Here is a 138,778-nt window from a genome sequence, read left to right as displayed (position 1 = left end):
TCTCTCTCTGGGACTCTGTCTCTCGGACTCTGTCTCTCGGACTCTGTCTCTCTGGGACTCTGTCTCTCGGACTCTGTCTCTCGGACTCTGTCTCTGGGGCTCTGTCTCTCTGACACGTTCTCCGGGACTCTGTCTCTCTGGGACTCTGTCTCTCTGGGACTCTGTCTCTCGGGCTCTGTCTCTCTGACTCGTTCTCTGGAACTCTGTCTCTCGGGCTCTGTCTCTCGGGCTCTGTCTCTCGGACTCTGTCTCTCGGGCTCTGTCTCTCTGACTCGTTCTCTGGGACTCTGTCTCTGGTTCTCTGTCTCTGGGGCTCTGTCTCTCGGGCTCTGTCTCTGGGACTCTGTCTCTGGGACTCTGTCTCTCGGGACCTGTCTCTCTGACTCGTTCTCTGGGACTCTGTCTCTGGGACTCTGTCTCTCGGGCTCTGTCTCTCTGACTCGTTCTCTGGGACTCTGTCTCTCGGGCTCTGTCTCTGGGACTCTGTCTCGGAATCATTCTCTGGGACTCTGTCTCTCGGGCTCTGTCTCTGGGACACTGTCTCTGGGACTCTGTCTCTCGGACTCTGTCTCTGGGGCTCTGTCTCTGGGGCGCTCTCTCTGGGACTCTGTCTCTGGGACTGTCTCTGGGACTCTGTCTCTGGGACTCTGTCTCTGGGGCTCTGTCTCTGGGGCTCTGTCTCTGGGACTCTGTCATAGAGTCATAGAGTAATACAGCACGGATAGAGGCCCTTCGGCCCATCGTGTCCGCGCCGGCCATCAAGCCCTGTCTAATCTAATCCCATATTCCAGCATTTGGCCCGTAGCCTTGTATGCTATGGCATTTCAAGTGCACATCCAAATGCTTCTTAAATGTTGTGAGGGTTTCTGCCTCCACAACCCTTTCAGGCAGTGAGTTCCAGACTCCAACCACCCTCTGGGTGAAAAAGTTCTTTCTCAAATCCCCTCTAAACCTCCCGCCCTTTACCTTGAATCTATGCCCCCTAGTTATCGACCCCTCTACTAAGGGAAAAAGCTCCTCAGCATCCATCCTATCTATGCCCCTCATAATTTTGTACACCTCAATCATGTCCCCCCTCAGCCTCCTCAGCTCCAAGGAAAACAAACCCAACCTGCCCAGTCTCTCTTCATAGCTGAAGCGCTCCAGCCCTGGTAACATCCTGGTGAACCTCCTCTGCACCCTCTCTAACGCGATCACATCCTTCCTGTAGTGTGGCGACCAGAACTGCACACAATATTCCAGCTGTGGCCTAACCAGTGTTTTATACAGCTCCATCATAACCTCCTTGCTCTTATATTCAATGCCTCGGCTAATGAAGGCAAGAATCCCATATGCCTTTTTTACCACCTTATCCACCTGTTCCGCCGCCTTCAGGGATCTGTGTACTTGCACACCCAGATACATAGATACATAGAGATAGGAACAGGAGTAGGCCATTCGGCCCTTCGAGCCTGCTCCGCCATTCAATGAGATCATGGCTGATCTTAGTCTGAGATCATAGCTGATCTTACCAGTTCAGTACCCCGTCCCCGCCTTTTCTCCGTAACCCTTAATCCCCTTAGCCTTCAGAAATATATCCAATTCTCTCTTGAAAATATTTATTGAATTAGCCTTCACAGCCCTCTGTGGCAGGGAATTCCACAGGCTCACCACTCTTTGAGTGAAGAAATTCTTCCTCATCTCTGTTTTAAATGATTTGCCCGCTATTTTTAGACTGTGGCCCCTGGTTCTGTCCTCCCCGGCCATTGGAAACATTCTCTCTGAATTCAGCCTGTCCAGGCCTGCCATAATTTTATATGTTTCGATGAGATCCCCTCTCAATCTTCTAAACTCCAGTGAGTACAAGCCCAAACTATTTAATCTCTCTTCGTAGGTCATTCCCGCCATTCCAGGTATCAGCCTGGTGAATCGCCGTTGCACTCTTTCCATGGCAAGAACATCCTTCCGCAGATGGGGCGACCAAAACTGTACACAATACTCCAGATGCGGTCTCACCAGCACCTTGTACAGCTGTAGTAAGGTATCCCTATTCCTATACTCGAACCCCCTTGATATGAAGGCCAACATACCATTTGCCTTCTTAATCGCCTGTTGCACCTGCATGCTCTCCTTCAGTGACTGGTGCACAAGAACACCCAGGTCCCTCTGCACTTCCCCATCTCCCAATCTATTGCCATTTAGATAATAATCTACCCTCCTGTTTTTACCCCCAAAGTGGATAACCTCGCATTTATCCACATTATAGTGCATCTGCCACGTATCCGCCCATTCCCCCAACCTGTCCAAATCGCACTGTAGCCTCCTGACATCCTCATCAGAGCCCACCCCTCCTCCTAGTTTAGTGTCGTCAGCGAATTTGGAAATATTGCATCCAATTCCCTGATCCAGATCATTTATATATATTGTGAACAGCTGGGGTCCCAGGACAGATCCTTGCGGCACCCCGCTGGTCACTGCCTGCCACTCCGAAAATGAGCCGTTTATTCCAACTCTCTGTTTTCTATCCGCCAGCCAGTTCTCTATCCACGTTAATACTTTGCCCCCAATCCCATGAGCCTTAATTTTGCATGATAATCTTTTGTGTGGAACCTTATCGAAGGCTTTCTGGAAGTCAAGGTACACCACATCCACTGGCTCTCCCCCATCTATTCTACCAGTTACCTCCTCAAAAAATTCCAGCAGATTAGTCAAACACGATTTACCCTTTGTAAATCCATGTTGACTCTGTCCGATCCTTTCCCCATTTGTCAAGTGCTCCGCTATTTTATCCTTAATAATGGACTCTAGCATTTTGCCCACAACCGATGTAAGGCTTACTGGTCTATAATTCCCTGCTTTCTCTCTACCCCCCTTTTTAAATATTGGGGTAACATTAGCTACCCTCCAATCCACGGGTACTGTTCCCGAGTCAATGGAGTTCCGGAAGATGATCCTTAGAGCATCTGCTATCTCCAGGGCCACCTCCTTAAGTACCCTAGGATGTAGTTTATCAGGCCCCGGGGATTTGTCGGCCTTCAGTCCCCTCAACTTACCCAACACCATATCCCTAGAGATACTAATTTCTGTCAGCTCCTCCCTCTCATTAGTCCCTATGTTTGCCGATATTCCTGGGAGGTTATTTGTGTCCTCCTTTGTGAATACAGAACCAAAGTATGAGTTTAATTGGTCTGCCATTTCCTTATTCTCCATTATATATTCTCCCGAATCGGACTGCAAGGGACCGACTTGGGATTTTACCAGTCTTTTCCTCCTGATATACCGATAAAAGCTTTTGCAGTCTGTCTTTATGTTTGCTGCAAGTTTACTTTCGTATTCTATTTTCCCCTTCCTGATTAATCCCTTTGTCCTCTTTTGCTGTATCCTGTACTGCCCCCAATCTTCCGGTCTGGTGCTTTTTTTTGCCAGTTGATATGCCCTTTTTTTTGATTTTATGCTGTCCCTAATTTCCCTCGTTATCCACGGTTGAGTCACCTTTTTAGGTTTATTTTTATGCCAAACCGGTATAAACATGTTCTGGAATTCTTCCATTCTATCTTTGAATGCTTGCCATTGTCTATCCACTGTCAATCCCCCCAGAAACACCACCCAATCAATCTTACCCAATTCCCGTCTCATACCCTCGTAATTCCCTTTATTTAAGTTCTGGACCTTAGTCTCTGATTCAATTTCCTCACTCTCCATCTCGACTGAGAGCTCGATCATATTATGATCGCTCTGACCCAAGGGGCCTCGTACAAGAAGATTGCTGATAAGTCCCTTCTCATTGCACAATACCCAGTCTAAAATGGCCTGATCTCGAGTCGGCTCCTCGACATATTGGTCCAGATAACCGTCCCGAAAACATTCCAGGAATTCCTCCTCCTCAGAATTTTTACTAATTTGGGTAGTCCAATCAATATGTAAATTAAAGTCACCCATGATGACAGCTGTGCTCTTATCGCACGCTTCTCTAATTTCCCTTTTTATGCCTTCCCTCACCTCCATATTACTATTTGGAGGCCTATATATCACACCCACTAACGTTTTCCTCCCCTTGCTATTTCTCATTTCTACCCATACAGATTCCGTTTCATCCGAGTTAATATCCTTCCTTTCCATTGCATTAATCCCCTCCTTTACCAGCAATGCTACCCCACCTCCCCTACCTTTTTGCCGATCCTTCCTAAATATTGTATATCCCTGGATGTTAAGTTCCCAGCCTTGCCCACCCTGCAGCCACGTTTCTGTAATCCCAATCAAATCATACTTGTTTACCTCTATTTCCACAACTAATTCATCCACCTTGTTCCTAATGCTTCTAGCATTAAGATACAAAGCCTTCAGGCTTGCTTTTTTCACACTCTCATTATGAATTAGTTTGGCCCTTTGTGTTTCTCTCCTTTGCTTATTGCTTCTCACCTTTCTACCATCTATTTCTGACTTCATATGACTTCCCTCTTTTCCACTACCTAGGTTCCCATCCCCCTGCCAAATTAGTTTAAATCCTCCCGAACCGCCCTAGAAAATATTACCCCGAGGACATCGGCTCCCTCACAGTTCAGGTGTAGACCGTCCCCTTGGTACAGGTCACTCCTCCCCAAGAACTGGTTCCAATGCCTCAGGAATTTAAATCCCTCTCCCTTGCACCACTGCTCAAGCCACGTATTTAGCTTATCTATCTTACTCTCTCTAAACTTATTAGCTCGTGGCACTGGTAGCAATCCAGAGATTACTACCTTTGAGGTCCTACTTTTCAATTTAGCACCTAACTCCCTAAATTCAGCTTGTAGGACCTCCTCCCTCTTTTTACCTACATCGTTGGTACCTACATGTACCACGACAACTGGCTGATCCCCCTCCCCCTTCAGAATGCTCTGCACCCGCTCCGAGACATCCTTGACCCTTGCACCAGGGAGGCAACATACCATCTTGGAGTCTCGGTCTCGGCCGCAGAAACTCCTATCTATCCCCCTTACAATTGAATCCCCTATCACTATAGCCCTATCCCTCTTTTTTCCACCCTTCTGTGCAGCAGAGCCAGTCATGGTGCCCTGAACCTGGCTGCTGGTGCCTTCCCCTGATAAGTCATCTCCCCCAACAGTACCCAAAACGGTAAACCTGTTTTGGAGGGAGATGACCGCAGGCGACTCCTGCACTACCTTGCTGCCTTTACCCTGCCTTTTGGTCACCCATTTACTGTCTGAGCTAGCCTTTACCTGCGGTGTGACCAACTCACTGAATGTGCTATCCACAAGATCCTCAGCATCGCGTATGCTCCAGAGTGAGTCCATTCGCAGCTCCAGCGCCGCCATGCGGTCCGCTAGGAGCTGCAGCTGGACACACTTCCTGCACACATAGTTGTCAGGGACAGTGTCCCTGATTTCCCACATGGCACAGGAGGAGCATGGCACGGGTCCGAGCTGCCCTTCCATGACTTAACCCTTACAATACCCTTTTATTTACTACGATTTAGCTTAATTATTGAATTCTACTTAGAATAAGTTTGTGAAAGTACTCACCAACCAGTCACCTACCTGTTTTCTGGTGTTGTATTTTCACTGCCGCCTCCTGTCCTGGAACCTTTTCCACCTAGGTTAGACTCCTGAAATAAAATAAGTTGAACCTACCTTTTCAACTTCCCCTAACCCCTAAAAGGTTAGAGGAGGTGGAAGGGTGGGAGACACTACACTGTAGTGTTTCGGGTTTAGCAACAGCTCCACCTATATAAGAGTTACTGGCCTCCTGCTCTCCTGATTGCACCAGCTGTGAAAGAAAAAGCCCGCGAAAGGTGAGCTTTTAAACTCTCCCGCCTCGGGCTGCTTCCGCGCAGGTCCGCTGCTCCTCCGGTCTCGGGGCTGTGGGCCTCGGTGCCTCTGACTGCCCCCTCTCAAGCCTTTAAGCTCTCCCGCCTCGGGCTGCTTCCGCGCAGGTCCGCTGCTCCTCCGGTCTCGGGGCTGTGGGCCTCGGTGCCTCTGACTGCCCCCTCTCAAGCCTTTAAGCTCTCCCGCCTCGGGCTGCTTCCGCGCAGGTCCGCTGCCTCTGACCCTCCGTCTTGCCTAGGGTCTTTCCATTCATTGTGTATTCCTTTGCCTTGTTAGTCCCCCCAAAGTGCATCACCTCGCACTTTTCCGGGTTAAATTCCATTTGCCACTGTTCTGCCCATCTGACCAACCCATCTATATCGTCCTGCAGACTGAGGCTACCCTCCTCGCTATTTACCACCCTACCAATTTTTGTATCATCCGCGAACTTACTGATCATACCCTTTACATTCATATCCAAGTCATTAATGTAGACCACAAACAGCAAGGGACCCAGCACCGATCCCTGTGGTACCCCACTGGCCACAGGCTTCCAGTCACAAAAACAACCTTCGACCATCACCCTCTGCCTTCTGCCACTAAGCCAGTTTTGTATCCAATGTGCCAAGGCACCCTGGATTCCATGGGCTCTTACCTTCTTGACCAGTCTCCTGTGCGGGACTTTATCGAAGGCCTTACTGAAATCCATGTATACCACATCCACTGCGTTACCCTCATCCACACACCTAGTCACCCCCTCAAAAAATTCAATCAAATTAGTCAGACATGATCTTCCCTTGACAAAGCCATGTTGACTATCCCTGATTAATCCTTGCCTCTCCAAGTGGAGACACATTTTGTCCCTCAGGATTTTTTCCAATAATTTTCCTACCACTGATGTTAGGCTCTCTGACTCGTTCTCTGGGACTCTGTCTCTCTGGGACTCTGTCTCTCGGGCTCTGTCTCTGACTCGTTCTCTGGGTCTCTGTCTCTGGGACTCTGTCTCTCGGACTCTGTCTCTGGGACTCTGTCTCTGGGACTCTGTCTCTCGGGCTCTGTCTCTCTGACTCGTTCTCTGGGACTCTGTCTCTCGGACCCTGTCTCTGGGACCCTGTCTCTGGGACTCTGTCTCTCGGACTCTGTCTCTCGGACTATGTCTCTGGGACTCTGTCTCTCGGGCTCTGTCTCTCGGGCTCTGTCTCTGGGGCTCTGTCTCTCTGACTCGTTCCCTGGGACTCTGTCTCTCGGACTCTGTCTCTCGGGCTCTGTCTCTGGGGCTCTGTCTCTCTGACTCGTTCTCTGGGACTCTGTCTCTCTGGGACTCTGTCTCTCGGGCTCTGTCTCTCTGACTCGTTCTCTGGGTCTCTGTCTCTGGGACTCTGTCTCTGGGACTCTGTCTCTCGGACTCTGTCTCTGGGACTCTGTCTCTGGGACTCTGTCTCTCGGGCTCTGTCTCTCTGACTCGTTCTCTGGGACTCTGTCTCTCGGGCTCTGTCTCTGGGACTCTGTCTCGGAATCATTCTCTGGGACTCTGTCTCTCGGACTCTGTCTCTGGGACCCTGTCTCTGGGACCCTGTCTCTGGGACTCTGTCTCTCGGACTCTGTCTCTCGGACTCTGTCTCTGGGACTCTGTCTCTGGGACCCTGTCTCTGGGACTCTGTCTCTGGGACTCTGTCTCTCGGACTCTGTCTCTGGGACTCTGTCTCGGACTCTGTCTCTGGGGCTCTGTCTCTGGGGCTCTGTCTCTGGGGCTCTGTCTCTGGGACTCTGTCTCTGGGACTCTGTCTCTCGGGCTCTGTCTCTGGGGCTCTGTCTCTCTGACTCGTTCTCTGGGGCTCTGTCTCTGGGACTCTGTCTCTGGGGCTCTGTCTCTGGGACTCTGTCTCTTGGGCTCTGTCTCTGGGACTCTGTCTCGGACTCTGTCTCTGGGGCTCTGTCTCTGGGGCTCTGTCTCTGGGACTCTGTCTCTGGGACTCTGTCTCTCGGGCTCTGTCTCTCGGACCCTGTCTCTCGGACCCTGTCTCTCGGGCTCTGTCTCTGGGACTCTGTCTCTGGGGCTCTGTCTCTGGGACTCTGTCTCTTGGGCTCTGTCTCTGGGACTCTGTCTTTCGGACTCTGTCTCTGGGACTCTGTCTCTGGGGCTCTGTCTCTGGGACTCTGTCTCTTGGGCTCTGTCTCTGGGACTCTGTCTTTCGGACTCTGTCTCTGGGGCTCTGTCTCTGGGGCTCTGTCTCTGGGACTCCGTCTCTGGGGCTCTGTCTCTGGGACTGTCTCTCGGACTCTGTCTCTGGGGCTCTGTCTCTGGGGCTCTGCCTCTGGGGCTCTGTCTCTCGGACTCTGTCTCTCGGACTCTGTCTCTCGGACTCTGTCTCGGAATCATTCTCTGGGGCTCTGTCTCTGGGACACTGTCTCTCTCTGTCTCTTGGGCTCTGTCTGTCGGACTCTGTCTCGGAATCTTTCTCTGGGGCTCTCTCTCTGGGACTCTGTCTCTCGGGCTCTGTCTCTCTGACTCGTTCTCTGGAACTCTGTCTCTTGGGCTCTGTCTCTTGGGCTCTGTCTCTCGGGCTCTGTCTCTCGGGCTCTGTCTCTCGGGCTCTGTCTCTCGGGCTCTGTCTCTGGGGCTCTGTCTCTGGGACTCTGTCTCTCGGGCTCTGTCTCCCTGACTCATTCTCTGGGACTCTGTCTCTGGGACTCTGTCTCTGGGACACTGTCTCTCTCTGTCTCTGGGACTCTGTCTCTGGGACTCTGTCTCAGAATCATTCTCTGGGACTCTGTCTCTGGGACACTGTCTCTCTCTGTCTCTGGGACTCTGTCGCTGGGACTCTGTCTCTCGGACTCTGTCTCTCGGGCTCTGTCTCGGAATCATTCTCTGGGGCTCTGTCTCTGGGACACTGTCTCTCTCTGTCTCTTGGGCTCTGTCTCTCGGACTCTGTCTCGGAATCTTTCTCTGGGGCTCTCTCTCTGGGACTCTGTCTCTCGGACCCTGTCTCTCGGACCCTGTCTCTCTGGGACTCTGTCTCAGAATCACTCTCTGGTGCTCTGTCTCAGGGACTTTGTCTCTCGGACTCTGTCGCTCTCGCTCTGTATCTCAGCCTCTGTCTCTGGGACTCTATCAATCTCAGACTCTGTGTGTTTCTGTCTCTCTGGGACTCTGTCTCTGGGACTCTGTCGGTCAAGCTCTGTATCTCAGCCTCTGCCTCTGGGACATTGTCTCAGGGATTCTGTCTCTGGGACTCTGTCTCTGGGACTCTGTTGGTCAAGCTCTGTATCTCAGCCTCTGCTTCTGGGACATTGTCTCTGGGACTCTGTCGCCCTGGCTCTGTATCTCAGCCTCCGTCTCTGGGACTCTGTCTCTGGGACTCTGTCTCTCGGGCTCTGTCTCTGGGGCTCTGTCTCTCGGACTCTGTCTCTGGGACTCTGTCTCTCGGGCTCTGTCTCTCTGACTCGTTCTCTGGGACTCTGTCTCTGGGACTCTGTCTCTGGGGCTCTGTCTCTGGGGCTCTGTCTCTGGGACTCTGTCTCTGGGACTCTGTCTCTCGGGCTCTGTCTCTCTGACTCGTTCTCTGGGACTCTGTCTCTGGGACTCTGTCTCTGGCACTCTGTCTCTGGGACTCTGTCTCTCGGGCTCTGTCTCTGGGACTCTGTCTCTGGGACTCTGTCTCTGGGACTCTGTCTCTGGGGCTCTGTCTCTGGGACTCTGTCTCTGGGGCTCTGTCTCTCGGACTCTGTCTCAGGGGCTCTGTCTCTGGGGCTCTGCCTCTGGGGCTCTGTCTCTCGGACTCTGTCTCTCGGACTCTGTTTCTGGGACTCTGTCTCGGGCTCTGTCTCTCGGACTCTGTCTCTGGGACTCTGTCTCTGGGACTCTGTCTCTGGGACTCTGTCTCTGGGACTCTGTCTCTCGGACTCTGTCTCTCGGACTCTGTCTCGGAATCATTCTCTGGGGCTCTGTCTCTGGGACACTGTCTCTCTCTGTCTCTTGGGCTCTGTCTCTCGGACTCTTTCTCGGAATCTTTCTCTGGGGCTCTCTCTCTGGGACTCTGTCTCTCGGACCCTGTCTCTCTGGGACTCTGTCTCAGAATCACTCTCTGGTGCTCTGTCTCAGGGACTTTGTCTCTCGGACTCTGTCGCTCTCGCTCTGTATCTCAGCCTCTGTCTCTGGGACTCTATCAATCTCGGACTCTGTGTTTTTCTGTCTCTCTGGGATTCTGTCTCTGGGACTCTGTCTCTGGGACTCTGTCTCTCGCACTGTCTCTCTCAGACTCTCTCTCTCAGACACGGTCCCAGGGACACTGTCTGTCCGACTCTGTCTCTGGTACTCTGTCTCTGGGTCTCTGTCTCTCGGGCTCTGTCTCTCGGACACTGTCTCTGGGACTGTCTATAGGACTCTGTCTCTCACACTCTCTCTCTGGGATTCTGTCTCTGGGACTCTCTCTCTGGGACTTTGTCTCTGGGACTCTGTCAATCTGGGACTCTGTCTCTCGGACTCTGTCTCTCGGACTCTGTCTCTCGGACTCTGTCTCTCTGGGACTCTGTCTCTGGGACTCTGTCTCTGGGACTCTGCCTCTGGGACTCTGCCTCTGGGACTCTGCCTCTCGGACTCTGTCTCTGGGACTCTGTCTCTGGGGCTCTCTCTCTGGGACTCTGTCTCTCGGACCCTGTCTCTGGGACTCTGTCTCTGGGAATCTGTCTCTGGGACTCTGTCTCTCGGGCTCTGTCTCTGGGGCTCTGTCTCTCTGACTCGTTCTCTGGAACTCTGTCTCTTGGGCTCTGTCTCTTGGGCTCTGTCTCTTGGGCTCTGTCTCTCGGGCTCTGTCTCTCGGGCTCTGTCTCTCGGGCACTGTCTCTGGGGCTCTGTCTCTGGGACTCTGTCTCTCGGGCTCTGTCTCCCTGACTCATTCTCTGGGACTCTGTCTCTGGGACTCTGTCTCTGGGACACTGTCTCTCTCTGTCTCTGGGACTCTGTCTCTGGGACTCTGTCTCAGAATCATTCTCTGGGACTCTGTCTCTGGGACACTGTCTCTCTCTGTCTCTGGGACTCTGTCGCTGGGACTCTGTCTCTCGGGCTCTGTCTCTGGGACACTGTCTCTGGGACTCTGTCTCTGGGACTCTGTCTCTGGGACTCTGTCTCTCGGGCTCTGTCTCTCGGACTCTGTCTCTCGGACTCTGTCTCTCTGGGACTCTGTCTCTCGGACTCTGTCTCTCGGACTCTGTCTCTCTGGGACTCTGTCTCTCTGGGACTCTGTCTCTCGGGCTCTGTCTCTCGGGCTCTGTCTCTGGGACTCTGTCTCTCGGACTATGTCTCTGGGACTCTGTCTCTGGGACACTGTCTCTCTCTGTCTCTGGGACTCTGTCTCTGGGACTCTGTCTCAGAATCATTCTCTGGGACTCTGTCTCTGGGACACTGTCTCTCTCTGTCTCTGGGACTCTGTCGCTGGGACTCTGTCTCTCGGACTCTGTCTCTCGGGCTCTGTCTCGGAATCATTCTCTGGGGCTCTGTCTCTGGGACACTGTCTCTCTCTGTCTCTTGGGCTCTGTCTCTCGGACTCTGTCTCGGAATCTTTCTCTGGGGCTCTCTCTCTGGGACTCTGTCTCTCGGACCCTGTCTCTCGGACCCTGTCTCTCTGGGACTCTGTCTCAGAATCACTCTCTGGTGCTCTGTCTCAGGGACTTTGTCTCTCGGACTCTGTCGCTCTCGCTCTGTATCTCAGCCTCTGTCTCTGGGACTCTATCAATCTCAGACTCTGTGTGTTTCTGTCTCTCTGGGACTCTGTCTCTGGGACTCTGTCGGTCAAGCTCTGTATCTCAGCCTCTGCCTCTGGGACATTGTCTCAGGGATTCTGTCTCTGGGACTCTGTCTCTGGGACTCTGTTGGTCAAGCTCTGTATCTCAGCCTCTGCTTCTGGGACATTGTCTCTGGGACTCTGTCGCCCTGGCTCTGTATCTCAGCCTCCGTCTCTGGGACTCTGTCTCTGGGACTCTGTCTCTCGGGCTCTGTCTCTGGGGCTCTGTCTCTCGGACTCTGTCTCTGGGACTCTGTCTCTCGGGCTCTGTCTCTCTGACTCGTTCTCTGGGACTCTGTCTCTGGGACTCTGTCTCTGGGGCTCTGTCTCTGGGGCTCTGTCTCTGGGACTCTGTCTCTGGGACTCTGTCTCTCGGGCTCTGTCTCTCTGACTCGTTCTCTGGGACTCTGTCTCTGGGACTCTGTCTCTGGCACTCTGTCTCTGGGACTCTGTCTCTCGGGCTCTGTCTCTGGGACTCTGTCTCTGGGACTCTGTCTCTGGGACTCTGTCTCTGGGGCTCTGTCTCTGGGACTCTGTCTCTGGGGCTCTGTCTCTCGGACTCTGTCTCAGGGGCTCTGTCTCTGGGGCTCTGCCTCTGGGGCTCTGTCTCTCGGACTCTGTCTCTCGGACTCTGTTTCTGGGACTCTGTCTCGGGCTCTGTCTCTCGGACTCTGTCTCTGGGACTCTGTCTCTGGGACTCTGTCTCTGGGACTCTGTCTCTGGGACTCTGTCTCTCGGACTCTGTCTCTCGGACTCTGTCTCGGAATCATTCTCTGGGGCTCTGTCTCTGGGACACTGTCTCTCTCTGTCTCTTGGGCTCTGTCTCTCGGACTCTTTCTCGGAATCTTTCTCTGGGGCTCTCTCTCTGGGACTCTGTCTCTCGGACCCTGTCTCTCTGGGACTCTGTCTCAGAATCACTCTCTGGTGCTCTGTCTCAGGGACTTTGTCTCTCGGACTCTGTCGCTCTCGCTCTGTATCTCAGCCTCTGTCTCTGGGACTCTATCAATCTCGGACTCTGTGTTTTTCTGTCTCTCTGGGATTCTGTCTCTGGGACTCTGTCTCTGGGACTCTGTCTCTCGCACTGTCTCTCTCAGACTCTCTCTCTCAGACACGGTCCCAGGGACACTGTCTGTCCGACTCTGTCTCTGGTACTCTGTCTCTGGGTCTCTGTCTCTCGGGCTCTGTCTCTCGGACACTGTCTCTGGGACTGTCTATAGGACTCTGTCTCTCACACTCTCTCTCTGGGATTCTGTCTCTGGGACTCTCTCTCTGGGACTTTGTCTCTGGGACTCTGTCAATCTGGGACTCTGTCTCTCGGACTCTGTCTCTCGGACTCTGTCTCTCGGACTCTGTCTCTCTGGGACTCTGTCTCTGGGACTCTGTCTCTGGGACTCTGCCTCTGGGACTCTGCCTCTGGGACTCTGCCTCTCGGACTCTGTCTCTGGGACTCTGTCTCTGGGGCTCTCTCTCTGGGACTCTGTCTCTCGGACCCTGTCTCTGGGACTCTGTCTCTGGGAATCTGTCTCTGGGACTCTGTCTCTCGGGCTCTGTCTCTGGGGCTCTGTCTCTCTGACTCGTTCTCTGGAACTCTGTCTCTTGGGCTCTGTCTCTTGGGCTCTGTCTCTTGGGCTCTGTCTCTCGGGCTCTGTCTCTCGGGCTCTGTCTCTCGGGCACTGTCTCTGGGGCTCTGTCTCTGGGACTCTGTCTCTCGGGCTCTGTCTCCCTGACTCATTCTCTGGGACTCTGTCTCTGGGACTCTGTCTCTGGGACACTGTCTCTCTCTGTCTCTGGGACTCTGTCTCTGGGACTCTGTCTCAGAATCATTCTCTGGGACTCTGTCTCTGGGACACTGTCTCTCTCTGTCTCTGGGACTCTGTCGCTGGGACTCTGTCTCTCGGGCTCTGTCTCTGGGACTCTGTCTCTGGGACTCTGTCTCTGGGACTCTGTCTCTCGGGCTCTGTCTCTCGGACTCTGTCTCTCGGACTCTGTCTCTCTGGGACTCTGTCTCTGGGACTCTGTCTCTGGGACTCTGTCTCTGGGACTCTGTCTCTGGGGCTCTGTCTCTGGGACTCTGTCTCTCGGACTCTGTCTCTCGGACTCTGTCTCTCTGGGACTCTGTCTCTCTGGGACTCTGTCTCTCGGGCTCTGTCTCTCGGGCTCTGTCTCTGGGACTCTGTCTCTCGGACTATGTCTCTGGGACTCTGTCTCTCTGGGACTCTGTCTCTGGGACTCTGTCTCTGGGACTCTGTCTCTGGGACTCTGCCTCTGGGACTCTGCCTCTCGGACTCTGTCTCTCGGACTCTGTCTCTCTGGGACTCTGTCTCTCGGACTCTGTCTCTGGGGCTCTGTCTCTGGGACTCTGTCTCTGGGACTCTGTCTCTCGGACTCTGTCTCTGGGACTCTGTCTCTCTGGGACTCTGTCTCTCGGACTCTGTCTCTGGGACTCTGTCTCTCGGACTCTGTCTCTGGGACTCTGTCTCTGGGACTCTGTCTCTCGGACTATGTCTCTGGGACTCTGTCTCTCTGGGACTCTGTCTCTGGGACTCTGTCTCTCTGACTCGTTCTCTGGGACACTGTCCCTGGGGCTCTGTCTCTGGGATTTTGTCTCTCTGGGACTCTGTCTCGGGAACTCTGTCTCTGGGGCTCAGGATCTGGGACTCAGGATCTGGGACTCAGGATCTGGGACTCTGATTCTGTCTCTCTGGGATTCTGGCTCTGGGACTCTGGCTCGCAGACTCTGGCTCGCAGACCCTGTCTCTCCGACTCTGTCTCTCGGGCTCTGTCTCTCGGATTCTGTCTCTGGGACTCTGTATCGCAGCCTCTGTCTCTGGGACTCCGTCTCTGGGACTCTGTCTCTCTGGGACTCTGTCTCTCTGGGATTCTGTCTCTCTGGGACTCTGTCTCTGGGACTCTGTCGGTCAAGCTCTGTATCTCAGCCTCTGCTTCTGGGACATTGTCTCTGGGACTCTGTCGCCCTGGCTCTGTATCTCAGCCTCCGTCTCTGGGACTCTGTCTCTGGGACTCTGTCTCTCTGACTCGTTCTCTGGGACTCTGTCTCTCTGGGACTCTGTCTCTCTGGGACTCTGTCTCTCGGGCTCTGTCTCTCTGACTCGTTCTCTGGAACTCTGTCTCTCGGGCTCTGTCTCTCGGGCTCTGTCTCTGGGGCTCTGTCTCTCGGACTCTGTCTCTGGGACTCTGTCTCTCGGGCTCTGTCTCTCTGACTCGTTCTCTGGGACTCTGTCTCTGGGACTCTGTCTCTGGGGCTCTGTCTCTGGGGCTCTGTCTCTCGGGCTCTGTCTCTGGGACTCTGTCTCTGGGACTCTGTCTCTCGGGCTCTGTCTCTCTGACTCGTTCTCTGGGACTCTGTGTCTGGGACTCGGTCTCTGGCACTCGGTCTCTGGCACTCTGTCTCTGGGACTCTGTCTCTCGGGCTCTGTCTCTCTAACTCGTTCTCTGGGACTCTGTCTCTCGGGCTCTGTCTCTGGGACTCTGTCTCGGAATCATTCTCTGGGACTCTGTCTCTCGGGCTCTGTCTCTGGGACACTGTCTCTGGGACTCTGTCTCTCGGACTCTGTCTCTGGGACTCTGTCTCTGGGGCTCTCTCTCTGGGACTCTGTCTCTGGGACTCTGTCTCTCGGACCCTGTCTCTGGGACTCTGTCTCTGGGGCTCTGTCTCTGGGACTCTGTCTCTCGGGCTCTGTCTCTCGGGCTCTGTCTCTCGGGCTCTGTCTCTCGGGCTCTGTCTCTCTGACTCGTTCTCTGGGACTCTGTCTCTCTTGGAATCTGTCTCTCTGGGACTCTGTCTCTCGGGCTCTGTCTCTCTGACTCGTTCTCTGGAACTCTGTCTCTTGGGCTCTGTCTCTCGGGCTCTGTCTCTGGGGCTCTGTCTCTGGGGCTCTGTCTCTGGGGCTCTGTCTCTGGGACTCTGTCTCTCGGGCTTTGTCTCCCTGACTCATTCTCTGGGACTCTGTCTCTGGGACTCTGTCTCTCTCTGTCTCTGGGACTCTGTCTCTGGGACTCTGTCTCAGAATCATTCTCTGGGACTCTGTCTCTGGGACACTGTCTCTCTCTGTCTCTGGGACTCTGTCGCTGGGACTCTGTCTCTCGGACTCTGTCTCTCGGGCTCTGTCTCTGGGACACTGTCTCTGGGACTCTGTCTCTCGGACTCTGTCTCGGGCTCTGTCTCTCGGACTCTGTCTCTCTGGGGCTCTGTCTCTGGGACTCTGTCTCTGGGACTCTGTCTCTGGGACTCTGTCTCTCGGACTCTGTCTCTGGGACTCTGTCTCTGGGACTCTGTCTCTCTGGGACTCTGTCTCTCGGACTCTGTCTCTGGGACTCTGTCTCTCTCTGTCTCTGGGACTCTGTCTCTCGGACTCTGTCTCTCGGGCTCTGTCTCTGGGACACTGTCTCTGGGACTCTGTCTCTCGGACTCTGTCTCGGGCTCTGTCTCTGGGCCTCTGTCTCTGGGACTCTGTCTCTGGGGCTCTGTCTCTGGGACTCTGTCTCTGGGACTCTGTCTCTGGGACTCTGTCTCTGGGACTCTGTCTCTCTGGGACTCTGTCTCTCGGACTCTGTCTCTGGGACTCTGTCTCTCGGACTCTGTCTCTGGGACTCTGTCTCTGGGACTCTGTCTCTGGGACTCTGTCTCTGGGACTATGTCTCTGGGACTCTGTCTCTCTGGGACTCTGTCTCTGGGACTCTGTCTCTGGGACTCTGTCTCTCTGACTCGTTCTCTGGGACACTGTCCCTGGGGCTCTGTCTCTGGGATTTTGTCTCTCTGGGACTCTGTCTCGGGAACTCTGTCTCTGGGGCTCAGGATCTGGTACTCAGGATCTGGGACTCTGATTCTGTCTCTCTGGGATTCTGGCTCTGGGACTCTGGCTCGCAGACTCTGGCTCGCAGACCCTGTCTCTCGGACTCTGTCTCTCCGACTCTGTCTCTCGGGCTCTGTCTCTTGGATTCTGTCTCTGGGACTCTGTATCGCAGCCTCTGTCTCTGGGACTCTGTCTCTCTGGGACTCTGTCTCTCTGGGATTCTGTCTCTCTGGGACTCTGTCTCTGGGACTCTGTCTCTGGGGCTCTGTCTCTGGGACTCTGTCTCTCGGGCTCTGTCTCTCGGGCTCTGTCTCTTGGGCTCTGTCTCTCTGACTCGTTCTCTGGGACTCTGTCTCTCTGGGAATCTGTCTCTCTGGGACTCTGTCTCTCGGGCTCGTTCTCTGGAACTCTGTCTCTCGGGCTCTGTCTCTGGGGCTCTGTCTCTGGGGCTCTGTCTCTGGGACTCTGTCTCTCGGGCTCTGTCTCCCTGACTCATTCTCTGGGACTCTGTCTCTGGGACTCTGTCTCTCTCTGTCTCTGGGACTCTGTCTCTGGGACTCTGTCTCAGAATCATTCTCTGGGACTCTGTCTCTGGGACACTGTCTCTCTCTGTCTCTGGGACTCTGTCGCTGGGACTCTGTCTCTCGGACTCTGTCTCTCGGGCTCTGTCTCTGGGACACTGTCTCTGGGACTCTGTCTCTCGGACTCTGTCTCGGGCTCTGTCTCTCGGACTCTGTCTCTCGGACTCTGTCTCTCTGGGGCTCTGTCTCTGGGACTCTGTCTCTGGGACTCTGTTGGTCAAGCTCTGTATCTCAGCCTCTGCTTCTGGGACATTGTCTCTGGGACTCTGTCGCCCTGGCTCTGTATCTCAGCCTCCGTCTCTGGGACTCTGTCTCTGGGACTCTCTCTCTCACACTCTCTCTCTGGGACTCTGTCTCTGGGACTCTGTCTTTCGGACTCTGTCTCTGGGACTCCGTCTCTGGGACTCTGTCTCTCGGACTCTGTCTCTGGGACTCTGTCTCTGGGACTCCGTCTCTGGGACTCTGTCTCTGGGACTCTGTCTCTGGGACTCTGCCTCTCAGACTCTGTCTCTGGGACTCTGTCTCTCGGACTCTGTCTCTGGGACTCTGTCTCTGGGACTCTGTCTCTCGGACTCTGTCTCTGGGACTCTGTCTCTCTGGGACTCTGTCTCTGGGACTCTGTCTCTCTGACTCGTTCTCTGGGACACTGTCCCTGGGGCTCTGTCTCTGGGATTTTGTCTCTCTGGGACTCTGTCTCGGGAACTCTGTCTCTGGGGCTCAGGATCTGGGACTCAGGATCTGGGACTCAGGATCTGGGACTCTGATTCTGTCTCTCTGGGATTCTGGCTCTGGGACTCTGGCTCGCAGACTCTGGCTCGCAGACCCTGTCTCTCCGACTCTGTCTCTCGGGCTCTGTCTCTCGGATTCTGTCTCTGGGACTCTGTATCGCAGCCTCTGTCTCTGGGACTCCGTCTCTGGGACTCTGTCTCTCTGGGACTCTGTCTCTCTGGGATTCTGTCTCTCTGGGACTCTGTCTCTGGGACTCTGTCGGTCAAGCTCTGTATCTCAGCCTCTGCCTCTGGGACATTGTCTCAGGGATTCTGTCTCTGGGACTCTGTCTCTGGGACTCTGTTGGTCAAGCTCTGTATCTCAGCCTCTGCTTCTGGGACATTGTCTCTGGGACTCTGTCGCCCTGGCTCTGTATCTCAGCCTCCGTCTCTGGGACTCTGTCTCTGGGACTCTGTCTCTCTGACTCGTTCTCTGGGACTCTGTCTCTCTGGGACTCTGTCTCTCTGGGACTCTGTCTCTCGGGCTCTGTCTCTCTGACTCGTTCTCTGGAACTCTGTCTCTCGGACTCTGTCTCTGGGACTCTGTCTCTGGGACTCTGTCTCTCGGACTATGTCTCTGGGACTCTGTCTCTCTGGGACTCTGTCTCTGGGACTCTGTCTCTGGGACTCTGTCTCTGGGACTCTGCCTCTGGGACTCTGCCTCTCGGACTCTGTCTCTCGGACTCTGTCTCTCTGGGACTCTGTCTCTCGGACTCTGTCTCTGGGGCTCTGTCTCTGGGACTCTGTCTCTGGGACTCTGTCTCTCGGACTCTGTCTCTGGGACTCTGTCTCTCTGGGACTCTGTCTCTCGGACTCTGTCTCTGGGACTCTGTCTCTCGGACTCTGTCTCTGGGACTCTGTCTCTGGGACTCTGTCTCTCGGACTATGTCTCTGGGACTCTGTCTCTCTGGGACTCTGTCTCTGGGACTCTGTCTCTCTGACTCGTTCTCTGGGACACTGTCCCTGGGGCTCTGTCTCTGGGATTTTGTCTCTCTGGGACTCTGTCTCGGGAACTCTGTCTCTGGGGCTCAGGATCTGGGACTCAGGATCTGGGACTCAGGATCTGGGACTCTGATTCTGTCTCTCTGGGATTCTGGCTCTGGGACTCTGGCTCGCAGACTCTGGCTCGCAGACCCTGTCTCTCCGACTCTGTCTCTCGGGCTCTGTCTCTCGGATTCTGTCTCTGGGACTCTGTATCGCAGCCTCTGTCTCTGGGACTCCGTCTCTGGGACTCTGTCTCTCTGGGACTCTGTCTCTCTGGGATTCTGTCTCTCTGGGACTCTGTCTCTGGGACTCTGTCGGTCAAGCTCTGTATCTCAGCCTCTGCCTCTGGGACATTGTCTCAGGGATTCTGTCTCTGGGACTCTGTCTCTGGGACTCTGTTGGTCAAGCTCTGTATCTCAGCCTCTACTTCTGGGACATTGTCTCTGGGACTCTGTCGCCCTGGCTCTGTATCTCAGCCTCCGTCTCTGGGACTCTGTCTCTGGGACTCTGTCTCTCTGACTCGTTCTCTGGGACTCTGTCTCTCTGGGACTCTGTCTCTCTGGGACTCTGTCTCTCGGGCTCTGTCTCTCTGACTCGTTCTCTGGAACTCTGTCTCTCGGGCTCTGTCTCTCGGGCTCTGTCTCTGGGGCTCTGTCTCTCGGACTCTGTCTCTGGGACTCTGTCTCTCGGGCTCTGTCTCTCTGACTCGTTCTCTGGGACTCTGTCTCTGGGACTCTGTCTCTGGGGCTCTGTCTCTGGGGCTCTGTCTCTCGGACTCTGTCTCTGGGACTCTGTCTCTCGGGCTCTGTCTCTCTGACTCGTTCTCTGGGACTCTGTGTCTGGGACTCGGTCTCTGGCACTCGGTCTCTGGCACTCTGTCTCTGGGACTCTGTCTCTCGGGCTCTGTCTCTCTGACTCGTTCTCTGGGACTCTGTCTCTCGGGCTCTGTCTCTGGGACTCTGTCTCGGAATCATTCTCTGGGACTCTGTCTCTCGGGCTCTGTCTCTGGGACACTGTCTCTGGGACTCTGTCTCTCGGACTCTGTCTCTGGGGCTCTCTCTCTGGGACTCTGTCTCTGGGACTCTGTCTCTCGGACCCTGTCTCTGGGACTCTGTCTCTGGGGCTCTGTCTCTGGGACTCTGTCTCTCGGGCTCTGTCTCTCGGGCTCTGTCTCTCGGGCTCTGTCTCTCGGGCTCTGTCTCTCTGACTCGTTCTCTGGGACTCTGTCTCTCTTGGAATCTGTCTCTCTGGGACTCTGTCTCTCGGGCTCTGTCTCTCTGACTCGTTCTCTGGAACTCTGTCTCTTGGGCTCTGTCTCTCGGGCTCTGTCTCTGGGGCTCTGTCTCTGGGGCTCTGTCTCTGGGACTCTGTCTCTCGGGCTTTGTCTCCCTGACTCATTCTCTGGGACTCTGTCTCTGGGACTCTGTCTCTCTCTGTCTCTGGGACTCTGTCTCAGAATCATTCTCTGGGACTCTGTCTCTGGGACACTGTCTCTCTCTGTCTCTGGGACTCTGTCGCTGGGACTCTGTCTCTCGGACTCTGTCTCTCGGGCTCTGTCTCTGGGACACTGTCTCTGGGACTCTGTCTCTCGGACTCTGTCTCGGGCTCTGTCTCTCGGACTCTGTCTCTCTGGGGCTCTGTCTCTGGGACTCTGTCTCTGGGACTCTGTCTCTCGGACTCTGTCTCTGGGACTCTGTCTCTGGGACTCTGTCTCTCTGGGACTCTGTCTCTCGGACTCTGTCTCTGGGACTCTGTCTCTCTCTGTCTCTGGGACTCTGTCTCTCGGACTCTGTCTCTCGGGCTCTGTCTCTGGGACACTGTCTCTGGGACTCTGTCTCTCGGACTCTGTCTCGGGCTCTGTCTCTGGGCCTCTGTCTCTGGGACTCTGTCTCTGGGGCTCTGTCTCTGGGACTCTGTCTCTGGGACTCTGTCTCTGGGACTCTGTCTCTGGGACTCTGTCTCTCTGGGACTCTGTCTCTCGGACTCTGTCTCTGGGACTCTGTCTCTCGGACTCTGTCTCTGGGACTCTGTCTCTGGGACTCTGTCTCTGGGACTCTGTCTCTGGGACTATGTCTCTGGGACTCTGTCTCTCTGGGACTCTGTCTCTGGGACTCTGTCTCTGGGACTCTGTCTCTCTGACTCGTTCTCTGGGACACTGTCCCTGGGGCTCTGTCTCTGGGATTTTGTCTCTCTGGGACTCTGTCTCGGGAACTCTGTCTCTGGGGCTCAGGATCTGGTACTCAGGATCTGGGACTCTGATTCTGTCTCTCTGGGATTCTGGCTCTGGGACTCTGGCTCGCAGACCCTGTCTCTCGGACTCTGTCTCTCCGACTCTGTCTCTCGGGCTCTGTCTCTTGGATTCTGTCTCTGGGACTCTGTATCGCAGCCTCTGTCTCTGGGACTCTGTCTCTCTGGGACTCTGTCTCTGGGGCTCTGTCTCTGGGACTCTGTCTCTCGGGCTCTGTCTCTCGGGCTCTGTCTCTTGGGCTCTGTCTCTCTGACTCGTTCTCTGGGACTCTGTCTCTCTGGGAATCTGTCTCTCTGGGACTCTGTCTCTCGGGCTCGTTCTCTGGAACTCTGTCTCTCGGGCTCTGTCTCTGGGACTCTGTCTCTCGGGCTCTGTCTCCCTGACTCATTCTCTGGGACTCTGTCTCTGGGACTCTGTCTCTCTCTGTCTCTGGGACTCTGTCTCTGGGACTCTGTCTCAGAATCATTCTCTGGGACTCTGTCTCTGGGACACTGTCTCTCTCTGTCTCTGGGACTCTGTCGCTGGGACTCTGTCTCTCGGACTCTGTCTCTCGGGCTCTGTCTCTGGGACACTGTCTCTGGGACTCTGTCTCTCGGACTCTGTCTCGGGCTCTGTCTCTCGGACTCTGTCTCTCGGACTCTGTCTCTCTGGGGCTCTGTCTCTGGGACTCTGTCTCTGGGACTCTGTTGGTCAAGCTCTGTATCTCAGCCTCTGCTTCTGGGACATTGTCTCTGGGACTCTGTCGCCCTGGCTCTGTATCTCAGCCTCCGTCTCTGGGACTCTGTCTCTGGGACTCTCTCTCTCACACTCTCTCTCTGGGACTCTGTCTCTGGGACTCTGTCTTTCGGACTCTGTCTCTGGGACTCCGTCTCTGGGACTCTGTCTCTCGGACTCTGTCTCTGGGACTCTGTCTCTGGGACTCCGTCTCTGGGACTCTGTCTCTGGGACTCTGTCTCTGGGACTCTGCCTCTCAGACTCTGTCTCTCGGACTCTGTCTCTGGGACTCTGTCTCTCGGACTATGTCTCTGGGACTCTGTCTCTCTGGGACTCTGTCTCTGGGACTCTGTCTCTCTGACTCGTTCTCTGGGACACTGTCCCTGGGGCTCTGTCTCTGGGATTTTGTCTCTCTGGGACTCTGTCTCGGGAACTCTGTCTCTGGGGCTCAGGATCTGGGACTCAGGATCTGGGACTCAGGATCTGGGACTCTGATTCTGTCTCTCTGGGATTCTGGCTCTGGGACTCTGGCTCGCAGACTCTGGCTCGCAGACCCTGTCTCTCCGACTCTGTCTCTCGGGCTCTGTCTCTCGGATTCTGTCTCTGGGACTCTGTATCGCAGCCTCTGTCTCTGGGACTCCGTCTCTGGGACTCTGTCTCTCTGGGACTCTGTCTCTCTGGGATTCTGTCTCTCTGGGACTCTGTCTCTGGGACTCTGTCGGTCAAGCTCTGTATCTCAGCCTCTGCCTCTGGGACATTGTCTCAGGGATTCTGTCTCTGGGACTCTGTCTCTGGGACTCTGTTGGTCAAGCTCTGTATCTCAGCCTCTGCTTCTGGGACATTGTCTCTGGGACTCTGTCGCCCTGGCTCTGTATCTCAGCCTCCGTCTCTGGGACTCTGTCTCTGGGACTCTGTCTCTCTGACTCGTTCTCTGGGACTCTGTCTCTCTGGGACTCTGTCTCTCTGGGACTCTGTCTCTCGGGCTCTGTCTCTCTGACTCGTTCTCTGGAACTCTGTCTCTCGGGCTCTGTCTCTGGGGCTCTGTCTCTCGGACTCTGTCTCTGGGACTCTGTCTCTCGGGCTCTGTCTCTCTGACTCGTTCTCTGGGACTCTGTCTCTGGGACTCTGTCTCTGGGGCTCTGTCTCTCGGGCTCTGTCTCTGGGACTCTGTCTCTGGGACTCTGTCTCTGGGACTCTGTCTCTCGGGCTCTGTCTCTGGGGCTCTGTCTCTGGGGCTCTGTCTCTTGGGCTCTGTCTCTGGGACTCTGTCTCTCGGGACCTGTCTCACTGACTCGTTCTCTGGGACTCAGTCTCCGGGACTCTGTCTCTGGGACTCTGTCTCTGGCACTCTGTCTCTGGGACTCTGTCTCTCGGGCTCTGTCTCTCTGACTCGTTCTCTGGGACTCTGTCTCTCGGGCTCTGTCTCTGGGACTCTGTCTCGGAATCATTCTCTGGGACTCTGTCTCTGGGACACTGTCTCTGGGACTCTGTCTCTCGGACTCTGTCTCTGGGGCTCTGTCTCTGGGGCTCTGTCTCTGGGGCGCCCTCTCTGGGACTCTGTCTCTGGGACTCTGTCTCTGGGGCTCTGTCTCTGGGGCTCTGTCTCTGGGGCTCTGTCTCTGGGGCTCTGTCTCTCGGACTCTGTCTCTCGGACTATGTCTCTGGGACTCTGTCTCTCGGACTCTGTCTCTGGGGCTCTGTCTCTCTGACTCGTTCCCTGGGACTCTGTCTCTCTCTGTCTCTGGGACTCTGTCTCTGGGACTCTGTCTCTGGGACTCTGTCTCTGGGACTCTGTCTCTCTGGGACTCCGTCTCTCTGGGGCTCTGTCTCTCGGGCTCTGTCTCTCTGACTCGTTCTCTGGAACTCTGTCTCTTGGGCTCTGTCTCTCGGACTCTGTCTCTCGGGCTCTGTCTCTCTGACTCGTTCTCTGGGACTCTGTCTCTGGGACTCTGTCTCTGGGACTCTGTCTCTGGGACTCTGTCTCTCGGTCTCTGTCTCTCTGACTCGTTCTCTGGGACTCTGTCTCTGGGACTCTGTCTCTCGGACTCTGTCTCTGGGACTCTGTCTCTCGGACTCTGTCTCTGGGACACTGTCTCTGGGACTCTGTCTCTGGGACTCTGTCTCTGGGACTCTGTCTCTCGGGCTCTGTCTCTCGGGCTCTGTCTCTGGGACACTGTCTCTGGGACTCTGTCTCTGGGACTCTGTCTCGGACTCTGTCTCTGGGACTCTGTCTCTGGGACTCTGTCTCTGGGACTCTGTCTCTCGGGCTCTGTCTCTCGGACTCTGTCTCTCGGACTCTGTCTCTCTGGGACTCTGTCTCTGGGACTCTGTCTCTGGGACTCTGTCTCTGGGGCTCTGTCTCTGGGGCTCTGTCTCTGGGACTCTGTCTCTCGGACTCTGTCTCTCTGGGACTCTGTCTCTCGGACTCTGTCTCTGGGACTCTGTCTCTGGGACTCTGTCTCTCGGACTATGTCTCTGGGACTCTGTCTCTCTGGGACTCTGTCTCTGGGACTCTGCCTCTGGGACTCTGCCTCTGGGACTCTGCCTCTCGGACTCTGCCTCTCGGACTCTGTCTCTCGGACTCTGTCTCTCGGACTCTGTCTCTGGGACTCTGTCTCTCGGACTCTGTCTCTCGGGCTCTGTCTCTGGGACACTGTCTCTGGGACTCTGTCTCTGGGGCTCTGTCTCTGGGGCTCTCTCTCTGGGACTCTGTCTCTCTGACTCGTTCTCTGGGACTCTGTCTCTCTGGGACTCTGTCTCTCTGGGACTCTGTCTCTGGGACTCTGTCTCTCGGGCTCTGTCTCTGGGGCTCTGTCTCTGGGACTCTGTCTCTGGGGCTCTGTCTCTCGGGCTCTGTCTCTGGGGCTCTGTCTCTCGGACTCTGTCTCTGGGACTCTGTCTCTCCGGGACTCTGTCTCTGGGACTCTGTCTCTCGGGCTCTGTCTCTGGGGCTCTGTCTCTGGGGCTCTGTCTCTGGGGCTCTGTCTCTTGGGCTCTGTCTCTGGGACTCTGTCTCTCGGGACCTGTCTCACTGACTCGTTCTCTGGGACTCAGTCTCCGGGACTCTGTCTCTGGGACTCTGTCTCTGGCACTCTGTCTCTGGGACTCTGTCTCTCGGGCTCTGTCTCTCTGACTCGTTCTCTGGGACTCTGTCTCTCGGGCTCTGTCTCTGGGACTCTGTCTCGGAATCATTCTCTGGGACTCTGTCTCTGGGACACTGTCTCTGGGACTCTGTCTCTCGGACTCTGTCTCTGGGGCTCTGTCTCTGGGGCTCTGTCTCTGGGGCGCCCTCTCTGGGACTCTGTCTCTGGGACTCTGTCTCTGGGGCTCTGTCTCTGGGGCTCTGTCTCTGGGGCTCTGTCTCTGGGGCTCTGTCTCTGGGGCTCTGTCTCTCGGACTCTGTCTCTCGGACTATGTCTCTGGGACTCTGTCTCTCGGACTCTGTCTCTGGGGCTCTGTCTCTCTGACTCGTTCCCTGGGACTCTGTCTCTCTCTGTCTCTGGGACTCTGTCTCTGGGACTCTGTCTCTCTGGGACTCCGTCTCTCTGGGGCTCTGTCTCTCGGGCTCTGTCTCTCTGACTCGTTCTCTGGAACTCTGTCTCTTGGGCTCTGTCTCTCGGACTCTGTCTCTCGGGCTCTGTCTCTCTGACTCGTTCTCTGGGACTCTGTCTCTGGGACTCTGTCTCTGGGGCTCTGTCTCTGGGACTCTGTCTCTGGGACTCTGTCTCTCGGTCTCTGTCTCTCTGACTCGTTCTCTGGGACTCTGTCTCTGGGACTCTGTCTCTGGGACTCTGTCTCTCGGACTCTGTCTCTGGGACTCTGTCTCTCGGACTCTGTCTCTGGGACTCTGTCTCTGGGACTCTGTCTCTGGGACTCTGTCTCTGGGACTCTGTCTCTCGGGCTCTGTCTCTCGGACTCTGTCTCTCGGACTCTGTCTCTCTGGGACTCTGTCTCTGGGACTCTGTCTCTGGGACTCTGTCTCTGGGGCTCTGTCTCTGGGACTCTGTCTCTCGGACTCTGTCTCTCGGACTCTGTCTCTCTGGGACTCTGTCTCTCTGGGACTCTGTCTCTCGGACTCTGTCTCTGGGACTCTGTGTCTGGGACTCTGTCTCTCGGACTATGTCTCTGGGACTCTGTCTCTCTGGGACTCTGTCTCTGGGCCTCTGTCTCTGGGACTCTGTCTCTGGGACTCTGCCTCTGGGACTCTGCCTCTCGGACTCTGTCTCTCGGACTCTGTCTCTCTGGGACTCTGTCTCTCGGACTCTGTCTCTGGGGCTCTGTCTCTGGGACTCTGTCTCTGGGACTCTGTCTCTGGGACTCTGTCTCTCTGGGACTCTGTCTCTCGGACTCTGTCTCTGGGACTCTGTCTCTCGGACTCTGTCTCTGGGACTCTGTCTCTGGGACTCTGTCTCTCGGACTATGTCTCTGGGACTCTGTCTCTCTGACTCGTTCTCTGGGACACTGTCCCTGGGGCTCTGTCTCTGGGATTTTGTCTCTCTGGGACTCTGTCTCGGGAACTCTGTCTCTGGGGCTCAGGATCTGGGACTCAGGATCTGGGACTCTGATTCTGTCTCTCTGGGATTCTGGCTCTGGGACTCTGGCTCGCAGACTCTGGCTCGCAGACCCTGTCTCTCCGACTCTGTCTCTCGGGCTCTGTCTCTCGGATTCTGTCTCTGGGACTCTGTATCGCAGCCTCTGTCTCTGGGACTCCGTCTCTGGGACTCTGTCTCTCTGGGATTCTGTCTCTCTGGGACTCTGTCTCTGGGACTCTGTCGGTCAAGCTCTGTATCTCAGCCTCTGCCTCTGGGACCTTGTCTCAGGGATTCTGTCTCTGGGACTCTGTCTCTGGGACTCTGTTGGTCAAGCTCTGTATCTCAGCCTCTGCTTCTGGGACATTGTCTCTGGGACTCTGTCGCCCTGGCTCTGTATCTCAGCCTCCGTCTCTGGGACTCTGTCTCTGGGACTCTGTCTCTCTGACTCGTTCTCTGGGACTCTGTCTCTCTGGGACTCTGTCTCTCTGGGACTCTGTCTCTCGGGCTCTGTCTCTCTGACTCGTTCTCTGGAACTCTGTCTCTCGGGCTCTGTCTCTGGGGCTCTGTCTCTCGGACTCTGTCTCTGGGACTCTGTCTCTCGGGCTCTGTCTCTCTGACTCGTTCTCTGGGACTCTGTCTCTGGGACTCTGTCTCTCGGGCTCTGTCTCTGGGACTCTGTCTCTGGGACTCTGTCTCTGGGACTCTGTCTCTCGGGCTCTGTCTCTGGGGCTCTGTCTCTGGGGCTCTGTCTCTTGGGCTCTGTCTCTGGGACTCTGTCTCTCGGGACCTGTCTCACTGACTCGTTCTCTGGGACTCAGTCTCCGGGACTCTGTCTCTGGGACTCTGTCTCTGGCACTCTGTCTCTGGGACTCTGTCTCTCGGGCTCTGTCTCTCTGACTCGTTCTCTGGGACTCTGTCTCTCGGGCTCTGTCTCTGGGACTCTGTCTCGGAATCATTCTCTGGGACTCTGTCTCTGGGACACTGTCTCTGGGACTCTGTCTCTCGGACTCTGTCTCTGGGGCTCTGTCTCTGGGGCTCTGTCTCTGGGGCGCCCTCTCTGGGACTCTGTCTCTGGGACTCTGTCTCTGGGGCTCTGTCTCTGGGGCTCTGTCTCTGGGGCTCTGTCTCTGGGGCTCTGTCTCTGGGGCTCTGTCTCTGGGGCTCTGTCTCTCGGACTCTGTCTCTCGGACTATGTCTCTGGGACTCTGTCTCTCGGACTCTGTCTCTGGGGCTCTGTCTCTCTGACTCGTTCCCTGGGACTCTGTCTCTCTCTGTCTCTGGGACTCTGTCTCTGGGACTCTGTCTCTGGGACTCTGTCTCTCTGGGACTCCGTCTCTCTGGGGCTCTGTCTCTCGGGCTCTGTCTCTCTGACTCGTTCTCTGGAACTCTGTCTCTTGGGCTCTGTCTCTCGGACTCTGTCTCTCGGGCTCTGTCTCTCTGACTCGTTCTCTGGGACTCTGTCTCTGGGACTCTGTCTCTGGGGCTCTGTCTCTGGGACTCTGTCTCTGGGACTCTGTCTCTCGGTCTCTGTCTCTCTGACTCGTTCTCTGGGACTCTGTCTCTGGGACTCTGTCTCTCGGACTCTGTCTCTGGGACTCTGTCTCTCGGACTCTGTCTCTGGGACACTGTCTCTGGGACTCTGTCTCTGGGACTCTGTCTCTGGGACTCTGTCTCTCGGGCTCTGTCTCTCGGACTCTGTCTCTCGGACTCTGTCTCTCTGGGACTCTGTCTCTGGGGCTCTGTCTCTGGGGCTCTGTCTCTGGGGCTCTGTCTCTGGGGCTCTGTCTCTGGGGCTCTGTCTCTCGGACTCTGTCTCTCGGACTATGTCTCTGGGACTCTGTCTCTCGGACTCTGTCTCTGGGGCTCTGTCTCTCTGACTCGTTCCCTGGGACTCTGTCTCTCTCTGTCTCTGGGACTCTGTCTCTGGGACTCTGTCTCTCTGGGACTCCGTCTCTCTGGGGCTCTGTCTCTCGGGCTCTGTCTCTCTGACTCGTTCTCTGGAACTCTGTCTCTTGGGCTCTGTCTCTCGGACTCTGTCTCTCGGGCTCTGTCTCTCTGACTCGTTCTCTGGGACTCTGTCTCTGGGACTCTGTCTCTGGGGCTCTGTCTCTGGGACTCTGTCTCTGGGACTCTGTCTCTCGGTCTCTGTCTCTCTGACTCGTTCTCTGGGACTCTGTCTCTGGGACTCTGTCTCTGGGACTCTGTCTCTCGGACTCTGTCTCTGGGACTCTGTCTCTCGGACTCTGTCTCTGGGACTCTGTCTCTGGGACTCTGTCTCTGGGACTCTGTCTCTGGGACTCTGTCTCTCGGGCTCTGTCTCTCGGACTCTGTCTCTCGGACTCTGTCTCTCTGGGACTCTGTCTCTGGGACTCTGTCTCTGGGACTCTGTCTCTGGGGCTCTGTCTCTGGGACTCTGTCTCTCGGACTCTGTCTCTCGGACTCTGTCTCTCTGGGACTCTGTCTCTCTGGGACTCTGTCTCTCGGACTCTGTCTCTGGGACTCTGTGTCTGGGACTCTGTCTCTCGGACTATGTCTCTGGGACTCTGTCTCTCTGGGACTCTGTCTCTGGGCCTCTGTCTCTGGGACTCTGTCTCTGGGACTCTGCCTCTGGGACTCTGCCTCTCGGACTCTGTCTCTCGGACTCTGTCTCTCTGGGACTCTGTCTCTCGGACTCTGTCTCTGGGGCTCTGTCTCTGGGACTCTGTCTCTGGGACTCTGTCTCTGGGACTCTGTCTCTGGGACTCTGTCTCTCTGGGACTCTGTCTCTCGGACTCTGTCTCTGGGACTCTGTCTCTCGGACTCTGTCTCTGGGACTCTGTCTCTGGGACTCTGTCTCTCGGACTATGTCTCTGGGACTCTGTCTCTCTGACTCGTTCTCTGGGACACTGTCCCTGGGGCTCTGTCTCTGGGATTTTGTCTCTCTGGGACTCTGTCTCGGGAACTCTGTCTCTGGGGCTCAGGATCTGGGACTCAGGATCTGGGACTCTGATTCTGTCTCTCTGGGATTCTGGCTCTGGGACTCTGGCTCGCAGACTCTGGCTCGCAGACCCTGTCTCTCCGACTCTGTCTCTCGGGCTCTGTCTCTCGGATTCTGTCTCTGGGACTCTGTATCGCAGCCTCTGTCTCTGGGACTCCGTCTCTGGGACTCTGTCTCTCTGGGATTCTGTCTCTCTGGGACTCTGTCTCTGGGACTCTGTCGGTCAAGCTCTGTATCTCAGCCTCTGCCTCTGGGACATTGTCTCAGGGATTCTGTCTCTGGGACTCTGTCTCTGGGACTCTGTTGGTCAAGCTCTGTATCTCAGCCTCTGCTTCTGGGACATTGTCTCTGGGACTCTGTCGCCCTGGCTCTGTATCTCAGCCTCCGTCTCTGGGACTCTGTCTCTGGGACTCTGTCTCTCTGACTCGTTCTCTGGGACTCTGTCTCTCTGGGACTCTGTCTCTCTGGGACTCTGTCTCTCGGGCTCTGTCTCTCTGACTCGTTCTCTGGAACTCTGTCTCTCGGGCTCTGTCTCTGGGGCTCTGTCTCTCGGACTCTGTCTCTGGGACTCTGTCTCTCGGGCTCTGTCTCTCTGACTCGTTCTCTGGGACTCTGTCTCTGGGACTCTGTCTCTGGGGCTCTGTCTCTCGGGCTCTGTCTCTGGGACTCTGTCTCTGGGACTCTGTCTCTGGGACTCTGTCTCTCGGGCTCTGTCTCTGGGGCTCTGTCTCTGGGGCTCTGTCTCTTGGGCTCTGTCTCTGGGACTCTGTCTCTCGGGACCTGTCTCACTGACTCGTTCTCTGGGACTCAGTCTCCGGGACTCTGTCTCTGGGACTCTGTCTCTGGCACTCTGTCTCTGGGACTCTGTCTCTCGGGCTCTGTCTCTCTGACTCGTTCTCTGGGACTCTGTCTCTCGGGCTCTGTCTCTGGGACTCTGTCTCGGAATCATTCTCTGGGACTCTGTCTCTGGGACACTGTCTCTGGGACTCTGTCTCTCGGACTCTGTCTCTGGGGCTCTGTCTCTGGGGCTCTGTCTCTGGGGCGCCCTCTCTGGGACTCTGTCTCTGGGACTCTGTCTCTGGGGCTCTGTCTCTGGGGCTCTGTCTCTGGGGCTCTGTCTCTGGGGCTCTGTCTCTGGGGCTCTGTCTCTGGGGCTCTGTCTCTCGGACTCTGTCTCTCGGACTATGTCTCTGGGACTCTGTCTCTCGGACTCTGTCTCTGGGGCTCTGTCTCTCTGACTCGTTCCCTGGGACTCTGTCTCTCTCTGTCTCTGGGACTCTGTCTCTGGGACTCTGTCTCTGGGACTCTGTCTCTCTGGGACTCCGTCTCTCTGGGGCTCTGTCTCTCGGGCTCTGTCTCTCTGACTCGTTCTCTGGAACTCTGTCTCTTGGGCTCTGTCTCTCGGACTCTGTCTCTCGGGCTCTGTCTCTCTGACTCGTTCTCTGGGACTCTGTCTCTGGGACTCTGTCTCTGGGGCTCTGTCTCTGGGACTCTGTCTCTGGGACTCTGTCTCTCGGTCTCTGTCTCTCTGACTCGTTCTCTGGGACTCTGTCTCTGGGACTCTGTCTCTCGGACTCTGTCTCTGGGACTCTGTCTCTCGGACTCTGTCTCTGGGACACTGTCTCTGGGACTCTGTCTCTGGGACTCTGTCTCTGGGACTCTGTCTCTCGGGCTCTGTCTCTCGGACTCTGTCTCTCGGACTCTGTCTCTCTGGGACTCTGTCTCTGGGACTCTGTCTCTGGGACTCTGTCTCTGGGACTCTGTCTCTGGGGCTCTGTCTCTGGGACTCTGTCTCTCGGACTCTGTCTCTCGGACTCTGTCTCTCTGGGACTCTGTCTCTCTGGGACTCTGTCTCTCGGACTCTGTCTCTGGGACTCTGTGTCTGGGACTCTGTCTCTCGGACTATGTCTCTGGGACTCTGTCTCTCTGGGACTCTGTCTCTGGGCCTCTGTCTCTGGGACTCTGTCTCTGGGACTCTGCCTCTGGGACTCTGCCTCTCGGACTCTGTCTCTCGGACTCTGTCTCTCTGGGACTCTGTCTCTCGGACTCTGTCTCTGGGGCTCTGTCTCTGGGACTCTGTCTCTGGGACTCTGTCTCTCGGACTCTGTCTCTGGGACTCTGTCTCTCTGGGACTCTGTCTCTCGGACTCTGTCTCTGGGACTCTGTCTCTCGGACTCTGTCTCTGGGACTCTGTCTCTGGGACTCTGTCTCTCGGACTATGTCTCTGGGACTCTGTCTCTCTGGGACTCTGTCTCTGGGACTCTGTCTCTCTGACTCGTTCTCTGGGACACTGTCCCTGGGGCTCTGTCTCTGGGATTTTGTCTCTCTGGGACTCTGTCTCGGGAACTCTGTCTCTGGGGCTCAGGATCTGGGACTCAGGATCTGGGACTCAGGATCTGGGACTCTGATTCTGTCTCTCTGGGATTCTGGCTCTGGGACTCTGGCTCGCAGACTCTGGCTCGCAGACCCTGTCTCTCCGACTCTGTCTCTCGGGCTCTGTCTCTCGGATTCTGTCTCTGGGACTCTGTATCGCAGCCTCTGTCTCTGGGACTCCGTCTCTGGGACTCTGTCTCTCTGGGACTCTGTCTCTCTGGGATTCTGTCTCTCTGGGACTCTGTCTCTGGGACTCTGTCGGTCAAGCTCTGTATCTCAGCCTCTGCCTCTGGGACATTGTCTCAGGGATTCTGTCTCTGGGACTCTGTCTCTGGGACTCTGTTGGTCAAGCTCTGTATCTCAGCCTCTGCTTCTGGGACATTGTCTCTGGGACTCTGTCGCCCTGGCTCGTTCTCTGGGACTCTGTCTCTCTGGGACTCTGTCTCTCTGGGACTCTGTCTCTCGGGCTCTGTCTCTCTGACTCGTTCTCTGGAACTCTGTCTCTCGGGCTCTGTCTCTCGGGCTCTGTCTCTGGGGCTCTGTCTCTCGGACTCTGTCTCTGGGACTCTGTCTTTCGGGCTCTGTCTCTCTGACTCGTTCTCTGGGACTCTGTCTCTGGGACTCTGTCTCTGGGGCTCTGTCTCTGGGGCTCTGTCTCTCGGGCTCTGTCTCTGGGACTCTGTCTCTGGGACTCTGTCTCTCGGGCTCTGTCTCTCTGACTCGTTCTCTGGGACTCTGTGTCTGGGACTCGGTCTCTGGCACTCTGTCTCTGGGACTCTGTCTCTCGGGCTCTGTCTCTCTGACTCGTTCTCTGGGACTCTGTCTCTCGGGCTCTGTCTCTGGGACTCTGTCTCGGAATCATTCTCTGGGACTCTGTCTCTCGGGCTCTGTCTCTGGGACACTGTCTCTGGGACTCTGTCTCTCGGACTCTGTCTCTGGGACTCTGTCTCTGGGGCTCTCTCTCTGGGACTCTGTCTCTGGGACTCTGTCTCTCGGACCCTGTCTCTGGGACTCTGTCTCTGGGGCTCTGTCTCTGGGACTCTGTCTCTCGGGCTCTGTCTCTCGGGCTCTGTCTCTCGGGCTCTGTCTCTCGGGCTCTGTCTCTCTGACTCGTTCTCTGGGACTCTGTCTCTCTTGGAATCTGTCTCTCTGGGACTCTGTCTCTCGGGCTCTGTCTCTCTGACTCGTTCTCTGGAACTCTGTCTCTTGGGCTCTGTCTCTCGGGCTCTGTCTCTGGGGCTCTGTCTCTGGGGCTCTGTCTCTGGGGCTCTGTCTCTGGGGCTCTGTCTCTGGGACTCTGTCTCTCGGGCTTTGTCTCCCTGACTCATTCTCTGGGACTCTGTCTCTGGGACTCTGTCTCTCTCTGTCTCTGGGACTCTGTCTCAGAATCATTCTCTGGGACTCTGTCTCTGGGACACTGTCTCTCTCTGTCTCTGGGACTCTGTCGCTGGGACTCTGTCTCTCGGACTCTGTCTCTCGGGCTCTGTCTCTGGGACACTGTCTCTGGGACTCTGTCTCTCGGACTCTGTCTCGGGCTCTGTCTCTCGGACTCTGTCTCTCTGGGGCTCTGTCTCTGGGACTCTGTCTCTGGGACTCTGTCTCTGGGACTCTGTCTCTCGGACTCTGTCTCTGGGACTCTGTCTCTGGGACTCTGTCTCTCTGGGACTCTGTCTCTCGGACTCTGTCTCTGGGACTCTGTCTCTCTCTGTCTCTGGGACTCTGTCGCTGGGACTCTGTCTCTCGGACTCTGTCTCTCGGGCTCTGTCTCTGGGACACTGTCTCTGGGACTCTGTCTCTCGGACTCTGTCTCGGGCTCTGTCTCTGGGCCTCTGTCTCTGGGACTCTGTCTCTGGGGCTCTGTCTCTGGGACTCTGTCTCTGGGACTCTGTCTCTGGGACTCTGTCTCTGGGACTCTGTCTCTCTGGGACTCTGTCTCTCGGACTCTGTCTCTGGGACTCTGTCTCTCGGACTCTGTCTCTCGGACTCTGTCTCTGGGACTCTGTCTCTGGGACTCTGTCTCTGGGACTATGTCTCTGGGACTCTGTCTCTCTGGGACTCTGTCTCTGGGACTCTGTCTCTGGGACTCTGTCTCTCTGACTCGTTCTCTGGGACACTGTCCCTGGGGCTCTGTCTCTGGGATTTTGTCTCTCTGGGACTCTGTCTCGGGAACTCTGTCTCTGGGGCTCAGGAGCTGGTACTCAGGATCTGGGACTCTGATTCTGTCTCTCTGGGATTCTGGCTCTGGGACTCTGGCTCGCAGACTCTGGCTCGCAGACCCTGTCTCTCGGACTCTGTCTCTCCGACTCTGTCTCTCGGGCTCTGTCTCTTGGATTCTGTCTCTGGGACTCTGTATCGCAGCCTCTGTCTCTGGGACTCTGTCTCTCTGGGACTCTGTCTCTCTGGGATTCTGTCTCTCTGGGACTCTGTCTCTGGGACTCTGTCTCTGGGGCTCTGTCTCTGGGACTCTGTCTCTCGGGCTCTGTCTCTCGGGCTCTGTCTCTTGGGCTCTGTCTCTCTGACTCGTTCTCTGGGACTCTGTCTCTCTGGGAATCTGTCTCTCTGGGACTCTGTCTCTCGGGCTCGTTCTCTGGAACTCTGTCTCTCGGGCTCTGTCTCTGGGGCTCTGTCTCTGGGGCTCTGTCTCTGGGACTCTGTCTCTCGGGCTCTGTCTCCCTGACTCATTCTCTGGGACTCTGTCTCTGGGACTCTGTCTCTCTCTGTCTCTGGGACTCTGTCTCTGGGACTCTGTCTCAGAATCATTCTCTGGGACTCTGTCTCTGGGACACTGTCTCTCTCTGTCTCTGGGACTCTGTCGCTGGGACTCTGTCTCTCGGACTCTGTCTCTCGGGCTCTGTCTCTGGGACACTGTCTCTGGGACTCTGTCTCTCGGACTCTGTCTCGGGCTCTGTCTCTCGGACTCTGTCTCTCGGACTCTGTCTCTCTGGGGCTCTGTCTCTGGGACTCTGTCTCTGGGACTCTGTTGGTCAAGCTCTGTATCTCAGCCTCTGCTTCTGGGACATTGTCTCTGGGACTCTGTCGCCCTGGCTCTGTATCTCAGCCTCCGTCTCTGGGACTCTGTCTCTGGGACTCTCTCTCTCACACTCTCTCTCTGGGACTCTGTCTCTGGGACTCTGTCTTTCGGACTCTGTCTCTGGGACTCCGTCTCTGGGACTCTGTCTCTGGGGCTCTGTCTCTGGGACTCTGCCTCTCAGACTCTGTCTCTGGGACTCTGTCTCTCGGACTCTGTCTCTCACACTCTCTCTCTGGGATTCTGTCTCTGGGACTCTCTCTCTGGGACTTTGTCTCTGGGACTCTGTCAATCTGGGACTCTGTCTCTCGGACTCTGTCTCTCGGACTCTGTCTCTCGGACTCCGTCTCTGGGACTCTGTCTCTGGGACTCTGTCTCTGGGACTCTGTCTCTTGGGCTCTGTCTCTGGGGCTCTGTCTCTGGGACTCTGTCTCTGGGGCTCTGTCTCTCGGACTCTGTCTCAGGGGCTCTGCCTCTGGGGCTCTGCCTCTGGGGCTCTGTCTCTCGGACTCTGTCTCTCGGACTCTGTCTCTGGGACTCTGTCTCGGGCTCTGTCTCTCGGACTCTGTCTCTGGGACTCCAATCCAATTCCAATTCCAATTAAAATGCTTTATTGGCATGAAAGTTTACAGAGAACCATATTGCCAAAGCTTACATAGCAAAAAGGTACAGTTTTCCAACATTCTGTAGGTGTCAATCGATTTGACATTTGTTGGGTACATACAATATTACTTTTAAACAATATTAATTTTAAACAGTCTTTGTACTTCATTTGGTACGTTCAATATTAATTTTAAACAGTCTTAATTTTAAACAGTCCTCAGATTGTGACATGTTGTTACATATTTGGCCCCAAGGTATGGTCTGTCTCCTTCTCCTAGGACTAATCTCAATTTTGACAGATCATCCAATTCCTTGAAATCTGGGGTTGTTTGGCTTAGCTTGTTGAATAATATGTTTCTTGATGTGTTGAATTTTTCGCATTTTAGGAGGAAATGCATTTCTGTTTCAACCTCGCCAGCCAGACATTGATCGCATATTCTATTCTCTCTAGGCTGCCAGGATTTCTTGTATCTGCCTTTTTCAATTTCCAGTTGGTGGTCGCTTAGTCTGTACCTGGTGAGAGTCTGTCTCTGTTTTGTGTCTCTGATGGTCGTGAGGTAGTCTGCCCTGTCTCTGGGACTCTGTCTCTGGGACTCCGCCTCTGGGACTCTGTCTCTGGGACTCTGTCTCTGGGACTCTGTCTCTGGGACTCTGTCTCTCGGACTCTGTCTCGGAATCATTCTCTGGGGCTCTGTCTCTGGGACACTGTCTCTCTCTGTCTCTTGGGCTCTGTCTCTCGGACTCTGTCTCGGAATCTTTCTCTGGGGCTCTCTCTCTGGGACTCTGTCTCTCGGACCCTGTCTCTCTGGGACTCTGTCTCAGAATCACTCTCTGGTGCTCTGTCTCAGGGACTTTGTCTCTCGGACTCTGTCGCTCTCGCTCTGTATCTCAGCCTCTGTCTCTGGGACTCTATCAATCTCGGACTCTGTGTGTTTCTGTCTCTCTGGGATTCTGTCTCTCGCACTGTCTCTCTCGGACTCTCTCTCTCAGACACGGTCCCAGGGACACTGTCTGTCCGACTCTGTCTCTGGTACTCTGTCTCTGGGTCTCTGTCTCTCGGGCTCTGTCTCTCGGACACTGTCTCTGGGACTGTCTATAGGACTCTGTCTCTCACACTCTCTCTCTGGGATTCTGTCTCTGGGACTCTCTCTCTGGGACTTTGTCTCTGGGACTCTGTCAATCTGGGACTCTGTCTCTCGGACTCTGTCTCTCGGACTCTGTCTCTCTGGGACTCTGTCTCCGGGACTCTGTCTCTGGGACTCTGTCTCTGGGACTCTGTCTCTGGGACTCTGCCTCTGGGACTCTGCCTCTCGGACTCTGTCTCTGGGACTCTGTCTCTGGGACTCTGTCTCTGGGGCTCTCTCTCTGGGACTCTGTCTCTCGGGCTCTGTCTCTGGGACTCTGTCTCTCGGACTCTGTCTCTCGGACTCTGTCTCTCTGGGACTCTGTCTCGCGGACTCTGTCTCTCAGACTCTGTCTCTGGGACTCTGTCTCTCGGACTCTGTCTCTGGGGCTCTGTCTCTGGGACTCTGTCTCTCTGGGACTCTGTCTCTCTGGGACTCTGTCTCTCTGGGACTCTGTCTCTCGGGCTCTGTCTCTCTGACTCGTTCTCTGGAACTCTGTCTCTCGGGCTCTGTCTCTGGGGCTCTGTCTCTCGGACTCTGTCTCTGGGACTCTGTCTCTCGGGCTCTGTCTCTCTGACTCGTTCTCTGGGACTCTGTCTCTGGGACTCTGTCTCTGGGGCTCTGTCTCTGGGGCTCTGTCTCTCGGGCTCTGTCTCTGGGACTCTGTCTCTGGGACTCTGTCTCTCGGGCTCTGTCTCTCTGACTCGTTCTCTGGGACTCTGTCTCTGGGACTCTGTCTCTGGGACTCTGTCTCTCGGGCTCTGTCTCTCTGACTCGTTCTCTGGGACTCTGTCTCTCGGGCTCTGTCTCTGGGACTCTGTCTCGGAATCATTCTCTGGGACTCTGTCTCTCGGGCTCTGTCTCTGGGACACTGTCTCTGGGACTCTGTCTCTCGGACTCTGTCTCTGGGGCTCTGTCTCTGGGACTCTGTCTCTGGGGCTCTCTCTCTGGGACTCTGTCTCTGGGACTCTGTCTCTCGGACCCTGTCTCTGGGGCTCTGTCTCTGGGGCTCTGTCTCTGGGGCTCTGTCTCTGGGACTCTGTCTCTCGGGCTCTGTCTCTGGGGCTCTGACTCTCTGACTCGTTCTCTGGAACTCTGTCTCTTGGGCTCTGTCTCTCGGGCTCTGTCTCTGGGGCTCTGTCTCTGGGGCTCTGTCTCTGGGACTCTGTCTCTCGGGCTCTGTCTCCCTGACTCATTCTCTGGGACTCTGTCTCTGGGACTCTGTCTCTGGGACACTGTCTCTCTCTGTCTCTGGGACTCTGTCTCTGGGACTCTGTCTCAGAATCATTCTCTGGGACTCTGTCTCTGGGACACTGTCTCTCTCTGTCTCTGGGACTCTGTCGCTGGGACTCTGTCTCTCGGACTCTGTCTCTCGGGCTCTGTCTCTGGGACACTGTCTCTGGGACTCTGTCTCTGGGACTCTGTCTCGGACTCTGTCTCTGGGACTCTGTCTCTGGGACTCTGTCTCTGGGACTCTGTCTCTCGGGCTCTGTCTCTCGGACTCTGTCTCTCGGACTCTGTCTCTCTGGGACTCTGTCTCTCGGACTCTGTCTCTGGGACTCTGTCTCTGGGACTCTGTCTCTGGGGCTCTGTCTCTGGGGCTCTGTCTCTGGGACTCTGTCTCTCGGACTCTGTCTCTCGGACTCTGTCTCTGGGACTCTGTCTCTGGGACTCTGTCTCTCTGGGACTCTGTCTCTCGGACTCTGTCTCTGGGACTCTGTCTCTGGGACTCTGTCTCTCGGACTATGTCTCTGGGACTCTGTCTCTCTGGGACTCTGCCTCTGGGACTCTGCCTCTGGGACTCTGCCTCTCGGACTCTGCCTCTCGGACTCTGTCTCTCGGACTCTGTCTCTCGGACTCTGTCTCTGGGACTCTGTCTCTCGGACTCTGTCTCTCGGGCTCTGTCTCTGGGACTCTGTCTCTGGGGCTCTGTCTCTGGGGCTCTCTCTCTGGGACTCTGTCTCTTGGACTCTGTCTCTCGGACTCTGTCTCTCTGGGACTCTGTCTCTCGGACTCTGTCTCTGGGGCTCTGTCTCTGTGGCTCTGTCTCTGGGACTCTGTCTCTCTGACTCGTTCTCTGGGACTCTGTCTCTCTGGGACTCTGTCTCTCTGGGACTCTGTCTCTGGTACTCTGTCTCTCGGGCTCTGTCTCTGGGGCTCTGTCTCTGGGACTCTGTCTCTGGGGCTCTGTCTCTCGGGCTCTGTCTCTGGGGCTCTGTCTCTCGGACTCTGTCTCTGGGACTCTGTCTCTCTGGGACTCTGTCTCTGGGACTCTGTCTCTCGGGCTCTGTCTCTGGGGCTCTGTCTCTGGGACTCTGTCTCTGGGGCTCTGTCTCTCGGGCTCTGTCTCTCGGGCTCTGTCTCTCTGACTCGTTCTCTAGGACGCTGTCTCTGGGACTCTGTCTCTTGGGCTCTGTCTCTGGGACTCTGTCTCTCGGGACCTGTCTCACTGACTCGTTCTCTGGGACTCAGTCTCCGGGACTCTGTCTCTGGGAATCTGTCTCTGGCACTCTGTCTCTGGGACTCTGTCTCTCGGGCTCTGTCTCTGGGACTCTGTCTCGGAATCATTCTCTGGGACTCTGTCTCTGGGACACTGTCTCTGGGACTCTGTCTCTCGGACTCTGTCTCTGGGGCTCTGTCTCTGGGGCTCTGTCTCTGGGGCGCCCTCTCTGGGACTCTGTCTCTGGGACTCTGTCTCTGGGGCTCTGTCTCTGGGGCTCTGTCTCTGGGGCTCTGTCTCTGGGGCTCTGTCTCTCGGACTCTGTCTCTCGGACTATGTCTCTGGGACTCTGTCTCTCGGACTCTGTCTCTGGGGCTCTGTCTCTCTGACTCGTTCCCTGGGACTCTGTCTCTCTCTGTCTCTGGGACTCTGTCTCTGGGACTCTGTCTCTGGGACTCTGTCTCTCTGGGACTCCGTCTCTCTGGGGCTCTGTCTCTCGGGCTCTGTCTCTCTGACTCGTTCTCTGGAACTCTGTCTCTTGGGCTCTGTCTCTCGGACTCTGTCTCTCGGGCTCTGTCTCTCTGACTCGTTCTCTGGGACTCTGTCTCTGGGACTCTGTCTCTGGGGCTCTGTCTCTGGGACTCTGTCTCTGGGACTCTGTCTCTCGGTCTCTGTCTCTCTGACTCGTTCTCTGGGACTCTGTCTCTGGGACTCTGTCTCTGGGACTCTGTCTCTCGGACTCTGTCTCTGGGACTCTGTCTCTCGGACTCTGTCTCTGGGACTCTGTCTCTCGGGCTCTGTCTCTCTGACTCGTTCTCTGGGACTCTGTCTCTCGGGCTCTGTCTCTGGGACTCTGTCTCGGAATCATTCTCTGGGACTCTGTCTCTCGGACTCTGTCTCTGGGACACTGTCTCTGGGACCCTGTCTCTGGGACTCTGTCTCTCGGACTCTGTCTCTCGGACTCTGTCTCTGGGACTCTGTCTCTGGGACCCTGTCTCTGGGACCCTGTCTCTGGGACTCTGTCTCTGGGACTCTGTCTCTCGGACTCTGTCTCTGGGACTCTCTCTGGGGCTCTGTCTCTGGGGCTCTGTCTCTGGGGCTCTGTCTCTGGGGCTCTGTCTCTGGGACTCTGTCTCTCGGACTCTGTCTCTCGGACTCTGTCTCTGGGGCTCTGTCTCTGGGACCCTGTCTCTGGGGCTCTGTCTCTGGGGCTCTGTCTCTGGGACTCTGTCTCTCGGGCTCTGTCTCTGGGACTCTCTCTCTCGGACTCTGTCTCTCTGGGACTCTGTCTCGCGGACTCTGTCTCTGGGACTCTGTCTCTCGGACTCTGTCTCTGGGGCTCTGTCTCTGTGGCTCTGTCTCTCTGACTCGTTCTCTGGAACTCTGTCTCTCTGGCACTCTGTCTCTCTGGCTCTGTCTCTCGGGCCCTGTCTCTCGGACTCTGTCTCTCTGGGACTCTGTCTCTCTGGGACTCTGTCTCTCGGGCTCTGTCTCTCTGACTCGTTCTCTGGAACTCTGTCTCTCTGGCTCTGTCTCTCGGGCTCTGTCTCTGGGGCTCTGTCTCTCGGACTCTGTCTCTGGGACTCTGTCTCTCGGGCTCTGTCTCTCTGACTCGTTCTCTGGGACTCTGTCTCTGGGACTCTGTCTCTGGGGCTCTGTCTCTGGGGCTCTGTCTCTCGGGCTCTGTCTCTGGGACTCTGTCTCTGGGACTCTGTCTCTCGGGCTCTGTCTCTCTGACTCGTTCTCTGGGACTCTGTCTCTCGGGCTCTGTCTCTGGGACTCTGTCTCGGAATCATTCTCTGGGACTCTGTCTCTGGGACTCTGTGTCTGGGACTCTGTCTCTGGGACTCTGCCTCTCGGACTCTGCCTCTCGGACTCTGTCTCTGGGACTCTGTCTCTGGGACTCTGTCTCTCGGGCTCTGTCTCTGGGACTCTGTCTCTCGGACTCTGTCTCTCGGGCTCTGTCTCTGGGACACTGTCTCTGGGACTCTGTCTCTGGGGCTCTCTCTCTGGGACTCTGTCTCTGGGACTCTGTCTCTCGGACTCTGTCTCTGGGGCTCTGTCTCTGGGGCTCTGTCTCTGGGGCTCTGTCTCTCTGACTCGTTCTCTGGGACTCTGTCTCTCTGGGACTCTGTCTCTCTGGGACTCTGTCTCTCGGGCTCTGTCTCTCTGACTCGTTCTCTGGAACTCTGTCTCTCGGGCTCTGTCTCTCGGGCTCTGTCTCTGGGGCTCTGTCTCTCGGGCTCTGTCTCTCTGACTCGTTCTCTGGGACTCTGTCTCTGGGACTCTGTCTCTCTGACTCGTTCTCTGGGACTCTGTCTCTCGGGCTCTGTCTCTGGGACTCTGTCTCGGAATCATTCTCTGGGACTCTGTCTCTCGGGCTCTGTCTCTGGGACACTGTCTCTGGGACTCTGTCTCTCGGACTCTGTCTCTGGGGCTCTGTCTCTGGGACTCTGTCTCTGGGGCTCTCTCTCTGGGACTCTGTCTCTGGGACTCTGTCTCTCGGACCCTGTCTCTGGGACTCTGTCTCTGGGGCTCTGTCTCTGGGGCTCTGTCTCTGGGACTCTGTCTCTGGGGCTCTGTCTCTCTGACTCGTTCTCTGGGACTCTGTCTCTCTGGGAATCTGTCTCTCTGGGAATCTGTCTCTCTGGGACTCTGTCTCTCTGGGACTCTGTCTCTCGGGCTCTGTCTCTCTGACTCGTTCTCTGGAACTCTGTCTCTTGGGCTCTGTCTCTCGGGCTCTGTCTCTGGGGCTCTGTCTCTGGGGCTCTGTCTCTGGGACTCTGTCTCTCGGGCTCTGTCTCCCTGACTCATTCTCTGGGACTCTGTCTCTGGGACTCTGTCTCTGGGACACTGTCTCTCTCTGTCTCTGGGACTCTGTCTCAGAATCATTCTCTGGGACTCTGTCTCTGGGACACTGTCTCTCTCTGTCGCTGGGACTCTGTCTCTCGGACTCTGTCTCGGACTCTGTCTCTGGGACTCTGTCTCTGGGACTCTGTCTCTCGGGCTCTGTCTCTCGGACTCTGTCTCTCGGACTCTGTCTCTCTGGGACTCTGTCTCTCGGACTCTGTCTCTGGGACTCTGTCTCTGGGACTCTGTCTCTGGGGCTCTGTCTCTGGGGCTCTGTCTCTGGGACTCTGTCTCTCGGACTCTGTCTCTCGGACTCTGTCTCTCGGACTCTGTCTCTGGGACTCTGTCTCTGGGACTCTGTCTCTCTGGGACTCTGTCTCTCGGACTCTGTCTCTGGGACTCTGTCTCTGGGACTCTGTCTCTCGGACTATGTCTCTGGGACTCTGTCTCTCTGGGACTCTGTCTCTGGGACTCTGTCTCTGGGACTCTGTCTCTGGGACTCTGCCTCTGGGACTCTGCTTCTGGGACTCTGTCTCTCGGACTCTGTCTCTCGGGCTCTGTCTCTGGGACACTGTCTCTGGGACTCTGTCTCTCGGGCTCTGTCTCTGGGGCTCTGTCTCTGGGACTCTGTCTCTGGGGCTCTCTCTCTGGGACTCTGTCTCTCGGACTCTGTCTCTCGGACTCTGTCTCTCTGGGACTCTGTCTCTCGGACTCTGTCTCTGGGGCTCTGTCTCTGTGGCTCTGTCTCTGGGACTCTGTCTCTGGGGCTCTGTCTCTCTGACTCGTTGTCTGGGACTCTGGCTCTCTGGGACTCTGTCTCTCGGGCTCTGTCTCTCTGACTCGTTCTCTGGAACTCTGTCTCTCGGGCTCTGTCTCTCGGGCTCTGTCTCTGGGGCTCTGTCTCTCGGACTCTGTCTCTCTGACTCGTTCTCTAGGACTCTGTCTCTGGGACTCTGTCTCTGGGGCTCTGTCTCTTGGGCTCTGTCTCTGGGACTCTGTCTCTGGGACTCTGTCTCTCGGGACCTGTCTCACTGACTCGTTCTCTGGGACTCTGTCTCCGGGACTCTGTCTCCGGGACTCTGTCTCCGGGACTCTGTCTCTGGCACTCTGTCTCTGGGACTCTGTCTCTCGGGCTCTGTGTCTCTGACTCGTTCTCTGGGACTCTGTCTCTCGGGCTCTGTCTCTGGGACTCTGTCTCGGAATCATTCTCTGGGACTCTGTCTCTCGGGCTCTGTCTCTGGGGCTCTGTCTCTGGGGCTCTGTCTCTGGGGCGCCCTCTCTGGGACTCTGTCTCTGGGACTCTGTCTCTGGGGCTCTGTCTCTGGGGCTCTGTCTCTGGGGCTCTGTCTCTCGGACTCTGTCTCTCGGACTATGTCTCTGGGACTCTGTCTCTCGGACTCTGTCTCTCGGGCTCTGTCTCTGGGGCTCTGTCTCTCTGACTCGTTCCCTGGGACTCTGTCTCTCTCTGTCTCTGGGACTCTGTCTCTGGGACTCTGTCTCTGGGACTCTGTCTCTCTGGGACTCTGTCTCTCTGGGACTCTGTCTCTCTGGGACTCTGTCTCTCGGGCTCTGTCTCTCTGACTCGTTCTCTGGAACTCTGTCTCTTGGGCTCTGTCTCTGGGACTCTGTCTCTCGGGCTCTGTCTCTCTGACTCGTTCTCTGGGACTCTGTCTCTGGGACTCTGTCTCTGGGACTCTGTCTCTGGGACTCTGTCTCTCGGGCTCTGTCTCTCTGACTCGTTCTCTGGGACTCTGTCTCTCGGGCTCTGTCTCTGGGACTCTGTCTCGGAATCATTCTCTGGGACTCTGTCTCTCGGACTCTGTCTCTGGGACCCTGTCTCTGGGACCCTGTCTCTGGGACCCTGTCTCTGGGACTCTGTCTCTCGGACTCTGTCTCTCGGACTCTGTCTCTGGGACTCTGTCTCTGGGACCCTGTCTCTGGGACTCTGTCTCTGGGACTCTGTCTCTGGGACTCTGTCTCTGGGACTCTCTCTGGGGCTCTGTCTCTGGGGCTCTGTCTCTGGGGCTCTGTCTCTGGGACTCTGTCTCTGGGACTCTGTCTCTGGGGCTCTGTCTCTGGGGCTCTGTCTCTGGGGCTCTGTCTCTGGGACTCTGTCTCTCGGACTCTGTCTCTGTCTCTGGGACACTGTCTCTGGGACTCTGTCTCTCGGACTCTGTCTCTGGGGCTCTGTCTCTGGGACTCTGTCTCTGGGGCTCTCTCTCTGGGACTCTGTCTCTGGGACTCTGTCTCTCGGACCCTGTCTCTGGGACTCTGTCTCTGGGGCTCTGTCTCTGGGGCTTTGTCTCTGGGACTCTGTCTCTGGGGCTCTGTCTCTCTGACTCGTTCTCTGGGACTCTGTCTCTCTGGGAATCTGTCTCTCTGGGACTCTGTCTCTCTGGGACTCTGTCTCTCGGGCTCTGTCTCTCTGACTCGTTCTCTGGAACTCTGTCTCTTGGGCTCTGTCTCTCGGGCTCTGTCTCTGGGGCTCTGTCTCTGGGGCTCTGTCTCTGGGACTCTGTCTCTCGGGCTCTGTCTCCCTGACTCATTCTCTGGGACTCTGTCTCTGGGACTCTGTCTCTGGGACACTGTCTCTCTCTGTCTCTGGGACTCTGTCTCTGGGACTCTGTCTCAGAATCATTCTCTGGGACTCTGTCTCTGGGACACTGTCTCTCTCTGTCGCTGGGACTCTGTCTCTCGGACTCTGTCTCTCGGGCTCTGTCTCTGGGACACTGTCTCTGGGACTCTGTCTCTCGGACTCTGTCTCGGACTCTGTCTCTGGGACTCTGTCTCTGGGACTCTGTCTCTGGGGCTCTGTCTCTGGGGCTCTGTCTCTGGGACTCTGTCTCTCGGACTCTGTCTCTCGGACTCTGTCTCTCTGGGACTCTGTCTCTCGGACTCTGTCTCTGGGACTCTGTCTCTGGGGCTCTGTCTCTGGGGCTCTGTCTCTGGGACTCTGTCTCTCGGACTCTGTCTCTCGGACTCTGTCTCTGGGACTCTGTCTCTGGGACTCTGTCTCTGGGACTCTGCCTCTGGGACTCTGCTTCTGGGACTCTGTCTCTCGGACTCTGTCTCTGGGACTCTGTCTCTCTGGGACTCTGTCTCTGGGACTCTGTCTCTGGGACTCTGTCTCTGGGACTCTGCCTCTGGGACTCTGCTTCTGGGACTCTGTCTCTCGGACTCTGTCTCTCGGACTCTGTCTCTCGGGCTCTGTCTCTGGGACACTGTCTCTGGGACTCTGTCTCTTGGGCTCTGTCTCTGGGGCTCTGTCTCTGGGACTCTGTCTCTGGGGCTCTCTCTCTGGGACTCTGTCTCTCGGACTCTGTCTCTCGGACTCTGTCTCTCTGGGACTCTGTCTCTCGGACTCTGTCTCTGGGGCTCTGTCTCTGTGGCTCTGTCTCTGGGACTCTGTCTCTGGGGCTCTGTCTCTCTGACTCGTTGTCTGGGACTCTGTCTCTCGGGCTCTGTCTCTCTGACTCGTTCTCTGGAACTCTGTCTCTCGGGCTCTGTCTCTCGGGCTCTGTCTCTGGGGCTCTGTCTCTCGGACTCTGTCTCTCGGGCTCTGTCTCTCTGACTCGTTCTCTAGGACTCTGTCTCTGGGACTCTGTCTCTGGGGCTCTGTCTCTTGGGCTCTGTCTCTGGGACTCTGTCTCTGGGACTCTGTCTCTCGGGACCTGTCTCACTGACTCGTTCTCTGGGACTCTGTCTCCGGGACTCTGTCTCTGGCACTCTGTCTCTGGGACTCTGTCTCTCGGGCTCTGTGTCTCTGACTCGTTCTCTGGGACTCTGTCTCTCGGGCTCTGTCTCTGGGACTCTGTCTCGGAATCATTCTCTGGGACTCTGTCTCTGGGACACTGTCTCTGGGACTCTGTCTCTCGGACTCTGTCTCTGGGGCTCTGTCTCTGGGGCTCTGACTCTGGGGCGCCCTCTCTGGGACTCTGTCTCTGGGACTCTGTCTCTGGGGCTCTGTCTCTGGGGCTCTGTCTCTGGGGCTCTGTCTCTGGGGCTCTGTCTCTCGGACTCTGTCTCTCGGACTATGTCTCTGGGACTCTGTCTCTCGGACTCTGTCTCTCGGGCTCTGTCTCTGGGGCTCTGTCTCTCTGACTCGTTCCCTGGGACTCTGTCTCTCTCTGTCTCTGGGACTCTGTCTCTGGGACTCTGTCTCTCTGGGACTCTGTCTCTCTGGGACTCTGTCTCTCGGGCTCTGTCTCTCTGACTCGGTCTCTGGAACTCTGTCTCTTGGGCTCTGTCTCTCGGGCTCTGTCTCTCTGACTCGTTCTCTGGGACTCTGTCTCTGGGACTCTGTCTCTGGGGCTCTGTCTCTGGGGCTCTGTCTCTGGGACTCTGTCTCTGGGACTCTGTCTCTGGGACTCTGTCTCTGGGACTCTGTCTCTCGGGCTCTGTCTCTCTGACTCGTTCTCTGGGACTCTGTCTCTCGGGCTCTGTCTCTGGGACTCTGTCTCGGAATCATTCTCTGGGACTCTGTCTCTCGGACTCTGTCTCTGGGACCCTGTCTCTGGGACCCTGTCTCTGGGACCCTGTCTCTGGGACTCTGTCTCTCGGACTCTGTCTCTCGGACTCTGTCTCTGGGACTCTGTCTCTGGGACCCTGTCTCTGGGACCCTGTCTCTGGGACTCTGTCTCTGGGACTCTCTCTGGGGCTCTGTCTCTGGGGCTCTGTCTCTGGGGCTCTGTCTCTGGGACTCTGTCTCTGGGGCTCTGTCTCTGGGGCTCTGTCTCTGGGGCTCTGTCTCTGGGACTCTGTCTCTCGGACTCTGTCTCTCGGGCTCTGTCTCTGGGACACTGTCTCTGGGACTCTGTCTCTCGGACTCTGTCTCTGGGGCTCTGTCTCTGGGACTCTGTCTCTGGGGCTCTCTCTCTGGGACTCTGTCTCTGGGACTCTGTCTCTCGGACCCTGCCTCTGGGACTCTGTCTCTGGGGCTCTGTCTCTGGGGCTCTGTCTCTGGGACTCTGTCTCTGGGGCTCTGTCTCTCTGACTCGTTCTCTGGGACTCTGTCTCTCTGGGAATCTGTCTCTCTGGGACTCTGTCTCTCTGGGACTCTGTCTCTCGGGCTCTGTCTCCCTGACTCCTTCTCTGGGACTCTGTCTCTGGGACACTGTCTCTCTCTGTCTCTGGGACTCTGTCTCTGGGACTCTGTCTCAGAATCATTCTCTGGGACTCTGTCTCTGGGACACTGTCTCTCTCTGTCGCTGGGACTCTGTCTCTCGGACTCTGTCTCTCGGGCTCTGTCTCTGGGACACTGTCTCTGGGACTCTGTCTCTCGGACTCTGTCTCGGACTCTGTCTCTGGGACTCTGTCTCTGGGACTCTGTCTCTGGGACTCTGTCTCTCGGGCTCTGTCTCTCGGACTCTGTCTCTCGGACTCTGTCTCTCTGGGACTCTGTCTCTGGGACTCTGTCTCTGGGACTCTGTCTCTGGGACTCTGTCTCTGGGGCTCTGTCTCTGGGGCTCTGTCTCTGGGACTCTGTCTCTCGGACTCTGTCTCTCGGACTCTGTCTCTGGGACTCTGCCTCTGGGACTCTGCTTCTGGGACTCTGTCTCTCGGACTCTGTCTCTCGGACTCTGTCTCTCGGGCTCTGTCTCTGGGACACTGTCTCTGGGACTCTGTCTCTCGGGCTCTGTCTCTGGGGCTCTGTCTCTGGGACTCTGTCTCTGGGGCTCTCTCTCTGGGACTCTGTCTCTCGGGCTCTGTCTCTGGGGCTCTGTCTCTGGGACTCTGTCTCTGGGGCTCTCTCTCTGGGACTCTGTCTCTCGGACTCTGTCTCTCGGACTCTGTCTCTCGGACTCTGTCTCTGGGGCTCTGTCTCTGTGGCTCTGTCTCTGGGACTCTGTCTCTGGGGCTCTGTCTCTCTGACTCGTTGTCTGGGACTCTGTCTCTCTGGGACTCTGTCTCTCTGGGACTCTGTCTCTCGGGCTCTGTCTCTCTGACTCGTTCTCTGGAACTCTGTCTCTCGGGCTCTGTCTCTCGGGCTCTGTCTCTGGGGCTCTGTCTCTCGGACTCTGTCTCTCGGGCTCTGTCTCTCTGACTCGTTCTCTAGGACTCTGTCTCTGGGACTCTGTCTCTGGGGCTCTGTCTCTTGGGCTCTGTCTCTGGGACTCTGTCTCTGGGGCGCCCTCTCTGGGACTCTGTCTCTGGGGCTCTGTCTCTGGGGCTCTGTCTCTGGGGCTCTGTCTCTCGGACTCTGTCTCTCGGACTATGTCTCTGGGGCTCTGTCTCTCTGACTCGTTCCCTGGGACTCTGTCTCTCTCTGTCTCTGGGACTCTGTCTCTGGGACTCTGTCTCTGGGACTCTGTCTCTCTGGGACTCTGTCTCTCTGGGACTCTGTCTCTCGGGCTCTGTCTCTCTGACTCGTTCTCTGGAACTCTGTCTCTTGGGCTCTGTCTCTGGGACTCTGTCTCTCGGGCTCTGTCTCTCTGACTCGTTCTCTGGGACTCTGTCTCTGGGACTCTGTCTCTGGGGCTCTGTCTCTGGGACTCTGTCTCTGGGACTCTGTCTCTCGGGCTCTGTCTCTCTGACTCGTTCTCTGGGACTCTGTCTCTCGGGCTCTGTCTCTGGGACTCTGTCTCGGAATCATTCTCTGGGACTCTGTCTCTCGGACTCTGTCTCTGGGACCCTGTCTCTGGGACCCTGTCTCTGGGACCCTGTCTCTGGGACTCTGTCTCTCGGACTCTGTCTCTCGGACTCTGTCTCTGGGACTCTGTCTCTGGGACCCTGTCTCTGGGACCCTGTCTCTGGGACTCTGTCTCTGGGACTCTGTCTCTGGGACTCTCTCTGGGGCTCTGTCTCTGGGGCTCTGTCTCTGGGGCTCTGTCTCTGGGACTCTGTCTCTGGGGCTCTGTCTCTGGGGCTCTGTCTCTGGGGCTCTGTCTCTGGGGCTCTGTCTCTGGGACTCTGTCTCTCGGACTCTGTCTCTGGGGCTCTGTCTCTGGGACCCTGTCTCTGGGGCTCTGTCTCTGGGGCTCTGTCTCTGGGACTCCGTCTCTCGGGCTCTGTCTCTGGGACTCTGTCTCTCGGACTCTCTCTCTCGGACTCTGTCTCTCTGGGACTCTGTCTCGCGGACTCTGTCTCTCAGACTCTGTCTCTGGGACTCTGTCTCTCGGACTCTGTCTCTGGGGCTCTGTCTCTCTGACTCGTTCTCTGGAACTCTGTCTCTCTGGCTCTGTCTCTCGGGCTCTGTCTCTGGGGCTCTGTCTCTCGGACTCTGTCTCTCTGGGACTCTGTCTCTCGGGCTCTGTCTCTCTGACTCGTTCTCTGGGACTCTGTCTCTGGGACTCTGTCTCTGGGGCTCTGTCTCTGGGGCTCTGTCTCTCGGGCTCTGTCTCTGGGACTCTGTCTCTGGGACTCTGTCTCTCGGGCTCTGTCTCTCTGACTCGTTCTCTGGGACTCTGTCTCTGGGACTCTGTCTCTGGGACTCTGTCTCTGGCACTCTGTCTCTCGGGCTCTGTCTCTCTGCCTCGTTCTCTGGGACTCTGTCTCTCGGGCTCTGTCTCTGGGACTCTGTCTCGGAATCATTATCTGGGACTCTGTCTCTCGGGCTCTGTCTCTGGGACACTGTCTCTGGGACTCTGTCTCTCGGACTCTGTCTCTGGGGCCCTGTCTCTGGGACTCTGTCTCTCGGGCTCTGTCTCTCGGACACTGTCTCTGGGACTGTCTATAGGACTCTGTCTCTCACACTCTCTCTCTGGGATTCTGTCTCTGGGACTCTCTCTCTGGGACTTTGTCTCTGGGACTCTGTCAATCTGGGACTCTGTCTCTCGGACTCTGTCTCTCGGACTCTGTCTCTCTGGGACTCTGTCTCTGGGACTCTGTCTCTGGGACTCTGTCTCTGGGACTCTGTCTCTGGGACTCTGCCTCTCGGACTCTGCCTCTCGGACTCTGTCTCTGGGACTCTGTCTCTGGGACTCTGTCTCTCGGGCTCTGTCTCTGGGACTCTGTCTCTCGGACTCTGTCTCTCGGGCTCTGTCTCTGGGACACTGTCTCTGGGGCTCTGTCTCTGGGGCTCTGTCTCTGGGGCTCTGTCTCTCTGACTCGTTCTCTGGGACTCTGTCTCTCTGGGACTCTGTCTCTCTGGGACTCTGTCTCTCGGGCTCTGTCTCTCTGACTCGTTCTCTGGAACTCTGTCTCTCGGGCTCTGTCTCTGGGGCTCTGTCTCTCGGACTCTGTCTCTGGGACTCTGTCTCTCGGGCTCTGGGACTCTGTCTCTGGGGCTCTGTCTCTGGGGCTCTGTCTCTCGGGCTCTTTCTCTCGGGCTCTGTCTCTGGGACTCTGTCTCTCGGGCTCTGTCTCTCTGACTCGTTCTCTGGGACTCTGTCTCTGGGAATCTGTCTCTCTGACTCGTTCTCTGGGACTCTGTCTCTCGAGCTCTGTCTCTGGGACTCTGTCTCGGAATCATTCTCTGGGACTCTGTCTCTCGGGCTCTGTCTCTGGGACACTGTCTCTGGGACTCTGTCTCTCGGACTCTGTCTCTGGGGCTCTGTCTCTGGGACTCTGTCTCTGGGGCTCTCTCTCTGGGACTCTGTCTCTGGGACCCTGTCTCTCGGACCCTGTCTCTGGGACTCTGTCTCTGGGGCTCTGTCTCTGGGGCTCTGTCTCTGGGACTCTGTCTCTCGGGCTCTGTCTCTGGGGCTCTGTCTCTCTGACTCGTTCTCTGGAACTCTGTCTCTTGGGCTCTGTCTCTGGGGCTCTGTCTCTGGGGCTCTGTCTCTGGGACTCTGTCTCTGGGGCTCTGTCTCTGGGGCTCTGTCTCTGGGACTCTGTCTCTCGGACTCTGTCTCTCGGACTCTGTCTCTGGGACTCTGTCTCTGGGACTCTGTCTCTCTGGGACTCTGTCTCTCTGGGACTCTGTCTCTGGGACTCTGTCTCTGGGCCTCTGCCTCTGGGACTCTGCTTCTGGGACTCTGTCTCTCGGACTCTGTCTCTCGGACTCTGTCTCTGGGACTCTGTCTCTCGGACTCTGTCTCTCGGGCTCTGTCTCTGGGACACTGTCTCTGGGACTCTGTCTCTCGGGCTCTGTCTCTGGGGCTCTGTCTCTGGGACTCTGTCTCTGGGGCTCTCTCTCTGGGACTCTGTCTCTCGGACTCTGTCTCTCGGACTCTGTCTCTCTGGGACTCTGTCTCTCGGACTCTGTCTCTGGGGCTCTGTCTCTGTGGCTCTGTCTCTGGGACTCTGTCTCTGGGGCTCTGTCTCTCTGACTCGTTCTCTGGGACTCTGTCTCTCTGGGACTCTGTCTCTCTGGGACTCTGTCTCTCTGGGACTCTGTCTCTCGGGCTCTGTCTCTCTGACTCGTTCTCTGGAACTCTGTCTCTCGGGCTCTGTCTCTCGGGCTCTGTCTCTGGGGCTCTGTCTCTCGGACTCTGTCTCTCGGGCTCTGTCTCTCGGGCTCTGTCTCTCTGACTCGTTCTCTAGGACTCTGTCTCTGGGACTCTGTCTCTGGGGCTCTGTCTCTTGGGCTCTGTCTCTGGGACTCTGTCTCTCGGGACCTGTCTCACTGACTCGTTCTCTGGGACTCTGTCTCCGGGACTCTGTCTCCGGGACTCTGTCTCTGGCACTCTGTCTCTGGGACTCTGTCTCTCGGGCTCTGTCTCTCTGACTCGTTCTCTGGGACTCTGTCTCTCGGGCTCTGTCTCTGGGGCTCTGTCTCTGGGGCTCTGTCTCTGGGGCGCCCTCTCTGGGACTCTGTCTCTGGGACTCTGTCTCTGGGGCTCTGTCTCTGGGGCTCTGTCTCTTGGGCTCTGTCTCTGGGACTCTGTCTCTCGGACACTGTCTCTGGGACTCTGTCTCTTGGGCTCTGTCTCTCGGGCTCTGTCTCTGGGGCTCTGTCTCTGGGGCTCTGTCTCTGGGACTCTGTCTCTCGGGCTCTGTCTCCCTGACTCATTCTCTGGGACTCTGTCTCTGGGACTCTGTCTCAGAATCATTCTCTGGGACTCTGTCTCTGGGACACTGTCTCTCTCTGTCTCTGGGACTCTGTCTCTGGGACTCTGTCTCAGAATCATTCTCTGGGACTCTGTCTCTGGGACACTGTCTCTCTCTGTCTCTGGGACTCTGTCGCTGGGACTCTGTCTCTCGGACTCTGTCTCTCGGGCTCTGTCTCTGGGACACTGTCTCTGGGACTCTGTCTCTGGGACTCTGTCTCGGACTCTGTCTCTGGGACCCTGTCTCTGGGACTCTGTCTCTGGGACTCTGTCTCTCGGGCTCTGTCTCTCGGACTCTGTCTCTCGGACTCTGTCTCTCTGGGACTCTGTCTCTCGGACTCTGTCTCTGGGACTCTGTCTCTGGGACTCTGTCTCTGGGGCTCTGTCTCTGGGGCTCTGTCTCTGGGGCTCTGTCTCTGGGACTCTGTCTCTCGGACTCTGTCTCTGGGACTCTGTCTCTGGGACTCTGTCTCTCTGGGACTCTGTCTCTCGGACTCTGTCTCTGGGACTCTGTCTCTGGGACTCTGTCTCTCGGACTATGTCTCTGGGACTCTGTCTCTCTGGGACTCTGTCTCTGGGACTCTGCCTCTGGGACACTGCCTCTCGGACTCTGCCTCTCGGACTCTGTCTCTCGGACTCTGTCTCTTGGGCTCTGTCTCTGGGACTCTGTCTCTCGGACACTGTCTCTGGGACTCTGTCTCTTGGGCTCTGTCTCTCGGGCTCTGTCTCTGGGGCTCTGTCTCTGGGGCTCTGTCTCTGGGACTCTGTCTCTCGGGCTCTGTCTCCCTGACTCATTCTCTGGGACTCTGTCTCTGGGACTCTGTCTCTGGGACACTGTCTCACTCTGTCTCTGGGACTCTGTCTCTGGGACTCTGTCTCAGAATCATTCTCTGGGACTCTGTCTCTGGGACACTGTCTCTCTCTGTCTCTGGGACTCTGTCGCTGGGACTCTGTCTCTCGGACTCTGTCTCTCGGGCTCTGTCTCTGGGACACTGTCTCTGGGACTCTGTCTCTGGGACTCTGTCTCGGACTCTGTCTCTGGGACCCTGTCTCTGGGACTCTGTCTCTGGGACTCTGTCTCTCGGGCTCTGTCTCTCGGACTCTGTCTCTCGGACTCTGTCTCTCTGGGACTCTGTCTCTCGGACTCTGTCTCTGGGACTCTGTCTCTGGGACTCTGTCTCTGGGGCTCTGTCTCTGGGGCTCTGTCTCTGGGACTCTGTCTCTCGGACTCTGTCTCTGGGACTCTGTCTCTCTGGGACTCTGTCTCTCTGGGACTCTGTCTCTGGGACTCTGTCTCTGGGACTCTGTCTCTGGGACTCTGTCTCTCGGACTATGTCTCTGGGACTCTGTCTCTCTGGGACTCTGTCTCTGGGACTCTGCCTCTGGGACTCTGCCTCTCGGACTCTGCCTCTCGGACTCTGTCTCTCGGACTCTGTCTCTCGGACTCTGTCTCTGGGACTCTGTCTCTCGGACTCTGTCTCTCGGGCTCTGTCTCTGGGACACTGTCTCTGGGACTCTGTCTCTGGGGCTCTCTCTCTGGGACTCTGTCTCTTGGACTCTGTCTCTCGGACTCTGTCTCTCTGGGACTCTGTCTCTCGGACTCTGTCTCTGGGGCTCTGTCTCTGTGGCTCTGTCTCTGGGACTCTGTCTCTGGGGCTCTGTCTCTCTGACTCGTTCTCTGGGACTCTGTCTCTCTGGGACTCTGTCTCTCTGGGACTCTGTCTCTCTGGGACTCTGTCTCTGGGACTCTGTCTCTCGGGCTCTGTCTCTCTGACTCGTTCTCTGGGACTCTGTCTCTCGGGCTCTGTCTCTGGGACTCTGTCTCGGAATCATTCTCTGGGACTCTGTCTCTCGGACTCTGTCTCTGGGACCCTGTCTCTGGGACCCTGTCTCTGGGACCCTGTCTCTGGGACTCTGTCTCTCGGACTCTGTCTCTCGGACTCTGTCTCTGGGACTCTGTCTCTGGGACCCTGTCTCTGGGACCCTGTCTCTGGGACTCTGTCTCTGGGACTCTGTCTCTGGGACTCTCTCTGGGGCTCTGTCTCTGGGGCTCTGTCTCTGGGGCTCTGTCTCTGGGACTCTGTCTCTGGGGCTCTGTCTCTGGGGCTCTGTCTCTGGGGCTCTGTCTCTGGGACTCTGTCTCTCGGACTCTGTCTCTGGGGCTCTGTCTCTGGGACCCTGTCTCTGGGGCTCTGTCTCTGGGGCTCTGTCTCTGGGACTCCGTCTCTCGGGCTCTGTCTCTGGGACTCTGTCTCTCGGACTCTGTCTCTCGGACTCTGTCTCTCTGGGACTCTGTCTCGCGGACTCTGTCTCTCAGACTCTGTCTCTGGGACTCTGTCTCTCGGACTCTGTCTCTGGGGCTCTGTCTCTCTGACTCGTTCTCTGGAACTCTGTCTCTCTGGCTCTGTCTCTCGGGCTCTGTCTCTGGGGCTCTGTCTCTCGGACTCTGTCTCTCTGGGACTCTGTCTCTCTGGGACTCTGTCTCTCGGGCTCTGTCTCTCTGACTCGTTCTCTGGGACTCTGTCTCTGGGACTCTGTCTCTGGGGCTCTGTCTCTGGGGCTCTGTCTCTCGGGCTCTGTCTCTCGGGCTCTGTCTCTGGGACTCTGTCTCTGGGACTCTGTCTCTCGGGCTCTGTCTCTCTGACTCGTTCTCTGGGACTCTGTCTCTGGGACTCTGTCTCTGGGACTCTGTCTCTGGCACTCTGTCTCTCGGGCTCTGTCTCTCTGCCTCGTTCTCTGGGACTCTGTCTCTCGGGCTCTGTCTCTGGGACTCTGTCTCGGAATCATTCTCTGGGACTCTGTCTCTCGGGCTCTGTCTCTGGGACACTGTCTCTGGGACTCTGTCTCTCGGACTCTGTCTCTGGGGCCCTGTCTCTGGGACTCTGTCTCTCGGGCTCTGTCTCTCGGACACTGTCTCTGGGACTGTCTATAGGACTCTGTCTCTCACACTCTCTCTCTGGGATTCTGTCTCTGGGACTCTCTCTCTGGGACTTTGTCTCTGGGACTCTGTCAATCTGGGACTCTGTCTCTCGGACTCTGTCTCTCGGACTCTGTCTCTCTGGGACTCTGTCTCTGGGACTCTGTCTCTGGGACTCTGTCTCTGGGACTCTGCCTCTCGGACTCTGCCTCTCGGACTCTGTCTCTGGGACTCTGTCTCTGGGACTCTGTCTCTCGGGCTCTGTCTCTGGGACTCTGTCTCTCGGACTCTGTCTCTCGGGCTCTGTCTCTGGGACACTGTCTCTGGGGCTCTGTCTCTGGGGCTCTGTCTCTGGGGCTCTGTCTCTCTGACTCGTTCTCTGGGACTCTGTCTCTCTGGGACTCTGTCTCTCGGGCTCTGTCTCTCTGACTCGTTCTCTGGAACTCTGTCTCTCGGGCTCTGTCTCTGGGGCTCTGTCTCTCGGACTCTGTCTCTGGGACTCTGTCTCTCGGGCTCTGTCTCTCTGACTCGTTCTCTGGGACTCTGTCTCTGGGGCTCTGTCTCTGGGGCTCTGTCTCTCGGGCTCTTTCTCTCGGGCTCTGTCTCTGGGACTCTGTCTCTGGGACTCTGTCTCTCGGGCTCTGTCTCTCTGACTCGTTCTCTGGGACTCTGTCTCTGGGAATCTGTCTCTCTGACTCGTTCTCTGGGACTCTGTCTCTCGGGCTCTGTCTCTGGGACTCTGTCTCGGAATCATTCTCTGGGACTCTGTCTCTCGGGCTCTGTCTCTGGGACACTGTCTCTGGGACTCTGTCTCTCGGACTCTGTCTCTGGGGCTCTGTCTCTGGGACTCTGTCTCTGGGGCTCTCTCTCTGGGACTCTGTCTCTGGGACCCTGTCTCTCGGACCCTGTCTCTGGGACTCTGTCTCTGGGGCTCTGTCTCTGGGGCTCTGTCTCTGGGACTCTGTCTCTCGGGCTCTGTCTCTGGGGCTCTGTCTCTCTGACTCGTTCTCTGGGACTCTGTCTCTCTGGGAATCTGTCTCTCTGGGACTCTGTCTCTCTGGGACTCTGTCTCTCGGGCTCTGTCTCTCTGACTCGTTCTCTGGAACTCTGTCTCTTGGGCTCTGTCTCTGGGGCTCTGTCTCTGGGGCTCTGTCTCTGGGGCTCTGTCTCTGGGACTCTGTCTCTGGGGCTCTGTCTCTGGGACTCTGTCTCTCGGACTCTGTCTCTCGGACTCTGTCTCTGGGACTCTGTCTCTGGGACTCTGTCTCTCTGGGACTCTGTCTCTCTGGGACTCTGTCTCTGGGACTCTGTCTCTGGGCCTCTGCCTCTGGGACTCTGCTTCTGGGACTCTGTCTCTCGGACTCTGTCTCTCGGACTCTGTCTCTCGGACTCTGTCTCTGGGACTCTGTCTCTCGGACTCTGTCTCTCGGGCTCTGTCTCTGGGACACTGTCTCTGGGACTCTGTCTCTCGGGCTCTGTCTCTGGGGCTCTGTCTCTGGGACTCTGTCTCTGGGGCTCTCTCTCTGGGACTCTGTCTCTCGGACTCTGTCTCTCGGACTCTGTCTCTCTGGGACTCTGTCTCTCGGACTCTGTCTCTGGGGCTCTGTCTCTGTGGCTCTGTCTCTGGGACTCTGTCTCTGGGGCTCTGTCTCTCTGACTCGTTCTCTGGGACTCTGTCTCTCTGGGACTCTGTCTCTCTGGGACTCTGTCTCTCGGGCTCTGTCTCTCTGACTCGTTCTCTGGAACTCTGTCTCTCGGGCTCTGTCTCTCGGGCTCTGTCTCTGGGGCTCTGTCTCTCGGACTCTGTCTCTCGGGCTCTGTCTCTCTGACTCGTTCTCTAGGACTCTGTCTCTGGGACTCTGTCTCTGGGGCTCTGTCTCTTGGGCTCTGTCTCTGGGACTCTGTCTCTGGGACTCTGTCTCTCGGGACCTGTCTCACTGACTCGTTCTCTGGGACTCTGTCTCCGGGACTCTGTCTCCGGGACTCTGTCTCTGGCACTCTGTCTCTGGGACTCTGTCTCTCGGGCTCTGTCTCTCTGACTCGTTCTCTGGGACTCTGTCTCTCGGGCTCTGTCTCTGGGGCTCTGTCTCTGGGGCTCTGTCTCTGGGGCGCCCTCTCTGGGACTCTGTCTCTGGGACTCTGTCTCTGGGGCTCTGTCTCTGGGGCTCTGTCTCTGGGGCTCTGTCTCTGGGGCTCTGTCTCTTGGGCTCTGTCTCTGGGACTCTGTCTCTCGGACACTGTCTCTGGGACTCTGTCTCTTGGGCTCTGTCTCTCGGGCTCTGTCTCTGGGGCTCTGTCTCTGGGACTCTGTCTCTCGGGCTCTGTCTCCCTGACTCATTCTCTGGGACTCTGTCTCTGGGACTCTGTCTCAGAATCATTCTCTGGGACTCTGTCTCTGGGACACTGTCTCTCTCTGTCTCTGGGACTCTGTCTCTGGGACTCTGTCTCAGAATCATTCTCTGGGACTCTGTCTCTGGGACACTGTCTCTCTCTGTCTCTGGGACTCTGTCGCTGGGACTCTGTCTCTCGGACTCTGTCTCTCGGGCTCTGTCTCTGGGACACTGTCTCTGGGACTCTGTCTCTGGGACTCTGTCTCGGACTCTGTCTCTGGGACCCTGTCTCTGGGACTCTGTCTCTGGGACTCTGTCTCTCGGGCTCTGTCTCTCGGACTCTGTCTCTCGGACTCTGTCTCTCTGGGACTCTGTCTCTCGGACTCTGTCTCTGGGACTCTGTCTCTGGGACTCTGTCTCTGGGGCTCTGTCTCTGGGGCTCTGTCTCTGGGGCTCTGTCTCTGGGACTCTGTCTCTCGGACTCTGTCTCTGGGACTCTGTCTCTGGGACTCTGTCTCTCTGGGACTCTGTCTCTCGGACTCTGTCTCTGGGACTCTGTCTCTGGGACTCTGTCTCTCGGACTATGTCTCTGGGACTCTGTCTCTCTGGGACTCTGTCTCTGGGACTCTGCCTCTGGGACACTGCCTCTCGGACTCTGCCTCTCGGACTCTGTCTCTCGGACTCTGTCTCTTGGGCTCTGTCTCTGGGACTCTGTCTCTCGGACACTGTCTCTGGGACTCTGTCTCTTGGGCTCTGTCTCTCGGGCTCTGTCTCTGGGGCTCTGTCTCTGGGGCTCTGTCTCTGGGACTCTGTCTCTCGGGCTCTGTCTCCCTGACTCATTCTCTGGGACTCTGTCTCTGGGACTCTGTCTCTGGGACACTGTCTCACTCTGTCTCTGGGACTCTGTCTCTGGGACTCTGTCTCAGAATCATTCTCTGGGACTCTGTCTCTGGGACACTGTCTCTCTCTGTCTCTGGGACTCTGTCGCTGGGACTCTGTCTCTCGGACTCTGTCTCTCGGGCTCTGTCTCTGGGACACTGTCTCTGGGACTCTGTCTCTGGGACTCTGTCTCGGACTCTGTCTCTGGGACCCTGTCTCTGGGACTCTGTCTCTGGGACTCTGTCTCTCGGGCTCTGTCTCTCGGACTCTGTCTCTCGGACTCTGTCTCTCTGGGACTCTGTCTCTCGGACTCTGTCTCTGGGACTCTGTCTCTGGGACTCTGTCTCTGGGGCTCTGTCTCTGGGGCTCTGTCTCTGGGACTCTGTCTCTCGGACTCTGTCTCTGGGACTCTGTCTCTGGGACTCTGTCTCTCTGGGACTCTGTCTCTCGGACTCTGTCTCTGGGACTCTGTCTCTGGGACTCTGTCTCTCGGACTATGTCTCTGGGACTCTGTCTCTCTGGGACTCTGTCTCTGGGACTCTGCCTCTGGGACTCTGCCTCTCGGACTCTGCCTCTCGGACTCTGTCTCTCGGACTCTGTCTCTCGGACTCTGTCTCTGGGACTCTGTCTCTCGGACTCTGTCTCTCGGGCTCTGTCTCTGGGACACTGTCTCTGGGACTCTGTCTCTGGGGCTCTCTCTCTGGGACTCTGTCTCTTGGACTCTGTCTCTCGGACTCTGTCTCTCTGGGACTCTGTCTCTCGGACTCTGTCTCTGGGGCTCTGTCTCTGTGGCTCTGTCTCTGGGACTCTGTCTCTGGGGCTCTGTCTCTCTGACTCGTTCTCTGGGACTCTGTCTCTCTGGGACTCTGTCTCTCTGGGACTCTGTCTCTGGGACTCTGTCTCTCGGGCTCTGTCTCTGGGGCTCTGTCTCTGGGACTCTGTCTCTGGGGCTCTGTCTCTCGGGCTCTGTCTCTCGGGCTCTGTCTCTCTGACTCGTTCTCTAGGACTCTGTCTCTGGGACTCTGTCTCTGGGGCTCTGTCTCTTGGGCTCTGTCTCTGGGACTCTGTCTCTCGGGACCTGTCTCACTGACTCGTTCTCTGGGACTCAGTCTCCGGGACTCTGTCTCTGGGACTCTGTCTCTGGCACTCTGTCTCTGGGACTCTGTCTCTCGGGCTCTGTCTGTCTGACTCGTTCTGTGGGACTCTGTCTCTCGGGCTCTGTCTCTGGGACTCTGTCTCGGAATCATTCTCTGGGACTCTGTCTCTGGGACACTGTCTCTGGGACTCTGTCTCTCGGACTCTGTCTCTGGGGCTCTGTCTCTGGGGCTCTGTCTCTGGGGCGCCCTCTCTGGGACTCTGTCTCTGGGACTCTGTCTCTGGGGCTCTGTCTCTGGGGCTCTGTCTCTGGGGCTCTGTCTCTCGGACTCTGTCTCTCGGACTATGTCTCTGGGACTCTGTCTCTCGGGCTCTGTCTCTGGGGCTCTGTCTCTCTGACTCGTTCCCTGGGACTCTGTCTCTCTCTGTCTCTGGGACTCTGTCTCTGGGACTCTGTCTCTGGGACTCTGTCTCTCTGGGACTCCGTCTCTCTGGGGCTCTGTCTCTCGGGCTCTGTCTCTCTGACTCGTTCTCTGGAACTCTGTCTCTTGGGCTCTGTCTCTGGGACTCTGTCTCTCGGGCTCTGTCTCTCTGACTCGTTCTCTGGGACTCTGTCTCTGGGACTCTGTCTCTGGGGCTCTGTCTCTGGGGCTCTGTCTCTGGGACTCTGTCTCTGGGACTCTGTCTCTCGGTCTCTGTCTCTCTGACTCGTTCTCTGGGACTCTGTCTCTCGGGCTCTGTCTCTGGGACTCTGTCTCGGAATCATTCTCTGGGACTCTGTCTCTCGGACTCTGTCTCTGGGACTCTGTCTCTGGGACCCTGTCTCTGGGACTCTGTCTCTCGGACTCTGTCTCTCGGACTCTGTCTCTGGGACTCTGTCTCTGGGACCCTGTCTCTGGGACCCTGTCTCTGGGACTCTGTCTCTGGGACTCTGTCTCTGGGACTCTGTCTCTCGGACTCTGTCTCTGGGACTCTCTCTGGGGCTCTGTCTCTGGGGCTCTGTCTCTGGGGCTCTGTCTCTGGGGCTCTGTCTCTGGGGCTCTGTCTCTGGGGCTCTGTCTCTGGGACTCTGTCTCTGGGACTCTGTCTCTCGGACTCTGTCTCTGGGACCCTGTCTCTGGGGCTCTGTCTCTGGGGCTCTGTCTCTGGGACTCTGTCTCTCGGGCTCTGTCTCTGGGACTCTGTCTCTCGGACTCTGTCTCTCTGGGACTCTGTCTCGCGGACTCTGTCTCTCAGACTCTGTCTCTGGGACTCTGTCTCTCGGACTCTGTCTCTGGGGCTCTGTCTCTGGGGCTCTGTCTCTCTGACTCGTTCTCTGGAACTCTGTCTCTCTGGCACTCTGTCTCTGTCTCTCGGGCTCTGCCTCTGGGGCTCTGTCTCTCGGACTCTGTCTCTCTGGGACTCTGTCTCTCTGGGACTCTGTCTCTCGGGCTCTGTCTCTCTGACTCTTTCTCTGGAACTCTGTCTCTCTGGCTCTGTCTCTCGGGCTCTGTCTCTGGGCCTCTGTCTCTCGGACTCTGTCTCTGGGACTCTGTCTCTCGGGCTCTGTCTCTCTAACTCGTTCTCTGGGACTCTGTCTCTGGGGCTCTGTCTCTGGGGCTCTGTCTCTCGGGCTCTGTCTCTCTGACTCGTTCTCTGGGACTCTGTCTCTCGGGCTCTGTCTCTGGGACTCTGTCTCGGAATCATTCTCTGGGACTCTGTCTCTCGGGCTCTGTCTCTGGGACTCTGTCTCTGGGACTCTGTCTCTGGGACTCTGCCTCTCGGACTCTGCCTCTCGGACTCTGTCTCTGGGACTCTGTCTCTGGGACTCTGTCTCTCGGGCTCTGTCTCTGGGACTCTGTCTCTCGGACTCTGCCTCTGGGGCTCTGTCTCTCGGACTCTGTCTCTCTGGGACTCTGTCTCTCTGGGACTCTGTCTCTGGGGCTCTCTCTCTGGGACTCTGTCTCTGGGACTCTGTCTCTGGGACTCTGTCTCTCGGACTCTGTCTCTGGGGCTCTGTCTCTGGGGCTCTGTCTCTGGGGCTCTGTCTCTCTGACTCGTTCTCTGGGACTCTGTCTCTCTGGGACTCTGTCTCTCTGGGACTCTGTCTCTCGGGCTCTGTCTCTCTGACTCGTTCTCTGGAACTCTGTCTCTCGGGCTCTGTCTCTGGGGCTCTGTCTCTCGGGCTCTGTCTCTCTGACTCGTTCTCTGGGACTCTGTCTCTGGGACTCTGTCTCTCTGACTCGTTCTCTGGGACTCTGTCTCTCGGGCTCTGTCTCTGGGACTCTGTCTCGGAATCATTCTCTGGGACTCTGTCTCTCGGGCTCTGTCTCTGGGACACTGTCTCTGGGACTCTGTCTCTCGGACTCTGTCTCTGGGGCTCTGTCTCTGGGACTCTGTCTCTGGGGCTCTCTCTCTGGGACTCTGTCTCTGGGACTCTGTCTCTCGGACCCTGTCTCTGGGGCTCTGTCTCTGGGGCTCTGTCTCTGGGACTCTGTCTCTGGGGCTCTGTCTCTCTGACTCGTTCTCTGGGACTCTGTCTCTCTGGGAATCTGTCTCTCTGGGACTCTGTCTCTCTGGGACTCTGTCTCTCGGGCTCTGTCTCTCTGACTCGTTCTCTGGAACTCTGTCTCTCGGGCTCTGTCTCTGGGGCTCTGTCTCTGGGACTCTGTCTCTCGGGCTCTGTCTCCCTGACTCATTCTCTGGGACTCTGTCTCTGGGACTCTGTCTCTGGGACACTGTCTCTCTCTGTCTCTGGGACTCTGTCTCAGAATCATTCTCTGGGACTCTGTCTCTGGGACACTGTCTCTCTCTGTCGCTGGGACTCTGTCTCTCGGACTCTGTCTCTCGGGCTCTGTCTCTGGGACACTGTCTCTGGGACTCTGTCTCTCGGACTCTGTCTCGGACTCTGTCTCTGGGACTCTGTCTCTGGGTCTCTGTCTCTCGGGCTCTCTCTCGGACTCTGTCTCTCGGACTCTGTCTCTCTGGGACTCTGTCTCTCGGACTCTGTCTCTGGGACTCTGTCTCTGGGGCTCTGTCTCTGGGGCTCTGTCTCTGGGACTCTGTCTCTGGGGCTCTGTCTCTGGGGCTCTGTCTCTGGGGCTCTGTCTCTGGGGCTCTGTCTCTTGGGCTCTGTCTCTGGGACTCTGTCTCTCGGACACTGTCTCTGGGACTCTGTCTCTTGGGCTCTGTCTCTCGGGCTCTGTCTCTGGGGCTCTGTCTCTGGGGCTCTGTCTCTGGGACTCTGTCTCTCGGGCTCTGTCTCCCTGACTCATTCTCTGGGACTCTGTCTCTGGGACTCTGTCTCAGAATCATTCTCTGGGACTCTGTCTCTGGGACACTGTCTCTCTCTGTCTCTGGGACTCTGTCTCTGGGACTCTGTCTCAGAATCATTCTCTGGGACTCTGTCTCTGGGACACTGTCTCTCTCTGTCTCTGGGACTCTGTCGCTGGGACTCTGTCTCTCGGACTCTGTCTCTCGGGCTCTGTCTCTGGGACACTGTCTCTGGGACTCTGTCTCTGGGACTCTGTCTCGGACTCTGTCTCTGGGACCCTGTCTCTGGGACTCTGTCTCTGGGACTCTGTCTCTCGGGCTCTGTCTCTCGGACTCTGTCTCTCGGACTCTGTCTCTCTGGGACTCTGTCTCTCGGACTCTGTCTCTGGGACTCTGTCTCTGGGACTCTGTCTCTGGGGCTCTGTCTCTGGGGCTCTGTCTCTGGGACTCTGTCTCTTGGACTCTGTCTCTGGGACTCTGTCTCTGGGACTCTGTCTCTCTGGGACTCTGTCTCTCGGACTCTGTCTCTGGGACTCTGTCTCTGGGACTCTGTCTCTCGGACTATGTCTCTGGGACTCTGTCTCTCTGGGACTCTGTCTCTGGGACTCTGCCTCTGGGACTCTGCCTCTCGGACTCTGCCTCTCGGACTCTGTCTCTCGGACTCTGTCTCTTGGGCTCTGTCTCTGGGACTCTGTCTCTCGGACACTGTCTCTGGGACTCTGTCTCTTGGGCTCTGTCTCTCGGGCTCTGTCTCTGGGGCTCTGTCTCTGGGGCTCTGTCTCTGGGACTCTGTCTCTCGGGCTCTGTCTCCCTGACTCATTCTCTGGGACTCTGTCTCTGGGACTCTGTCTCTGGGACACTGTCTCACTTGGTCTCTGGGACTCTGTCTCTGGGACTCTGTCTCAGAATCATTCTCTGGGACTCTGTCTCTGGGACACTGTCTCTCTCTGTCTCTGGGACTCTGTCGCTGGGACTCTGTCTCTCGGACTCTGTCTCTCGGGCTCTGTCTCTGGGACACTGTCTCTGGGACTCTGTCTCTGGGACTCTGTCTCGGACTCTGTCTCTGGGACTCTGTCTCTGGGACTCTGTCTCTCGGGCTCTGTCTCTCGGACTCTGTCTCTCGGACTCTGTCTCTCTGGGACTCTGTCTCTCGGACTCTGTCTCTGGGACTCTGTCTCTGGGGCTCTGTCTCTGGGGCTCTGTCTCTCGGACTCTGTCTCTCGGACTCTGTCTCTGGGACTCTGTCTCTCTGGGACTCTGTCTCTCGGACTCTGTCTCTGGGACTCTGTCTCTGGGACTCTGTCTCTCGGACTATGTCTCTGGGACTCTGTCTCTCTGGGACTCTGTCTCTGGGACTCTGCCTCTGGGACTCTGCCTCTCGGACTCTGCCTCTCGGACTCTGTCTCTCGGACTCTGTCTCTCGGACTCTGTCTCTGGGACTCTGTCTCTCGGACTCTGTCTCTCGGTCTCTGTCTCTGGGACACTGTCTCTGGGACTCTGTCTCTGGGGCTCTCTCTCTGGGACTCTGTCTCTCGGACTCTGTCTCTCTGGGACTCTGTCTCTCGGACTCTGTCTCTGGGGCTCTGTCTCTGTGGCTCTGTCTCTGGGACTCTGTCTCTGGGGCTCTGTCTCTCTGACTCGTTCTCTGGGACTCTGTCTCTCTGGGACTCTGTCTCTCTGGGACTCTGTCTCTGGGACTCTGTCTCTCGGGCTCTGTCTCTGGGGCTCTGTCTCTGGGACTCTGTCTCTGGGGCTCTGTCTCTCGGGCTCTGTCTCTCGGGCTCTGTCTTTCTGACTCGTTCTCTAGGACTCTGTCTCTGGGACTCTGTCTCTGGGGCTCTGTCTCTTGGGCTCTGTCTCTGGGACTCTGTCTCTCGGGACCTGTCTCACTGACTCGTTCTCTGGGACTCAGTCTCCGGGACTCTGTCTCTGGGACTCTGTCTCTGGCACTCTGTCTCTGGGACTCTGTCTCTCGGGCTCTGTCTCTCTGACTCGTTCTCTGGGACTCTGTCTCTCGGGCTCTGTCTCTGGGACTCTGTCTCGGAATCATTCTCTGGGACTCTGTCTCTGGGACACTGTCTCTGGGACTCTGTCTCTCGGACTCTGTCTCTGGGGCTCTGTCTCTGGGGCTCTGTCTCTGGGGCGCCCTCTCTGGGACTCTGTCTCTGGGACTCTGTCTCTGGGGCTCTGTCTCTGGGGCTCTGTCTCTGGGGCTCTGTCTCTGGGGCTCTGTCTCTGGGGCTCTGTCTCTCGGACTCTGTCTCTCGGACTATGTCTCTGGGACTCTGTCTCTCGGACTCTGTCTCTGGGGCTCTGTCTCTCTGACTCGTTCCCTGGGACTCTGTCTCTCTCTGTCTCTGGGACTCTGTCTCTGGGACTCTGTCTCTGGGACTCTGTCTCTCTGGGACTCCGTCTCTCTGGGGCTCTGTCTCTCGGGCTCTGTCTCTCTGACTCGTTCTCTGGAACTCTGTCTCTTGGGCTCTGTCTCTGGGACTCTGTCTCTCGGGCTCTGTCTCTCTGACTCGTTCTCTGGGACTCTGTCTCTGGGACTCTGTCTCTGGGGCTCTGTCTCTGGGGCTCTGTCTCTGGGACTCTGTCTCTGGGACTCTGTCTCTCGGTCTCTGTCTCTCTGACTCGTTCTCTGGGACTCTGTCTCTGGGACTCTGTCTCTCGGGCTCTGTCTCTGGGACTCTGTCTCGGAATCATTCTCTGGGACTCTGTCTCTCGGACTCTGTCTCTGGGACACTGTCTCTGGGACCCTGTCTCTGGGACTCTGTCTCTCGGACTCTGTCTCTCGGACTCTGTCTCTGGGACTCTGTCTCTGGGACCCTGTCTCTGGGACCCTGTCTCTGGGACTCTGTCTCTGGGACTCTGTCTCTCGGACTCTGTCTCTGGGACTCTCTCTGGGGCTCTGTCTCTGGGGCTCTGTCTCTGGGGCTCTGTCTCTGGGGCTCTGTCTCTGGGGCTCTGTCTCTGGGACTCTGTCTCTCGGACTCTGTCTCTGGGGCTCTGTCTCTGGGACCCTGTCTCTGGGGCTCTGTCTCTGGGGCTCTGTCTCTGGGACTCTGTCTCTCGGGCTCTGTCTCTGGGACTCTGTCTCTCGGACTCTGTCTCTCTGGGACTCTGTCTCGCGGACTCTGTCTCTCAGACTCTGTCTCTGGGACTCTGTCTCTCGGACTCTGTCTCTGGGGCTCTGTCTCTGGGGCTCTGTCTCTCTGACTCGTTCTCTGGAACTCTGTCTCTCTGGCACTCTGTCTCTGTCTCTCGGGCTCTGCCTCTGGGGCTCTGTCTCTCGGACTCTGTCTCTCTGGGACTCTGTCTCTCTGGGACTCTGTCTCTCGGGCTCTGTCTCTCTGACTCTTTCTCTGGAACTCTGTCTCTCTGGCTCTGTCTCTCGGGCTCTGTCTCTGGGGCTCTGTCTCTCGGACTCTGTCTCTGGGACTCTGTCTCTCGGGCTCTGTCTCTCTAACTCGTTCTCTGGGACTCTGTCTCTGGGACTCTGTCTCTGGGGCTCTGTCTCTGGGGCTCTGTCTCTCGGGCTCTGTCTCTGGGACTCTGTCTCTCGGGCTCTGTCTCTCTGACTCGTTCTCTGGGACTCTGTCTCTCGGGCTCTGTCTCTGGGACTCTGTCTCGGAATCATTCTCTGGGACTCTGTCTCTCGGGCTCTGTCTCTGGGACTCTGTCTCTGGGACTCTGTCTCTGGGACTCTGCCTCTCGGACTCTGCCTCTCGGACTCTGTCTCTGGGACTCTGTCTCTGGGACTCTGTCTCTCGGGCTCTGTCTCTGGGACTCTGTCTCTCGGACTCTGTCTCTCGGGCTCTGTCTCTGGGACACTGTCTCTGGGACTCTGTCTCTGGGGCTCTCTCTCTGGGACTCTGTCTCTGGGACTCTGTCTCTGGGACTCTGTCTCTCGGACTCTGTCTCTGGGGCTCTGTCTCTGGGGCTCTGTCTCTGGGGCTCTGTCTCTCGGGCTCTGTCTCTCTGACTCGTTCTCTGGAACTCTGTCTCTCGGGCTCTGTCTCTCGGGCTCTGTCTCTGGGGCTCTGTCTCTCGGGCTCTGTCTCTCTGACTCGTTCTCTGGGACTCTGTCTCTGGGACTCTGTCTCTCTGACTCGTTCTCTGGGACTCTGTCTCTCGGGCTCTGTCTCTGGGACTCTGTCTCGGAATCATTCTCTGGGACTCTGTCTCTCGGGCTCTGTCTCTGGGACACTGTCTCTGGGACTCTGTCTCTCGGACTCTGTCTCTGGGGCTCTGTCTCTGGGACTCTGTCTCTGGGGCTCTCTCTCTGGGACTCTGTCTCTGGGACTCTGTCTCTCGGACCCTGTCTCTGGGACTCTGTCTCTGGGGCTCTGTCTCTGGGGCTCTGTCTCTGGGACTCTGTCTCTGGGGCTCTGTCTCTCTGACTCGTTCTCTGGGACTCTGTCTCTCTGGGAATCTGTCTCTCTGGGACTCTGTCTCTCTGGGACTCTGTCTCTCGGGCTCTGTCTCTCTGACTCGTTCTCTGGAACTCTGTCTCTCGGGCTCTGTCTCTGGGGCTCTGTCTCTGGGACTCTGTCTCTCGGGCTCTGTCTCCCTGACTCATTCTCTGGGACTCTGTCTCTGGGACTCTGTCTCTGGGACACTGTCTCTCTCTGTCTCTGGGACTCTGTCTCAGAATCATTCTCTGGGACTCTGTCTCTGGGACACTGTCTCTCTCTGTCGCTGGGACTCTGTCTCTCGGACTCTGTCTCTCGGGCTCTGTCTCTGGGACACTGTCTCTGGGACTCTGTCTCTCGGACTCTGTCTCGGACTCTGTCTCTGGGACTCTGTCTCTGGGTCTCTGTCTCTCGGGCTCTGTCTCTCGGACTCTGTCTCTCGGACTCTGTCTCTCTGGGACTCTGTCTCTCGGACTCTGTCTCTGGGACTCTGTCTCTGGGGCTCTGTCTCTGGGGCTCTGTCTCTGGGACTCTGTCTCTCGGACTCTGTCTCTGGGACTCTGTCTCTGGGACTCTGTCTCTCTGGGACTCTGTCTCTCTGGGACTCTGCCTCTGGGACTCTGCTTCTGGGACTCTGTCTCTCGGACTCTGTCTCTCGGACTCTGTCTCTCGGGCTCTGTCTCTGGGACACTGTCTCTGGGACTCTGTCTCTCGGGCTCTGTCTCTGGGGCTCTGTCTCTGGGACTCTGTCTCTGGGGCTCTCTCTCTGGGACTCTGTCTCTCGGACTCTGTCTCTCGGACTCTGTCTCTCTGGGACTCTGTCTCTCGGACTCTGTCTCTGGGGCTCTGTCTCTGTGGCTCTGTCTCTGGGACTCTGTCTCTCGGGCTCTGTCTCTCTGACTCGTTCTCTGGAACTCTGTCTCTCGGGCTCTGTCTCTCGGGCTCTGTCTCTGGGGCTCTGTCTCTCGGACTCTGTCTCTCGGGCTCTGTCTCTCTGACTCGTTCTCTAGGACTCTGTCTCTGGGACTCTGTCTCTGGGGCTCTGTCTCTTGGGCTCTGTCTCTGGGACTCTGTCTCTGGGACTCTGTCTCTCGGGACCTGTCTCACTGACTCGTTCTCTGGGACTCTGTCTCCGGGACTCTGTCTCCGGGACTCTGTCTCCGGGACTCTGTCTCCGGGACTCTGTCTCTGGCACTCTGTCTCTGGGACTCTGTCTCTCGGGCTCTGTGTCTCTGACTCGTTCTCTGGGACTCTGTCTCTCGGGCTCTGTCTCTGGGACTCTGTCTCGGAATCATTCTCTGGGACTCTGTCTCTGGGACACTGTCTCTGGGACTCTGTCTCTCGGACTCTGTCTCTGGGGCTCTGTCTCTGGGGCTCTGTCTCTGGGGCGCCCTCTCTGGGACTCTGTCTCTGGGACTCTGTCTCTGGGGCTCTGTCTCTGGGGCTCTGTCTCTCGGACTCTGTCTCTCGGACTATGTCTCTGGGAGTCTGTCTCTCGGACTCTGTCTCTGGGGCTCTGTCTCTCTGAGTCGTTCCCTGGGACTCTGTCTCTCTCTGTCTCTGGGACTCTGTCTCTGGGACTCTGTCTCTGGGACTCTGTCTCTCTGGGACTCTGTCTCTCTGGGACTCTGTCTCTCGGGCTCTGTCTCTCTGACTCGTTCTCTGGAACTCTGTCTCTTGGGCTCTGTCTCTGGGACTCTGTCTCTCTGACTCGTTCTCTGGGACTCTGTCTCTGGGACTCTGTCTCTGGGGCTCTGTCTCTGGGGCTCTGTCTCTGGGACTCTGTCTCTGGGACTCTGTCTCTCGGGCTCTGTCTCTCTGACTCGTTCTCTGGGACTCTGTCTCTCGGGCTCTGTCTCTGGGACTCTGTCTCGGAATCATTCTCTGGGACTCTGTCTCTCGGACTCTGTCTCTGGGACCCTGTCTCTGGGACCCTGTCTCTGGGACCCTGTCTCTGGGACTCTGTCTCTCGGACTCTGTCTCTCGGACTCTGTCTCTGGGACTCTGTCTCTGGGACCCTGTCTCTGGGACCCTGTCTCTGGGACTCTGTCTCTGGGACTCTGTCTCTGGGACTCTCTCTGGGGCTCTGTCTCTGGGGCTCTGTCTCTGGGGCTCTGTCTCTGGGGCTCTGTCTCTGGGACTCTGTCTCTGGGGCTCTGTCTCTGGGGCTCTGTCTCTGGGGCTCTGTCTCTGGGGCTCTGTCTCTGGGACTCTGTCTCTCGGACTCTGTCTCTCGGGCTCTGTCTCTGGGACACTGTCTCTGGGACTCTGTCTCTCGGACTCTGTCTCTGGGACTCTGTCTCTGGGGCTCTCTCTCTGGGACTCTGTCTCTTGGACTCTGTCTCTGGGACTCTGTCTCTGGGGCTCTGTCTCTGGGGCTCTGTCTCTGGGACTCTGTCTCTCGGGCTCTGTCTCCCTGACTCATTCTCTGGGACTCTGTCTCTGGGACTCTGTCTCTGGGACACTGTCTCTCTCTGTCTCTGGGACTCTGTCTCTGGGACTCTGTCTCAGAATCATTCTCTGGGACTCTGTCTCTGGGACACTGTCTCTCTCTGTCGCTGGGACTCTGTCTCTCGGACTCTGTCTCTCGGGCTCTGTCTCTGGGACACTGTCTCTGGGACTCTGTCTCTCGGACTCTGTCTCGGACTCTGTCTCTGGGACTCTGTCTCTGGGACTCTGTCTCTGGGACTCTGTCTCTCGGGCTCTGTCTCTCGGACTCTGTCTCTCGGACTCTGTCTCTCTGGGACTCTGTCTCTCGGACTCTGTCTCTGGGACTCTGTCTCTGGGACTCTGTCTCTGGGGCTCTGTCTCTGGGGCTCTGTCTCTGGGACTCTGTCTCTCGGACTCTGTCTCTCGGACTCTGTCTCTGGGACTCTGTCTCTGGGACTCTGTCTCTCTGGGACTCTGTCTCTCGGACTCTGTCTCTGGGACTCTGTCTCTGGGACTCTGTCTCTCGGACTATGTCTCTGGGACTCTGTCTCTCTGGGACTCTGTCTCTGGGACTCTGTCTCTGGGACTCTGCCTCTGGGACTCTGCTTCTGGGACTCTGTCTCTCGGACTCTGTCTCTCGGACTCTGTCTCTCGGGCTCTGTCTCTGGGACACTGTCTCTGGGACTCTGTCTCTCGGGCTCTGTCTCTGGGGCTCTGTCTCTGGGACTCTGTCTCTGGGGCTCTGTCTCTGTGGCTCTGTCTCTGGGACTCTGTCTCTGGGGCTCTGTCTCTCTGACTCGTTGTCTGGGACTCTGTCTCTCTGGGACTCTGTCTCTCGGGCTCTGTCTCTCTGACTCGTTCTCTGGAACTCTGTCTCTCGGGCTCTGTCTCTCGGGCTCTGTCTCTGGGGCTCTGTCTCTCGGACTCTGTCTCTCTGACTCGTTCTCTAGGACTCTGTCTCTGGGACTCTGTCTCTGGGGCTCTGTCTCTTGGGCTCTGTCTCTGGGACTCTGTCTCTGGGACTCTGTCTCTCGGGACCTGTCTCACTGACTCGTTCTCTGGGACTCTGTCTCCGGGACTCTGTCTCCGGGACTCTGTCTCTGGCACTCTGTCTCTGGGACTCTGTCTCTCGGGCTCTGTGTCTCTGACTCGTTCTCTGGGACTCTGTCTCTCGGGCTCTGTCTCTGGGACTCTGTCTCGGAATCATTCTCTGGGACTCTGTCTCTGGGACACTGTCTCTGGGACTCTGTCTCTCGGACTCTGTCTCTGGGGCTCTGTCTCTGGGGCTCTGTCTCTGGGGCGCCCTCTCTGGGACTCTGTCTCTGGGGCTCTGTCTCTGGGGCTCTGTCTCTGGGGCTCTGTCTCTGGGGCTCTGTCTCTCGGACTCTGTCTCTCGGACTATGTCTCTGGGACTCTGTCTCTCGGACTCTGTCTCTCGGGCTCTGTCTCTGGGGCTCTGTCTCTCTGACTCGTTCCCTGGGACTCTGTCTCTCTCTGTCTCTGGGACTCTGTCTCTGGGACTCTGTCTCTCTGGGACTCTGTCTCTCTGGGACTCTGTCTCTCGGGCTCTGTCTCTCTGACTCGTTCTCTGGAACTCTGTCTCTGGGACTCTGTCTCTGGGACTCTGTCTCTGGGACTCTGTCTCTCGGGCTCTGTCTCTCTGACTCGTTCTCTGGGACTCTGTCTCTCGGGCTCTGTCTCTGGGACTCTGTCTCGGAATCATTCTCTGGGACTCTGTCTCTCGGACTCTGTCTCTGGGACCCTGTCTCTGGGACCCTGTCTCTGGGACCCTGTCTCTGGGACTCTGTCTCTCGGACTCTGTCTCTCGGACTCTGTCTCTGGGACCCTGTCTCTGGGACCCTGTCTCTGGGACTCTGTCTCTGGGACTCTCTCTGGGGCTCTGTCTCTGGGGCTCTGTCTCTGGGGCTCTGTCTCTGGGACTCTGTCTCTCGGACTCTGTCTCTCGGGCTCTGTCTCTGGGACACTGTCTCTGGGACTCTGTCTCTCGGACTCTGTCTCTGGGGCTCTGTCTCTGGGACTCTGTCTCTGGGGCTCTCTCTCTGGGACTCTGTCTCTGGGACTCTGTCTCTCGGACCCTGTCTCTGGGGCTCTGTCTCTGGGGCTCTGTCTCTGGGACTCTGTCTCTGGGGCTCTGTCTCTCTGACTCGTTCTCTGGGACTCTGTCTCTCTGGGAATCTGTCTCTCTGGGACTCTGTCTCTCTGGGACTCTGTCTCTCGGGCTCTGTCTCTCTGACTCGTTCTCTGGAACTCTGTCTCTTGGGCTCTGTCTCTCGGGCTCTGTCTCTGGGGCTCTGTCTCTGGGGCTCTGTCTCTGGGACTCTGTCTCTCGGGCTCTGTCTCCCTGACTCATTCTCTGGGACTCTGTCTCTGGGACACTGTCTCTCTCTGTCGCTGGGACTCTGTCTCTCGGACTCTGTCTCTCGGGCTCTGTCTCTGGGACACTGTCTCTGGGACTCTGTCTCTCGGACTCTGTCTCGGACTCTGTCTCTGGGACTCTGTCTCTGGGACTCTGTCTCTGGGACTCTGTCTCTGGGGCTCTCTCTCTGGGACTCTGTCTCTCGGACTCTGTCTCTCGGACCCTGTCTCTGGGACTCTGTCTCTGGGGCTCTGTCTCTGGGGCTCTGTCTCTGGGACTCTGTCTCTGGGGCTCTCTCTCTGGGACTCTGTCTCTCGGACTCTGTCTCTCGGACCCTGTCTCTGGGACTCTGTCTCTGGGGCTCTGTCTCTGGGGCTCTGTCTCTGGGACTCTGTCTCTGGGGCTCTGTCTCTCTGACTCGTTCTCTGGGACTCTGTCTCTCTGGGAATCTGTCTCTCTGGGACTCTGTCTCTCTGGGACTCTGTCTCTCGGGCTCTGTCTCTCTGACTCGTTCTCTGGAACTCTGTCTCTTGGGCTCTGTCTCTCGGGCTCTGTCTCTGGGGCTCTGTCTCTGGGGCTCTGTCTCTGGGACTCTGTCTCTCGGGCTCTGTCTCCCTGACTCATTCTCTGGGACTCTGTCTCTGGGACTCTGTCTCTGGGACACTGTCTCTCTCTGTCTCTGGGACTCTGTCTCTGGGACTCTGTCTCAGAATCATTCTCTGGGACTCTGTCTCTGGGACACTGTCTCTCTCTGTCGCTGGGACTCTGTCTCTCGGACTCTGTCTCTCGGGCTCTGTCTCTGGGACACTGTCTCTGGGACTCTGTCTCTCGGACTCTGTCTCTCGGACCCTGTCTCTGGGACTCTGTCTCTGGGGCTCTGTCTCTGGGGCTCTGTCTCTGGGACTCTGTCTCTGGGGCTCTCTCTCTGGGACTCTGTCTCTCGGACTCTGTCTCTCGGACCCTGTCTCTGGGACTCTGTCTCTGGGGCTCTGTCTCTGGGGCTCTGTCTCTGGGACTCTGTCTCTGGGGCTCTGTCTCTCTGACTCGTTCTCTGGGACTCTGTCTCTCTGGGAATCTGTCTCTCTGGGACTCTGTCTCTCTGGGACTCTGTCTCTCGGGCTCTGTCTCTCTGACTCGTTCTCTGGAACTCTGTCTCTTGGGCTCTGTCTCTCGGGCTCTGTCTCTGGGGCTCTGTCTCTGGGGCTCTGTCTCTGGGACTCTGTCTCTCGGGCTCTGTCTCCCTGACTCATTCTCTGGGACTCTGTCTCTGGGACTCTGTCTCTGGGACACTGTCTCTCTCTGTCTCTGGGACTCTGTCTCAGAATCATTCTCTGGGACTCTGTCTCTGGGACACTGTCTCTCTCTGTCGCTGGGACTCTGTCTCTCGGACTCTGTCTCTCGGGCTCTGTCTCTGGGACACTGTCTCTGGGACTCTGTCTCTCGGACTCTGTCTCGGACTCTGTCTCTGGGACTCTGTCTCTGGGACTCTGTCTCTGGGACTCTGTCTCTGGGACTCTGTCTCTGGGGCTCTGTCTCTGGGGCTCTGTCTCTGGGACTCTGTCTCTGGGACTCTGTCTCTCGGACTCTGTCTCTGGGACTCTGTCTCTGGGACTCTGTCTCTGGGACTCTGTCTCTGGGACTCTGTCTCTGGGACTCTGCCTCTGGGACTCTGCTTCTGGGACTCTGTCTCTCGGACTCTGTCTCTCGGACTCTGTCTCTCGGACTCTGTCTCTCGGGCTCTGTCTCTGGGACACTGTCTCTGGGACTCTGTCTCTCGGGCTCTGTCTCTGGGGCTCTGTCTCTGGGACTCTGTCTCTGGGGCTCTGTCTCTGTGGCTCTGTCTCTGGGACTCTGTCTCTGGGGCTCTGTCTCTCTGACTCGTTGTCTGGGACTCTGTCTCTCTGGGACTCTGTCTCTCTGGGACTCTGTCTCTCGGGCTCTGTCTCTCTGACTCGTTCTCTGGAACTCTGTCTCTCGGGCTCTGTCTCTCGGGCTCTGTCTCTGGGGCTCTGTCTCTCGGACTCTGTCTCTCGGGCTCTGTCTCTCTGACTCGTTCTCTAGGACTCTGTCTCTGGGGCTCTGTCTCTTGGGCTCTGTCTCTGGGACTCTGTCTCTGGGACTCTGTCTCTCGGGACCTGTCTCACTGACTCGTTCTCTGGGACTCTGTCTCCGGGACTCTGTCTCCGGGACTCTGTCTCTGGCACTCTGTCTCTGGGACTCTGTCTCTCGGGCTCTGTGTCTCTGACTCGTTCTCTGGGACTCTGTCTCTCGGGCTCTGTCTCTGGGACTCTGTCTCGGAATCATTCTCTGGGACTCTGTCTCTGGGACACTGTCTCTGGGACTCTGTCTCTCGGACTCTGTCTCTGGGGCTCTGTCTCTCGGGCTCTGTCTATCTGACTCGTTCTCTGGGACTCTGTCTCTGGGACTCTGTCTCTGGGGCTCTGTCTCTGGGACTCTGTCTCTGGGACTCTGTCTCTGGGACTCTGTCTCTGGGACTCTGTCTCTGGGACTCTGTCTCTCTGACTCGTTCTCTGGGACTCTGTCTCTCGGGCTCTGTCTCTGGGACTCTGTCTCGGAATCATTCTCTGGGACTCTGTCTCTCGGACTCTGTCTCTCGGACTCTGTCTCTGGGACTCTGTCTCTGGGACTCTGTCTCTGGGACTCTGTCTCTGGGACTCTGTCTCTCGGGCTCTGTGTCTCTGACTCGTTCTCTGGGACTCTGTCTCTCGGGCTCTGTCTCTGGGACTCTGTCTCGGAATCATTCTCTGGGACTCTGTCTCTCGGACTCTGTCTCTCGGACTCTGTCTCTGGGACTCTGTCTCTGGGACCCTGTCTCTGGGACCCTGTCTCTGGGACTCTGTCTCTGGCACTCTGTCTCTGGGGCTCTGTCTCTGGGGCTCTGTCTCTGGGACTCTGTCTCTGGGGCTCTGTCTCTGGGGCTCTGTCTCTGGGGCTCTGTCTCTGGGACTCTGTCTCTCGGACTCTGTCTCTCGGGCTCTGTCTCTGGGACACTGTCTCTGGGACTCTGTCTCTCGGACTCTGTCTCTGGGGCTCTGTCTCTGGGACTCTGTCTCTGGGGCTCTCTCTCTGGGACTCTGTCTCTGGGACTCTGTCTCTCAGACCCTGTCTCTGGGGCTCTGTCTCTGGGGCTCTGTCTCTGGGGCTCTGTCTCTGGGACTCTGTCTCTGGGGCTCTGTCTCTCTGACTCGTTCTCTGGGACTCTGTCTCTCTGGGAATCTGTCTCTCTGGGACTCTATCTCTCTGGGACTCTGTCTCTCGGGCTCTGTCTCTCTGACTCGTTCTCTGGAACTCTGTCTCTTGGGCTCTGTCTCTCGGGCTCTGTCTCTGGGGCTCTGTCTCTGGGACACTGTCTCTCTCTGTCTCTGGGACTCTGTCTCTGGGACTCTGTCTCTGGGACTCTGTCTCAGAATCATTCTCTGGGACTCTGTCTCTCGGACTCTGTCTCTCGGGCTCTGTCTCTGGGACACTGTCTCTGGGACTCTGTCTCTCGGACTCTGTCTCGGACTCTGTCTCTGGGACTCTGTCTCTGGGACTCTGTCTCTGGGACTCTGTCTCTCGGGCTCTGTCTCTCGGACTCTGTCTCTCGGACTCTGTCTCTCTGGGACTCTGTCTCTCGGACTCTGTCTCTGGGACTCTGTCTCTGGGACTCTGTCTCTGGGGCTCTGTCTCTGGGGCTCTGTCTCTGGGACTCTGTCTCTCGGACTCTGTCTCTCGGACTCTGTCTCTCGGACTCTGTCTCTGGGACTCTGTCTCTGGGACTCTGTCTCTCTGGGACTCTGTCTCTCTGGGACTCTGTCTCTGGGACTCTGTCTCTGGGACTCTGTCTCTGGGACTCTGCCTCTGGGACTCTGCTTCTGGGACTCTGCTTCTGGGACTCTGTCTCTCGGACTCTGTCTCTCGGGCTCTGTCTCTGGGACACTGTCTCTGGGACTCTGTCTCTCGGGCTCTGTCTCTGGGGCTCTGTCTCTGGGACTCTGTCTCTCGGACTCTGTCTCTCGGGGACTCTGTCCCTCTGGGACTCTGTCTCTCGGGCTCTGTCTCTGGGGCTCTGTCTCTGTGGCTCTGTCTCTGGGACTCTGTCTCTGGGGCTCTGTCTCTCTGACTCGTTGTCTGGGACTCTGTCTCTCTGGGACTCTGTCTCTCTGGGACTCTGTCTCTCGGGCTCTGTCTCTCTGACTCGTTCTCTGGAACTCTGTCTCTCGGGCTCTGTCTCTCGGGCTCTGTCTCTGGGGCTCTGTCTCTCGGACTCTGTCTCTCGGGCTCTGTCTCTCTGACTCGTTCTCTAGGACTCTGTCTCTGGGACTCTGTCTCTGGGGCTCTGTCTCTTGGGCTCTGTCTCTGGGACTCTGTCTCTGGGACTCTGTCTCTTGGGACCTGTCTCACTGACTCGTTCTCTGGGACTCTGTCTCCGGGACTCTGTCTCCGGGACTCTGTCTCTGGCACTCTGTCTCTGGGACTCTGTCTCTCGGGCTCTGTGTCTCTGACTCGTTCTCTGGGACTCTGTCTCTCGGACTCTGTCTCTGGGGCTCTGTCTCTGGGGCTCTGTCTCTGGGGCGCCCTCTCTGGGACTCTGTCTCTGGGACTCTGTCTCTGGGGCTCTGTCTCTGGGGCTCTGTCTCTGGGGCTCTGTCTCTCGGACTCTGTCTCTCGGACTATGTCTCTGGGACTCTGTCTCTCGGACTCTGTCTCTCGGGCTCTGTCTCTGGGGCTCTGTCTCTCTGACTCGTTCCCTGGGACTCTGTCTCTCTCTGTCTCTGGGACTCTGTCTCTGGGACTCTGTCTCTCTGGGACTCTGTCTCTCTGGGACTCTGTCTCTCGGGCTCTGTCTCTCTGACTCGTTCTCTGGAACTCTGTCTCTTGGGCTCTGTCTCTGGGACTCTGTCTCTCGGGCTCTGTCTCTCTGACTCGTTCTCTGGGACTCTGTCTCTCGGGCTCTGTCTCTGGGACCCTGTCTCTGGGACCCTGTCTCTGGGACCCTGTCTCTGGGACTCTGTCTCTCGGACTCTGTCTCTCGGACTCTGTCTCTGGGACTCTGTCTCTGGGACCCTGTCTCTGGGACCCTGTCTCTGGGACTCTGTCTCTGGGACTCTGTCTCTGGGACTCTCTCTGGGGCTCTGTCTCTGGGGCTCTGTCTCTGGGGCTCTGTCTCTGGGACTCTGTCTCTGGGGCTCTGTCTCTGGGGCTCTGTCTCTGGGGCTCTGTCTCTGGGACTCTGTCTCTCGGGCTCTGTCTCTGGGACTCTGTCTCTCGGACTCTGTCTCTCGGACTCTGTCTCTCTGGGACTCTGTCTCGCGGACTCTGTCTCTCAGACTCTGTCTCTGGGACTCTGTCTCTCGGACTCTGTCTCTGGGACTCTGTCTCTCGGACTCTGTCTCTGGGGCCCTGTCTCTGGGACTCTGTCTCTCGGGCTCTGTCTCTCGGACACTGTCTCTGGGACTGTCTATAGGACTCTGTCTCTCACACTCTCTCTCTGGGATTCTGTCTCTGGGACTCTCTCTCTGGGACTTTGTCTCTGGGACTCTGTCAATCTGGGACTCTGTCTCTCGGACTCTGTCTCTCTGGGACTCTGTCTCTGGGACTCTGTCTCTGGGACTCTGTCTCTGGGACTCTGTCTCTGGGACTCTGCCTCTCGGACTCTGCCTCTCGGACTCTGTCTCTGGGACTCTGTCTCTGGGACTCTGTCTCTCGGGCTCTGTCTCTGGGACTCTGTCTCTCGGACTCTGTCTCTCGGGCTCTGTCTCTGGGACACTGTCTCTGGGACTCTGTCTCTGGGGCTCTGTCTCTGGGGCTCTGTCTGTGGGGCTCTGTCTCTCTGACTCGTTCTCTGGGACTCTGTCTCTCTGGGACTCTGTCTCTCTGGGACTCTGTCTCTCGGGCTCTGTCTCTCTGACTCGTTCTCTGGAACTCTGTCTCTCGGGCTCTGTCTCTCGGGCTCTGTCTCTCGGGCTCTGTCTCTGGGGCTCTGTCTCTCGGACTCTGTCTCTGGGACTCTGTCTCTCGGGCTCTGTCTCTCTGACTCGTTCTCTGGGACTCTGTCTCTGGGGCTCTGTCTCTGGGGCTCTGTCTCTCGGGCTCTGTCTCTGGGACTCGTTCTCTGGGACTCTGTCTCTGGGAATCTGTCTCTCTGACTCGTTCTCTGGGACTCTGTCTCTCGGGCTCTGTCTCTGGGACTCTGTCTCGGAATCATTCTCTGGGACTCTGTCTCTCGGGCTCTGTCTCTCGGGCTCTGTCTCTGGGACACTGTCTCTGGGACTCTGTCTCTCGGGCTCTGTCTCTGGGGCTCTGTCTCTGGGACTGTCTCTGGGGCTCTCTCTCTGGGACTCTGTCTCTGGGACCCTGTCTCTCGGACCCTGTCTCTGGGACTCTGTCTCTGGGGCTCTGTCTCTGGGGCTCTGTCTCTGGGACTCTGTCTCTCGGGCTCTGTCTCTGGGGCTCTGTCTCTCTGACTCGTTCTCTGGGACTCTGTCTCTCTGGGAATCTGTCTCTCTGGGACTCTGTCTCTCTGGGACTCTGTCTCTCGGGCTCTGTCTCTCTGACTCGTTCTCTGGAACTCTGTCTCTTGGGCTCTGCCTCTCGGGCTCTGTCTCTGGGGCTCTGTCTCTGGGGCTCTGTCTCTGGGACTCTGTCTCTCGGGCTCTGTCTCCCTGACTCATTCTCTGGGACACTGTCTCTGGGACTCTGTCTCAGAATCATTCTCTGGGACTCTGTCTCTGGGACACTGTCTCTCTCTGTCTCTGGGACTCTGTCGCTGGGACTCTGTCTCTCGGATTCTGTCTCTCGGGCTCTGTCTCTGGGACACTGTCTCTGGGACTCTGTCTCTCGGACTCTGTCTCGGACTCTGTCTCTGGGACTCTGTCTCTGGGACTCTGTCTCTGGGACTCTGTCTCTCGGGCTCTGTCTCTCGGACTCTGTCTCTCGGACTCTGTCTCTCTGGGACTCTGTCTCTCGGACTCTGTCTCTGGGACTCTGTCTCTGGGACTCTGTCTCTGGGGCTCTGTCTCTGGGACTCTGTCTCTCGGACTCTGTCTCTGGGACTCTGTCTCTCGGACTCTGTCTCTCGGGCTCTGTCTCTGGGACACTGTCTCTGGGACTCTGTCTCTCGGGCTCTGTCTCTGGGGCTCTGTCTCTGGGACTCTGTCTCTGGGGCTCTCTCTCTGGGACTCTGTCTCTGGGACTCTGTCTCTCGGACTCTGTCTCTCTGGGACTCTGTCTCTCGGACTCTGTCTCTGGGGCTCTGTCCCTGTGGCTCTGTCTCTGGGACTCTGTCTCTGGGGCTCTGTCTCTCTGACTCGTTCTCTGGGACTCTGTCTCTCTGGGACTCTGTCTCTCTGGGACTCTGTCTCTCTGGGACTCTGTCTCTCGGGCTCTGTCTCTCTGACTCGTTCTCTGGAACTCTGTCTCTCGGGCTCTGTCTCTCGGGCTCTGTCTCTGGGGCTCTGTCTCTCGGACTCTGTCTCTCGGGCTCTGTCTCTCTGACTCGTTCTCTAGGACTCTGTCTCTGGGACTCTGTCTCTGGGGCTCTGTCTCTTGGGCTCTGTCTCTGGGACTCTGTCTCTGGGACTCTGTCTCTCGGGACCTGTCTCATTGACTCGTTCTCTGGGACTCTGTCTCCGGGACTCTGTCTCTGGCACTCTGTCTCTGGGACTCTGTCTCTCGGGCTCTGTCTCTCTGACTCGTTCTCTGGGACTCTGTCTCTCGGGCTCTGTCTCTGGGACTCTGTCTCGGAATCATTCTCTGGAACTCTGTCTCTGGGACACTGTCTCTGGGACTCTGTCTCTCGGACTCTGTCTCTGGGGCTCTGTCTCTGGGGCTCTGTCTCTGGGGCGCCCTCTCTGGGACTCTGGCTCTGGGACTCTGTCTCTGGGGCTCTGTCTCTGGGGCTCTGTCTCTGGGGCTCTGTCTCTCGAACTCTGTCTCTCGGACTATGTCTCTGGGACTCTGTCTCTCGGACTCTGTCTCTCGGGCTCTGTCTCTGGGGCTCTGTCTCTCTGACTCGTTCCCTGGGACTCTGTCTCTCTCTGTCTCTGGGACTCTGTCTCTGGGACTCTGTCTCTCTGGGACTCTGTCTCTCTGGGACTCTGTCTCTCGGGCTCTGTCTCTCTGACTCGTTCTCTGGAACTCTGTCTCTTGGGCTCTGTCTCTGGGACTCTGTCTCTCAGGCTCTGTCTCTCTGACTCGTTCTCTGGGACTCTGTCTCTGGGACTCTGTCTCTGGGGCTCTGTCTCTGGGACTCTGTCTCTCTGACTCGTTCTCTGGGACTCTGTCTCTCGGGCTCTGTCTCTGGGACTCTGTCTCGGAATCATTCTCTGGGACTCTGTCTCTCGGACTCTGTCTCTGGGACCCTGTCTCTGGGACCCTGTCTCTGGGACTCTGTCTCTCGGACTCTGTCTCTGGGACTCTGTCTCTGGGACTCTGTCTCTGGGACCCTGTCTCTGGGACCCTGTCTCTGGGACTCTGTCTCTGGGACTCTCTCTGGGGCTCTGTCTCTGGGGTTCTGTCTCTGGGGCTCTGTCTCTGGGACTCTGTCTCTGGGGCTCTGTCTCTGGGGCTCTGTCTCTGGGGCTCTGTCTCTGGGGCTCTGTCTCTGGGACTCTGTCTTTCGGACTCTGTCTCTGGGGCTCTGTCTCTGGGACCCTGTCTCTGGGGCTCTGTCTCTGGGGCTCTGTCTCTGGGACTCTGTCTCTCGGGCTCTGTCTCTGGGACTCTGTCTCTCGGACTCTGTCTCTCGGACTCTGTCTCTCTGGGACTCTGTCTCGCGGACTCTGTCTCTCAGACTCTGTCTCTGGGACTCTGTCTCTCTGACTCGTTCTCTGGAACTCTGTCTCTCTGGCTCTGTCTCTCGGGCTCTGTCTCTGGGGCTCTGTCTCTCGGACTCTGTCTCTCTGGGACTCTGTCTCTCTGGGACTCTGTCTCTCGGGCTCTGTCTCTCTGACTCGTTCTCTGGAACTCTGTCTCTCTGGCTCAGTCTCTCTGGCTCAGTCTCTCGGGCTCTGTCTCTGGGGCTCTGTCTCTCGGACTCTGTCTCTGGGACTCTGTCTCTCGGGCTCTGTCTCTCTGACTCGTTCTCTGGGACTCTGTCTCTGGGACTCTGTCTCTGGGGCTCTGTCTCTGGGGCTCTGTCTCTCGGGCTCTGTCTCTGGGACTCTGTCTCTCGGGCTCTGTCTCTCTGACTCGTTCTCTGGGACTCTGTCTCTGGGACTCTGTCTCTGGGACTCTGTCTCTGGCACTCTGTCTCTCGGGCTCTGTCTCTCTGCCTCGTTCTCTGGGACTCTGTCTCTCGGGCTCTGTCTCTGGGACTCTGTCTCTGGGACTCTGTCTCTCGGGCTCTGTCTCTCTGACTCGTTCTCTGGGACTCTGTCTCTCGGGCTCTGTCTCTCTGACTCGTTCTCTGGGACTCTGTCTCTGGGAATCTGTCTCTCTGACTCGTTCTCTGGGACTCTGTCTCTCGGGCTCTGTCTCTGGGACTCTGTCTCGGAATCATTCTCTGGGACTCTGTCTCTCGGGCTCTGTCTCTGGGACACTGTCTCTGGGACTCTGTCTCTCGGACTCTGTCTCTGGGGCTCTGTCTCTGGGACTCTGTCTCTGGGGCTCTCTCTCTGGGACTCTGTCTCTGGGACCCTGTCTCTCGGACCCTGTCTCTGGGACTCTGTCTCTGGGGCTCTGTCTCTGGGACTCTGTCTCTCGGGCTCTCTCTCTGGGGCTCTGTCTCTCTGACTCGTTCTCTGGGACTCTGTCTCTCTGGGAATCTGTCTCTCTGGGACTCTGTCTCTCTGGGACTCTGTCTCTCGGGCTCTGTCTCTCTGACTCGTTCTCTGGAACTCTGTCTCTTGGGCTCTGTCTCTCGGGCTCTGTCTCTGGGGCTCTGTCTCTGGGACTCTGTCTCTCGGGCTCTGTCTCCCTGACTCATTCTCTGGGACTCTGTCTCTGGGACTCTGTCTCAGAATCATTCTCTGGGACTCTGTCTCTGGGACACTGTCTCTCTCTGTCTCTGGGACTCTGTCGCTGGGACTCTGTCTCTCGGATTCTGTCTCTCGGGCTCTGTCTCTGGGACACTGTCTCTGGGACTCTGTCTCTCGGACTCTGTCTCGGACTCTGTCTCTGGGACTCTGTCTCTGGGACTCTGTCTCTGGGACTCTGTCTCTCGGGCTCTGTCTCTCGGACTCTGTCTCTCTGGGACTCTGTCTCTCGGACTCTGTCTCTGGGACTCTGTCTCTGGGACTCTGTTTCTGGGGCTCTGTCTCTGGGACTCTGTCTCTCGGACTCTGTCTCTCGGACTCTGTCTCTGGGACTCTGTCTCTGGGACTCTGTCTCTCTGGGACTCTGTCTCTCGGACTCTGTCTCTGGGACTCTGTCTCTGGGACTCTGTCTCTCGGACTATGTCTCTGGGACTCTGTCTCTCTGGGACTCTGTCTCTGGGACTCTGTCTCTGGGACTCTGTCTCTGGGACTCTGTCTCTGGGACTCTGCCTCTGGGACTCTGCTTCTGGGACTCTGTCTCTCGGACTCTGTCTCTCGGACTCTGTCTCTCGGACTCTGTCTCTGGGACTCTGTCTCTCGGACTCTGTCTCTCGGGCTCTGTCTCTGGGACACTGTCTCTGGGACTCTGTCTCTCGGGCTCTGTCTCTGGGGCTCTGTCTCTGGGACTCTGTCTCTGGGGCTCTCTCTCTGGGACTCTGTCTCTCGGACTCTGTCTCTCGGACTCTGTCTCTCTGGGACTCTGTCTCTCGGACTCTGTCTCTGGGGCTCTGTCTCTGTGGCTCTGTCTCTGGGACTCTGTCTCTGGGGCTCTGTCTCTCTGACTCGTTCTCTGGGACTCTGTCTCTCTGGGACTCTGTCTCTCTGGGACTCTGTCTCTCGGGCTCTGTCTCTCTGACTCGTTCTCTGGAACTCTGTCTCTCGGGCTCTGTCTCTCGGGCTCTGTCTCTCGGACTCTGTCTCTCGGGCTCTGTCTCTCTGACTCGTTCTCTAGGACTCTGTCTCTGGGACTCTGTCTCTGGGGCTCTGTCTCTTGGGCTCTGTCTCTGGGACTCTGTCTCTGGGACTCTGTCTCTCGGGACCTGTCTCACTGACTCGTTCTCTGGGACTCTGTCTCCGGGACTCTGTCTCCGGGACTCTGTCTCCGGGACTCTGTCTCTGGCACTCTGTCTCTGGGACTCTGTCTCTCGGGCTCTGTCTCTCTGACTCGTTCTCTGGGACTCTGTCTCTCGGGCTCTGTCTCTGGGACTCTGTCTCGGAATCATTCTCTGGGACTCTGTCTCTGGGACACTGTCTCTGGGACTCTGTCTCTCGGGCTCTGTCTCTGGGGCTCTGTCTCTGGGGCTCTGTCTCTGGGGCGCCCTCTCTGGGACTCTGTCTCTGGGACTCTGTCTCTGGGGCTCTGTCTCTGGGGCTCTGTCTCTGGGGCTCTGTCTCTGGGGCTCTGTCTCTCGGACTCTGTCTCTCGGACTCTGTCTCTCGGACTATGTCTCTGGGACTCTGTCTCTCGGACTCTGTCTCTGGGGCTCTGTCTCTGGGGCTCTGTCTCTCTGACTCGTTCCCTGGGACTCTGTCTCTCTCTGTCTCTGGGACTCTGTCTCTGGGACTCTGTCTCTGGGACTCTGTCTCTCTGGGACTCTGTCTCTCTGGGACTCTGTCTCTCGGGCTCTGTCTCTCTGACTCGTTCTCTGGAACTCTGTCTCTTGGGCTCTGTCTCTGGGACTCTGTCTCTCGGGCTCTGTCTCTCTGACTCGTTCTCTGGGACTCTGTCTCTGGGACTCTGTCTCTGGGACTCTGTCTCTGGGGCTCTGTCTCTGGGGCTCTGTCTCTGGGACTCTGTCTCTGGGACTCTGTCTCTGGGACTCTGTCTCTCGGGCTCTGTCTCTCTGACTCGTTCTCTGGGACTCTGTCTCTCGGGCTCTGTCTCTGGGACTCTGTCTCGGAATCATTCTCTGGGACTCTGTCTCTCGGACTCTGTCTCTGGGACCCTGTCTCTGGGACCCTGTCTCTGGGACCCTGTCTCTGGGACTCTGTCTCTCGGGCTCTGTCTCTCTGACTCGTTCTCTGGGACTCTGTCTCTCGGGCTCTGTCTCTGGGACTCTGTCTCGGAATCATTCTCTGGGACTCTGTCTCTCGGACTCTGTCTCTGGGACCCTGTCTCTGGGACCCTGTCTCTGGGACCCTGTCTCTTGGGCTCTGTCTCTCGGGCTCTGTCTCTGGGGCTCTGTCTCTGGGACTCTGTCTCTTGGGCTCTGTCTCCCTGACTCATTCTCTGGGACTCTGTCTCTGGGACTCTGTCTCAGAATCATTCTCTGGGACTCTGTCTCTGGGACACTGTCTCTGTCTGTCTCTGGGACTCTGTCGCTGGGACTCTGTCTCTCGGATTCTGTCTCTCGGGCTCTGTCTCTGGGACACTGTCTCTGGGACTCTGTCTCTCGGACTCTGTCTCGGACTCTGTCTCTGGGACTCTGTCTCTGGGACTCTGTCTCTGGGACTCTGTCTCTCGGGCTCTGTCTCTCGGACTCTGTCTCTCGGACTCTGTCTCTCTGGGACTCTGTCTCTCGGACTCTGTCTCTGGGACTCTGTCTCTGGGACTCTGTCTCTGGGGCTCTGTCTCTGGGGCTCTGTCTCTGGGGCTCTGTCTCTGGGACTCTGTCTCTCGGACTCTGTCTCTGGGACTCTGTCTCTGGGACTCTGTCTCTCTGGGACTCTGTCTCTCGGACTCTGTCTCTGGGACTCTGTCTCTGGGACTCTGTCTCTCGGACTATGTCTCTGGGACTCTGTCTCTCTGGGACTCTGTCTCTGGGACTCTGTCTCTGGGACTCTGTCTCTGGGACTCTGCCTCTGGGACTCTGCCTCTGGGACTCTGCTTCTGGGACTCTGTCTCTCGGACTCTGTCTCTCGGACTCTGTCTCTCGGACTCTGTCTCTGGGACTCTGTCTCTCGGACTCTGTCTCTCGGGCTCTGTCTCTGGGACACTGTCTCTGGGACTCTGTCTCTCGGGCTCTGTCTCTGGGACTCTGTCTCGGAATCATTCTCTGGGACTCTGTCTCTGGGACACTGTCTCTGGGACTCTGTCTCTCGGGCTCTGTCTCTGGGGCTCTGTCTCTGGGGCTCTGTCTCTGGGGCGCCCTCTCTGGGACTCTGTCTCTGGGACTCTGTCTCTGGGGCTCTGTCTCTGGGGCTCTGTCTCTGGGGCTCTGTCTCTGGGGCTCTGTCTCTCGGACTCTGTCTCTCGGACTATGTCTCTGGGACTCTGTCTCTCGGACTCTGTCTCTGGGGCTCTGTCTCTGGGGCTCTGTCTCTCTGACTCGTTCCCTGGGACTCTGTCTCTCTCTGTCTCTGGGACTCTGTCTCTGGGACTCTGTCTCTGGGACTCTGTCTCTCTGGGACTCTGTCTCTCGGGCTCTGTCTCTCTGACTCGTTCTCTGGAACTCTGTCTCTTGGGCTCTGTCTCTGGGACTCTGTCTCTCGGGCTCTGTCTCTCTGACTCGTTCTCTGGGACTCTGTCTCTGGGACTCTGTCTCTGGGACTCTGTCTCTGGGGCTCTGTCTCTGGGGCTCTGTCTCTGGGACTCTGTCTCTGGGACTCTGTCTCTGGGACTCTGTCTCTCGGGCTCTGTCTCTCTGACTCGTTCTCTGGGACTCTGTCTCTCGGGCTCTGTCTCTGGGACTCTGTCTCGGAATCATTCTCTGGGACTCTGTCTCTCGGACCCTGTCTCTGGGACCCTGTCTCTGGGACCCTGTCTCTGGGACTCTGTCTCTCGGACTCTGTCTCTCTGACTCGTTCTCTGGAACTCTGTCTCTTCGGCTCTGTCTCTCGGGCTCTGTCTCTGGGGCTCTGTCTCTGGGACTCTGTCTCTCGGGCTCTGTCTCCCTGACTCATTCTCTGGGACTCTGTCTCTGGGACTCTGTCTCAGAATCATTCTCTGGGACTCTGTCTCTGGGACACTGTCTCTGTCTGTCTCTGGGACTCTGTCGCTGGGACTCTGTCTCTCGGATTCTGTCTCTCGGGCTCTGTCTCTGGGACACTGTCTCTGGGACTCTGTCTCTCGGACTCTGTCTCGGACTCTGTCTCTGGGACTCTGTCTCTGGGACTCTGTCTCTGGGACTCTGTCTCTCGGGCTCTGTCTCTCGGACTCTGTCTCTCGGACTCTGTCTCTCGGACTCTGTCTCTCTGGGACTCTGTCTCTCGGACTCTGTCTCTGGGACTCTGTCTCTGGGACTCTGTCTCTGGGGCTCTGTCTCTGGGACTCTGTCTCTCGGACTCTGTCTCTCGGACTCTGTCTCTGGGACTCTGTCTCTGGGACTCTGTCTCTCTGGGACTCTGTCTCTCGGACTCTGTCTCTGGGACTCTGTCTCTGGGACTCTGTCTCTCGGACTATGTCTCTGGGACTCTGTCTCTCTGGGACTCTGTCTCTGGGACTCTGTCTCTGGGACTCTGTCTCTGGGACTCTGCCTCTGGGACTCTGCTTCTGGGACTCTGTCTCTCGGACTCTGTCTCTCGGACTCTGTCTCTCGGACTCTGTCTCTGGGACTCTGTCTCTCGGACTCTGTCTCTCGGGCTCTGTCTCTGGGACACTGTCTCTGGGACTCTGTCTCTGGGGCTCTGTCTCTGGGGCTCTGTCTCTGGGGCTCTGTCTCTCGAACTCTGTCTCTCGGACTATGTCTCTGGGACTCTGTCTCTCGGACTCTGTCTCTCGGGCTCTGTCTCTGGGGCTCTGTCTCTCTGACTCGTTCCCTGGGACTCTGTCTCTCTCTGTCTCTGGGACTCTGTCTCTGGGACTCTGTCTCTGGGACTCTGTCTCTCTGGGACTCTGTCTCTCGGACTCTGTCTCTGGGACTCTGTCTCTGGGACTCTGTCTCTCGGACTATGTCTCTGGGACTCTGTCTCTCTGGGACTCTGTCTCTGGGACTCTGTCTCTGGGACTCTGTCTCTGGGACTCTGCCTCTGGGACTCTGCCTCTGGGACTCTGCTTCTGGGACTCTGTCTCTCGGACTCTGTCTCTCGGACTCTGTCTCTCGGACTCTGTCTCTGGGACTCTGTCTCTGGGACTCTGTCTCTCTGGGACTCTGTCTCTCGGACTCTGTCTCTGGGACTCTGTCTCTGGGACTCTGTCTCTCGGACTATGTCTCTGGGACTCTGTCTCTCTGGGACTCTGTCTCTGGGACTCTGTCTCTGGGACTCTGTCTCTGGGACTCTGCCTCTGGGACTCTGCCTCTGGGACTCTGCTTCTGGGACTCTGTCTCTCGGACTCTGTCTCTCGGACTCTGTCTCTCGGACTCTGTCTCTGGGACTCTGTCTCTCGGACTCTGTCTCTCGGGCTCTGTCTCTGGGACACTGTCTCTGGGACTCTGTCTCTCGGGCTCTGTCTCTGGGACTCTGTCTCGGAATCATTCTCTGGGACTCTGTCTCTGGGACACTGTCTCTGGGACTCTGTCTCTCGGGCTCTGTCTCTGGGGCTCTGTCTCTGGGGCTCTGTCTCTGGGGCGCCCTCTCTGGGACTCTGTCTCTGGGACTCTGTCTCTGGGGCTCTGTCTCTGGGGCTCTGTCTCTGGGGCTCTGTCTCTGGGGCTCTGTCTCTCGGACTCTGTCTCTCGGACTATGTCTCTGGGACTCTGTCTCTCGGACTCTGTCTCTGGGGCTCTGTCTCTGGGGCTCTGTCTCTCTGACTCGTTCCCTGGGACTCTGTCTCTCTCTGTCTCTGGGACTCTGTCTCTGGGACTCTGTCTCTGGGACTCTGTCTCTCTGGGACTCTGTCTCTCGGGCTCTGTCTCTCTGACTCGTTCTCTGGAACTCTGTCTCTTGGGCTCTGTCTCTGGGACTCTGTCTCTCGGGCTCTGTCTCTCTGACTCGTTCTCTGGGACTCTGTCTCTGGGACTCTGTCTCTGGGACTCTGTCTCTGGGGCTCTGTCTCTGGGGCTCTGTCTCTGGGACTCTGTCTCTGGGACTCTGTCTCTGGGACTCTGTCTCTCGGGCTCTGTCTCTCTGACTCGTTCTCTGGGACTCTGTCTCTCGGGCTCTGTCTCTGGGACTCTGTCTCGGAATCATTCTCTGGGACTCTGTCTCTCGGACCCTGTCTCTGGGACCCTGTCTCTGGGACCCTGTCTCTGGGACTCTGTCTCTCGGACTCTGTCTCTCTGACTCGTTCTCTGGAACTCTGTCTCTTGGGCTCTGTCTCTCGGGCTCTGTCTCTGGGGCTCTGTCTCTGGGACTCTGTCTCTCGGGCTCTGTCTCCCTGACTCATTCTCTGGGACTCTGTCTCTGGGACTCTGTCTCAGAATCATTCTCTGGGACTCTGTCTCTGGGACACTGTCTCTGTCTGTCTCTGGGACTCTGTCGCTGGGACTCTGTCTCTCGGATTCTGTCTCTCGGGCTCTGTCTCTGGGACACTGTCTCTGGGACTCTGTCTCTCGGACTCTGTCTCGGACTCTGTCTCTGGGACTCTGTCTCTGGGACTCTGTCTCTGGGACTCTGTCTCTCGGGCTCTGTCTCTCGGACTCTGTCTCTCGGACTCTGTCTCTCGGACTCTGTCTCTCTGGGACTCTGTCTCTCGGACTCTGTCTCTGGGACTCTGTCTCTGGGACTCTGTCTCTGGGGCTCTGTCTCTGGGACTCTGTCTCTCGGACTCTGTCTCTCGGACTCTGTCTCTGGGACTCTGTCTCTGGGACTCTGTCTCTCTGGGACTCTGTCTCTCGGACTCTGTCTCTGGGACTCTGTCTCTGGGACTCTGTCTCTCGGACTATGTCTCTGGGACTCTGTCTCTCTGGGACTCTGTCTCTGGGACTCTGTCTCTGGGACTCTGTCTCTGGGACTCTGCCTCTGGGACTCTGCTTCTGGGACTCTGTCTCTCGGACTCTGTCTCTCGGACTCTGTCTCTGGGACTCTGTCTCTCGGACTCTGTCTCTCGGGCTCTGTCTCTGGGACACTGTCTCTGGGACTCTGTCTCTGGGGCTCTGTCTCTGGGGCTCTGTCTCTGGGGCTCTGTCTCTCGAACTCTGTCTCTCGGACTATGTCTCTGGGACTCTGTCTCTCGGACTCTGTCTCTCGGGCTCTGTCTCTGGGGCTCTGTCTCTCTGACTCGTTCCCTGGGACTCTGTCTCTCTCTGTCTCTGGGACTCTGTCTCTGGGACTCTGTCTCTGGGACTCTGTCTCTCTGGGACTCTGTCTCTCTGGGACTCTGTCTCTCGGGCTCTGTCTCTCTGACTCGTTCTCTGGAACTCTGTCTCTTGGGCTCTGTCTCTGGGACTCTGTCTCTCAGGCTCTGTCTCTCTGACTCGTTCTCTGGGACTCTGTCTCTGGGACTCTGTCTCTGGGGCTCTGTCTCTGGGACTCTGTCTCTCTGACTCGTTCTCTGGGACTCTGTCTCTCGGGCTCTGTCTCTGGGACTCTGTCTCGGAATCATTCTCTGGGACTCTGTCTCTCGGACTCTGTCTCTGGGACCCTGTCTCTGGGACCCTGTCTCTGGGACTCTGTCTCTCGGACTCTGTCTCTGGGACTCTGTCTCTGGGACTCTGTCTCTGGGACCCTGTCTCTGGGACCCTGTCTCTGGGACTCTGTCTCTGGGACTCTCTCTGGGGCTCTGTCTCTGGGGTTCTGTCTCTGGGGCTCTGTCTCTGGGACTCTGTCTCTGGGGCTCTGTCTCTGGGGCTCTGTCTCTGGGGCTCTGTCTCTGGGGCTCTGTCTCTGGGGCTCTGTCTCTGGGACTCTGTCTTTCGGACTCTGTCTCTGGGGCTCTGTCTCTGGGACCCTGTCTCTGGGGCTCTGTCTCTGGGACTCTGTCTCTCGGGCTCTGTCTCTGGGACTCTGTCTCTCGGACTCTGTCTCTCGGACTCTGTCTCTCTGGGACTCTGTCTCGCGGACTCTGTCTCTCAGACTCTGTCTCTGGGACTCTGTCTCTCTGACTCGTTCTCTGGAACTCTGTCTCTCTGGCTCTGTCTCTCGGGCTCTGTCTCTGGGGCTCTGTCTCTCGGACTCTGTCTCTCTGGGACTCTGTCTCTCTGGGACTCTGTCTCTCGGGCTCTGTCTCTCTGACTCGTTCTCTGGAACTCTGTCTCTCTGGCTCAGTCTCTCTGGCTCAGTCTCTCGGGCTCTGTCTCTGGGGCTCTGTCTCTCGGACTCTGTCTCTGGGACTCTGTCTCTCGGGCTCTGTCTCTCTGACTCGTTCTCTGGGACTCTGTCTCTGGGACTCTGTCTCTGGGGCTCTGTCTCTGGGGCTCTGTCTCTCGGGCTCTGTCTCTGGGACTCTGTCTCTCGGGCTCTGTCTCTCTGACTCGTTCTCTGGGACTCTGTCTCTGGGACTCTGTCTCTGGGACTCTGTCTCTGGCACTCTGTCTCTCGGGCTCTGTCTCTCTGCCTCGTTCTCTGGGACTCTGTCTCTCGGGCTCTGTCTCTGGGACTCTGTCTCTGGGACTCTGTCTCTCGGGCTCTGTCTCTCTGACTCGTTCTCTGGGACTCTGTCTCTCGGGCTCTGTCTCTCTGACTCGTTCTCTGGGACTCTGTCTCTGGGAATCTGTCTCTCTGACTCGTTCTCTGGGACTCTGTCTCTCGGGCTCTGTCTCTGGGACTCTGTCTCGGAATCATTCTCTGGGACTCTGTCTCTCGGGCTCTGTCTCTGGGACACTGTCTCTGGGACTCTGTCTCTCGGACTCTGTCTCTGGGGCTCTGTCTCTGGGACTCTGTCTCTGGGGCTCTCTCTCTGGGACTCTGTCTCTGGGACCCTGTCTCTCGGACCCTGTCTCTGGGACTCTGTCTCTGGGGCTCTGTCTCTGGGACTCTGTCTCTCGGGCTCTCTCTCTGGGGCTCTGTCTCTCTGACTCGTTCTCTGGGACTCTGTCTCTCTGGGAATCTGTCTCTCTGGGACTCTGTCTCTCTGGGACTCTGTCTCTCGGGCTCTGTCTCTCTGACTCGTTCTCTGGAACTCTGTCTCTTGGGCTCTGTCTCTCGGGCTCTGTCTCTGGGGCTCTGTCTCTGGGACTCTGTCTCTCGGGCTCTGTCTCCCTGACTCATTCTCTGGGACTCTGTCTCTGGGACTCTGTCTCAGAATCATTCTCTGGGACTCTGTCTCTGGGACACTGTCTCTCTCTGTCTCTGGGACTCTGTCGCTGGGACTCTGTCTCTCGGATTCTGTCTCTCGGGCTCTGTCTCTGGGACACTGTCTCTGGGACTCTGTCTCTCGGACTCTGTCTCGGACTCTGTCTCTGGGACTCTGTCTCTGGGACTCTGTCTCTGGGACTCTGTCTCTCGGGCTCTGTCTCTCGGACTCTGTCTCTCGGACTCTGTCTCTCTGGGACTCTGTCTCTCGGACTCTGTCTCTGGGACTCTGTCTCTGGGACTCTGTTTCTGGGGCTCTGTCTCTGGGACTCTGTCTCTCGGACTCTGTCTCTCGGACTCTGTCTCTGGGACTCTGTCTCTGGGACTCTGTCTCTCTGGGACTCTGTCTCTCGGACTCTGTCTCTGGGACTCTGTCTCTGGGACTCTGTCTCTCGGACTATGTCTCTGGGACTCTGTCTCTCTGGGACTCTGTCTCTGGGACTCTGTCTCTGGGACTCTGTCTCTGGGACTCTGTCTCTGGGACTCTGCCTCTGGGACTCTGCTTCTGGGACTCTGTCTCTCGGACTCTGTCTCTCGGACTCTGTCTCTGGGACTCTGTCTCTCGGACTCTGTCTCTGGGACTCTGTCTCTCGGACTCTGTCTCTCGGGCTCTGTCTCTGGGACACTGTCTCTGGGACTCTGTCTCTCGGGCTCTGTCTCTGGGGCTCTGTCTCTGGGACTCTGTCTCTGGGGCTCTCTCTCTGGGACTCTGTCTCTCGGACTCTGTCTCTCGGACTCTGTCTCTCTGGGACTCTGTCTCTCGGACTCTGTCTCTGGGGCTCTGTCTCTGTGGCTCTGTCTCTGGGACTCTGTCTCTGGGGCTCTGTCTCTCTGACTCGTTCTCTGGGACTCTGTCTCTCTGGGACTCTGTCTCTCTGGGACTCTGTCTCTCGGGCTCTGTCTCTCTGACTCGTTCTCTGGAACTCTGTCTCTCGGGCTCTGTCTCTCGGGCTCTGTCTCTCGGACTCTGTCTCTCGGGCTCTGTCTCTCTGACTCGTTCTCTAGGACTCTGTCTCTGGGACTCTGTCTCTGGGGCTCTGTCTCTTGGGCTCTGTCTCTGGGACTCTGTCTCTGGGACTCTGTCTCTCGGGACCTGTCTCACTGACTCGTTCTCTGGGACTCTGTCTCCGGGACTCTGTCTCCGGGACTCTGTCTCCGGGACTCTGTCTCTGGCACTCTGTCTCTGGGACTCTGTCTCTCGGGCTCTGTCTCTCTGACTCGTTCTCTGGGACTCTGTCTCTCGGGCTCTGTCTCTGGGACTCTGTCTCGGAATCATTCTCTGGGACTCTGTCTCTGGGACACTGTCTCTGGGACTCTGTCTCTCGGGCTCTGTCTCTGGGGCTCTGTCTCTGGGGCTCTGTCTCTGGGGCGCCCTCTCTGGGACTCTGTCTCTGGGACTCTGTCTCTGGGGCTCTGTCTCTGGGGCTCTGTCTCTGGGGCTCTGTCTCTGGGGCTCTGTCTCTCGGACTCTGTCTCTCGGACTCTGTCTCTCGGACTATGTCTCTGGGACTCTGTCTCTCGGACTCTGTCTCTGGGGCTCTGTCTCTGGGGCTCTGTCTCTCTGACTCGTTCCCTGGGACTCTGTCTCTCTCTGTCTCTGGGACTCTGTCTCTGGGACTCTGTCTCTGGGACTCTGTCTCTCTGGGACTCTGTCTCTCTGGGACTCTGTCTCTCGGGCTCTGTCTCTCTGACTCGTTCTCTGGAACTCTGTCTCTTGGGCTCTGTCTCTGGGACTCTGTCTCTCGGGCTCTGTCTCTCTGACTCGTTCTCTGGGACTCTGTCTCTGGGACTCTGTCTCTGGGACTCTGTCTCTGGGGCTCTGTCTCTGGGACTCTGTCTCTGGGACTCTGTCTCTGGGACTCTGTCTCTCGGGCTCTGTCTCTCTGACTCGTTCTCTGGGACTCTGTCTCTCGGGCTCTGTCTCTGGGACTCTGTCTCGGAATCATTCTCTGGGACTCTGTCTCTCGGACTCTGTCTCTGGGACCCTGTCTCTGGGACCCTGTCTCTGGGACCCTGTCTCTGGGACTCTGTCTCTCGGGCTCTGTCTCTCTGACTCGTTCTCTGGGACTCTGTCTCTCGGGCTCTGTCTCTGGGACTCTGTCTCGGAATCATTCTCTGGGACTCTGTCTCTCGGACTCTGTCTCTGGGACCCTGTCTCTGGGACCCTGTCTCTGGGACCCTGTCTCTTGGGCTCTGTCTCTCGGGCTCTGTCTCTGGGGCTCTGTCTCTGGGACTCTGTCTCTTGGGCTCTGTCTCCCTGACTCATTCTCTGGGACTCTGTCTCTGGGACTCTGTCTCAGAATCATTCTCTGGGACTCTGTCTCTGGGACACTGTCTCTGTCTGTCTCTGGGACTCTGTCGCTGGGACTCTGTCTCTCGGATTCTGTCTCTCGGGCTCTGTCTCTGGGACACTGTCTCTGGGACTCTGTCTCTCGGACTCTGTCTCGGACTCTGTCTCTGGGACTCTGTCTCTGGGACTCTGTCTCTGGGACTCTGTCTCTCGGGCTCTGTCTCTCGGACTCTGTCTCTCGGACTCTGTCTCTCTGGGACTCTGTCTCTCGGACTCTGTCTCTGGGACTCTGTCTCTGGGACTCTGTCTCTGGGGCTCTGTCTCTGGGGCTCTGTCTCTGGGGCTCTGTCTCTGGGACTCTGTCTCTCGGACTCTGTCTCTGGGACTCTGTCTCTGGGACTCTGTCTCTCTGGGACTCTGTCTCTCGGACTCTGTCTCTGGGACTCTGTCTCTGGGACTCTGTCTCTCGGACTATGTCTCTGGGACTCTGTCTCTCTGGGACTCTGTCTCTGGGACTCTGTCTCTGGGACTCTGTCTCTGGGACTCTGTCTCTGGGACTCTGCCTCTGGGACTCTGCCTCTGGGACTCTGCTTCTGGGACTCTGTCTCTCGGACTCTGTCTCTCGGACTCTGTCTCTCGGACTCTGTCTCTGGGACTCTGTCTCTCGGACTCTGTCTCTCGGGCTCTGTCTCTGGGACACTGTCTCTGGGACTCTGTCTCTCGGGCTCTGTCTCTGGGACTCTGTCTCGGAATCATTCTCTGGGACTCTGTCTCTGGGACACTGTCTCTGGGACTCTGTCTCTCGGGCTCTGTCTCTGGGGCTCTGTCTCTGGGGCTCTGTCTCTGGGGCGCCCTCTCTGGGACTCTGTCTCTGGGACTCTGTCTCTGGGGCTCTGTCTCTGGGGCTCTGTCTCTGGGGCTCTGTCTCTGGGGCTCTGTCTCTCGGACTCTGTCTCTCGGACTATGTCTCTGGGACTCTGTCTCTCGGACTCTGTCTCTGGGGCTCTGTCTCTGGGGCTCTGTCTCTCTGACTCGTTCCCTGGGACTCTGTCTCTCTCTGTCTCTGGGACTCTGTCTCTGGGACTCTGTCTCTGGGACTCTGTCTCTCTGGGACTCTGTCTCTCGGGCTCTGTCTCTCTGACTCGTTCTCTGGAACTCTGTCTCTTGGGCTCTGTCTCTGGGACTCTGTCTCTCGGGCTCTGTCTCTCTGACTCGTTCTCTGGGACTCTGTCTCTGGGACTCTGTCTCTGGGACTCTGTCTCTGGGGCTCTGTCTCTGGGGCTCTGTCTCTGGGACTCTGTCTCTGGGACTCTGTCTCTGGGACTCTGTCTCTCGGGCTCTGTCTCTCTGACTCGTTCTCTGGGACTCTGTCTCTCGGGCTCTGTCTCTGGGACTCTGTCTCGGAATCATTCTCTGGGACTCTGTCTCTCGGACCCTGTCTCTGGGACCCTGTCTCTGGGACCCTGTCTCTGGGACTCTGTCTCTCGGACTCTGTCTCTCTGACTCGTTCTCTGGAACTCTGTCTCTTGGGCTCTGTCTCTCGGGCTCTGTCTCTGGGGCTCTGTCTCTGGGACTCTGTCTCTCGGGCTCTGTCTCCCTGACTCATTCTCTGGGACTCTGTCTCTGGGACTCTGTCTCAGAATCATTCTCTGGGACTCTGTCTCTGGGACACTGTCTCTGTCTGTCTCTGGGACTCTGTCGCTGGGACTCTGTCTCTCGGATTCTGTCTCTCGGGCTCTGTCTCTGGGACTCTGTCTCTGGGACTCTGTCTCTGGGACTCTGTCTCTCGGGCTCTGTCTCTCGGACTCTGTCTCTCGGACTCTGTCTCTCGGACTCTGTCTCTCTGGGACTCTGTCTCTCGGACTCTGTCTCTGGGACTCTGTCTCTGGGACTCTGTCTCTGGGGCTCTGTCTCTGGGACTCTGTCTCTCGGACTCTGTCTCTCGGACTCTGTCTCTGGGACTCTGTCTCTGGGACTCTGTCTCTCTGGGACTCTGTCTCTCGGACTCTGTCTCTGGGACTCTGTCTCTGGGACTCTGTCTCTCGGACTATGTCTCTGGGACTCTGTCTCTCTGGGACTCTGTCTCTGGGACTCTGTCTCTGGGACTCTGTCTCTGGGACTCTGCCTCTGGGACTCTGCTTCTGGGACTCTGTCTCTCGGACTCTGTCTCTCGGACTCTGTCTCTCGGACTCTGTCTCTGGGACTCTGTCTCTCGGACTCTGTCTCTCGGGCTCTGTCTCTGGGACACTGTCTCTGGGACTCTGTCTCTCGGGCTCTGTCTCTGGGGCTCTGTCTCTGGGACTCTGTCTCTGGGGCTCTCTCTCTGGGACTCTGTCTCTCGGACTCTGTCTCTCGGACTCTGTCTCTCTGGGACTCTGTCTCTCGGACTCTGTCTCTGGGGCTCTGTCTCTGTGGCTCTGTCTCTGGGACTCTGTCTCTGGGGCTCTGTCTCTCTGACTCGTTCTCTGGGACTCTGTCTCTCTGGGACTCTGTCTCTCTGGGACTCTGTCTCTCGGGCTCTGTCTCTCTGACTCGTTCTCTGGAACTCTGTCTCTCGGGCTCTGTCTCTCGGGCTCTGTCTCTGGGGCTCTGTCTCTCGGACTCTGTCTCTCGGGCTCTGTCTCTCTGACTCGTTCTCTAGGACTCTGTCTCTGGGACTCTGTCTCTGGGACTCTGTCTCTGGGGCTCTGTCTCTTGGGCTCTGTCTCTGGGACTCTGTCTCTCGGGACCTGTCTCACTGACTCGTTCTCTGGGACTCTGTCTCCGGGACTCTGTCTCCGGGACTCTGTCTCCGGGACTCTGTCTCTGGCACTCTGTCTCTGGGACTCTGTCTCTCGGGCTCTGTCTCTCTGACTCGTTCTCTGGGACTCTGTCTCTCGGGCTCTGTCTCTGGGACTCTGTCTCGGAATCATTCTCTGGGACTCTGTCTCTGGGACACTGTCTCTGGGACTCTGTCTCTCGGGCTCTGTCTCTGGGGCTCTGTCTCTGGGGCTCTGTCTCTGGGGCGCCCTCTCTGGGACTCTGTCTCTGGGACTCTGTCTCTGGGGCTCTGTCTCTGGGGCTCTGTCTCTGGGGCTCTGTCTCTCGGACTCTGTCTCTCGGACTATGTCTCTGGGACTCTGTCTCTCGGACTCTGTCTCTCGGGCTCTGTCTCTGGGGCTCTGTCTCTCTGACTCGTTCCCTGGGACTCTGTTCAGTTCAGTTCAGTTCAGTTCAGTTCAGTTCAAATGCTTTATTGGCATGAAAGTTTACAGAGAACCATATTGCCAAAGCTTACATTGCAAAAAGGTACAGTTTTCCAACATTCTGTAGGTGTCAATCGATTTGACATTTGTTGGGTATATACAATATTACTTTTAAACAATATTAATTTTAAACAGTCTTTCTACTTCATTTGGTACGTTCAATATTAATTTTAAACAGTCTTACTTTTAAACAGTCCTCAGGTTGTGACATGTTGTTACATATTTAGCCCCAAGGTATGGTCTGTCTCCTTCTCCTAGGACTAATCTCAATTTTGACAGATCATCCAATTCCTTGAAATCTGGGGTTGTTTGGCTTAGCTTGTTGAATAATATGTTTCTTGATGTGTTGAATTTTTCGCATTTTAGGAGGAAATGCATTTCTGTTTCAACCTCGCCAGCCAGACATTGATCGCATATTCTATTCTCTCTAGGCTGCCAGGATTTCTTGTATCTGCCTTTTTCAATTTCCAGTTGGTGGTCGCTTAGTCTGTACCTGGTGAGGGTCTGTCTCTGTTTTGTGTCTCTGATGGTCGTGAGGTAGTCTGCCAGTTTATATTCTCTTTTTAGGGCCCGGTAACATTCTAATCTGCTTTGGCTTTCGGTTATTTTGTTCCAATGTTCCAGGTAGGTTTCTTTGCATTTTTTAATGATTTGGTTCACTCGGATTGGTGTTTGGACGGCTGTGTTGGTCTGGGGCTGGTCAGGGTCCGGCTGAGTACTTAATTTCAGTAGCAGCTGACTCAGGGGACTCTTTTCTGGGTTTAGCTCTTGGGTCTGAAAGGCTTTGAAATGAAGGGTGTCTGGGGAGCTAGATTTGAGGTGATTTAGGAAGTTTAGTGCTCGTTTTTGGATGTTTATTATCAGTGGGTATCTGCCTAGTTCGGCTCTGCATGCATTTGTTGGCGTTTTTCTTTGGGTGCGAAGGATGCTTCGGCAGAATTCTGCATGTAGGGCTTCTATTGTGTGTTTTTCCCATTTAGTGTAGCTTTGGTGATTTAGCGGGCCCCATACTTCACTACCGTACAGTGCAATGGGCAGGATTATGCTGTCAAAAATTTTGAGCCAGATTTTGATTGGGATTTGGATGTTGTAGAATTTTCTTTTTATTGCATATAGGGCTCTTCGGGCTTTTTCTTTTAGTGCATTCACTGCTATGCTGAAGCTCCCTGATGCTGTAATAGTTAGACCAAGGTAGGTGTAGCTCTGTCTCTCTCTGTCTCTGGGACTCTGTCTCTGGGACTCTGTCTCTGGGACTCTGTCTCTCTGGGACTCTGTCTCTCGGGCTCTGTCTCTCTGACTCGTTCTCTGGAACTCTGTCTCTTGGGCTCTGTCTCTGGGACTCTGTCTCTCGGGCTCTGTCTCTCTGACTCGTTCTCTGGGACTCTGTCTCTGGGACTCTGTCTCTGGGGCTCTGTCTCTGGGACTCTGTCTCTGGGACTCTGTCTCTGGGACTCTGTCTCTCGGGCTCTGTCTCTCTGACTCGTTCTCTGGGGCTCTGTCTCTGGGACCCTGTCTCTGGGGCTCTGTCTCTGGGGCTCTGTCTCTGGGACTCTGTCTCTCGGGCTCTGTTTCTGGGACTCTGTCTCTCGGACTCTGTCTCTCGGACTCTGTCTCTCTGGGACTCTGTCTCGCGGACTCTGTCTCTCAGACTCTGTCTCTGGGACTCTGTCTCTCTGACTCGTTCTCTGGAACTCTGTCTCTCTGGCTCTGTCTCTCGGGCTCTGTCTCTGGGGCTCTGTCTCTCTGGGACTCTGTCTCTCTGGGACTCTGTCTCTCGGGCTCTGTCTCTCTGACTCGTTCTCTGGAACTCTGTCTCTCTGGCTCTGTCTCTCGGGCTCTGTCTCTGGGGCTCTGTCTCTCGGACTCTGTCTCTGGGACTCTGTCTCTCGGGCTCTGTCTCTCTGACTCGTTCTCTGGGACTCTGTCTCTGGGACTCTGTCTCTGGGGCTCTGTCTCTGGGGCTCTGTCTCTCGGGCTCTGTCTCTGGGACTCTGTCTCTGGGACTCTGTCTCTCGGGCTCTGTCTCTCTGACTCGTTCTCTGGGACTCTGTCTCTGGGACTCTGTCTCTGGCACTCTGTCTCTCGGGCTCTGTCTCTCTGACTCGTTCTCTGGGACTCTGTCTCTGGCACTCTGTCTCTCGGGCTCTGTCTCTGGGACACTGTCTCTGGGACTCTGTCTCTCGGACTCTGTCTCTGGGACTCTGTCTCTCGGGCTCTGTCTCTCTGACTCGTTCTCTGGGACTCTGTCTCTGGGACTCTGTCTCTGGGGCTCTGTCTCTGGGGCTCTGTCTCTCGGGCTCTGTCTCTGGGACTCTGTCTCTGGGACTCTGTCTCTCGGGCTCTGTCTCTCTGACTCGTTCTCTGGGACTCTGTCTCTGGGACTCTGTCTCTGGCACTCTGTCTCTCGGGCTCTGTCTCTCTGACTCGTTCTCTGGGACTCTGTCTCTGGCACTCTGTCTCTCGGGCTCTGTCTCTGGGACACTGTCTCTGGGACTCTGTCTCTCGGACTCTGTCTCTGGGGCCCTGTCTCTGGGACTCTGTCTCTGGGGCTCTCTCTCTGGGACTCTGTCTCTGGGACTCTGTCTCTCGGACCCTGTCTCTGGGACTCTGTCTCTGTGGCTCTGTCTCTGGGGCTCTGTCTCTCGGACTCTGTCTCTCGGACTCTGTCTCTCGGGCTCTGTCTCTCGGGCTCTGTCTCTGGGGCTCTGTCTCTCTGACTCGTTCCCTGGGACTCTGTCTCTCTCTGTCTCTGGGACTCTGTCTCTGGGACTCTGTCTCTGGGACTCTGTCTCTGGGACCCTGTCTCTGGGACTCTGTCTCTCGGGCTCTGTCTCTCGGCCTCTGTCTCTGGGGCTCTGTCTCTCGGGCTCTGTCTCCCTGACTCATTCTCTGGGCCTCTGTCTCTGGGACTCTGTCTCTGGGACACTGTCTCTCTCTGTCGCTGGGACTCTGTCTCTCGGACTCTGTCTCTCGGGCTCTGTCTCTGGGACTCTGTCTCTCGGACTCTGTCTCGTACTCTGTCTCTGGGACTCTGTCTTTCGGGCTCTGTCTCTCGGACTCTGTCTCTCGGACTCTGTCTCTCTGGGACTCTGTCTCTCGGACTCTGTCTCTGGTACTCTGTCTCTCTGGGACTCTGTCTCTCTGGGACTCTGTCTCTCTGGGACTCTGTCTCTGGGACTCTGTCTCTGGGACTCTGTCTCTGGGACTCTGTCTCTGGGACTATGTCTCTGGGACTCTGTCTCTCTGGGACTCTGTCTCTCTGGGACTCTGTCTCTGGGACTCTGTCTCTGGGACTCTGCCTCTGGGACTCTGCCTCTCGGACTCTGTCTCTCGGACTCTGTCTCTCGGACTCAGTTCAGTTCAGTTCAAATGCTTTATTGGCATGAAAGTTTACAGAGAACCATATTGCCAAAGCTTACATAGCAAAAAGGTACAGTTTTCCAACATTCTGTAGGTGTCAATCGATTTGACATTTGTTGGGTATATACAATATTACTTTTAAACAATATTAATTTTAAACAGTCTTTCTACTTCATTTGGTACGTTCAATATTAATTTTAAACAGTCTTACTTTTAAACAGTCCTCAGGTTGTGACATGTTGTTACATATTTAGCCCCAAGGTATGGTCTGTCTCCTTCTCCTAGGACTAATCTCAATTTTGACAGATCATCCAATTCCTTGAAATCTGGGGTTGTTTGGCTTAGCTTGTTGAATAATATGTTTCTTGATGTGTTGAATTTTTCGCATTTTAGGAGGAAATGCATTTCTGTTTCAACCTCGCCAGCCAGACATTGATCGCATATTCTATTCTCTCTAGGCTGCCAGGATTTCTTGTATCTGCCTTTTTCAATTTCCAGTTGGTGGTCGCTTAGTCTGTACCTGGTGAGGGTCTGTCTCTGTTTTGTGTCTCTGATGGTCGTGAGGTAGTCTGCCAGTTTATATTCTCTTTTTAGGGCCCGGTAACATTCTAATCTGCTTTGGTTTTCGGTTATTTTGTTCCAATGTTCCAGGTAGGTTTCTTTGCATTGTTTAATGATTTGGTTCACTCGGATTGGTGTTTGGACGGCTGTGTTGGTCTGGGGCTGGTCAGGGTCCGGCTGAGTACTTAGTTTCAGTAGCAGCTGACTCAGGGGACTCTTTTCTGGGTTTAGCTCTTGGGTCTGAAAGGCTTTGAAATGAAGGGTGTCTGGGGAGCTAGATTTGAGGTGATTTAGGAAGTTTAGTGCTCGTTTTTGGATGTTTATTATCAGTGGGTATCTGCCTAGTTCGGCTCTGCATGCATTTGTTGGCGTTTTTCTTTGGGTGCGAAGGATGCTTCGGCAGAATTCTGCATGTAGGGCTTCTATTGTGTGTTTTTCCCATTTGTCTCTCGGACTCTGTCTCTGGGACTCTGTCTCTCGGGCTCTGTCTCTGGGACTCTGTCTCTGGGACTCTGTCTCTGGGACTCTGTCTCTCGGGCTCTGTCTCTCTGACTCGTTCTCTGGGACTCTGTCTCTCGGGCTCTGTCTCTGGGACTCTGTCTCGGAATCATTCTCTGGGACTCTGTCTCTCGGACTCTGTCTCTGGGACCCTGTCTCTGGGACCCTGTCTCTGGGACTCTGTCTCTCGGACTCTGTCTCTCGGACTCTGTCTCTGGGACACTGTCTCTGGGACCCTGTCTCTGGGACCCTGTCTCTGGGACCCTGTCTCTGGGACTCTGTCTCTGGGACTCTGTCTCTGGGACTCTCTCTGGGGCTCTGTCTCTGGGGCTCTGTCTCTGGGGCTCTGTCTCTGGGACTCTGTCTCTGGGGCTCTGTCTCTGGGGCTCTGTCTCTGGGGCTCTGTCTCTGGGGCTCTGTCTCTGGGACTCTGTCTCTCGGACTCTGTCTCTGGGGCTCTGTCTCTGGGACCCTGTCTCTGGGGCTCTGTCTCTGGGGCTCTGTCTCTGGGACTCTGTCTCTCGGGCTCTGTCTCTGGGACTCTGTCTCTCGGACTCTGTCTCTCGGACTCTGTCTCTCTGGGACTCTGTCTCGCGGACTCTGTCTCTCAGACTCTGTCTCTGGGACTCTGTCTCTCTGACTCGTTCTCTGGAACTCTGTCTCTCTGGCTCTGTCTCTCGGGCTCTGTCTCTGGGGCTCTGTCTCTCTGGGACTCTGTCTCTCTGGGACTCTGTCTCTCGGGCTCTGTCTCTCTGACTCGTTCTCTGGAACTCTGTCTCTCTGGCTCTGTCTCTCGGGCTCTGTCTCTGGGGCTCTGTCTCTCGGACTCTGTCTCTGGGACTCTGTCTCTCGGGCTCTGTCTCTCTGACTCGTTCTCTGGGACTCTGTCTCTGGGACTCTGTCTCTGGGGCTCTGTCTCTGGGGCTCTGTCTCTCGGGCTCTGTCTCTGGGACTCTGTCTCTGGGACTCTGTCTCTGGGGCTCTGTCTCTGGGGCTCTGTCTCTCGGGCTCTGTCTCTCGGGCTCTGTCTCTGGGACTCTGTCTCTGGGACTCTGTCTCTCGGGCTCTGTCTCTCTGACTCGTTCTCTGGGACTCTGTCTCTGGCACTCTGTCTCTGGCACTCTGTCTCTCGGGCTCTGTCTCTGGGACACTGTCTCTGGGACTCTGTCTCTGGGGCTCTCTCTCTGGGACTCTGTCTCTGGGACTCTGTCTCTCGGACCCTGTCTCTGGGACTCTGTCTCTGGGGCTCTGTCTCTGTGGCTCTGTCTCTCGGACTCTGTCTCTCGGGCTCTGTCTCTGGGGCTCTGTCTCTCTGACTCGTTCCCTGGGACTCTGTCTCTCTCTGTCTCTGGGTCTCTGTCTCTGGGACCCTGTCTCTGGGACTCTGTCTCTCGGGCTCTGTCTCTCGGCCTCTGTCTCTGGGGCTCTGTCTCTCGGGCTCTGTCTCCCTGACTCATTCTCTGGGCCTCTGTCTCTGGGACTCTGTCTCTGGGACACTGTCTCTCTCTGTCGCTGGGACTCTGTCTCTCGGACTCTGTCTCTCGGGCTCTGTCTCTGGGACTCTGTCTCTCGGACTCTGTCTCGGACTCTGTCTCTGGGACTCTGTCTCTGGGACTCTGTCTTTCGGGCTCTGTCTCTCGGACTCTGTCTCTCGGGCTCTGTCTCTGGGACTCTGTCTCTGGGACTCTGTCTCTGGGACTCTGTCTCTCTGGGACTCTGTCTCTGGGACTCTGTCTCTGGGACTCTGCCTCTGGGACTCTGCCTCTGGGACTCTGCCTCTCGGACTCTGTCTCTCGGACTCTGTCTCTCGGACTCTGTCTCTCGGGCTCTGTCTCTGGGACACTGTCTCTGGGACTCTGTCTCTCGGGCTCTGTCTCTCGGACTCTGTCTCTCGGACTCTGTCTCTCGGGCTCTGTCTCTGGGACACTGTCTCTGGGACTCTGTCTCTCGGGCTCTGTCTCTGGGGCTCTGTCTCTGGGACTCTGTCTCTGGGACTCTGTCTCTCGGACTCTGTCTCTCGGACTCTGTCTCTCTGGGACTCTGTCTCTCGGACTCTGTCTCTCGGACTTTGTCTCTGGGGCTCTGTCTCTGGGACTCTGTCTCTGGGGCTCTGTCTCTCTGACTCGTTCTCTGGGACTCTGTCTCTGGGGCTCTGTCTCTCGGGCTCTGTCTCTGGGACTCTGTCTCTGGGACTCTGTCTCTCGGGACCTGTCTCTCTGACTCGTTCTCTGGGACTCTGTCTCCGGGACTCTGTCTCTGGCACTCTGTCTCTGGGACTCTGTCTCTCGGGCTCTGTCTCTCTGACTCGTTCTCTGGGACTCTGTCTCTCGGGCTCTGTCTCTGGGACTCTGTCTCGGAATCATTCTCTGGGAATCTGTCTCTCGGGCTCTGTCTCTGGGACACTGTCTCTGGGACTCTGTCTCTGGGGCTCTGTCTCTGGGACTCTGTCTCTGGGACTCTGTCTCTGGGACTCTGTCTCTCGGACTCTGTCTCTGGGACTCTGTCTCTCGGACTCTGTCTCTCGGGCTCTGTCTCTGGGGCTCTGTCTCTCTGACTCGTTCCCTGGGACTCTGTCTCTCTCTGTCTCTGGGACTCTGTCTCTGGGACTCTGTCTCTCTGGGACTCTGTCTCTCGGACTCTGTCTCTCGGACTTTGTCTCTGGGGCTCTGTCTCTGGGACTCTGTCTCTGGGGCTCTGTCTCTCTGACTCGTTCTCTGGGACTCTGTCTCTCTGGGACTCTGTCTCTCTGGGACTCTGTCTCTCTGGGACTCTGTCTCTCGGGCTCTGTCTCTCTGACTCGTTCTCTGGAACTCTGTCTCTCGGGCTCTGTCTCTCGGGCTCTGTCTCTCGGGCTCTGTCTCTGGGGCTCTGTCTCTGGGGCTCTGTCTCTCGGACTCTGTCTCTGGGACTCTGTCTCTCGGGCTCTGTCTCTCTGACTCGTTCTCTGGGACTCTGTCTCTGGGACTCTGTCTCTGGGGCTCTGTCTCTCGGGCTCTGTCTCTGGGACTCTGTCTCTCGGGACCTGTCTCTCTGACTCGTTCTCTGGGACTCTGTCTCCGGGACTCTGTCTCTGGCACTCTGTCTCTGGGACTCTGTCTCTCGGGCTCTGTCTCTCTGACTCGTTCTCTGGGACTCTGTCTCTCGGGCTCTGTCTCTGGGACTCTGTCTCGGAATCATTCTCTGGGACTCTGTCTCTCGGGCTCTGTCTCTGGGACACTGTCTCTGGGACTCTGTCTCTCGGACTCTGTCTCTGGGGCTCTGTCTCTGGGGCACTGTCTCTGGGGCGCTCTCTCTGGGACTCTGTCTCTGGGACTCTGTCTCTGGGGCTCTGTCTCTGGGACTCTGTCTCTGGGACTCTGTCTCTGGGACTCTGTCTCTCGGACTATGTCTCTGGGACTCTGTCTCTCGGACTCTGTCTCTCGGGCTCTGTCTCTGGGGCTCTGTCTCTCTGACTCGTTCCCTGGGACTCTGTCTCTCTCTGTCTCTGGGACTCTGTCTCTGGGACTCTGTCTCTCGGGCTCTGTCTCTCGGACTCGTTCTCTGGGACTCTGTCTCTCTGGGACTCTGTCTCTCGGGCTCTGTCTCTCTGACTCGTTCTCTGGAACTCTGTCTCTTGGGCTCTGTCTCTCGGGCTCTGTCTCTGGGGCTCTGTCTCTCGGACTCTGTCTCTGGGACTCTGTCTCTCGGGCTCTGTCTCTCTGACTCGTTCTCTGGGACTCTGTCTCTGGGACTCTGTCTCTGGGGCTCTGTCTCTGGGGCTCTGTCTCTGGGACTCTGTCCCTCGGTCTCTGTCTCTCTGACTCGTTCTCTGGGACTCTGTCTCTGGGACTCTGTCTCTGGGACTCTGTCTCTCGGACTCTGTCTCTGGGACTCTGTCTCTGGGACTCTGTCTCTCGGGCTCTGTCTCTCTGACTCGTTCTCTGGGGCTCTGTCTCTGGGACTCTGTCTCGGAATCATTCTCTGGGACTCTGTCTCTGGGACTCTGTCTCTGGGACCCTGTCTCTGGGACCCTGTCTCTGGGACTCTGTCTCTGGGACTCTGTCTCTCGGACTCTGTCTCTGGGACCCTGTCTCTGGGACCCTGTCTCTGGGACTCTGTCTCTGGGACTCTGTCTCTCGGACTCTGTCTCTGGGACTCTGTCTCGGACTCTGTCTCTGGGGCTCTGTCTCTGGGGCTCTGTCTCTGGGGCTCTGTCTCTGGGACTCTGTCTCTGGGGCTCTGCCTCTGGGGCTCTGTCTCTGGGGCTCTGTCTCTGGGGCTCTGTCTCTGGGGCTCTGTCTCTCGGACTCCGTCTCTCGGACTCTGTCTCTCGGACTCTGTCTCTGGGACTCTGTCTCTGGGACCCTGTCTCTGGGACGCTGTCTCTCGGACTCTGTCTCTGGGACTCTGTCTCTCTGGGACTCTGTCTCTCGGACTCTGTCTCTCGGGCTCTGTCTCTGGGGCTCTGTCTCTGGGGCTCTGTCTCTCTGACTCGTTCTCTGGGACTCTGTCTCTCTGGGACTCTGTCTCTGGGACTCTGTCTCTCGGGCTCTGTCTCTCTGACTCGTTCTCTGGAACTCTGTCTCTCTGGCTCTGTCTCTCGGGCTCTGTCTCTCGGACTCTGTCTCTGGGACTCTGTCTCTCGGGCTCTGTCTCTCTGACTCGTTCTCTGGGACTCTGTCTCTGGGACTCTGTCTCTGGGGCTCTGTCTCTGGGGCTCTGTCTCTCGGGCTCTGTCTCTGGGACTCTGTCTCTGGGACTCTGTCTCTGGGGCTCTGTCTCTCTGACTCGTTCTCTGGGACTCTGTCTCTGGGACTCTGTCTCTGGGACTCTGTCTCTGGGACTCTGTCTCTCGGACCCTGTCTCTGGGGCTCTGTCTCTCGGGCTCTGTCTCTCTGACTCGTTCTCTGGGACTCTGTCTCTCGGGCTCTGTCTCTGGGACTCTGTCTCGGAATCATTCTCTGGGACTCTGTCTCTCGGGCTCTGTCTCTGGGACACTGTCTCTGGGACTCTGTCTCTCGGACTCTGTCTCTGGGGCTCTGTCTCTGGGGCTCTCTCTCTGGGACTCTGTCTCTCGGACCCTGTCTCTGGGGCTCTGTCTCTGGGGCTCTGTCTCTGGGGCTCTGTCTCTGGGGCTCTGTCTCTCGGACTCTGTCTCTGGGACTCTGTCTCTCGGGCTCTGTCTCTCGGGCTCTGTCTCTGGGGCTCTGTCTCTCTGACTCGTTCCCTGGGACTCTGTCTCTCTCTGTCTCTGGGACTCTGTCTCTGGGACTCTGTCTCTGGGACTCTGTCTCTCGGACTCTGTCTCTGGGACTCTGTCTCTCGGGCTCTGTCTGTCTGACTCGTTCTCTGGAACTCTGTCTCTGGGGCTCTGTCTCTGGGGCTCTGTCTCTGGGTCTCTGTCTCTGGGGCTCTGTCTCTGGGGCTCTGTCTCTGGGGCTCTGTCTCTGGGGCTCTGTCTCTGGGACTCGGTCTCTGTCTCTCTGACTCGTTCTCTGGGACTCTGTCTCTGGGACTCTGTCTCTGGGACTCTGTCTCTGGGACTCTGTCTCTCGGGCTCTGTCTCTCTGACTCGTTCTCTGGGACTCTGTCTCTCGGGCTCTGTCTCTGGGACTCTGTCTCGGAATCATTCTCTGGGACTCTGTCTCTCGGACTCTGTCTCTGGGACCCTGTCTCTGGGACCCTGTCTCTGGGACCCTGTCTCTGGGACTCTGTCTCTCGGACTCTGTCTCTCGGACTCTGTCTCTGGGACCCTGTCTCTGGGACCCTGTCTCTGGGACCCTGTCTCTGGGACTCTGTCTCTCGGACTCTGTCTCTGGGACTCTGTCTCGGACTCTGTCTCTGGGGCTCTGTCTCTGGGGCTCTGTCTCTGGGGCTCTGTCTCTGGGACTCTGTCTCTCGGACTCTGTCTCTCGGACTCTGTCACTGGGCCTCTGTCTCTGGGACCCTGTCTCTGGGACTCTGTCTCTGGGGCTCTGTCTCTCGGACTCTGTCTCTCTGACTCGTTCTCTGGGACTCTGTCTCTCGGACTCTGGCTCTCGGACTCTGTCTCTCGGATTCTGTCTCTCTGGGACTCTGTCTCTCGGACTCTGTCTCTCGGACTCTGTCTCTCGGACTCTGTCTCTGGGACACTGTCTCTGGGACTCTGTCTCTGGGACTCTGTCTCTCGGGCTCTGTCTCTGGGACTCTGTCTCTGGGGCTCTGTCTCTGGGACTCTGTCTCTCGGGCTCTGTCTCTGGGACTCTGTCTTTCGGACTCTGTCTCTGGGACTCTGTCTCTGGGACTCTGTCTCTCGGACTCTGTCTCTGGGGCTCTGTCTCTGGGGCTCTGTCTCTGGGGCTCTGTCTCTGGGGCTCTGTCTCTGGGGCTCTGTCTCTGGGGCTCTGTCTCTGGGACTCTGTCTCTCGGACTCTGTCTCTGGGGCTCTGCCTCTGGGGCTCTGCCTCTGGGACTCTGCCTCTGGGGCTCTGTCTCTTGGGCTCTGTCTCTCGGACTCTGTCTCTGGGACTCTGCCTCTGGGACTCTGCCTCTGGGACTCTGCCTCTGGGACTCTGCCTCTGGGACTCTGTCTCTGGGACTCTGTCTCTGGGACTCTGTCTCTGGGACTCTGTCTCTCTGGGACTCTGTCTCTGGGACTCTGTCTCTGGGACTCTGCCTCTCGGACTCTGCCTCTCGGACTCTGCCTCTCGGACTCTGCCTCTCGGACTCTGTCTCTCGGACTCTGTCACTCGGACTCTGTCTCTCGGACTCTGTCTCTCGGAGTGTCTCTGGGACTCTGTCTCTCGGACTCTGTCTCTCGGACTCTGTCTCTCGGACTGTCTCTGGGACTCTGTCTCTGGGACCCTGTCTCTGGAACTCTGTTTCTGTCTCTGGGACTCTGTCTCTGGGGCTCTGTCTCTCGGACTCTGACTCTCGGACTCTGTCTCTCGGACTCTGTCTCTCGGACTCTGTCTCTCGGACTCTGTGTCTGGGGCTCTGTCTCTGGGGCTCTGTCTCTGGAACTCTGTCTCTGGGACTCTGTCTCTGGGACTCTGTCTCTCTGGGACTCTGTATCTCTGGGACTCTGCCTCTGGGACTCTGTCTCTGGGACTCTGTCTCTCGGACTCTGTCTCTCGGACTCTGTCTCTCGGAATCTGTCTCTCGGACTCTGTCTCTCGGGCTCTGTCTCTGGGACACTGTCTCTGGGACTCTGTCTCTGGGACTCTGTCTCGGACTCTGTCTCTGGGGCTCTGTCTCTGGGGCTCTGTCTCTGGGGCTCTGTCTCTGGGACTCTGTCTCTGGGGCTCTGTCTCTGAGGCTCTGTCTCTGGGACTCTGTCTCTGGGGCTCTGTCTCTCGGACTCTGTCTCTCGGACTCGTTCTCTGGGACTCTGTCTCTCGGACTCTGTCTCTGGGGCTCTGTCTCTGGGACTCTGTCTCTCGGACTCTGTCTCTCGGATTCTGTCTCTCTGGGACTCTGACTCTCGGACTCTGTCTCTCGGACTCTGTCTCTCGAACTCTGTCTCTGGGACACTGTCTCTGGGACTCTGTCTCTCGGACTCTGTCTCTGGGACTCTGTCTCGGACTCTGTCTCTGGGGCTCTGTCTCTGGGGCTCTGTCTCTGGGACTCTGTCTCTCGGACTCTGTCTCTCGGACTCTGTCTCTGGGACTCTGTCTCTGGGACCCTGTCTCTGGGACGCTGTCTCTCGGACTCTGTCTCTGGGACTCTGTCTCTCTGGGACTCTGTCTCTCGGACTCTGTCTCTCGGGCTCTGTCTCTGGGGCTCTGTCTCTGGGGCTCTGTCTCTCTGACTCGTTCTCTGGGACTCTGTCTCTCTGGGACTCTGTCTCTGGGACTCTGTCTCTCGGGCTCTGTCTCTCTGACTCGTTCTCTGGAACTCTGTCTCTCTGGCTCTGTCTCTCGGGCTCTGTCTCTCGGACTCTGTCTCTGGGACTCTGTCTCTCGGGCTCTGTCTCTCTGACTCGTTCTCTGGGACTCTGTCTCTGGGACTCTGTCTCTGGGGCTCTGTCTCTGGGGCTCTGTCTCTCGGGCTCTGTCTCTGGGACTCTGTCTCTGGGACTCTGTCTCTGGGGCTCTGTCTCTCTGACTCGTTCTCTGGGACTCTGTCTCTGGGACTCTGTCTCTGGGACTCTGTCTCTGGGACTCTGTCTCTCGGACCCTGTCTCTGGGGCTCTGTCTCTCGGGCTCTGTCTCTCTGACTCGTTCTCTGGGACTCTGTCTCTCGGGCTCTGTCTCTGGGACTCTGTCTCGGAATCATTCTCTGGGACTCTGTCTCTCGGGCTCTGTCTCTGGGACACTGTCTCTGGGACTCTGTCTCTCGGACTCTGTCTCTGGGGCTCTGTCTCTGGGGCTCTCTCTCTGGGACTCTGTCTCTCGGACCCTGTCTCTGGGGCTCTGTCTCTGGGGCTCTGTCTCTGGGGCTCTGTCTCTGGGGCTCTGTCTCTCGGACTCTGTCTCTGGGACTCTGTCTCTCGGGCTCTGTCTCTCGGGCTCTGTCTCTGGGGCTCTGTCTCTCTGACTCGTTCCCTGGGACTCTGTCTCTCTCTGTCTCTGGGACTCTGTCTCTGGGACTCTGTCTCTCGGACTCTGTCTCTGGGACTCTGTCTCTCGGGCTCTGTCTGTCTGACTCGTTCTCTGGAACTCTGTCTCTGGGGCTCTGTCTCTGGGTCTCTGTCTCTGGGTCTCTGTCTCTGGGGCTCTGTCTCTGGGGCTCTGTCTCTGGGGCTCTGTCTCTGGGGCTCTGTCTCTGGGACTCGGTCTCTGTCTCTCTGACTCGTTCTCTGGGACTCTGTCTCTGGGACTCTGTCTCTGGGACTCTGTCTCTGGGACTCTGTCTCTCGGGCTCTGTCTCTCTGACTCGTTCTCTGGGACTCTGTCTCTCGGGCTCTGTCTCTGGGACTCTGTCTCGGAATCATTCTCTGGGACTCTGTCTCTCGGACTCTGTCTCTGGGACCCTGTCTCTGGGACCCTGTCTCTGGGACCCTGTCTCTGGGACTCTGTCTCTCGGACTCTGTCTCTCGGACTCTGTCTCTGGGACCCTGTCTCTGGGACCCTGTCTCTGGGACCCTGTCTCTGGGACTCTGTCTCTCGGACTCTGTCTCTGGGACTCTGTCTCGGACTCTGTCTCTGGGGCTCTGTCTCTGGGGCTCTGTCTCTGGGGCTCTGTCTCTGGGACTCTGTCTCTCGGACTCTGTCTCTCGGACTCTGTCACTGGGCCTCTGTCTCTGGGACCCTGTCTCTGGGACTCTGTCTCTGGGGCTCTGTCTCTCGGACTCTGTCTCTCTGACTCGTTCTCTGGGACTCTGTCTCTCGGACTCTGGCTCTCGGACTCTGTCTCTCGGATTCTGTCTCTCTGGGACTCTGTCTCTCGGACTCTGTCTCTCGGACTCTGTCTCTCGGACTCTGTCTCTGGGACACTGTCTCTGGGACTCTGTCTCTGGGACTCTGTCTCTCGGGCTCTGTCTCTGGGACTCTGTCTCTGGGGCTCTGTCTCTGGGACTCTGTCTCTCGGGCTCTGTCTCTGGGACTCTGTCTTTCGGACTCTGTCTCTCGGACTCTGTCTCTGGGGCTCTGTCTCTGGGGCTCTGTCTCTGGGGCTCTGTCTCTGGGGCTCTGTCTCTGGGGCTCTGTCTCTGGGACTCTGTCTCTCGGACTCTGTCTCTGGGGCTCTGCCTCTGGGGCTCTGCCTCTGGGACTCTGCCTCTGGGGCTCTGTCTCTTGGGCTCTGTCTCTCGGACTCTGTCTCTGGGACTCTGCCTCTGGGACTCTGCCTCTGGGACTCTGCCTCTGGGACTCTGCCTCTGGGACTCTGTCTCTGGGACTCTGTCTCTGGGACTCTGTCTCTGGGACTCTGTCTCTCTGGGACTCTGTCTCTGGGACTCTGTCTCTGGGACTCTGCCTCTCGGACTCTGCCTCTCGGACTCTGCCTCTCGGACTCTGCCTCTCGGACTCTGTCTCTCGGACTCTGTCACTCGGACTCTGTCTCTCGGACTCTGTCTCTCGGAGTGTCTCTGGGACTCTGTCTCTCGGACTCTGTCTCTCGGACTCTGTCTCTCGGACTCTGTCTCTCGGACTGTCTCTGGGACTCTGTCTCTGGGACCCTGTCTCTGGAACTCTGTTTCTGTCTCTGGGACTCTGTCTCTGGGGCTCTGTCTCTCGGACTCTGACTCTCGGACTCTGTCTCTCGGACTCTGTCTCTCGGACTCTGTCTCTCGGACTCTGTGTCTGGGGCTCTGTCTCTGGGGCTCTGTCTCTGGAACTCTGTCTCTGGGACTCTGTCTCTGGGACTCTGTCTCTCTGGGACTCTGTATCTCTGGGACTCTGCCTCTGGGACTCTGTCTCTGGGACTCTGTCTCTCGGACTCTGTCTCTCGGACTCTGTCTCTCGGAATCTGTCTCTCGGACTCTGTCTCTCGGGCTCTGTCTCTGGGACACTGTCTCTGGGACTCTGTCTCTGGGACTCTGTCTCGGACTCTGTCTCTGGGGCTCTGTCTCTGGGGCTCTGTCTCTGGGGCTCTGTCTCTGGGACTCTGTCTCTGGGGCTCTGTCTCTGAGGCTCTGTCTCTGGGACTCTGTCTCTGGGGCTCTGTCTCTCGGACTCTGTCTCTCGGACTCGTTCTCTGGGACTCTGTCTCTCGGACTCTGTCTCTGGGGCTCTGTCTCTGGGACTCTGTCTCTCGGACTCTGTCTCTCGGATTCTGTCTCTCTGGGACTCTGTCTCTCGGACTCTGTCTCTCGGACTCTGTCTCTCGAACTCTGTCTCTGGGACACTGTCTCTGGGACTCTGTCTCTCGGACTCTGTCTCTGGGACTCTGTCTCGGACTCTGTCTCTGGGGCTCTGTCTCTGGGGCTCTGTCTCTGGGACTCTGTCTCTGGGACTCTGTCTCTCGGACCCTGTCTCTGGGACTCTGTCTCTGGGGCTCTGTCTCTGGGGCTCTGTCTCTGGGACTCTGTCTCTGGGGCTCTGTCTCTGGGACTCTGCCTCTGGGGCTCTGCCTTTGGGGCTCTGCCTCTGGGACTCTGCCTCTGGGGCTCTGTCTCTCGGGCTCTGTCTCTCGGACTCTGCCTCTGGGACTCTGCCTCTGGGACTCTGCCTCTGGGACTCTGTCTCTGGGACTCTGTCTCTGGGACTCTCTCTCTGGGACTCTCTCTCTGGGACTCTCTCTCTGGGACTCTCTCTCTGGAACTCTGTCTCTCGGACTCTGTCTCGGAATCATTCTCTGGGCTCTGTCTCTGGGACACTGTCTCTCTCTGTCTCGTGGGCTCTGTCTCTCGGACTCTGTCTCGGAATCATGCTCTGGGGCTGTCTCTCTGGGACTCTGTCTCTGGGACTCTGTCTCTGGGACTCTGTCTCTCGGACTCTGTCTCTCGGGCTCTGTCTCTGGGACACTGTCTCTGGGACTCTGTCTCGGACTCTGTCTCTCGGGCTCTGTCTCTGGGGCTCTCTCTCTGGGACTCTGTCTCTCGGACTCTGTCTCTGGGACACTGTCTCTGGGACTCTGTCTCGGACTCTGTCTCTGGGGCTCTGTCTCTCGGACCCTGTCTCTGGGACTCTGTCTCTGCGACTCTGTCTCTGGGGCTCTGTCTCTGGGAATCTGTCTCTCGGGCTCTGTCTCTGGGACTCTGTCTCTCGGACTCTGTCTCTCGGACTCTGTCTCTGGGGCTCTGTCTCTGGGGCTCTGTCTCTGGGGCTCTGTCTCTCTGACTCGTTCTCTGGGACTCTGTCTCTCTCTGTCTCCCGGACTCTGTCTCTGGGACTCTGTCTCTGGGACTCTGTCTCTGGGGCTCTGTCTCTGGGGCTCTGTCTCTGGGGCTCTCTCTCTGGGACTCTGTTTCTCGGACCCTGTCTCTCGGACCCTGTCTCTCGGACCCTGTCTCTCGGGCTCTGTCTCTGGGACTCTGTCTCTGGGACTCTGTCTCTGGGGCTCTGTCTCTGGGACTCTGTCTCTTGGGCTCTGTCTCTGGGACTCTGTCTTTCGGACTCTGTCTCTGGGACTCTGTCTCTCGGACACTGTCTCTGGGCTCTGTCTCTGGGGCTCTGTCTCTGGGGCTCTGTCTCTGGGGCTCTGCCTCTGGGGCTCTGCCTCTGGGACTCTGCCTCTGGGGCTCTGTCACTTGGGCTCTGTCTCTCGGACTCTGTCTCTGGGACTCTGTCTCTGGGACTCTGCCTCTGGGACTCTGCCTCTGGGACTCTGCCTCTGGGACTCTGTCTCTGGGACTCTGTCTCTGGGACTCTGTCTCTGGGACTCTCTCCCTGGGACTCTCTCTCTGGGACTCTCTCTCTGGAACTCTGTCTCTCGGACTCTGTCTCTCGGACTCTGTGTCGGAATCATTCTCTGGGGCTCTGTCTCTGGGACACTGTCTCTCTCTGTCTCGTGGGCTCTGTCTCTCGGACTCTGTCTCGGAATCATTCTCTGGGGCTGTCTCTCTGGGTCTCTGGGACTCTGTCTCTGGGACTCTGTCTCTGGGACTCTGTCTCTGGGACTCTGTCTCTCTGGGACTCTGTCTCTGGGACTCTGTCTCTGGGGCTCTGTCTCTCGGACTCTGTCTCTCGGACTCTGTCTCTCGGACTCTGTGTCTGGGGCTCTGTCTCTGGGGCTCTGTCTCTGGGACTCTGTCTCTCTGGGACTCTGTCTCTGGGGCTCTGTCTCTGGGCTCTGTCTCTCGGGCTCTGTCTCTCGGGCTCTGTCTCTGGGGCTCTGTCTCTCTGGGACTCTGTCTCTGGGACTCTGTCTCTGGGACTCTGTCTCTGGGGCTCTGTCTCTCGGACTCTGTCTCTCGGACTCTGTCTCTCGGACTCTGTGTCTGGGGCTCTGTCTCTGGGGCTCTGTCTCTGGGACTCTGTCTCTGGGACTCTGTCTCGGACTCTGTCTCTGGGGCTCTGTCTCTCGGACTCTGTCTCTGGGACTCTGTCTCTGGGGCTCTGTCTCTGGGAATCTGTCTCTCGGGCTCTGTCTCTGGGACTCTGTCTCTCGGACTCTGTCTCTGGGGCACTGTCTCTGGGGCTCTGTCTCTGGGGCTCTGTCTCTCTGACTCGTTCTCTGGGACTCTGTCTCTCTCTGTCTCTCGGACTCTGTCTCTGGGACTCTGTCTCTGGGACTCTGTCTCAGGGACTCTGTCTCTGGGGCTCTCTCTCTGGGACTCTTTTTCTCGGACCCTGTCTCTCGGACTCTGTCTCTCGGGCTCTGTCTCTGGGACTCTGTCTCTGGGGCTCTGTCTCTGGGACTCTGTCTCTTGGGCTCTGTCTCTGGGAATCTGTCTTTCGGACTCTGTCTCTGGGACTCTGTCTCTCGGACACTGTCTCTGGGGCTCTGTCTCTGGGGCTCTGTCTCTGGGGCTCTGTCTCTGGGGCTCTGTCTCTGGGGCTCTGCCTCTGGGGCTCTGCCTCTGGGACTCTGCCTCTGGGGCTCTGTCACTTGGGCTCTGTCTCTCGGGCTCTGTCTCTGGGACTCTGTCTCTGGGACTCTGTCTCTGGGACTCTGTCTCTGGGACTCTGCCTCTGGGACTCTGCCTCTGGGACTCTGTCTCTGGGACTCTGTCTCTGGGACTCTCTCTCTGGGACTCTCTCTCTGGGACTCTCTCTCTGGGACTCTCTCTCTGGAACTCTGTCTCTCGGACTCTGTGTCGGAATCATTCTCTGGGGCTCTGTGTCTGGGACACTGTCTCTCTCTGTCTCGTGGGCTCTGTCTCTCGGACTGTGTCTCGGAATCATTCTCTGGGGCTGTCTCTCTGGGACTCTGTCTCTGGGACTCTGTCTCTGGGACTCTGTCTCTGGGACTCTGTCTCTCTGGGACTCTGTCTCTGGGACTCTGCCTCTCGGACTCTGCCTCTCGGACTCTGCCTCTCGGACTCTGTCACTCGGACTCTGTCTCTCGGACTCTGTCTCTGGGACTCTGTCTCTGGGACTCTGTCTCTGGGACTCTGTCTGTCGTACTCTGTCTCTCGGACTCTGTCTCACGGACTCTGTCTCTCGGGCTCTGTCTCTGGGACTCTGTCTCTGGGACCCTGTCTCTGGGACTCTGTCTCTGGGGCTCTGTCTCTCGGACTCTGTATCTCTGGGACTCTGCCTCTCGGACTCTGTCTCTGGGACTCTGTCTCTGGGACTCTGTCTCTGGGACTCTGTCTCTGGGACTCTGTCTCTGGGACTCTGTCTCTCGGACTCTGTCTCTGGGGCTCTGTCTCTGGGGCTCTGTCTCTGGGGCTCTGTCTCTGGGGCTCTGTCTCTGGGGCTCTGTCTCTGGGGCTCTGTCTCTGGGACTCTGTCTCTCGGACTCTGTCTCTGGGGCTCTGCCTCTGGGGCTCTGCCTCTGGGACTCTGCCTCTGGGGCTCTGTCTCTTGGGCTCTGTCTCTCGGACTCTGTCTCTGGGACTCTGCCTCTGGGACTCTGCCTCTGGGACTCTGCCTCTGGGACTCTGCCTCTGGGACTCTGTCTCTGGGACTCTGTCTCTGGGACTCTGTCTCTGGGACTCTGTCTCTCTGGGACTCTGTCTCTGGGACTCTGTCTCTGGGACTCTGCCTCTCGGACTCTGCCTCTCGGACTCTGCCTCTCGGACTCTGCCTCTCGGACTCTGTCTCTCGGACTCTGTCACTCGGACTCTGTCTCTCGGACTCTGTCTCTCGGAGTGTCTCTGGGACTCTGTCTCTCGGACTCTGTCTCTCGGACTCTGTCTCTCGGACTCTGTCTCTCGGACTGTCTCTGGGACTCTGTCTCTGGGACCCTGTCTCTGGAACTCTGTTTCTGTCTCTGGGACTCTGTCTCTGGGGCTCTGTCTCTCGGACTCTGACTCTCGGACTCTGTCTCTCGGACTCTGTCTCTCGGACTCTGTCTCTCGGACTCTGTGTCTGGGGCTCTGTCTCTGGGGCTCTGTCTCTGGAACTCTGTCTCTGGGACTCTGTCTCTGGGACTCTGTCTCTCTGGGACTCTGTATCTCTGGGACTCTGCCTCTGGGACTCTGTCTCTGGGACTCTGTCTCTCGGACTCTGTCTCTCGGACTCTGTCTCTCGGAATCTGTCTCTCGGACTCTGTCTCTCGGGCTCTGTCTCTGGGACACTGTCTCTGGGACTCTGTCTCTGGGACTCTGTCTCGGACTCTGTCTCTGGGGCTCTGTCTCTGGGGCTCTGTCTCTGGGGCTCTGTCTCTGGGACTCTGTCTCTGGGGCTCTGTCTCTGAGGCTCTGTCTCTGGGACTCTGTCTCTGGGGCTCTGTCTCTCGGACTCTGTCTCTCGGACTCGTTCTCTGGGACTCTGTCTCTCGGACTCTGTCTCTGGGGCTCTGTCTCTGGGACTCTGTCTCTCGGACTCTGTCTCTCGGATTCTGTCTCTCTGGGACTCTGTCTCTCGGACTCTGTCTCTCGGACTCTGTCTCTCGAACTCTGTCTCTGGGACACTGTCTCTGGGACTCTGTCTCTCGGACTCTGTCTCTGGGACTCTGTCTCGGACTCTGTCTCTGGGGCTCTGTCTCTGGGGCTCTGTCTCTGGGACTCTGTCTCTGGGACTCTGTCTCTCGGACCCTGTCTCTGGGACTCTGTCTCTGGGGCTCTGTCTCTGGGGCTCTGTCTCTGGGACTCTGTCTCTGGGGCTCTGTCTCTGGGACTCTGCCTCTGGGGCTCTGCCTTTGGGGCTCTGCCTCTGGGACTCTGCCTCTGGGGCTCTGTCTCTCGGGCTCTGTCTCTCGGACTCTGCCTCTGGGACTCTGCCTCTGGGACTCTGCCTCTGGGACTCTGTCTCTGGGACTCTGTCTCTGGGACTCTCTCTCTGGGACTCTCTCTCTGGGACTCTCTCTCTGGGACTCTCTCTCTGGAACTCTGTCTCTCGGACTCTGTCTCGGAATCATTCTCTGGGCTCTGTCTCTGGGACACTGTCTCTCTCTGTCTCGTGGGCTCTGTCTCTCGGACTCTGTCTCGGAATCATGCTCTGGGGCTGTCTCTCTGGGACTCTGTCTCTGGGACTCTGTCTCTGGGACTCTGTCTCTCGGACTCTGTCTCTCGGGCTCTGTCTCTGGGACACTGTCTCTGGGACTCTGTCTCGGACTCTGTCTCTGGGGCTCTGTCTCTGGGACTCTGTCTCTGGGGCTCTCTCTCTGGGACTCTGTCTCTCGGACTCTGTCTCTGGGACACTGTCTCTGGGACTCTGTCTCGGACTCTGTCTCTGGGGCTCTGTCTCTCGGACCCTGTCTCTGGGACTCTGTCTCTGCGACTCTGTCTCTGGGGCTCTGTCTCTGGGAATCTGTCTCTCGGGCTCTGTCTCTGGGACTCTGTCTCTCGGACTCTGTCTCTCGGACTCTGTCTCTGGGGCTCTGTCTCTGGGGCTCTGTCTCTGGGGCTCTGTCTCTCTGACTCGTTCTCTGGGACTCTGTCTCTCTCTGTCTCCCGGACTCTGTCTCTGGGACTCTGTCTCTGGGACTCTGTCTCTGGGGCTCTGTCTCTGGGGCTCTGTCTCTGGGGCTCTGTCTCTGGGGCTCTCTCTCTGGGACTCTGTTTCTCGGACCCTGTCTCTCGGACCCTGTCTCTCGGACTCTGTCTCTCGGGCTCTGTCTCTGGGACTCTGTCTCTGGGACTCTGTCTCTGGGACTCTGTCTCTGGGGCTCTGTCTCTGGGACTCTGTCTCTTGGGCTCTGTCTCTGGGACTCTGTCTTTCGGACTCTGTCTCTGGGACTCTGTCTCTCGGACACTGTCTCTGGGCTCTGTCTCTGGGGCTCTGTCTCTGGGGCTCTGTCTCTGGGGCTCTGCCTCTGGGGCTCTGCCTCTGGGACTCTGCCTCTGGGGCTCTGTCACTTGGGCTCTGTCTCTCGGACTCTGTCTCTGGGACTCTGTCTCTGGGACTCTGCCTCTGGGACTCTGCCTCTGGGACTCTGCCTCTGGGACTCTGTCTCTGGGACTCTGTCTCTGGGACTCTGTCTCTGGGACTCTCTCCCTGGGACTCTCTCTCTGGGACTCTCTCTCTGGAACTCTGTCTCTCGGACTCTGTCTCTCGGACTCTGTGTCGGAATCATTCTCTGGGGCTCTGTCTCTGGGACACTGTCTCTCTCTGTCTCGTGGGCTCTGTCTCTCGGACTCTGTCTCGGAATCATTCTCTGGGGCTGTCTCTCTGGGTCTCTGGGACTCTGTCTCTGGGACTCTGTCTCTGGGACTCTGTCTCTGGGACTCTGTCTCTCTGGGACTCTGTCTCTGGGACTCTGTCTCTGGGACTCTGTCTCTGGGGCTCTGTCTCTCGGACTCTGTCTCTCGGACTCTGTCTCTCGGACTCTGTGTCTGGGGCTCTGTCTCTGGGGCTCTGTCTCTGGGACTCTGTCTCTCTGGGACTCTGTCTCTGGGGCTCTGTCTCTGGGCTCTGTCTCTCGGGCTCTGTCTCTCGGGCTCTGTCTCTGGGGCTCTGTCTCTCTGGGACTCTGTCTCTGGGACTCTGTCTCTGGGACTCTGTCTCTGGGGCTCTGTCTCTCGGACTCTGTCTCTCGGACTCTGTCTCTCGGACTCTGTGTCTGGGGCTCTGTCTCTGGGGCTCTGTCTCTGGGACTCTGTCTCTGGGACTCTGTCTCGGACTCTGTCTCTGGGGCTCTGTCTCTCGGACTCTGTCTCTGGGACTCTGTCTCTGGGGCTCTGTCTCTGGGAATCTGTCTCTCGGGCTCTGTCTCTGGGACTCTGTCTCTCGGACTCTGTCTCTGGGGCACTGTCTCTGGGGCTCTGTCTCTGGGGCTCTGTCTCTCTGACTCGTTCTCTGGGACTCTGTCTCTCTCTGTCTCTCGGACTCTGTCTCTGGGACTCTGTCTCTGGGACTCTGTCTCAGGGACTCTGTCTCTGGGGCTCTCTCTCTGGGACTCTTTTTCTCGGACCCTGTCTCTCGGACTCTGTCTCTCGGGCTCTGTCTCTGGGACTCTGTCTCTGGGGCTCTGTCTCTGGGACTCTGTCTCTTGGGCTCTGTCTCTGGGAATCTGTCTTTCGGACTCTGTCTCTGGGACTCTGTCTCTCGGACACTGTCTCTGGGGCTCTGTCTCTGGGGCTCTGTCTCTGGGGCTCTGTCTCTGGGGCTCTGTCTCTGGGGCTCTGCCTCTGGGGCTCTGCCTCTGGGACTCTGCCTCTGGGGCTCTGTCACTTGGGCTCTGTCTCTCGGGCTCTGTCTCTGGGACTCTGTCTCTGGGACTCTGTCTCTGGGACTCTGTCTCTGGGACTCTGCCTCTGGGACTCTGCCTCTGGGACTCTGTCTCTGGGACTCTGTCTCTGGGACTCTGTCTCTGGGACTCTCTCTCTGGGACTCTCTCTCTGGGACTCTCTCTCTGGAACTCTGTCTCTCGGACTCTGTGTCGGAATCATTCTCTGGGGCTCTGTGTCTGGGACACTGTCTCTCTCTGTCTCGTGGGCTCTGTCTCTCGGACTGTGTCTCGGAATCATTCTCTGGGGCTGTCTCTCTGGGACTCTGTCTCTGGGACTCTGTCTCTGGGACTCTGTCTCTGGGACTCTGTCTCTCTGGGACTCTGTCTCTGGGACTCTGCCTCTCGGACTCTGCCTCTCGGACTCTGCCTCTCGGACTCTGTCACTCGGACTCTGTCTCTCGGACTCTGTCTCTGGGACTCTGTCTCTGGGACTCTGTCTCTGGGACTCTGTCTGTCGTACTCTGTCTCTCGGACTCTGTCTCACGGACTCTGTCTCTCGGGCTCTGTCTCTGGGACTCTGTCTCTGGGACCCTGTCTCTGGGACTCTGTCTCTGGGGCTCTGTCTCTCGGACTCTGTATCTCTGGGACTCTGCCTCTCGGACTCTGTCTCTGGGACTCTGTCTCTGGGACTCTGTCTCTCGGACTCTGTCTCTCGGAATCTGTCTCTCGGACTCTGTCTCTCGGGCTCTGTCTCTGGGACACTGTCTCTGGGACTCTGTCTCTGGGACTCTGTCTCGGACTCTGTCTCTCGGGCTCTGTCTCTGGGGCTCTGTCTCTGGGGCTCTGTCTCTGGGGCTCTGTCTCTGGGGCTCTGTCTCTGGGGCTCTGTCTCTGGGGCTCTGTCTCTGGGACTCTGTCTCTCGAACTCTGTCTCTCGGACTCTGTCTCTGGGACACTGTCTCTGGGACTCTGTCTCTCGGACTCTGTCTCTGGGACTCTGTCTCGGACTCTGTCTCTGGGGCTCTGTCTCTGGGGCTCTGTCTCTGGGGCTCTGTCTCTGGGACTCTGTCTCTGGGACTCTGTCTCTCGGACCCTGTCTCTGGGACTCTGTCTCTGGGACTCTGTCTCTGGGACTCTGTCTCGGACTCTGTCTCTGGGGCTCTGTCTCTGGGACTCTGTCTCTGGGGCTCTCTCTCTGGGACTCTGTCTCTGGGGCTCTGTCTCTGGGAATCTGTCTCTCGGGCTCTGTCTCTGGGACTCTGTCTCTCGGACTCTGTCTCTGGGGCTCTGTCTCTGGGGCTCTGTCTCTGGGGCTCTGTCTCTGGGGCTCTGTCTCTCTGACTCGTTCTCTGGGACTCTGTCTCTCTCTGTCTCTCGGACTCTGTCTCTGGGACTCTGTCTCTGGGACTCTGTCTCTGGGGCTCTGTCTCTGGGGCTCTGTCTCTGGGGCTCTGTCTCTGGGGCTCTGTCTCTGGGGCTCTCTCTCTGGGACTCTGTTTCTCGGACCCTGTCTCTCGGACTCTGTCTCTCGGGCTCTGTCTCTGGGACTCTGTCTCTGGGGCTCTGTCTCTGGGACTCTGTCTCTTGGGCTCTGTCTCTGGGGCTCTGTCTCTGGGAATCTGTCTCTCGGGCTCTGTCTCTGGGACTCTGTCTCTCGGACTCTGTCTCTGGGGCACTGTCTCTGGGGCTCTGTCTCTGGGGCTCTGTCTCTCTGACTCGTTCTCTGGGACTCTGTCTCTCTCTGTCTCTCGGACTCTGTCTCTGGGACTCTGTCTCTGGGGCTCTCTCTCTGGGACTCTTTTTCTCGGACCCTGTCTCTCGGACTCTGTCTCTCGGGCTCTGTCTCTGGGACTCTGTCTCTGGGGCTCTGTCTCTGGGACTCTGTCTCTTGGGCTCTGTCTCTGGGAATCTGTCTTTCGGACTCTGTCTCTGGGACTCTGTCTCTCGGACACTGTCTCTGGGGCTCTGTCTCTGGGGCTCTGTCTCTGGGGCTCTGTCTCTGGGGCTCTGTCTCTGGGGCTCTGCCTCTGGGACTCTGCCTCTGGGGCTCTGTCACTTGGGCTCTGTCTCTCGGGCTCTGTCTCTGGGACTCTGTCTCTGGGACTCTGTCTCTGGGACTCTGCCTCTGGGACTCTGCCTCTGGGACTCTGTCTCTGGGACTCTGTCTCTGGGACTCTGTCTCTGGGACTCTCTCTCTGGGACTCTCTCTCTGGGACTCTCTCTCTGGAACTCTGTCTCTCGGACTCTGTGTCGGAATCATTCTCTGGGGCTCTGTGTCTGGGACACTGTCTCTCTCTGTCTCGTGGGCTCTGTCTCTCGGACTGTGTCTCGGAATCATTCTCTGGGGCTGTCTCTCTGGGACTCTGTCTCTGGGACTCTGTCTCTGGGACTCTGTCTCTGGGACTCTGTCTCTGGGACTCTGTCTCTCTGGGACTCTGTCTCTGGGACTCTGCCTCTCGGACTCTGCCTCTCGGACTCTGCCTCTCGGACTCTGTCACTCGGACTCTGTCTCTCGGACTCTGTCTCTGGGACTCTGTCTCTGGGACTCTGTCTCTGGGACTCTGTCTGTCGTACTCTGTCTCTCGGACTCTGTCTCACGGACTCTGTCTCTCGGGCTCTGTCTCTGGGACTCTGTCTCTGGGACCCTGTCTCTGGGACTCTGTCTCTGGGACTCTGTCTCTCGGACTCTGTATCTCTGGGACTCTGCCTCTCGGACTCTGTCTCTGGGACTCTGTCTCTGGGACTCTGTCTCTCGGACTCTGTCTCTCGGAATCTGTCTCTCGGACTCTGTCTCTCGGGCTCTGTCTCTGGGACACTGTCTCTGGGACTCTGTCTCTGGGACTCTGTCTCGGACTCTGTCTCTGGGGCTCTGTCTCTGGGGCTCTGTCTCTGGGGCTCTGTCTCTGGGGCTCTGTCTCTGGGGCTCTGTCTCTGGGGCTCTGTCTCTGGGACTCTGTCTCTCGGACTCTGTCTCTCGAACTCTGTCTCTCGGACTCTGTCTCTGGGACACTGTCTCTGGGACTCTGTCTCTCGGACTCTGTCTCTGGGACTCTGTCTCGGACTCTGTCTCTGGGGCTCTGTCTCTGGGGCTCTGTCTCTGGGGCTCTGTCTCTGGGACTCTGTCTCTGGGACTCTGTCTCTCGGACCCTGTCTCTGGGACTCTGTCTCTGGGACTCTGTCTCTGGGACTCTGTCTCGGACTCTGTCTCTGGGGCTCTGTCTCTGGGACTCTGTCTCTGGGGCTCTCTCTCTGGGACTCTGTCTCTGGGGCTCTGTCTCTGGGAATCTGTCTCTCGGGCTCTGTCTCTGGGACTCTGTCTCTCGGACTCTGTCTCTGGGGCTCTGTCTCTGGGGCTCTGTCTCTGGGGCTCTGTCTCTGGGGCTCTGTCTCTCTGACTCGTTCTCTGGGACTCTGTCTCTCTCTGTCTCTCGGACTCTGTCTCTGGGACTCTGTCTCTGGGACTCTGTCTCTGGGGCTCTGTCTCTGGGGCTCTGTCTCTGGGGCTCTGTCTCTGGGGCTCTGTCTCTGGGGCTCTCTCTCTGGGACTCTGTTTCTCGGACCCTGTCTCTCGGACTCTGTCTCTCGGGCTCTGTCTCTGGGACTCTGTCTCTGGGGCTCTGTCTCTGGGACTCTGTCTCTTGGGCTCTGTCTCTGGGACTCTGTCTTTCGGACTCTGTCTCTGGGACTCTGTCTCTCGGACACTGTCTCTGGGCTCTGTCTCTGGGGCTCTGTCTCTGGGGCTCTGTCTCTGGGGCTCTGTCTCTGGGGCTCTGTCTCTGAGACTCTGTCTCTCGGACTCTGTCTCTGGGGCTCTGCCTCTGGGGCTCTGCCTCTGGGACTCTGCCTCTGGGGCTCTGTCACTTGGGCTCTGTCTCTCGGACTCTGTCTCTGGGACTCTGTCTCTGGGACTCTGCCTCTGGGACTCTGCCTCTGGGACTCTGCCTCTGGGACTCTGTCTCTGGGGCTCTGTCTCTGGGACTCTGTCTCTGGGACTCTCTCTCTGGGACTCTCTCTCTGGGACTCTCTCTCTGGAACTCTGTCTCTCGGACTCTGTCTCTCGGACTCTGTGTCGGAATCATTCTCTGGGGCTCTGTCTCTGGGACACTGTCTCTCTCTGTCTCGTGGGCTCTGTCTCTCGGACTCTGTCTCGGAATCATTCTCTGGGGCTGTCTCTCTGGGTCTCTGGGACTCTGTCTCTGGGACTCTGTCTCTGGGACTCTGTCTCTGGGACTCTGTCTCTGGGACTCTGTCTCTCTGGGACTCTGTCTCTGGGACTCTGTCTCTGGGACTCTGTCTCTGGGACTCTGCCTCTCGGACTCTGCCTCTCGGACTCTGCCTCTCGGACTCTGTCACTCGGACTCTGTCTCTCGGACTCTGTCTCTCGGACTGTCTCTGGGACTCTGTCTCTCGGACTCTGTCTCACGGACTCTGTCTCTCGGGCTCTGTCTCTGGGACTCTGTCTCTGGGACCCTGTCTCTGGGACTCTGTCTCTGGGACTCTGTCTCTGGGGCTCTGTCTCTGGGGCTCTGTCTCTCGGACTCTGTCTCTCGGACTCTGACTCTCGGACTCTGTCTCTCGGATTCTGTGTCTGGGGCTCTGTCTCTGGGGCTCTGTCTCTGGGACTCTGTCTCTGGGACTCTGTCTCGGACTCTGTCTCTGGGGCTCTGTCTCTCGGACCCTGTCTCTGGGACTCTGTCTCTGGGACTCTGTCTCTGGGGCTCTGTCTCTGGGAATCTGTCTCTCGGGCTCTGTCTCTGGGACTCTGTCTCTCGGACTCTGTCTCTGGGGCTCTGTCTCTGGGGCTCTGTCTCTGGGGCTCTGTCTCTGGGGCTCTGTCTCTCTGACTCGTTCTCTGGGACTCTGTCTCTCTCTGTCTCTCGGACTCTGTCTCTGGGACTCTGTCTCTGGGACTCTGTCTCTGGGACTCTGTCTCTGGGGCTCTCTCTCTGGGACTCTGTTTCTCGGACCCTGTCTCTCGGGCTCTGTCTCTGGGACTCTGTTTCTCGGACCCTGTCTCTCGGACTCTGTCTCTCGGGCTCTGTCTCTGGGGCTCTGTCTCTGGGACTCTGTCTCTTGGGCTCTGTCTCTGGGACTCTGTCTTTCGGACTCTGTCTCTGGGACTCTGTCTCTCGGACACTGTCTCTGGGCTCTGTCTCTGGGGCTCTGTCTCTGGGGCTCTGTCTCTGGGGCTCTGTCTCTGGGGCTCTGTCTCTGAGACTCTGTCTCTCGGACTCTGTCTCTGGGGCTCTGCCTCTGGGGCTCTGCCTCTGGGACTCTGCCTCTGGGGCTCTGTCACTTGGGCTCTGTCTCTCGGACTCTGTCTCTGGGACTCTGTCTCTGGGACTCTGCCTCTGGGACTCTGCCTCTGGGACTCTGCCTCTGGGACTCTGTCTCTGGGGCTCTGTCTCTGGGACTCTGTCTCTGGGACTCTCTCTCTGGGACTCTCTCTCTGGGACTCTCTCTCTGGAACTCTGTCTCTCGGACTCTGTCTCTCGGACTCTGTGTCGGAATCATTCTCTGGGGCTCTGTCTCTGGGACACTGTCTCTCTCTGTCTCGTGGGCTCTGTCTCTCGGACTCTGTCTCGGAATCATTCTCTGGGGCTGTCTCTCTGGGTCTCTGGGACTCTGTCTCTGGGACTCTGTCTCTGGGACTCTGTCTCTGGGACTCTGTCTCTGGGACTCTGTCTCTCTGGGACTCTGTCTCTGGGACTCTGTCTCTGGGACTCTGTCTCTGGGACTCTGCCTCTCGGACTCTGCCTCTCGGACTCTGTCACTCGGACTCTGTCTCTCGGACTCTGTCTCTCGGACTGTCTCTGGGACTCTGTCTCTCGGACTCTGTCTCACGGACTCTGTCTCTCGGGCTCTGTCTCTGGGACTCTGTCTCTGGGACCCTGTCTCTGGGACTCTGTCTCTGGGACTCTGTCTCTGGGGCTCTGTCTCTCGGACTCTGTCTCTCGGACTCTGACTCTCGGACTCTGTCTCTCGGACTCTGTGTCTGGGGCTCTGTCTCTGGGGCTCTGTCTCTGGGACTCTGTCTCTGGGACTCTGTCTCGGACTCTGTCTCTGGGGCTCTGTCTCTCGGACCCTGTCTCTGGGACTCTGTCTCTGGGACTCTGTCTCTGGGGCTCTGTCTCTGGGAATCTGTCTCTCGGGCTCTGTCTCTGGGACTCTGTCTCTCGGACTCTGTCTCTGGGGCTCTGTCTCTGGGGCTCTGTCTCTGGGGCTCTGTCTCTGGGGCTCTGTCTCTCTGACTCGTTCTCTGGGACTCTGTCTCTCTCTGTCTCTCGGACTCTGTCTCTGGGACTCTGTCTCTGGGGCTCTCTCTCTGGGACTCTGTTTCTCGGACCCTGTCTCTCGGGCTCTGTCTCTGGGACTCTGTCTCTGGGGCTCTGTCTCTGGGACTCTGTCTCTTGGGCTCTGTCTCTGGGACTCTGTCTTTCGGACTCTGTCTCTGGGACTCTGTCTCTCGGACACTGTCTCTGGGGCTCTGTCTCTGGGGCTCTGTCTCTGGGGCTCTGTCTCTGGGGCTCTGTCTCTGGGGCTCTGTCTCTGGGGCTCTGTCTCTGGGGCTCTGTCTCTGAGACTCTGTCTCTCGGACTCTGTCTCTGGGGCTCTGCCTCTGGGACTCTGCCTCTGGGGCTCTGTCACTTGGGCTCTGTCTCTCGGACTCTGTCTCTGGGACTCTGTCTCTGGGACTCTGTCTCTGGGACTCTGCCTCTGGGACTCTGCCTCTGGGACTCTGTCTCTGGGACTCTGTCTCTGGGACTCTCTCTCTGGGACTCTCTCTCTGGGACTCTCTCTCTGGGACTCTCTCTCTGGAACTCTGTCTCTCGGACTCTGTCTCTCGGACTCTGTGTCGGAATCATTCTCTGGGGCTCTGTGTCTGGAACACTGTCTCTCTCTGTCTCGTGGGCTCTGTCTCTCGGACTCTGTCTCGGAATCATTCTCTGGGGCTGTCTCTCTGGGACTCTGTCTCTGGGACTCTGTCTCTGGGACTCTGTCTCTGGGACTCTGTCTCTCTGGGACTCTGTCTCTCTGGGACTCTGCCTCTCGGACTCTGCCTCTCGGACTCTGCCTCTCGGACTCTGTCTCTCGGACTCTGTCTCTCGGACTCTGTCTCTGGGACTCTGTCTCTGGGACTCTGTCTCTGGGACTCTGTCTCTCGTACTCTGTCTCTCGGACTCTGTCTCTCGGGCTCTGTCTCTGGGACTCTGTCTCTGGGACCCTGTCTCTGGGACTCTGTCTCTGGGGCTCTGTCTCTCGGACTCTGTCTCTCGGACTCTGACTCTGACTCTCGGACTCTGTCTCTCGGACTCTGTCTCTCGGACTCTGTCTCTGGGGCTCTGTCTCTGGGGCTCTGTCTCTGGGGCTCTGTCTCTGGGGCTCTGTCTCTCTGACTCGTTCTCTGGGACTCTGTCTCTCTCTGTCTCTCGGACTCTGTCTCTGGGACTCTGTCTCTGGGACTCTGTCTCTGGGACTCTGTCTCTGGGGCTCTCTCTCTGGGACTCTGTTTCTCGGACCCTGTCTCTCGGGCTCTGTCTCTGGGACTCTGTCTCTGGGACTCTGTCTCTGGGACTCTGTCTCTCGGACTCTGTCTCTCGGACTCTGTCTCTCGGAATCTGTCTCTCGGACTCTGTCTCTCGGGCTCTGTCTCTCGGGCTCTGTCTCTGGGACACTGTCTCTGGGACTCTGTCTCTGGGGCTCTGTCTCTGGGGCTCTGTCTCTGGGGCTCTGTCTCTCTGACTCGTTCTCTGGGACTCTGTCTCTCTCTGTCTCTCGGACTCTGTCTCTGGGACTCTGTCTCTGGGACTCTGTCTCTGGGGCTCTCTCTCTGGGACTCTGTTTCTCGGACCCTGTCTCTCGGGCTCTGTCTCTGGGACTCTGTCTCTGGGACTCTGTCTCTGGGACTCTGTCTCTCGGACTCTGTCTCTCGGAATCTGTCTCTCGGACTCTGTCTCTCGGGCTCTGTCTCTCGGGCTCTGTCTCTGGGACACTGTCTCTGGGACTCTGTCTCTGGGACTCTGTCTCGGACTCTGTCTCTGGGGCTCTGTCTCTGGGGCTCTGTCTCTGGGGCTCTGTCTCTGGGGCTCTGTCTCTGGGACTCTGTCTCTGGGACTCTGTCTCTCGGACTCTGTCTCTCGAACTCTTTCTCTCGGACTCTGTCTCTGGGACACTGTCTCTGGGACTCTGTCTCTCGGACTCTGTCTCTGGGACTCTGTCTCGGACTCTGTCTCTGGGGCTCTGTCTCTGGGGCTCTGTCTCTGGGGCTCTGTCTCTGGGACTCTGTCTCTGGGACTCTGTCTCTCGGACCCTGTCTCTGGGACTCTGTCTCTGGGACTCTGTCTCTCGGGCTCTGTCTCTGGGACTCTGTCTCTGGGGCTCTGTCTCTGGGACTCTGTCTCTCGGGCTCTGTCTCTGGGACTCTGTCTTTCGGACTCTGTCTCTGGGACTCTGTCTCTGGGACTCTGTCTCTGGGACTCTGTCTCTCGGACACTGTCTCTGGGACTCTGTCTCTGGGGCTCTGTCTCTGGGACTCTGTCTCTGGGGCTCTGTCTCTGGGACTCTGCCTTTGGGGCTCTGCCTCTGGGACTCTGCCTCTGGGGCTCTGTCTCTTGGGCTCTGTCTCTCGGACTCTGTCTCTGGGACTCTGCCTCTGGGACTCTGCCTCTGGGACTCTGCCTCTGGGACTCTGCCTCTGGGACTCTGCCTCTGGGACTCTGTCTCTGGGACTCTCTCTCTGGGACTCTCTCTCTGGGACTCTCTCTCTGGGACTCTCTCTCTGGGACTCTCTCTCTGGAACTCTGTCTCTCGGACTCTGTCTCGCGGACTCTGTCTCGGAATCATTCTCTGGGCTCTGTCTCTGGGACACTGTCTCTCTCTGTCTCGTGGGCTCTGTCTCTCGGACTCTGTCTCGGAATCACGCTCTGGGGCTGTCTCTCTGGGACTCTGTCTCTGGGACTCTGTCTCTCGGACTCTGTCTCTCGGACTCTGTCTCTGGGACTCTGTCTCTCTGGGACTCTGTCTCTGGGACCTGTCTCTGGGACTCTGCCTCTCGGACTCTGTCTCTCGAACTCTGTCTCTCGGGCTCTGTCTCTGGGACACTGTCTCTGGGACTCTGTCTCGGACTGTGTCTCTGGGACTCTGTCTCTGGGGCTCTGTCTCTGGGACTCTGTCTCTCGGACTCTGTCTCTGGGACACTGTCTCTGGGACTCTGTCTCGGACTCTGTCTCTGGGACTCTGTCTCTGGGACTCTCTCTCTGGGACTCTGTCTCTCGGACTCTGTCTCTGGGACACTGTCTCTGGGACTCTGTCTCGGACTCTGTCTCTGGGGCTCTGTCTCTCGGACCCTGTCTCTGGGACTCTGTCTCTGGGACTCTGTCTCTGGGGCTCTGTCTCTGGGAATCTGTCTCTCGGGCTCTGTCTCTGGGACTCTGTCTCTCGGACTCTGTCTCTGGGGCTCTGTCTCTGGGGCTCTGTCTCTGGGGCTCTGTCTCTCTGACTCGTTCTCTGGGACTCTGTCTCTCTCTGTCTCTCGGACTCTGTCTCTCGGACTCTGTCTCTGGGACTCTGTCTCTGGGACTCTGTCTCTGGGGCTCTGTCTCTGGGGCTCTGTCTCTGGGGCTCTGTCTCTGGGGCTCTCTGGGACTCTGTCTCTCGGACCCTGTCTCTCGGACTCTGTCTCTCGGGCTCTGTCTCTGGGACTCTGTCTCTGGGACTCTGTCTCTGGGGCTCTGTCTCTGGGACTCTGTCTCTTGGGCTCTGTCTCTGGGACTCTGTCTTTCGGACTCTGTCTCTGGGACTCTGTCTCTGGGACTCCGTCTCTGGGAGTCTGTCTCTCGGACACTGTCTCTGGGACTCTGTCTCTGGGGTTCTGTCTCTGGGGCTCTGTCTCTGGGGCTCTGTCTCTGGGGCTCTGTCTCTGGGACTCTGTCTCTGGGGCTCTGTCTCTGGGACTGTCTCTCGGACTCTGTCTCTGGGGCTCTGCCTCTGGGGCTCTGCCTCTGGGACTCTGTCTCTCGGACTCTGTCTCTCGGACTCTGTCTCTGGGACTCTGTCTCGGGCTCTGTCTCTCGGACTCTGTCTCTGGGACTCTGTCTCTGGGACTCTGTCTCTGGGACTCTGCCTCTGGGACTCTGCCTCTGGGACTCTGCCTCTGGGACTCTGTCTCTCGGACTCTGTCTCTGGGACTCTGTCTCTCGGACTCTGTCTCTCGGACTCTGTCTCGGAATCATTCTCTGGGGCTCTGTCTCTGGGACACTGTCTCTCTCTGTCTCTTGGGCTCTGTCTCTCGGACTCTGTCTCGGAATCTTTCTCTGGGGCTCTCTCTCTGGGACTCTGTCTCTCGGACCCTGTCTCTCGGACCCTGTCTCTCTGGGACTCTGTCTCAGAATCACTCTCTGGTGCTCTGTCTCAGGGACTTTGTCTCTCGGACTCTGTCGCTCTCGCTCTGTCTCTCGGGCTCTGTCTCTGGGATTCTGTCTCTGGGACTCTGTCTCTGGGACTCTGTCTCTCGCACTGTCTCTCTCGGACTCTCTCTCTCAGACACGGTCCCAGGGACACTGTCTGTCCGACTCTGTCTCTGGTACTCTGTCTCTGGGTCTCTGTCTCTCGGGCTCTGTCTCTCGGACACTGTCTCTGGGACTGTCTACAGGACTCTGTCTCTCACACTCTCTCTCTGGGATTCTGTCTCTGGGACTCTCTCTCTGGGACTTTGTCTCTGGGACTCTGTCAATCTGGGACTCTGTCTCTCGGACTCTGTCTTGGTGGCTCAGTCTCTGGGATGCTGCCTCTCTGGGACTCTGTCTCTGGGATTCTTTCTCTGGGGCTCTGTCTCTCGGACTCTGTCTCTGGGACACTGTCTCTGGGGCTCTGTCTCTGGGATTTTGTCTCTCTGGGACTCTGTCTCTGGGATTCTGTCTCTGGGATTTTGTCTCTCTGGGACTCTGTCTCGGGAACTCTGTCTCTGGGGCTCAGGCTCTGGGGCTCAGGATCTGGGACTCTGTCTCTGGGACTCTGTCTCTGGGACTCTGTCTCTGGGGCTCTGTCTCTGGGACTCTGTCTCTCGGACTCTCTCTCTGGGACCCCGTCTCTGGGGCTCTGTCTCTGGGACTCTGTCTCTCGGACTCTCTCTCTGGGACTCTCGCTCTGTATCTGGGATTCTGTCTCTCTGGGATTCTGTCTCTCGCACTCTCTCTCTGGGACTCTGTCTCTGGGATTCTGTCTCTCGCACTCTCTCTCTGGGACTCTGTCTCTGGGATTTTGTCTCTCGCACTCTCTCTCTGGGACTCTGTCTCTCGGATTCTGTCTCTGGGACTCTGTCTCTGGGATTCTGTCTCTCTGGTGCTCTGTCTCTGGGACTCTCTGGGACTCTATCAATCTTGGACTCTGTGTGTTTCTGTCTCTCTGGGATTCTGTCGCTCTGGGGCTCAGGCTCAGGGACTCTGTCTCTCACACACTCTCTCAGGGACTCTGTCTCTCAGACTCTGTCTCTGGGACTCTATCAATCTGGAACTCTGTCTCTGGGACCCTGTCTCTGGAACTCTGTCTCTCGGGCTCTGTCTCTCTGACTCGTTCTCTGGGACACTGTCTCTGGGATTTTGTCTCTCTGGGACTCTGTCTCGGGAACTCTGTCTCTGGGGCTCAGGATCTGGGACTCAGGATCTGGGACTCTGATTCTGTCTCTCTGGGATTCTGGCTCTGGGACTCTGGGACTCTGGCTCGCAGACTCTGGCTCGCAGACCCTGTCTCTCGGACTCTGGCTCGCAGACTCTGTCTCTCGGATTCTGTCTCTGGGACTCTGTATCGCAGCCTCTGTCTCTGGGACTCTGTCTCTCTGGGATTCTGTCTCTCTGGGATTCTGTCTCTCTGGGACTTTGTCTCTCTGGGACTCTGTCTCTCTAGGACTCTGTCTCTCTGGGGCTCTGTCTGTGGGGCTCTGTCGGTCAAGCTCTGTATCTCAGCCTCTGCCTCTGGGACATTGTCTCAGGGATTCTGTCTCTGGGACTCTGTCTCTGGGACTCTGTTGGTCAAGCTCTGTATCTCAGCCTCTGCTTCTGGGACATTGTCTCTGGGACTCTGTCGCCCTGGCTCTGTATCTCAGCCTCCGTCTCTGGGACTCTGTCTCTCACACTCTCTCTCTGGGACTCTGTCTCTGGGATTCTCTCTCTGGGACTCTGTCTCTGGTGCTCTGTCTCAGGGACTCTGTCTCTGGGACTCTATCAATCTCGGACTCTGTGTGTTTCTGTCTCTCTGGGATTCTGTCTCTGGGATTCTGTCTTGGTGGCTCAGTCTCTGGGATGCTGCCTCTCTGGGATTCTGTCTCTCTGGGATTCTGTCTCTCTGGGACTCTGTCTCTCTGGGACTCTGTCTCTCTGGGACTCTGTCTCTCTGGGACTTTGTCTCTCTGGGACTCTGTCTCTCTAGGACTCTGTCTCTCTGGGGCTCTGTCTCTGGGGCTCTGTCTCTGGGGCTCTGTCTATGGGACTCTGTCTCTGGGACTCTATCCCTCGCACTCTCTCTCTGGGGCTCAGGCACTGGGGCTCTGTCTCTGAGACTCTGTCTCTGGGACTCACTCTGGGACTCCAGTACGGAGCGTGAGTCGGCGGGAACCTCGGAGCGGCGGCAGTACAAAAGGCTCCCAGATATATCATAGACCTCACTTATACTGTCAATGTACATCTAGATATATCACTGACCTCACATATACTGTCACTGTACATCCAGATATATCACTGACCTCACTTATACTGTCACTGTACATCCTGATATATCACTGACCTCACTTATACTGTCACTGTACATCAAGATATATCACTGACCTCACTTATACTGTCACTGTACATCCAGATATATCACCGACCTCACTTATACTGTCACTGTACATCCTGATATATCACTGACCTCACTTATACTGTCACTGCTCATCCAGATATATCGCTGACCTCACTTATACTGTCACTGTACATCCAGATATATCACAGACCTCACTTATACTGTCACTGTACATCCAGATATATCACTGACCTCACTTATACTGTCACTGCACATCCAGATATATCACTGACCGCACTTATACTGTCACTGCTCATCCAGATATATCACTGACCTCACTTATACTGTCACTGCTCATCCAGATATATCACTGACCTCACTTATACTGTCACTGTACATCCAGATATATCACTGACCTCACTTATACTGTCACTGTACATCCTGATATATCACTGACCTCACTTACACTGTCACTGTATATCCTGATATATCACTGTCCTCACTTATACTGTCACTGTACATCCAGATATATCACTGACCTCACTTATACTGTCACTGTACATCAAAATATATCACTGACCTCACTTATACTGTCACTGCTCATCCAGATATATCACTGACCTCACTTATACTGTCACTGTACATCCAGATATATCACTGACCTCACTTATACTGTCACTGTACATCAAGATTTATCACTGACCTCACTTATACTGTCACTGCTCATCCAGATATATCACTGACCTCACTTATACTGTCACTGTACATCCAGATATATCACTGACCTCACTTATACTGTCACTGTACATCCTGATATATCACTGACCTCACTTATACTGTCACTGTACATCCAGATATATCACTGACCTCACTTATACTGTCACTGTACATCCTGATATATCACTGACCTCACTTATACTGTCACTGTACATCCTGATATATCACTGACCTCACTTATACTGTCACTGTACATCCAGATATATCACTGACCTCACTTATACTGTCACTGTACATCCAGATATATCACTGACCTCACTTATACTGTCACTGTACATCCAGATATATCACTGACTTCACTTATACTGTCACTGCTCATCCAGATATATCACTGACCTCACTTATACTGTCACTGTACATCCTGATATATCACTGACCTCACTTATACTGTCACTGTACATCCAGATATATCACTGACCTCACTTATACTGTCACTGTACATCCTGATATATCACTGACCACACTTATACTGTCACTGTACATCCAGATATATCACTGACCTCACTTATACTGTCACTGCACATCCTGATATATCACTGAACTCAATTATACTGTCACTGTACATCCAGATATATCACTGACCTCACTTATACTGTCACTGTACATCCTGACATATCACTGACCTCACTTATACTGTCACTGTACATCCTGATATATCACTGACCTCACTTATACTGTCAATGTACATCCTGATATATCACTGACCTCACTTATACTGTCACTGTACATCCTGATATATCACTGACCTCACTTATACTGTCAATGTACATCCAGATATATCACTGACCTCACTTATACTGTCACTGCACATCCAGATATATCACTGACCTCACTTATACTGTCACTGTACATCCTGATATATCACTGACCTCACTTATACTGTCACTGCACATCCAGATATATCACTGACCTCACTTATACTGTCACTGTACATCCAGTTATATCACTGACCTCACTTATACTCTCACTGCACATCCAGATATATCACTGACCTCACTTATACTGTCACTGCACATCCAGATATATCACTGACCTCACTTATACTGTCACTGCACATCCAGATATATCACTGACCTCACTTATACTGTCACTGCACATCCTGATATATCGCTGACTACACTTATACTGTCACTGTACATCCTGATATATCACTGACCTCACTTATACTGTCACTGCACATCCAGATATATCACTGACCTCACTTATACTGTCACTGTACATCCTGATATATCACTGACCTCACTTATACTGTCACTGCACATCCAGATATATCACTGACCTCACTTATACTGTCACTGCTCATCCAGATATATCACTGACCTCACTTATACTGTCACTGTACATCCTGATATATCACTGACCTCACTTATACTGTCACTGCACATCCAGATATATCACTGACCTCACATATACTGTCACTGTACATCCAGATATATCACTGACCTCACTTGTACTGTCACTGTACATCCTGATATATCACTGACCTCACTTATATTGTCGCTGTACATCCTGATATATCACTGACCTCACTTATACTGTCACTGCACATCCAGATATATCACTGACCTCACTTATACTGTCACTGTACATCCTGATATATCACTGACCTCACTTATACTGTCACTGTACATCCAGATATATCACTGACCTCACTTGTACTGTCACTGTACATCCTGATATATCACTGACCTCACTTATACTGTCAATGTACATCCTGATATATCACTGACCTCACTTATATTGTCGCTGTACATCCTGATATATCACTGACCTCACTTATACTGTCACTGCACATCCAGATATATCACTGACCTCACTTATACTGTCACTGTACATCCTGATATATCACTGACCTCACTTATACTGTCACTGTACATCCAGATATATCACTGACCTCACTTATACTGTCACTGTACATCCAGATATATCACTGACCACACTTATACTGTCACTGTACATCCAGATATATCACTGACCTCACTTATACTGTCACTGTACATCCAGATATATCTAAGGATGATTTTTCAGAATTCATTAGACTCGGGAACAGTGCCGATGGATTGGAGGGTAGCTAACGTTACCCCACTATTCAAAAAGGGGGGTAGGGAAAAAGCAGGTAATTACAGACCTGTAAGCCTTACATCAGTTGTGGGCAAAATGCTGGAGTCCATCATTAAGGATGAAATAGCGGAGCACTTAGCAAATGGGGACAGGATAGGACAGAGTCAACATGGATTTACAAAGGGTAAATCGTGCTTGACTAATCTATTGGAATTTTTTGAGGGAGTAACTGGTAGAATAGATGGGGGAGAGCCAGTAGATGTGGTGTACCTGGACTTCCAAAAGGCCTTCGATAAGGTCCCACATAAAAGATTAGCATGGAAAATTGAGGCTCATGGGATAAAGGGGAAAGTTTTGGCGTGGATAGGGACTGGCTGTCAGATAGAAAACAGAGAGTTGGAATAAACGGCTCATTTTCTGAATGGCAGGCAGTAACAAGTGGGGTACCACAGGGATCTGTCCTGGGCCCCCAGCTGTTCACAATTTACATTAATGACCTGGATCAGGGAGTCGGATGCAGCATTTCCAAATTTGCAGACGACACTAAACTAGGAGGTGGGGTGGGCTCAGAGGAAGAGACCAGGAAGCTCCAGAGCGATTTGGACAGACTGGGCGATTGGGCGGATAAATGGCAGATGCACTATAATGTGGACAAGTGCGAAGTTATCCACCTTGGGTGCAGGAACGGGAGGGCAAATTATTATTTAAATGGCAATAGATTGGGAGAGGGGGAAGTACAGAGAGACCTGGGTGTTCTTGTACACCAGTCACTGAAGGCGAGCATGCAGGTGCAACAGGCGGTCAAGAAGGCAAACGGTATGCTGGCCTTCATAGCAAAAGGGTTAGAATACAGGAACAGGGATACCTTGCTGCAGCTGTACAGGGCACTGGTGAGACCACACCTCGAGTACTGTGTACAGTTTTGGTCGCCTCATCTGAGGAAGGATGTTCTTGCCATGGAGGGGGTGCAGCGGCGATTCACCAGGCTGATACCAGGAATGGCGGGAATGACCTATGAGGAGAGACTATGTAGTTTAGGGATGTACACACTGGAGTTTAGAAGATTGAGAGGGGACCTCATAGAAGTGTATAAAATTCTGACAGGTCTAGACAGACTGGATGCAGAAGGAATGTTTCCCTTGGCGGGTGAAAACAGAACTAGAGGACATAATTTAAGGATAAGGGCTAAACCATTTAGGGCAGAGATGAGGGGGAATTTCTTCACTCAGAGAGTGGTGAACCTGTGGAACTCATTGCCACAGAGGGCAGTGTACGCCAGCTCATTAAATATATTTAAGAGGGAATTAGATATATTTCTACGGGCAAAAGGGGTTAAGGGTTACGGAGAGAAGGCGGGGACGGGATACTGAATTAAAGGATCAGCCATGATCTCATTAAATGGCGGAGCAGGCACGAAGGGCCGAATGGCCTACTCCTGCTCCTATCTTCTATGTATCTATGTATCTATGTATCACTGACCTCACTTATACTGTCACTGTACATCCAGATATATCACTGACCTCACTTATACTGTCACTGTACATCCAGATATATCACTGACCTCACTTATACTGTCACTGTACATCCTGATATATCACTGACCTCACTTATACTGTCACTGTACATCCAGATATATCACTGACCTCACTTATACTGTCACTGTACATCCTGATATATCACTGACCTCACTTATACTGTCACTGTACATCCTGATATATCACTGACCTCACTTATACTGTCACTGTACATCCTGATGTATCACTGACCTCACTTATACTGTCACTGCACATCCAGATATATCACTGACCTCACTTATACTGTCACTGTACATCCAGATATATCACTGACCTCAGTTATACTGTCACTGTTCATCCTGATATTTCACTGACCTCACTTCTACTGTCACTGTACATCCAGATATATCACTGACCTCACTTATACTGTCACTGTACATCCTGATATATCAGTGACCTCACTTATACTGTCACTGCACATCCAGATATATCACTCTCCTCACTTATACTGTCACTGTACATCCAGATATATCACTGACCTCACTTATACTGTCACTGTACATCCTGATATATCACTGACCTCACTTATACTGTCACTGTACATCCAGATATATCACTCACCTCACTTATACTGTCACTGTACATCCTGATATATCACTGACCTCACTTATACTCTCACTGTACATCCAGATATATCACTGACCTCACTTATACTGTCACTGCTCATCCAGATATATCACTGACCTCACTTATACTATCACTGTACATCCAGATATATCACTGACCTCACTTATACTGTCACTGTACATCCAGATATATCACTGACCTCACTTATACTGTCACTGTACATCCAGATATATCACTGACCTCACTTATACTGTCACTGTACATCCAGATATATCACCGACCTCACTTATACTTTCACTGTACATCCAAATATATCACTGACCTCACTTATACTGTCACTGCTCATCCAGATATATCACTGACCTCACTTATACTGTCACTGCACATCCTGATATATCACTGACCTCACTTATACTGTCACTGCACATTCAGATATTTCACTGACCTCACTTCTACTGTCACTGTACATCCAGATATATCACTGACCTCACTTATACTGTCACTGTACATCCAGATATATCACTGACCTCACTTATACTGTCAGTGCTCATCCAGATATATCACTGACCTCACTTATGCTGTCACTGTACATCCAGATATATCACTGACTTCACTTATACTGTCACTGTATATCCTGATATATCACTGACCTCACTTATACTGTCAGTGCTCATCCAGATATATCACTGACCTCACTTATACTGTCAGTGCTCATCCAGATATATCACTGACCTCACTTATGCTGTCACTGTACATCCAGATATATCACTGACCTCACTTATACTGTCACTGTATATCCTGATATATCACTGACCTCACTTATACTGTCAGTGCTCATCCAGATATATCACTGACCTCACTTATACTGTCACTGTACTTCCAGATATATCACGGACCTCACTTATACTGTCACTGTACATCCTGATATATCACTGACCACACTTATACTGTCACTGCACATCCAGATATATCACTGACCTCACTTATACTGTCACTGCACATCCAGATATATCACTGACCTCACTTATACTGTCACTGTACATCCAGATATATCACTGACCTCACTTATACTGTCACTGCACATCCAGATATATCACTGACCTCACTTATACTGTCACTGCACATCCAGATATATCACTGACCTCACTTATACTGTCACTGTACATCAAAATATATCACTGACCTCACTTATACTGTCACTGCTCATCCAGATATATCACTGACCTCACTTATACTGTCACTGTACATCCAGATATATCACTGACCTCACTTATACTGTCACTGTACATCAAGATTTATCACTGACCTCACTTATACTGTCACTGCTCATCCAGATATATCACTGACCTCACTTATACTGTCACTGTACATCCAGATATATCACTGACCTCACTTATACTGTCACTGTACATCCTGATATATCACTGACCTCACTTATACTGTCACTGTACATCCAGATATATCACTGACCTCACTTATACTGTCACTGTACATCCTGATATATCACTGACCTCACTTATACTGTCACTGTACATCCTGATATATCACTGACCTCACTTATACTGTCACTGTACATCCAGATATATCACTGACCTCACTTATACTGTCACTGTACATCCAGATATATCACTGACCTCACTTATACTGTCACTGTACATCCAGATATATCACTGACTTCACTTATACTGTCACTGCTCATCCAGATATATCACTGACCTCACTTATACTGTCACTGTACATCCTGATATATCACTGACCTCACTTATACTGTCACTGTACATCCAGATATATCACTGACCTCACTTATACTGTCACTGTACATCCTGATATATCACTGACCACACTTATACTGTCACTGTACATCCAGATATATCACTGACCTCACTTATACTGTCACTGCACATCCTGATATATCACTGAACTCAATTATACTGTCACTGTACATCCAGATATATCACTGACCTCACTTATACTGTCACTGTACATCCTGACATATCACTGACCTCACTTATACTGTCACTGTACATCCTGATATATCACTGACCTCACTTATACTGTCAATGTACATCCTGATATATCACTGACCTCACTTATACTGTCACTGTACATCCTGATATATCACTGACCTCACTTATACTGTCAATGTACATCCAGATATATCACTGACCTCACTTATACTGTCACTGCACATCCAGATATATCACTGACCTCACTTATACTGTCACTGTACATCCTGATATATCACTGACCTCACTTATACTGTCACTGCACATCCAGATATATCACTGACCTCACTTATACTGTCACTGTACATCCAGTTATATCACTGACCTCACTTATACTCTCACTGCACATCCAGATATATCACTGACCTCACTTATACTGTCACTGCACATCCAGATATATCACTGACCTCACTTATACTGTCACTGCACATCCAGATATATCACTGACCTCACTTATACTGTCACTGCACATCCTGATATATCGCTGACTACACTTATACTGTCACTGTACATCCTGATATATCACTGACCTCACTTATACTGTCACTGCACATCCAGATATATCACTGACCTCACTTATACTGTCACTGTACATCCTGATATATCACTGACCTCACTTATACTGTCACTGCACATCCAGATATATCACTGACCTCACTTATACTGTCACTGCTCATCCAGATATATCACTGACCTCA

This window comes from Somniosus microcephalus, chromosome 28 (genome assembly GCF_052327205.1).
Source record: "Somniosus microcephalus isolate GS21.2 chromosome 28, FLI_Smic_1.0, whole genome shotgun sequence".
Lineage (NCBI taxonomy): Eukaryota > Metazoa > Chordata > Chondrichthyes > Squaliformes > Somniosidae > Somniosus > Somniosus microcephalus.
This window is presented reverse-complemented; position numbering follows the sequence as displayed.